General features: G+C 40.2%; 1 protein-coding gene and 1 non-coding gene across 5 annotated transcripts; one reads left to right on the top strand and one right to left on the bottom strand.

The window, feature by feature from the left end:
* Positions 1-17,097: 17,097 nt before the first annotated feature.
* Positions 17,098-89,673, bottom strand: CLINT1 (clathrin interactor 1). Of its 4 annotated transcripts, none has more exons than XM_008015155.3 (12): positions 89,220-89,673; positions 48,729-48,833; positions 48,021-48,117; positions 45,494-45,602; positions 44,369-44,533; positions 40,447-40,624; positions 36,657-36,903; positions 34,782-34,851; positions 25,765-25,839; positions 22,553-22,845; positions 20,179-20,383; positions 17,098-18,794 (listed from the first exon to the last, which is right to left on the bottom strand). In XM_008015155.3, exons 1-12 carry the CDS (start codon positions 89,258-89,260, stop codon positions 18,448-18,450), a joined length of 1,932 nt encoding a protein of 643 aa, XP_008013346.2. In that variant the 5' UTR covers positions 89,261-89,673; the 3' UTR covers positions 17,098-18,447. The 4 variants fall into 4 exon arrangements, with proteins under 4 accessions (XP_008013346.2, XP_008013347.2, XP_072866655.1 ...); XM_008015156.3 differs by having other exon boundaries at positions 20,179-20,329; XM_073010554.1 differs by lacking the exon at positions 89,220-89,673 and adding an exon at positions 86,908-87,090 and having other exon boundaries at positions 20,179-20,329.
* On the top strand, positions 39,910-40,016 carry LOC119618462 (U6 spliceosomal RNA). Its single transcript, XR_005234756.2, has one exon. It is a non-coding gene; the product is annotated as a U6 spliceosomal RNA (small nuclear RNA).
* Positions 89,674-131,457: the final 41,784 nt, after the last annotated feature.

The raw sequence follows: 131,457 nt of genomic DNA, 5'->3' as shown, positions 1-131,457 counted from the left end.
CATAGTGAGGCCCCCATCTCTACAAAAAGTTAAAAAAAAAAAAATCATCTGAACTCTGTGGTGCACACCTGCAGTCTCAGCTATTTGGGAGGCTGAGGTGTGAGGATTGCTTGAGCCCAGGAGTTCAAGGCTGCAGTGAGCTGTCATCACACCAGTGCACTCCAGCCTGGGTGACACAGCAAGATTCCTAACTCAAAAAATATAAAATACTAGCCACCATTTATTGAGTGCTTATTATCTACTTACTAGACACTGTTGTGGATTGCCTGTAGTGTCTCCTTGAATAGCCTTGCAAACATCAGAATCTACCAAACAGCTCTTCTTGGCTTCCTTCCAATTCTAAATTTTGTAATTTTTTTCTGCTCTTATTTTCCCTGTGTTTTGCATATTCTGCGGTATTTATCCCGTCAACATTGATTTGCTAAGCTCCTTCTAGGACCAGGCAGTGTTCTAACCTGGACACACTGGGTGAACGGGACAGACAAGTTCCCGCTCTCATGGCATTTACATTCTACTGGGGGAGACGGACCATCCACTTAGAAAGAAAATATAAACAAGAACTTTAGATGATGCAAAGCGCCATGAAAAAAAAAAAGAAAGAGGAGGCCGGGTGCAGTGGCTCACACCTGTAATCCCAGCACTTTGGGAGACAGAGGCGGGCGGATCACGAGGTCAGGAGTTCAAGACCAGCCTGGCCAACATGGTGAACCCCGTCTCTACTAAAAACACAAAAATTAGCTGGGCGTGGTGGTGGGCGCCTGTAGTCCCAGCTGCTTGGGAGGCTGAGGCAGGAGAATCGCTTGAACCCAGGAGGCGGAGGTTGCAGGGAGCCAAGAGCTCACCATTGCACTCCAGCCTGGGCAACAAGAGTGAAACTCCATCTCAAAAAAAAAAAAAAAAAAGGAAGAAAGAAAAAAAAAAAGAAACAGGAGAATGTGATAGAGAGTGTCTGGGGTAGCTCTTTGTAAGTCATCAGGGAAGGTCTCTCCAAGGAAAGTGACTTTTGCAGATAAACAGCAGGGTCTCGAACGACCGAAAGCTGTTCTTCCCAGTTTTACCGGTTGTTTTCTGCCTTGTGTCCTTTTCGAGTGGGTGGATGCAGAAGGCAGTGAGGGGAGAGATACGGGGACGCTGGGTATGGTGAGAGTGGCAGGGAAGAGAGAGACTGAAGGGAAATGGTTAATAGCATTATGATGTCACCGTTGTTTTCATTATTATTAGTTGCTTGCAGTCTGCCTATAAAATGAATGTGTGTGCGTTTTGCTGTTAGTGTGTGTTCAGGTAGGTGAAAAACTTCAGAGAGCTATTTCTCATTCTGTTACTTCTTCCCATCACTGTCATGCTCCGCAAGTGGTAACAGCTATGTTTTATGTATTCCCAATCTGTTTCAGCACCTTTGCGATGTGCTGATGGAACTTAAAATATTCATAAATTTCTACATTGCCCCACGGATGCTAAGTTCTTTGGTAGAGCAGCCTAGCCTAGGTGATAAATCTGACCCATGGGTGCTGCTTGAATATGTAGAAAAATATCGTTTCTCCTGGGTCGCAAAGGGAAAACATCAGAAAAGACCCCCTTCATCTCTTAATTGGGAACTAAACAGCATTCCAGTAATATATGAATGGGTCCCTTATCTGGTGGGCTTATTGGCACTTTTTTCTTTTTTACCCTTAGGAACCGATATTTGTATGCAATTCTGAGCACAAGCTGAATTATGTCTCAGAGGTGGATTAAGAACATTCTTTTCAAATGAGACAGGAAAAGATTAAATATAAGCAGATCCCTATATGAATAAATGAACTACTTTGGTGAATAAAGTTACTATCACATTCAAATAAATACACTCAGCCCTCCGTATCTGCGGGTTCCGTAACCTCAGATTCAACCAAAAGCTGATGGAAAATATTCAGGAAAAAACTGCAACAGCAAAAATGATATAAATAAAAATACAGTACAACTATTTACATAACATTTGCATTATATTAGATATTATAAATAATCTAGAGATGACGTAAAGTATATGGGAGTTTCAGAACAGGAATCTCTGAGGAAAAGAAATAAATAAAAAATAAATAACAGGCCGGACGTGGTAGAGCTCCCAGCACTTTAGGAGGCCAAAGGGGGCGGATCACTTGAGGTCAGGAGTTTGAGACCAGCTTGGCCAACATGGTGAAACCCCATCGCTACTAAAAGTACAGAAATTAGCTGGACATGGTGGTGTGTGCCTATAATCTCAGCTACTCAGGAGGCGGGAGAATCACTTGACCCTGGGAGGTGGAGGTTGCAGTGAGCCTGAGATCGCACCACTGCACTCCAGCCTCGGTGACAGAGCAAGACTCCATCTCAAAAATAAATAAATAAATAATAAAGTGTATGGGAGGAGACACATAGGGTATGTGCAGATCCTGCACCATTTTATATACGGGACTTGGGCATCTGTGGACTGTGGTATCTACTGGGGACCTGGAACCAATCCCCAACAGATACCGAGGACGACTGTAGTTGTTCTTTCCTTGTTCACCAACCCAAAATGGATGCTAATCAAGGATCTAAGTCAAAGGAGTGTATTCTCTAGCATTAGGATGAGAAGAACTGTGAGTTTTGCAGTGAACTTGGACAAGAAAAAGCTAGTTCTGTACATCTTTCATGTCCTCAAAAGAGATGAGAAGGCCCTTTCAAAGTCTTCACAAAAGCTTCTATTTCTCATTGTCATAGTTTTCTCTAAGTACCACAAGGTTTAAAATAAACTTTTTTTTTTTTTATTTTGAGACAGAGTCTCACTCTGTCGCCCAGGCTGGAGTGCAGTGGTGCGATCTCCACTCACTGCAAGCTCTGCCTCCCGGGTTGAAGCGATTCTCCGGCCTCAGCCTCCCGAGTAGCTAGGACTACAGGCGTGCACCACCACACCCGGCTAATTTTTGTATTTTTGGTAGAGATGGGGTTTCATCATGTTGGCCAGGCTGGTTTCAAACTCCAGAACTCGTGATCCACCCACTTTGGCCTCCCAAAGTGCTGGGATTACAGGCGTGAGCCACCGCACCTGGCCCAAAATAAACTCTTCTCATTCTACTTTTGTTTCATTTGATCACTGGGTCACTGGTATTGTAACAACATTATAATCTACAAATTGTCATTGCAAATCTCTGTGTCTGCCACTTTGAATATTATTAAGTAGGTCTTGTCTAAGAAAAATGAACTACTGTAAACCTTTTTTTTTTTTTTTTTTTTTTTTTTTGGGACAGGGTCTTGCTCTGTTGCCCAGGCTGGAGTGCAGTGACACCAACATGGCTCACTGCAGCCTCGACCTTCCAGGGCTCAAGTGATCCTCCCAGCCCAGCCTCCCGAGTAGTCGGTACTGCAGGCCTACGCCACCACACCTGGCTAAATTTTTTTTGTATTTTTTTATAGACATGGAGTCTCACTTTGTTGCCCAGGCTGGTCTCGACCTTCTGGGCTCGAGCAATCCTCCTGCTTCCATCCTTTTCACTTCCGATCCTCTCATTTCGGCCTTCCAAAATGCTGGGATTATAATAGGCGTGAGCCGTCGTGCCTGGCCTTGTAAACCATTTTATTAGAAAAACAAATTCTGAATTATCAATAACTACTAAGAAAAATTGGAGATCATACTCCATCTATGATCTTTACTTCTTAAAATTTAGAACTGGATCAAGATGGTTGGGTCTTGAGGATCTCCAAAGGACTGTAATAAAACAGCCTTCGAGCCCTCAGATGAGAGGGTGACCCCTGGACACACATCTTCTATGCAAGAGTGGATTCGTCAGGGTCCTGTGCTTTCTCTCTCTTTGCCCTCCTTCTGGTGCAGCTAGGGCGCAAGAAAGCAAGTGCGTGGAGAGGAAAGAGCTGCAAACAGCAGTGCACGTGCTGGGGCTCAGCAACTCATTTCTCACGTCTGGTAGTGACCAGACCTTTTGGATTGACCATCCTATCAGTAAAATCGTTTTTAGTGTACCACCTCCGAGTATAAAATAGATACCTCGGCTGGGCACGGTGGCTCGTGCCTGTAATCCCAGCACGTTGGGAAGCCAAGGTGGGCAGATCACCTGAGGTCTGGAGTTTGAGACCAGCCTGGTCAACATGCTGAAACCCCATCTCTACAAAAAGTACAAAAATTAGCCGGGTGTGGAGGCGCATGCCTATAATCCCAGCTACTTGGGAGGCTGAGGCAGGAGAATCACTTGAATTCGGGAGGTGGAGGTTGAAGTGAGCTGAGATTGTGCCACCGCACTGAAGCCTGGGCTACAGAGTGAGACTTTGTCTCAAAAAAAAAATAAATAAATACAAAATAAAATAGATACCTCCAGGCATAAAATAGATACCTGTACCATTGTCAGGCTGTATATTAATCATGAGTCATATATACGTTCCCATATTTCAGATAAAATAGGTGCAAATAAATATTCAATTCTCATTGTTTCCCAGTGGGTCATCTGGTCATTCATCAAGGGTTCGTGTGAAGATCACTGCTCTGAACCACTGAGGCCACCAGACATAAACCTGGGCTCTTGCAGAAGATGTGCCCCACATTGATGGGGAGCAGACCTACTGCCAAGAGCACCAGCAGAGCATTTAAGGCATTTCTCGCGTAAGAAGCTGGATAGAAAATGCATTAAACAGAAAAGCCTGGCCTCTGACAGTCCCTGAAGCTTCCCTTGGGAGTGCTGGTCAGCGGTCTCCAGGAGACGAGCAGTCACTTCACGGGCCAGTGTCCCCACAGTTCTGCCTTTCTCACATTCCCAGCACAGTGTTTGCCGTGTCAGAGTTCCGCAATATTGGTATTTTGGAAATAATTTTATTTAAATGTTTCATGGTTACTTAGATGGATATATTTCAAAAGGATCCTTTCTATTGCTACCATAAATCAAATGCCAGCCTCACTTGCTGAGAACAAAAAGTACTCAAAGGGCCGGGGGTGCGGTGGCTCACACCTGTAATTCCAGCACTTTGGGAAGCCAAGGCAGGCGGAGCATCCGAGGTCAGGAGTTCAAGACCAGCCTGACCAATATGGCAAAACCCTGTCTTCACTAAAAATACAAAGAGAGAAAAAAAAAAAAAAAGCCAGGTGCAGTGGTGCATGCCTGTAATCCCAGCTACTCAGGAGGCTGAGGCAGGAGAATCACTTGAACCTGGGAGGTGGAGGTTGCAGTGAGCCGAGATCTCACCACTGCACTCCAGCCTGGGTGGCAGGGTGAGACTCCACCTCGAAAAAGAAAAAAGTAATCAAAAAGTTAGGTGTGGGGCCAGGTGTGGTGGCTCATGCCTGTAATCCCAGCTACTCAGGAGGCCAAGGAAGGAAGATTGCTTGAGCCCAGGAGGTTGAGACCAGGCTGGGCAACAGAGTGGCACCCAGTCTCTACAAAAAATAAAAAAGAAATTAGCCAGGTATGGTGGCACATGCTGTGGTACCAGCTACTTGGGAGGCTGGGGCAGGAGGATCACTTGAGCCCAGGAGGTTGAGGCTAGAGGGAGCATTATATAATGATACCACTGCACTCCAGCCTGGGTGACAGAGCAAGACTCTGTCTCAAAAAAAAAAAAAAAAAAAAGAAAAGAAAAGAAAAGAAAGAAAGAAAAAAAAGAAAGTTCAGTGTGTAATTATTAAATTTAAGAATACTCATCTACCCAAAATCACCAAACAAACAAAAACCAACCAAAAAAACCCAAAGTGCCAGTCACTGGGGGAACATTGCCTTCAGCTACTGAAAAACCAGCACTGTACCTACCAGGTCCTCCTGTAGTGGGTTTGTGCAGGCTGTCCTGATGACACCTGTCATCCAGCCACAGAACGTATCCTCAGCTCCAAGCCGTGCTTTCCTTTTCCATTTGGAGGCGGTAAGATTGACAGGGCTGGGCACTCTGCCTGGGTTCCTGGGCTCTGATGTGGTGTACGGGGCCGGGCCTCGCTTCCTCCACCCATCCACTGATCTAAATCAATGAGATGTAGCCCAGGACCCTCTTCCCATACCACAGATCTCTGTTTTGTGTTAAGAAAGATGATCTCATCTGGTGTTAGTGGTGCTAAATATTTGAAAATTTACTTTCATATTCTCTGGAAATAGCCCATGCTTTTCTCCTCAGTCTATCAACCAGGTTATAAACCTCACTTTCTTCTTCTGGTAAATGAGGACTAACACACTTACTACTTAGCCTAGTGCAACTGAAACATGGTGAGAAGAGAGCCCATTCTTTTTATTTTATTTTTTTAAATTTTTTTTGAGAAGGATGAATGTATGCTGTATGGCACGGTGGCTCACACCTGTAAAGCCAGCACTTTGGAAGGCCAAAGCAGGCAGATCACTTGAGCCCAGAAGTTCAAGACCAGCCTGGGCAATATGGTGAGACTCCATCTCTACCAAACAAACAAACAACAACAAAAAATATATATATATATATATATTTTTTAAATATATATTTATATGTACATACAAAATACACAAAAATTAGCCTGGTGTAGTGGTGCACACCTGTAGTCCCAGCTACTCAGGAGGCTAAGGTGGGAGGATCTCTTGAAGCCGGGAGGTGGAGGTTGCAGTGAGCCAAGATTGCACCACTGCATTCCAGCCTAGACAAGTAGACCCTTTCGCAAACAAAACAAAACAAACTCAGATCCAGTGTCATAAAATTGTACTCTACTCAGAGTCACTTTAGTGTATATTGAACATAACTGCACGTTTATACATATATATTGCTGTGTGGAGTTACTAATGCAAAACCACGTGCAATTTAAGGAATTTTCAAGGGCAAGTCTAATCCCACCCAATACCTGCCATATTCCTGCTTCTACAATCAAACCCATGCAGAATCTGCAACTTCACTCTAATACCAGTTCACTAGTCATCATGAGAATTTGATGGGATAATGGTGTAAAGCTCTGAGCACAGTGCCTGGCACACGGCTGACAATAAAGATTACGGTAACCGCAGTAATAATGTTACTATTATTGTTTCCATCCAGGAGGGAGCTATCAGCTATGAGTGCCTCTACTCTATGGTTGTTACTGATACCATCATCCAAGTGGAGGGAGAGAGAGAGCCATCCCTCCCCCTAGAGTTACTGAGTTTTCATAGAGAAAAATGGGTTTTCAACTGACAGAACCTGAGTCCAGGCGGAGACCTCCATGGCCCTGGTGCCAGCACCGGCCGGGAGCAGTGTTAGGGGAGATGAAACAGGCACTAGATGTGCTGAGAGGGTGAAGCAGGTTCCTTTGGTTGGCACATGTGAGAGGAGCTGGAGAATAAAAGCCAGGAAAGGTAGCCCATGGTTAGATGACCTTGAATACCTGGACTTGATTCAAGTGGGAGTGGGGAGCCATTGATAGTCCAGGAGCTGGGGAGTGATGAACAAGACATATGAAAAGATGGAGAGGCTAGAAACATGGAAACCAGTGAGGAGGCGGCCACAAAACTGTGAGAAGTCATCCTGAGCTCAAATGAGAGCAGAAGCAGAGGGGATAGAAAGATACTGGTTGAGCCGGGCGCGGTGGCTCACGCCTGTAATCCCAGCACTTTGGGAGGCCGAGACGGGCGGATCACGAGGTCAGGAGATCGAGACCATCCTGGCTAAGACGGTGAAACCCCGTCTCTACTAAAAAATACAAAAAAAAAACTAGTCGGGCGAGGTGGCGGCGCCTGTAGTCCCAGCTACTCGGGAGGCTGAGGCAGGAGAATGGCGTGAACCCGGGAGGCGGAGCTTGCAGTGAGCTGAGATTCGGCCACTGCACTCCACCCTGGGCCACAGAGCAAGACTCTGCCTCAAAAAAAAAAAAAAAAAAGAAAGAAAGAAAGATACTGGTTGATTCAGGGCAGTGATGATAATCCTGTTTATTTTCTGAGCAGACTCTGGATATTTTATTGGCTTTTTATTTTTTGAGACGGAGTCTCACTCTGTTGCCCAGGCTGGAATACAATGGCATAGTCTCGGCTCACTGTAACCTCTGCCTCCCGGGTTCAAGCGATTATCCTGCCTCAGCCTCCTGAGTAGCTGGGATTACAGGCGCCCACCACCACGCCTGGTTAATTTTTGTATTGTTAGTAAAGACGGGGTTTTACCATTTTGGCCAGGCTGGTCTCAAACTCCTGACCTCCTTATCTGCCCGCTTTGGCCTCCCAAAGTGCTGGGATTACAGGCATGAGCCACCGCATCCGGCCCCTGCTGGATTTTTGTGTGAATGTTGTCCTATTTACATGAACGGTACAACCCGTCCTTCCCTACGGAACCACTTCCCTCTGTCATTGAACTAATCTGTCATTTTAAGTTGTTGGTGTTTGACCTTCCATCTGTAATATGAGCATATTAGATGAGGTAGTCATGGTGGTAATTTTTATATAGTTTTGGGGGTAAATGGGATCTTACATCCCATAAATACAGTAATAATCTCTGTGTAGAATTCAAGGTGATGTTTTCTTTTATTTAACAAAGGAGTCACACACAACCGAGCACTCTCATGCTTTTACACATTTGATGCCGCGAGTTCTTTGAGAGACAACTGTAATTCTCAGTTTGTGATAGCACACCACATTGGTTATAAATTGCTTCTCTTTGTGGGGAGTAGGTGAGCTTGAATTCCCATTTTCTTAACTTACTCCCATGGTGTGCATTTTCCTTTGTTTTCTAGCCATGAAATGAATAAAAAATAAAATAAAAAATAATGAAGTCTAAGGGTTTACTGAGCTTTTCCCTTGAAAAGGCCACGGTGAGAAAATGGAATCTGTTAAAGACGCTGTGTCGAGGTAAGCAGAACAGAAATTAAAAATGAGCCAAGGCTGGGCGCGGTGACTCACGCGTGTAATCGTAGAATTTTGGGAGGCCAAGGCGAGCGGATCATGTAAGGTCGGGAGTTCAAGACCACCCTGACCGACATGGAGAAACCCCGTCTCTACTACAAATACAAAATTAGCCAGGCATAGTGGTGCATGCTTGTAATTCCAGCTACTCAGGAGGCTGAGGCAGGAGAATCATTTGAACCCAGGAGGAGGAGGTTGCAGTGAGCCGAGATCATGCCACTGCACTCCAGCCTGGGCAACAAGAGCAAAATTCCGCCTCAAAACAAACAAACAAAAAAAAGAGCCAAATGACAGTTCTTCACAGATAAACACAAAATTTCTATATGAAAAAAAAAAAATTCTATATGACCCAGCAATTCCACTTCTGGGTGTGTACACCCAAAATAACTGAAAGCAGGGACTTCAACAGATATTTGTATACCCATGTTCATAGCAGCATTACTCACATAGCCAGAAAGTGGAAGCAAATATCCATTGATGGATGAATGGATAAACAAAACGTGGTGTATTCGTGCAATGGAATATTACACAGACTTGACAAGGAATGAAATTCTGGACTGGGCATGGTGGCTCATGCCTGTAATCCCAGCACTTTAGGATGCTGAGGTGGGTGGATCACCAGAGGTCAGGAGTTCGAGACCAGCCTGGACAAATTGGTGAAACCCTGTCTCTGCTTAAAAAAAAAATACAAAAAATTGGCCAGTCATGGTGGCTCACGCCTGTAATCCCAGCACTTTGGGAGGCCAAGGTGGACGGATGATGAGGTTAGGAGATAGAGACCATCCTGGTCAACATGGTGAAACCCCATCTCTACTAAAATTAAATAAATAAATAAATAAATAAATAAATAAATAAATAAAATTAGCCAGGCATGGTAGCATGCACCTGTAGTCCCTGAGGCTGAGGCAGGGGAATCACTTGAACCCGGGAGGTGGAGCTTGCAGTGAGCCAAAATAACGCCACTGCACTCCAGCCTGGGCAACAAGAGCCAGACTCTATTTTGAAACAAACAAACTAACTAACAAACAAACCTCAAAAAACTAGCCAGGTGTAGTGGCAGGCGCCTGTAGTCCCAGCTACGCGGGAGGCTGAGGCAGAAGAATTGCTTGAACCGGTAGGCAGAGGTTGCAGTGAGCTGAGATCACGCCACTGCACTCCAGCCTGGGCAACAGAGCAAGACTCCGTCTCAAAAAAAAAAAAAGAAAAAAAAAAAAGAAATTCTAGAACATGATACAGCATGGATGAACCTTGAGCACATTATGCTAAGAGAAACAAGTCAGTCACAAAAGGACAAACACGGTATGATTCTACTTATATAACTACTTAGGGTAGTCAAATTCATACAGACAGAAAGTAGAGAGGTGGTTAGCGGGGGATGGAGGAGAGAGGGCTGGGGCATTAGCGTTTAATGGGTAGAGAGTTTCAGTTTGGGAAGATGGGAGGTTCTGGAGATGGAGGGTGGTGATGGTTGCACAATAATGTGAATGTAAGCCACTGAACTGTACTTAGAAATGGTTAAAATGGTAAAATTTCATGTGTTTTACCTCATTTATACACATACATATTTACCATATTATACACCTACCACATTCTACACATATGGTATGTATATTTTACCGCAATTTGAAAAGATAAGCCATACAGAAGGTGGTTAAAAGAACTCCCCAGGGCTTGAATTTCCAGTTTTCTCCCTTAACCATAATATTCTCCTAAAACATATCTGTGAGCGCTCGGATCTGAGAACAGTGATGAGTACGTATTTGGCTGTGGAAGTGTAGGCTCACTTTGGTCTAGTCTCCCCTCACACAGGATATCATCTCAAACAAGGCTTCTGTGGATATAGTGTCCCTCAAGACATCTCAACCAAGAAACTGGGGAAGTGTGCTCATCACCACACCACAGTTGGGGTAGCACCACTCACTCTAAGGGCCCATTTAGAACAGTTAATTTAGAACAGTTAGAACACCAGAATCGCTGTCTGCACAGGGAGTGAGGAATTTCTTCTGAAGGACCCAACAAATGATGTTTCCAACTGCAGATTTCATCCTAAGAATCTTCAAATTCACTGGAAGTCCGTCTTGTACCAATTTAATGCTGACATTTCCTGCCTTTTCCACCTGGAGATGACTCCCTTGTTTTAAGAAGTCTTGGTGAACATGTGGTTCAGTGGAACAAAATGGAAGACATTTTTGAGACACAGACGTATGTAAGCCTCAAATCAGGCTCTCAGGAAAAATAAGTTGCACATCAGAAACACAGCCACCAGTTTGGGAAGAGTGTCAGCATGAGCGTAGAGATACAAAGACACGAGGAGCTAAGAGTTGATTGTTAACCTCCCAAACTCAATTCAATGTGACAGTGACACTTCACAGCACATTGCATCCAATCTCATTTGAAGCTGACAAAGATTGTTTCTGCTTTACATCTATTGGTTTATTAATGGTCTACAGCCTCTTAAGCAGATGCATATTCATTAGGTAGCCAGCTGTTAGGAGGTTCCCAGATGTCGAATGTAACTCTGTCTTGGAACGTATTTTTTTTTTTCCTTATCATGAAACAAAGTAATTGAGGCCTTATTAAAGAACCAGTTAATTACTAAAGTGGTACCTTATGCCACTCTTTTTATCATTCAAATCTGATAACTCTTGGGACATCTAAAAATTTTGGTGAAGAGACAGTATTTAACAGCCAATCTTTATTATGTATTTTATATAGAGATAGATACTATATGGGCAGACAAAAGGTATGTGCAAAGTTCTTAACAACTGACAAATTATTTTCCTTTGTTCATCACAGGAATTAGGTCTAAGGGATAAAACTGATCAACCTAGTAAATTAGTTAAAATTAAAGTACTTTAATAATATTTCTTTTATCTAACTTTAGTACTTTCCTGTAAAAGAGGACTTGACAAGTGGTTCTTTGTGTAACCTATGCCTCAAACCTCATTGTGTATTTTCCATTAAACAGATTATTTTTTTCCTCCATCAAAAATAAGGTAGTTCAGCTATTGGCAATCCAAATAGGGTTTTCAAATTGCCAGGTAATATTTAAACCCCTACTCACATATTCCCTGAAGAAGAACTTAAATCTAGAAATTCCATTTCTACTTTTATTGGGTAGCTGGACATCTCAATTCTATTTCTCAAGTGCAAGAATCACAGGAGCAGATGAAAAATGGCCAAGAGCACACAGTGTTTCCAATTCTTGAGTGCCCTTTTTGAAATGGATTACTCAGTCAAGCAATTCCTTGCCATCCACCTTTAGCCTGCGGCTTACTCTTAACATATCTTTTGATCCCTTGAGGTGCCTTTGTGTTATATTACTACTCCAAATCTGCTGGATTTTTCTGCTATTGGATTTGGCTAATGTCTTATGCTAAGTTATATCACCATTTCTACAAGACAAAAGATTTACCCTTCAGAAGAAGTCAGTTTTTATTTGCTCTGTGGCCCATCTCCTGCTGTTGACCTTTGGAAAATGCAAATAGACTGCATAAACATTTCAGCGCTTATTTAAAAACATATTAGTTAACAACCCTTTACTAGCTGTCTACCATGTGTGGAACATTAACATGGCATCTGGGGACAATGTGGTTAGAGCGCAGGGATATGCAAAAAAAGCTGGCAATTTATCTGTGTGGCATGTACAATCTCTAAATTCAAAGATCTGAAATATTAATAGAGGGGAATGAGGACAGTGCAGTGACACTGAACTTGGATTCCAGGGACCTGTCCTAGGAAATGTGGCTTTCGTAACTACCTTGATCTCTCAGTCAGAGTCTCAGTTTCCTTATCTGTAACAAGGAAATAATAAGTGTCTTAACTTTTTGGGTTAGAGTTATTGTGAAAATCAGGCAAGAGTGTGAATCTGCTCTGTAAGCTGTAATATGCAAATGCAAGTTATCACTATTTGAAATACTCCATTTGCATATAAAATGGTCCCTTAGATACAAACAATTCATATCTTTCACATATAAATGAACTATTAATGCATTTCAGGGTAAATAGTGAATATATCAAATCAATATTACCAATTTTCCATTCAAGTTTCTTAAAGCCCAAGTAGAGTGATCCCTATTCTATATGACAAGTATGGCAAGGAAAGCAAAAGGGGCCTTCAGAATATTCCATTTCTGGTGGTGATAGCCCCCCTCTGGGGAACTTTTGAGGAGAATACTTACTTACCTCAGCACACTAAATGCCAGTTACTAACATGGTCCTTGCCTATCTCCCCAATTCCACTCCTTTTATGCGGAGCTCCAGCTACACCTATGAGCTTCTCTGGTAGCTCTTTCTCCACAAGGAGTCCTCACACATGGAGTTCTCCGTGGTCGAACGACACTCTTTCTGGTTCGGCATGGCTGTCCCCTTCTCATCATTCTTCAGATCTCTGTGTAAAAGCTCCCTTCTCAGAGGGGGCATCTGGAGTGATCCCACCTAAATTAGGCCTCTGCTCCTATTCTTTTCTAACAGCACCATGACTAGCTCCTTCAGAACACTTAACACCTGTCCACGCTTCCATGTGATCTTAGAAGTGAGTTTCTGTTCCAGTTAGCATAATACATAACACAACTATAAAACTATAAAATCAGTAGACATGCACTGTGTACCAGAAGAAATCATCTCGAAAACTGAACAAAGGTTATGATGTCACCAATTTTTCATATTCAGAATCCAAGGGGGCAAATCTCATGTGACAGGCATTTTGCTGATGACTGGTGACAGGCAAAGCTAAATTCTTTGTACCTCAAGCAGGTCATCTTATAACCAGAAAAAAATCAAGTAAATGATACATAGTATACTAGGGAATCATCTTATCTGATAATTCTCCATAGTTGCAGTTGCCAAGCCCAGGCTGGGGACCACTGAGGGGCCCTGAGACCATTCCCAGAAGTTGCAAGTTCCCATCTTTTCCAGCCACCTACCCGAGACCAGACTTGTTTCACAAACTTCCTCCAAAATAACCTATCACAGCAGATTGAATGCAGAAACAAGAGCCCAGCTACATTCTATTATGTTGGTGCAAAAGTATCTGCAGTTTTGCCATTGAAATGCCAAAAACCACAATTACTTTTGCACCTACCTGGCATTATGTCAGGTATGAAAGAGATTCACAATAATGTAAAACCATGCCGCTGTTCTCAGAAATTTTTATTTTGGAAAATATAGCTTATAAAGTTGCAGTTTGTTAACACGTAATAATGGGTTATTGTGAAACCAATTAATACTTTCAAAGCTTTGCACTTTATATTTCAAATATAGTAAATACAGATAGATGCAACCCACATAAATAACAGCTCCTTGAAGTCCTCAGTTTTTAAGGGTGTAAAGAGGGATCTGAGACCAAAATGCTCCGTATACCAACTGTAAGCACTCTTACTTCATTACAAAGTAGAAAAAAGTGTGCTTGGAGCATTTAAAGACCACAACTGCAGGATGTACAGTTAAGAAAAATCAGGCCAGGTGTGGTGGCTCACGCTTGTAATCCTAACACTTTGGGAGGCCAAGGCCGCAGGATCACTTGAGTTCAGGAGGTCGAGACCAGCCTGGGCAACATGGTGGGACCTTGTTTCTGTTAAAAACATAAATAAAAATCAAATGGAGAGGAAAAGTAGGATTTCATAGTTCATAATTCAGTTATTTAAAATGACATTTAAAGAACAGGAAACAAAACCCACTTTTGCCCTTCGGGGCTTCAAACCCCTGGTAAATTGGCCATGTGCTGATTTGCCACCCACAGGGGTAAGCAGCCCAGAGGAAAGGGCTGCAGTAACTACTCATGGCTGCCCGGGAACAATGTATTAGGCAAGGCTGCCATTTAACAAAGAAGGAAGACACAAGAATTATGGTCCTAGGCTGGCAGGATGGCTCACACCTATAATCCCAGCACTTCAGGAGGCTGAGGCGGATGAATTGCTTGAGCCCATGTGTTCAAGGCCAGCCTGGGCAAAATAGGGAGACCCTGTCTCTACTAAAATTAAAAAATTAGCCAGGTGTGTGGCACACACTGGTAGTCCCAGCTACTTGGGAGGCTCACGCGTGAGGACTGCTTGCGCCCAAGAGGCTGGGGCTGCAATGAGCCGTGATTGTGCCACTGCACTCCAGCCTGGGTGATAGAGCAAGACCCTGTTTCAACAACAAAAAAGGAATTAAAGTCATAGTGAGTGAAACAAAAAATCCTTTCATGGATTTCATTTAGTCTTTTTATCTGATTGCTCATCTGGGTATTAGAAGAATAGCAAGATCGTAGTCAACAGAACTGCAAGTCGATCAATTAAAAAACTGATCTCTAAAGCTTGTAAAAGTGGAGAACATTCTAATGAGAATTGTGTGGCAAATCCTACACCAGGAGCCCACTTTAATAGCTCTCTGCCTCATATCTAAATCAATGTGGTAAGAAATGACTCAAAACATTCATAGAACAATTCATTTACAACTTCCTTGACAGTTAAAAAAAAAAAAAAAAAAAAGGTGGAGTTAAATTCATGCAGCTAGTAAAACCCCTTAATTAGAAATCAACTTACAAGTCTCTCAGGCTTTACTATACTTTGCTTTTAGGAATAAAACAGGAATACGAACTTTTGAATCTGCTGTGTAAACTGACACGTGAAGTGTTTAGCACAGTGACTGGCACAAAGAAAGTTGTTGATATGTAAGCATTTACATAAACAAAGAATGGGAGGCAGGAAAACATGCACTGCACATATGTCAGTGCTGATGGATCTCATCATTTATTTAATTATCCAACATTTCAAGACTTAAGTCCATTTTGGAAAAAATGAGGGCCCAGAGAGGTCTGGTAAATTATCAAGGTCACACAGATGGTGGGTGATTAAAATGAGATTCCCAGCACATGGTCTTTCCACAATGCAGTCAGTGCTGTCTTCCAGCAGAGCTGAAACACACAGCATTTACCTCAGAAATCCACTTAATATAAGGTGTGCTCCATGCTTAGTATATAGATTTAGCTGTATTTCCTAATATCTCAGCTAGGAAACTATACCACCATGCTTCATCTTCAAAATGAGACAGTGCAAAGTTCAGAAAGATGGCAAATTCTTTAATTCATCTGCCAAAAAGAAAAACTGTTTCATAAATATTTGAGGGAAAAAAAGTACAAACCCTTCCCTCCAAACGTAACTATAGGCCTCAACTCGCTAGTGAGCTAGTGATTATCCTCAAACCAATAGTATTATGGTTATCATTCAGGCAATTCAAAAAAAAAGGAAACATCTAACCAAAGTACTATTTAAAAACAGTGTATGTGGTTCTTGAAGACATCAGAGAAGTGGAGGGAAAAAAAAAACCCTAGAGGGAAGGAAACAAAAATAAATCTGGAGTGGCTGTGTAGACTCACCATACAAAAATTGCTGGAACAGTATTAACTTTCCCCTCACACCATTACGCAGAATAAAAAGTTGATACAAGCAGAAAAACTTTGGTTGAAGAAGGAAAGGGTATAGAGGATGGGCTGAAGGAAACCCAATAGTGAAAGAAAGGAAGAGTATTTTCTTCCCAACTCCAAATTATTTAGGGGTATTTATGCCTTTCTTCAAGTATAACTTAGTAACCCCTTCGGAGACAAATCATTACACTGGACAGACAGACAGTGAAACAACCGTTGTTTTTCTCTTTCATGGGCTCTGAAAGAAAAATATTGATAAGAAACTGTAAGTTGATGTTCAAGAAAAAAGATATAACATAGGAGGGCATGATACAGGAAATGCTTTAGAGGTCAATCTGATTAGAAAAAGAATTAAAACACAAAGGTTCAGATAAACATTTACTTCGTCTAAGAATTTGCCACATATTTGAGAAAGTGAAGATATACTTCTTAAAGAAAAAATTTACTTAAGATTCTACGTTTTAAACATCAGGGACCATATTGTACTGCTGCCACCAGAGGGTGGCTTGATTGCTCTGAAGTAACAACACTTGAAAGCTCCTATTCTTTCAAACTAAGTTAAACACATTGAATTGCTGAAAGATTAAAAACCGCAGTCAGCTAATTACACTCTCTCTCATCTCTTATTCAGCAAATGAATCACTTTTCATTACCACTTAGCTGAAGTACATGAATTTCTGCCTAATTAGAAATGTTGTAGATGGAACATTAGCAAGAATGGAGCAGGTCAGGATATCTTTGCTGCTTCATTTTTAATTCCTAACAGTAGACTCTGATAGGAAAGAATAGAGAAGTCATTAAATAATTTTAAATTATTTATAAAAATTACTTTGCCCAAATTATACAATGGTCTCAAATGTCTAACAGAATGAAAGAAAAAGCAGTTCAACATTGATTTTAATGAACATTTTAATGTTATGTATAACAGAACATTATGAATATAATGGAAATAAAGTTTTATCAATTTAATAAAAAAATTTTCAACATAACATGGGGAGGCAATAATTTGATATCTATATTATAGTATTTATTTTGAAAAATATTCCCAGCTTGAGGGTAAAACAATTAATTTTGCATTCCAAACTCTAGAATCATGATTTTCATGTGAGCTTAATGCAGAATTACAGCAGAAAAATGAAAACATTTTAATTAATTTCCTTTGTCATTAAATCAATAAAATCTTGACTGCTACAGGTCTCCTTTAATAATATATATTTAACTCCTCTACTGGAACCATACTGCTAATGCTGTATTATATACACTCAAAACCAAAACGAAACAAATACTGTATAAAATCTAAAAGCAAACATTTGAGTTGTAACATTTATATTTAACTTAAGGTTTTATGGATTTTTACCTTTTCAGACACCCCCCAAAAAAAATAAATATTTTTCTCTTTTGAGTGTTCCTGACTTAAATGATGGCTACAGGGATAAACACGGAAGGAAGCCTTGCCAAGTTAATCACTGCAAATTGTAAATAATGACGACTAAAAACAAACAGAAGTTTTTTTTCTTTTAAAGGAAACCATAGAGCAGTCCTGAAAAAAAAATTTTCCTAGTTCTGCACAGGATAATTACAGCAGAAGACATGGGAAAAGTCCCATAGCGATCACCAATTGCTTAAAGAGGTTTCGTTACAATAAAAATTTGGATAGTATAATAGCAGTGTTGCTGGAACATTAGCAAAAGTATATACATTCCAGTTACCTTTGATTTAGCCATAATCACATATGTATGCCTTTTTTGGACAAAAATATATATTTTTATAAAAAACTGATCATCCAACTTTAATGATTTCATATATGGACTCAAGAGTGGTAGTAAAAGGAACAGACCCAATTATGACAAGGCGATCCAGGGACAGAAAAATCAAGTTCCTCAGGAAAAGAAAGTATAAAATTAGAGATTCAAACACATTTATTCAGCCCTATTCCAATCTTCCCACAAATTATGCTGTTAAATGGGCTCCTCAGTTGATAAAGGCTTTCAATGGCCTCACCACCCACTTGTGGTCTATCCTCACTGGAAAAAAATGATTCTGACTGCCTCATCTGAAGTGCTCTTGCCTGGCCCTCTGAAATACTGGATATTTCACTTTTATAAAACAGCCTTTTTGGTTCTTTATGTAGATTTTAATTAATTGATAAAAGAAAGGGTAGTTGATTAGCATTTTCCATCCCAACATCACCTATCTCCACAGCTAAAAATTCTTCATTCAATCTGCTTCTTTTACAATCTCTTATTTGCTAAAATTGGCGAAATTTGCAAAGGCATCTTGCTTGGGTTGCACAGTTCCAGAAGTCATGGCTATGTTGGGCATGCCCATTCCCATTGTGCCCGTCAGGCCCATTCCAGCAGCGGACATCCCTATGTTCATGTTCACGCCCATCATGCTCTGGTTCATCATTGGAGTATTTCCAAGAGGGGCCATTCCCATGGGGCCAGTCACCACATTGGGCATGCTCATAGGCATGGGTCCCCCTATCAAAGTGTTAGTTTGGGGTCGGACAGGAAGCATGTTCGATGGAGAACTGAGGTTCACGGCTCCAAAACTTTGAGTCATCATGTTCATAGGCTGCTGCATATCTACCAGAAGAAAACAGACACAAGAACTTTACCACAATACATTCTTAGGTTCATAGAGCAGAGAACTAATAACTTCTTGAGCATCTGTACTTCTTTAGCCCCATTAAAATTCCTTTACAGTGATTTTATTAGAAGTCAATTACTCTGCACTGGTTCCTCTTGAGAAATATATTCAGTGACTATTGGCTCTGGTTCCCCAGAGATGTAGAAACAGTAAGAGTAGACTGGGGAAAAACAGCCAACTTAAAAACATTCCTACAAAACCTACTGTTAAATCCTACTTAACAAGTTGTCAAGAACTAGTGTGTATCAAAAATCTTAAAAAAGTTTATATCCTTTGACATATTCTATTTTTAGAACATTCTATTAAAAAAAATCAGAAGTATGAAGATTTATACAAAAATGTTTTAAAAGTTTATATCCATTGACTTATTTTTAGAACATTCTATTAAGGAAAAAAACCGAAGTATGAAGATTTACATAAAATCTTGATTTATAATAACAAATAGCTGGAAACAACTGAAATAATTAGCAAGGGAAATCATACACTAATAATGATAACTATCAAGTGCTAACAATCATTTTTCCTAAGAATATTACTCCACACAGGGAAAATGATGACTTAATGTTGAATAAGAACAGCAAGAAACAAACCAACATAGAGAGAATGATCCCAAGTATTAAAAATATGCTTAGAAAAGATGGAAAGCGGCTGGGCATGGTGCCTCACACCTGTAATCCCAGCACTTTGGGAGGCCAAGGCAGGTGGATCACTTGAGGTCAAGAGTTCAAGACCAGCCTGGCCAACATGGTGAAACCCTGTCTCTACTAAAAATACAAAAATTAGCTGGGTGTGACGGCACATGTCCTGTAATCCTGGCTGCTCAGAAGGCTGAGGCAAGGAATCGCTTAAAGCTGGGAGGTGGACACTGCAGTGAGCCAAGATTGCGCCACTGCACTCCAGCCTGGGTGACAGAGCAAGACTCCAGCTCAAAAAAAAAGAAAAAAGAAAAGATAGAAATATGTATGAATGGTGATTACCCCTCAATGGCAGAATCAGACGATTCTTGTTTGTCCATCATATTTGCCTATATTTTTTAAAAAAAATCTGTATAGCAAATTTTTGTTTTAGTGATCAGGTCCTCAAAACTCTCCACAATACAATAAATGTTATCAGGCCAAGAATAGAATATAAAGCAATTCAATGTGCCAGGAGGAATATCCAGTAAATATTATGTGAAAATATCTTAAGTGAATAGGCATTTGGTTAGCTGTTAGTTACAATTTATGTGATGTATTTTTATTTCATAGTTTGTAGTAGTCCTGGCATTAAGGCAAAAGACTGCAAGTACACAAAGAAGTGGGACGTCTTAAGGTAACTTACTCTGTTGCTGAATCATTGTATTCAGTGACGGCTGCTGGGGTTTGGAAGGCTGCATGCCAGGTAGTAAGTTGTCTAAGCTGATGTTTACACTGGGGTCAGACCAAGTGGAGGGCAAGGTTTTGCTGACTGATTTCTGGACCATATCTGTATTCTGATTATAGAGAGGATTAGGCTTCTGCAGCACTGTGCTAACATTTTGCAAAGGCTGGAAAATAGAAAAATGCTCTAAAAATTAAGCATCTGTTCTATAAAAATTATCAGATGGCAATTTAATCACAACAATGCACTTCTGAAACAAAGAGAACCACAGATGTTCTATCCTAATGCCTTCAATACCCTGAATCATTAGCTTCCCAAAGAGGTTCCTCTGAAGTCCCAATCAAATTTGAGGTGGATAAAACCAACAATTTACCTACACTAACAATTATTCTCCCAACACTCAAAGTATAGAAGCCACCATTCCTGGCAAATGCCCAAGGGAACTACCAACTTTAGGTTAGTATAGCTTTAAGGAGATACACAAGTGGAAATTTATCCTTTCAAAACAGAATTCAGAGGCCATGTGCGGTGATTTACACCTGTAATCCCAGCACTTTGGGAGACTAAGGTGGGCAGATCACCTGAGGTCAGAAGTTCAAGACCAGCGTGGCCAACAGGATGAAATCCCATCTCTACTAAAAATATAAAATTAGCCAGGCATGGTGGCACACGCCTGTAGTCCCAGTTACTTGGGAGGCTAAGGCAGGAGAATCGCTTGAACCGAGGAGGTGGAGGTTGCAGTGAGCAGAGATCGTGCCACTGCACTCCAGCCTGGGCGACACAGTGAGACTCTGTTTCAAAACAACACAACAAAACAGAGAATTCAGGATATGACATCTCACATTATACAAGGATATAAGGCAAAACTGTGAAAAAGCAATTTATATTTCACATATCCTGACATTTCCCTGCTCTGTGTATACTTTTACTACCTAAAGTGAGCAACACTAAATGAACTTGATGTATATGGACCAATGTAGGAGAAAGAAGAAATTCAGGAGAAAGAAGCAAAGAGGTTCCTAATGGTTACTGAGGATAACTGTGAAAAGGACAGAAAAAAGGAACAAGAAGAGGAAGAATAATTAAAAATGTACCAATGCAAAGAATTATGACAGTTACAAATAAGACTGCAAATAAAGTAGACTGGCTTTATGCTTAACTCATACATTAGGTCTTATTTCTGTTACACAGAGCAGTCACCTTTCTGCTTCTTTCTTCTTTTCCTTCATCCTAATACCCCAAAGACGAGAATCTACACATTAAAATGAGTAATTAGCATCATAAACACATATTCTCAATAGTTTGAGTCAAAAATAGCAAGTTCCTGGTACCATTCAGACACATATTTTCCAAGCCTGCACTTGTTTGAATTCTAAGCTAGTACTAGGTAATTTGGATTTAACTATAAATAAAATAGTGAATTAAGAAGCTCCCATTTTAGTTTTCTTTATGAAAATGAAAGTTGAAAGATGAGCCTATAAAACACTTACATAATGTACAGCAGGTCCAGAATTGGGAAGAACATTCACCATTTGACAGAATAATTTTCCATATTAGCACTGATTATTTACAACCAATCAGTGATATTTCTTTAGGGACATGACCAGAAATTTTACTAAACAGATACTTGCCATGAGTGAAACAATATCTCTATGTCTTTTCCTTTTTTTTTTTTTTTTTTAAATGAGACAGTCTCACTCTGTCACCCAGGCTGGAGTGCAGTGGTGCGATCTTGGCTCAATGCAAGCTCTGCCTCCCAGGTTCACGCCATTCTCCTGACTCAGCCACCTGAGTAGCTGGGACTACAGGTGCCCGCCACCACACCTGGCTAATTTTTTGTATTTTTAGTAGAGACGGGGTTTTGCCATGTTAGCCAGGATGGTCTTGATCTCCCGACCTTGTGATCCACCCACCTCAGCCTTCCAAAGTGCTGGGATTACAGGGGTGAACCACTGCGCCTGGCCTATTTCTTTTTCTTAAAGACAATTTAAAAAAACTATCAAATACCAATTTGTTATAAGAATAAATTTTTGCCATGTTTCTCCTCTGTACAAAGGCACCATGCTTGGCTTTACAGTGACTACAAGATGGGGGAGAAGGTTTTGCCTTCCAGAATGCAAATGACTATGCTAGGGGAAAGAGTATAAGGTAAATGAAATGTGCAAATGCATGTGTGTGTGTATATATATATATATACACACACACACGCAGACATGTATTCATACACATAAAAAGGACTTGCCTATTTTTCTGTTTTACACTAATCTATTATTAGATGACTCAGAGCATCTCAAAGATTATAAATAACAACTTCCAAGGGAACCAGACAACTTACCTGTGATCTTGACATAGGCAAACCAAGTCCCACAGTATTAGTGCTCATCATAGAGAAATTCATACTCTGGGAAGATGTCATGGTTGCCTGGGATGAGCCCATAAGATCAAACAGGTCTGAAGAATTCGAGGCAGCAGGAGGTGGGCCTAGAGCTGATTGTGAGCCACTAACGAGTTCTACCGCTGGCTGTGAGGCACTGCCAAAGAATTCGCCACTGGAAGCAACAGGGCCTGATGGGGCTTGGTCGAAGGCACTCCAGTCACCAAAGTCTCCATTCCCACTTGCTGCTGTTACTAAGACAGAAATAACTCTAAGGGTAAGAAACTTCATGAAATGCACAGAACGAATATAACAATCTATGAACTGAAACAAATTAGAGCTGATCTGAGTCCACCCAGATTAACATCTGCAGGTACCATCTCCATCTGGACAGTATTCTTCCTCATGAATATTACACGAGAGTTAACAAGGTGGCAAAGAAAAACAAATCCTTCCAAATATAAAGGAAAATCCATCTCTTGGCAGCTCTATAGGTGACACACTGAATTTACCACAAAAAAAAATGGCCAGGCCTGGTGGCTCACGCCTGTAATCCTAGGACTTTGGGAGGCCGAGCAGGTAGATCACAAGGTCAGGAGATTGAGACCATCCTGGCTAGCGTGGTGAAATCCAGTATCTACTAAAAATACAAAAAAATTAGCTGGGTGTTGTGACATGCACCTGTAGTCCCAGCTACTCGGGAGGCTCAGGCACGAGAATTAGTTGAACCCAGGAGGTGGAGGCTGCAGTGATTGTGCCACTGCACTCCAGCCTGGGTGACAGAGCAAGACTCTGTCTAAAAAAAAAAAAGAATTTCTCACTTATTTGGCCATACTTCTACTGACGACACAAGGGCTATAACCTTAGCACATTGCCTGCTTCAACTGGGACTGTTTATTTACAGTAAAAGAGAGGAAGAAAACTCACGTAATATTAAAAAACACAACCAAGCCACAAACAAGCAAAACCCTATCACTATACTTTGCAAGTGTAAGGTTGAATGCATAAAATCCATACTCTTAATCACTATAGTCTTATCAATTAACCTCTAATCAATTTTTATATTAGATAAATATGAATAAATGGAATTTGAAAAAGCAAAAGGTGAAGAAAGAGCTACATAAAAACTGTCATCTGAAAGCAAATAGTAAGTATGTACCTTCCAAGTTAATTAACACCATCTCTTTGCACTCCATGTTCATTTACAACTTGGAAATACATTTTGTCTAGCCTAAAAAGTGACCAACCACTACAATACCATGTCTCATTATGCTAAATATCAAGAGAATAATAATGTGAAGTCTTTAAAAATACATTCGTCCATTACCACATTAAAATGTAAGCACCCTTGAAAGAGAAAATAATTCACTTAGAAACTCCAAGTTCTACTAACAATTTAATATAAGAATTGGACTAATATTCTTTACCTCAGGGTTTTACTAATACATGTCTTTGATCTTTTTTTATTTTTTTTTAAAGAAACCGCATTAAGAGTTTTACAATTAGTTCTAGATATTAAACAATTTAAACTAAGTAAGGCTGTTGGATCAATGTAAACTTTATGCTGATTTTCTATTTGTTTGATCTATAATGCAGAATATGAATGGAAACTGGGGCAAAATGTGTTGCCCTACCTGAAAACTTCATATCTGAAATGATTAATCATGGGAGGAAAAGATTTCTAGTGGGGCATGTATTGTTCAGAAATGATTAATCGTTGTTGCAATGGTTTCAGCCCCCTGCATAATGGTGGTCAGGTCATATTAATCACATGCATACAGATGAAGAGATGTATCACTTAGGCAACATTAACATATTCAAATTATTTGCATAGTAGGCAACTTTATATACATAAAACCTTTGAGAATTAGACAGGGAAGCTGTAAAATAAGGGTAGCATTTACCTTCCACTTTGATTTGCCTACAGTAAGGCGTCAACCCTTAGAGGGCATAATCACACTTTAAAAATGAAGCAGAAAATCACTGAACAATTCTAGTTTCTGGAAAATACTTGGAATTTACAAAAATAAGTTGTCAAAATAACCCCAAACCATTTTACAAGCTATGTATCTTTTTTCCTAACTCCTCACAAACCTAACCAGATATTACTAAATATTACTAAATATAAATTTTAATCCAGTTTAATATAACGGCAATATTTGACTTGTGATCAGTAACAACACTCAGTTAAATTACATCTTTTCTCCCTGCCTCACCTCATGTTTAAGATTCTCATAGCTAAATTTTAAAAATATTCTCTCTCAAACTTCAGACTGACCAGATTTTATAAAACAAATAACACAACCTCTTCACTTCACAACCTTAAAAAAAATTAAAAAGACACTTAATGAATGTAGCCCCTATTTTATTAGGTTGGTGCAAGAGTAACTGCGATAATTGCACCAACCTAATACGTACCTCTATAGACACTATCCTCAAAAAGAACCAAGACAAGTCACAGTTCCTAGTTTTAAAAAGTTGAAGGTTCAGAGGCTTTCGTAAAGTTAAACAGTTACCATATGGCAGGAGTAGGTAATAAGATAAAAATATTAATTAAAAAAAGAAACAGGCCTTTCACCTCAATCCTTGATGTTTAAGTCCATATCCTGTTTGAATGTTGCTTTTTGTTTTAAAATTCTATTCTAATAAAGAATGAGAAAGTTTTGCCTGAGGTTCAACTGCTCATTATTTTAGGATACGCCAAAACGAAGTTCGGTTATTTTTCACATAAATACTTTTAACATATCTAAATTAAAAAAGGAATACATTTCAGTAAGATAGTTGGTCTGATCCCCATGTCCCTAACTTTCATTCATGAAAATCATAAGCTAAACTAAACATAAACCATGATATTCTTGCTGCTATTAAACAAAATGAGATTAGTGATACTCATATCCTCCTTTCCCTTTCAAAAAAGCTAAACAAGAGTCACCTATGAATACGGGCAATTTTCTTTAGATGTACCGTAGTAGTCTATGACCAAAATAATTCATCTGGCACATTTAAGACATCTGCCCAATAAAACACCTTGTGAATAAGTTCTTTAGGAATTATGAATTATGAATACTACAAGTAGAAAAAGGACAGAAAGAAGCTGACTTGGGGGGAATGGGAGTTGTTTTTAATAACCTTTTTACCACCCCAGACTTCTGGCCAATCAAACAGAATCATACCTTGGGAAGGGAAACTGCCTGATGCAGCAGCTGAGCCAAAGTCAGCAAATCCTCCGAATAAATCAGCTGATCCTCCTAGAAGTTAAGAAAAAGGTAAAACTGTTAGAACTAGAGAACAATTGTAAATAATTTCTGGAGGCCATTTTAGTGCCACAAAAAGTACCTAATATTAGAGGCCCAGATGCCTCATAAAAGCTAGTCTGTTGACCTAGATTTTCATTTCACTATGTTCCCTATGAGCTACCATAGACTCTTTTCTGTTCCTCAGTCCCGTATCTAGTAAGATAAATGACACTGTATCTGTGGTTAAAATTATCTAATATTTCACGAGCATAATGTGGAAAGAATACAACTTATCCAGCCAATTATGCTCTTTATGAGAGTCTTCAATGGATTCTAAAACCTGAGTAAAATGCTGCTGGGGAATAAGATATTCACAAAACAAGTAAATAAAATGCAGGATCTTTGATTGGACCCCGAATTTTTTTCTAATTGCTATCCTGAAATGACAGAATTGAGACACTGGGGAAATCTGAATGTGGTCTGTATATTAGCATTAATACTGTTTTAATGTTAAATCCCAAGTATGATTATATCACGATCGTAAAGGAGAATGTCCTTGTAAAGAAATACAGGCTGAAGTATTTTAGGAGCAAAATGTCATGATTGTGACTTCCTCTCAAATGATACGGATGAAACAAACAGTACACAACAAACAAATAAAAAAGAACCAGAGAGAGAGATAATGAAAATGGGGCAAATTTTCTGTACGTTTGGAATTTTTAAAAATAAAAAGTTAGAAAGATAAAGTCCACTTGTATAAAATCATTTTAGAGTCTGGTGTGGTGGCTCATGTCCATAAATCCCAGCACTTTGGGACGACGAGGCGGGGGAATTGCTTGAGCCCAGGAGTTGAGAGATCAGCCTGGGCAATATAGTGAGACTTCGTCTCTACAAAACCTTAAAATATTAAATTGAGCATGGTGGCACGTGCCTGTAGTCCCAGCTACTCAGGAGGCTGAGGTGGGAGGATTGCTTGAGCCCAGGAGGCAGCGGCTGCAGTGAGCCGAGATTGCTGCACTCCAGACTGGGTGACACAGTGAGACACTGTCTCAAAAAAACAAAAAACAAAACAAAACAAAAAAATTATTTTAAGCAGACAGAGGGAGAAATATCAATACAATAGTTTTGGTGGATGTTTTCCCCCCGTAGTGTTTACTCCATAAAACAGTAAATACTTGTGTTTTGTAATTTTAATGCATGGAAAAAAAAATAGCTTTTTTGCTACTTCTAGATAGGTGTTTTTAAAAGGGTAAGACCCAAATTATAAGTCTGCAAATCAACCTCTGTGTGCGTAACATTACATTCCGACATAAAATTATATTTGTAAATACTACATGGGTAAGAATATTTACTTTTACCTATAATTTCAATTATAACATTATTTCAAGTAATACTCCTTTTTTTCTCAGTTTAAGTAGTGAAATAGCCCAATATCTGAAACTTTAAATAGTTGTCCTTACTTTTGTCTGTCCTTAAAGATTTCACCTCTTAATAGTCACAACCTTAGGAGTCTACAGCAGTTCAATTATGGTGCTTTTAGTGTTATGTGAACATTATATAGGTTACAGCACAGCTGCTTAGCCTGCAGTGCTTAGAAACTAGCCAGGTGGGACTGGAACATCTGGGCTGCACTCAAACACCACCAGGGACAGCTTCCAACATCTGGTGCCATTTCTGAATTGTCTTATCGCTGCAAGACATTCTGCCCCATCTGCTACACTCAACTGGGTTAATTAAACTAGAACCATCTCCCCTTCTTAATATATGGCCAACAGTAATAAAAGGAACAAATCAGTTTCTGATATGTGTATACTTGGTATTTCTGTTTAATGCACATTTACTGTAGGTAACTATCAGCAGGCATAACTAATTCCTCATTGCTTCAGCACAGATGTACATGCTCACATACACACACATATATATCCTCCCTCATCAGTTGACTAATGCCAACCAAAGTGAAGGTGCTTCAATTCTATCAACACTACAGCTTAGTCTAATTTTTACTTCATCTAAAAGAGAGTATCACAGTGATCTGGTTTTCTCTTTCTTAAAGGTACAAACATTGTGATAAAATGTGACAAGGAACACAAAAGTTCAATGAGTTATATGTTTAAACCATTTAAACAAGCACACATATTAATAAAATCTAGCAAGTAAATGAATGCTTCAAACAGTTGCTGCTTAATATTCCTAAGTTTGTTTTCTGTAAAGTTCCTTCATGTTAAAAACATTGGTCAAGTATACTGTTGGGTAACAGAATGATGGTTAATCAATTAATACAACATTAAGGGATTTAAAAATTAAAGATTATTTTAATTTGCTTCATTTAAGCAGTAAATAAACATCGATATATAACTTATTATACCAAACAAGTTAGGAGTTAGGGATTTTCTTTTCTTTTTTTCTTTTTTGAGACGGAGTTCCACTCTTGTCATCCAGGCTAGAGTGCAATGGCACGCTCTCAGCTCACTGCAACCTCCGCCTCCCAGGTTCAAGTGATTCTCCACCCTCTGCCTCCCGAGTAGCTGGGATTACAGGCGCCCGCCACCATGCCCAGTTAATTTTTTTTATTTTTAATAGAGATGGGGTTTTGCCATGTTCGCCAGGCTGGTCTTGAGCTCCCGACCTCAGGTGATCTGCCTGCCTCGGCCTCCCAAAGTGCTGGGATTACAGGGATGAACCACCGTGCCTGGCGGTGTTAGGGATTTTCAAATCTTATTCAGTCTAGGCTACAAAGAAAATACACGTTGAGGATAAAAGCTGTAGATCACAACTTCAAACTGGTAAGAAATTTTATTTTTGACATATCCTGTATTTAGTAATTCAGATAATTATCCTCCTTCTATCACCAAAACAGAAATTATATGATGTGCATAACTTATCTATCGCAAATAGTATTCCTCTCCATCCATATTACAGGGATTTTGATTTCAACATGAGTAGCTTAAGAATACTGGGAGCAAAGAATGGAAAGATGCATGTAACTATTTTACAAATAGAAGTTGTCTTTCTCTGAAAATGTTTTTTCTCTCTAGTCTTTTAAAGTGCCACATACTATGCTTTTACTGGTACTTTAAGAAATGCGATCTTCGGCCGGGTGCGGTGGCTCAAGCCTGTAATCCCCGCACTTTGGGAGGCCGAGACGGGTGGATCATGAGGTCAGGAGATCAAGACCATCCTGGCTAACATGGTGAAACCCCATCTCTACTAAAAAATACAAAAAACTAGCCGGGCGCGGTGGCGGGTGCCTGTAGTCCCAGCTACTTGGGAGGCTGAGGCAGGAGAATGGCGTAAACCCGGGAGGCAGAGCTTGCAGTGAGCTGAGATCCGGCCACTGCACTCCAGCCTGGGCGACAGAGCAAGACTCTGTCTCAAAAAAAAAAAAAAAAAAAAAAAAAGAAATGTGATCTTCAACTTTGAAAACTGTCTCAAAAATTAAAAATCTCTTTATTTAGAAAATGTTTCTCTCTCCTAGGACTATCCATATCTATATGTATGATACTCATACCAAATTCCACATTCATTTTCTATACTTAAGCATTTTCCCAGGTAACTTCTATCTAAATTTATATTCTAAAGGAATATAAATAAGACTCTACCAAAAATTGCTGCATGTGGAAGACTGCTGATTTTCACAACAAGTGCTATCCTTCAAGATTCCCACATGAGAACTGTCATTATAAATGAGCCATTTCCATCTGCCTTTTCAGGGCAGCAAGGAGGTTATTTACAGTCACCAGCTGGGAACATGTTATTTCCCAAAGCAATATTGTGAACAAGAAAATACAGCTAAACTAGACAGCACTTAAACGACAAATGGACATTTTCTTCGACAAAAAAATTTAATCTAGATCACATTAAGACAAACTTTTGCATGAAGAATTCTAATACATACAACATCAAAGCGATGACAAAATACAATAAAATATGTAAATACATGACAAAGAGTTATTATCTATAATACACAGTTTTAGAATATCAATAAGGATGAATACTCCTAATAAACAAAGAACATGAATAGATAGTAACAACTGGCCTATAAAAATATGAAGTGTTCAAACTCAATCATCAATGCAAAATAAAATGAAATATTGTTTTCTCTCACCAAACTGAAAAAGCTTTAAAAGATGCTATTGTGCTACAAAATTTTGGAAAAATAAAAAAAGAACATCTAGAAAACAAGGGACTAACTGGCTAAATTATAATACAGCCACCCAATGTAAGATTATAAAGCAATGAAAAGCATTATAAAAGAATACCAACTATCATAAGAAAATGGTCGTGAGATCTTAGGTGAAAAGCAGTTTATCAACATACATAAAGAAATGAATAAAATCCAGAAAAATCCAAACAAATGAAGTCATATCTAAAAGCCTGAAAAAGATTGGCCACATAATAAATGCTTAAGTAACTACATTCATGGAATATGTAGAAAATGTATTTTAAAAAGATATTCAGCAGATTAATACTTTATGTGTCTAAATTATGGCACATCACTTGTTTTCCACCAAATTGAGCATGCATTACTTTTGATAATCAGTGAAAAAGAGAATATACTGAAAAAATTTTATTTTCAGTAAACTTAGTTTAAAACCAGAGACAACCCCTACCCAAATGATAAGTTGGTGTACTAAGAGTGGAACAAGGTGAGTATTTACATGTTCATGTAAATGTCTTCAACTAACTAGTAATTACTGGGTACAAAGTAGCAGGTTCAAATGTAAATGTAATACACATTTTGGATTTGATATACCTTAATCCTTTCAAATGTTTCTTTTTAACTTAAAAAAAATCAAGCCATACTGCAAGTCATTTAAGTTCTATCTGTATTGATTATGCTGAATTTTCTCTTCAACCTCGTTTATTGTACTAGAAATACCTTATGTAACAGTATGTTAATCAAGACCTAAATTTCTTAATTACAAAGGGACAAAGGGGACAAGTTGGACTTCTTTTTAAAGAGGTGAGATCAACTAAAAAAAGAAATGGCACAGTTTTTGGCATTCTATTTCCAATTGGCTTATTTTCTAAATATAGTCACACATTTCTTAATGACAGACTGCATTAGGGCATTAGGCAATTTTGTCATTGTGCAAACATCATAGAGTGTACTTACACAAACCTACTTAGCCTACTACATACCTAGGTTATAAGGTATAGCCTATCACTCCTTGACTTCAAATCTGTACATCATGTCACTATACTGGATACTGTAGGCAACTATAACACAATAGAAAGTGTTCGTACATCTAAACATAAGAAAAGTATGGTAGAAATATAGTATTGTATATGGAACCATGGTCACATACTATGCAGTCCATGACTATACTTTAAATTATTTTTCATTTCTTAAAATGTTTACTTAGAAAGGTACTTTATGTAAAAGCCACTGAAACACCATTTGAGTACAGATTTTTAAAAAATATCACCACAATGGGACATTTATTGAGATATAAGATAGTCTCAAGTAAATCTTGATAGTTAGGTTTTACATATATATTTTTAAACTTGGTAAGATATTCTACAATGATTTTACCATATATACTTTTGAGAATGCTAAGAACATGTAATCACACACACAGACACACACAGGAAAATCTAAGCATTTTCTCAGAGGATATATTTATCTGGTGAGTGGTACAGATGCCATTTATCTGCTTAGCTTTACAGTTAGTGCCCACATTACTTGCATGATGGTACTATTATAAATATGGGCACATCTGGTAAATGACACCCAAATGACATACCAAATACCAATGTTAATATGGTAGATTCTTATACCTTCTCATGTGTAAGTGCTAAAGATTTAATGTCCAATTTCCTTTCACTGCTGAATTCAATTTAAAAGATATTATTAAAATATTTAAATAGAGATTGGGAGTAACTAAATTTATGTAGTGATTTAAGAGGGAACTGCACAAACTGGTTAAACATATGGTTTCAAATAGGAGATAACTTTAATTTTAAAAAATCCTTCTAATATTAATCTTATTAGTTGCTTTTTATTAAGACAAAATAAAGGCAAGAAACCTTCTGGATTTCATTCAAACTTTCTCAGTTACTATATTAATATTAATTGCTACTTCTATTTAATTAGTCAAACTACTGTTTGCACTAGAGAAGAAAAACCACTCAAAGGTTCCTTGCCAAGTAAAGGAAGCATGTTGGTATTTAATAATTCTCTCTGTTCAAAGCAATCTTGATGTCAGGGAGGAAAAGTTATATCCACCCATCTGACCTTCCTAGTTAATTCTTCTCTGATTGCTCCATTAAAACTTTCTACAGATGCATGAAAGGGGCCCTTTAAATATTTCACACCAGGAAGTCCAAAATAGTTGATATTCTGTGACACTATATCTGTATTATATGACTACATGCTAACTACCAGTTAATTCTACAGTTCAAATCTTAAACATACAAAAATATATCACATAAATTGCTAAACGACTAATGTAGCTGTCTGTAACCTTGGGCATTACAGTCCAATCAAGTTTAAAGAATAATTTTAGGAACAGTTGGCAGTTACAGAAAAAAGGGAAAGGGAATTGAAGAATTTCAGAAAGTAGGCCAGCCGGGCACAGGGGCTCATGCCTGTAATCCCAGCACTTTGGGAGGCTGAAACAGGTGGATCACCTGAGGTCAGGAGTTCAAGACTAGGCTGGCCAATATGGAGAAACTCTGTCTCTACTAAAAATACAAAAATCAGCCAGGTGTGGTGGCGCATACCTGTAATTCCAGCTACTCAGGAGGCTGAGGCAGGAGAATCGCTTGAACCTGGGAGGCAAAGGTTGTGGGGAGGGGAGGGGAGGGGTGAAACCAGATGTCTGGGCCAGGTGCAGTGGCTCACGCCTGTAATCTTAGCACTTTGGGGGGCTGAGGCAGGTAGATCATCTGAGGTCAGGAGTTCGAGACCAGCCTGGCCAACACGGTGAAATGCTACTAAATATACAAAAATTAGCCAGGCACGGTGGCAGGTGACTGTAAACCCAGCTACTCGAGAGGCTGAGGCAGGAGAATTGCTTGAATAAAGTTCATGCCTAATCCAATAATTTTAACATAGTATGTGAGGAGGAGGAAATAACAGGGGGCTTTATATTATATTAATTATACTAAACTATCAATGAAAAGTAATTTCCATCATAGACTTACACTTAAATGTTAAAGTTTTTTTTGTTTGTTTGTTTGTTTTTTGAGACAGTCTTGCTCTGTTGCCCTAGCTGGAATGCAGTGGCGTGATCTCGGCTCACTGCAAACTCCACCTCCCAGGTTCAAGCGATTCTCCTGCCTTAGTCTCCTGAGTAGCTGGGATTACAGGTGCCCATCACCACGCCCAGCTAATTTTTGTAGTTTTAGTAGAGACAGGATTTCACCAAGCAGGCCATGCTGGTCTCAAACTCCTGACCTCAGGCGATCTGCCTGCCTCAGTCTCCCAAAGTGCTGGGATTACAGGTGTGAGCCACTGTGCAGAGCCACAATTCGGTTTTGAAAAATAATTACACACAACTGGGAATAATAAATTTACTTTGCACATTAGTCATACTCCAATCTTACTGTCTACATTTTAATGCGAAATGAACTTAGGCTTGGAAAAGACTGTCTTTAAACAGAAGTTGTATTTGTTAAGCTGTTCTGACATGTCACACAATAGTTCATTAAAACTCCATAATCATCCAATGCAACCCTAAAAATACCAATTTTCTTGAAAACAACTGATCAGAAATGACTCAAAATCTAGCACATACTAGAAATCAAACTGAAGAAATCCCAAACCATAGATGGGACTGATGATTTCCCATCTATGAGAATTCAAGGTAAACAGTTCTTTTGCTGTAGCCCTCTTTTTTTTTTTTGAGATGGAGCTTTTCACGGTTGTCACCCAGGCTGGAATGCAATGGGGCGATCTCTGCTCACTGCAACATCCGCTTCCCGGGTTCAAGCAATTCCCCTGCCTCAGCCTCCCAAGTAGCTGGGATTACAGGTGCCTGCCACATGCCCAGCTAATTTTTGTATTTTTAGTAGAGATGGGTTTCACCATGTTGGCCAGACTGGTCTTGAACTCTGATCTCAGGTGATCCACCCGCCTCAGCCTCCCAAAGTGCTGGGATTACAGGCTTGAGCCACCGCGCCCAGCCGCCCTCTTTAAATATGTTTGGTAGTTACATACTTTCAGAGAATGTCATTCCTCTGACTGAAGCACTTGCCATTGTTTATCACTAGATAACTATTTGTAACTGATTAATGATTATTTTCTCCACTTGACCTTTGCATGAGGACAACTACTCTGTTTTAACATTTACAAGCACTCAGATCAGTGTCTGGTTCGACAAATATTTGTTGAATTAAAAGAATAAAAAGTTAAATGATCTCTAGGCATGCCCAAGGCAGCCGCAATTAAAATTTAGGGAAAGATGGTAAAATGTGCAGAGTAGTACATTTTGCTTATAAAGAAAGTAAAGGCAACAGCTTAAATGCAATTTTTTTGTTTCTCCAAGTTAATCTTAAAAAAGTAAAAATGGAAACTACAGATTCCAAAATCTTTGATGAAAAATTTTAGAAAAGTATATGATGCCTTGAAATACTATTTATTATTAATTAGGGAAGATGCACCACATCAGGTTATGAGGAGTCATTAAAATGTAAGTATGATAATGAATTGAGGATACTATTATTAACCACCAATAAGTATTGACCACAAATAAAGTTTTGCTAGTCTGAGGGTCGGTCAGAAAAAGGTATAAATCAGGGATAAGTTAGAGAAATGGGTGTACATATAAAAAGACAAGCAAAAGTAACAACACAATAATTCCAAGTAATGCTCAAGACTAATTTCACATAAAAAATGAACCCAATGCAAATAAATAATTTCATTTTTCAATCTATCTTTTATTTGGCATTTTAAAAAATGACTCTCGAACCAAGGTTACCAAAAAGAAAAGGCCAATGCAGAAGCTTACCTGCTGACTGGCTGGTGCCATCAAACAGATCAACAAGGTCACCAGATGACTTGCTGCTAGGCACTGAAGTCTGAAAACACACACATAACTCAGGAGCTTAGAAAAGATTGTTTTTCTAAAATCAGCTCTATCCATCTCTAATTCTCAATTTAGACATAAATACCTGTAATTAGCTTAATAAGGGTAGGGTTTTCTGGAGAAAGAGTACTGACCTGAATCCTCATGGAGAGGCAGTAAGCACCTTTAAGTAACTTCATTCCCAGCAGTGAAAAAGTCTCTTAACATCGACACTTTGTTTCCTACCTCACTTTTCTGACTGCACTTCACTGTGGAAAACATAAGTGCCAGATCCCACTCAAATCTTAATGCTATTATCAGTTCATTTAAAAAAAAAAAAACAAAATCCTAGCATATGTACCAGTCCCATACAATATATTGAGTCATAATTGCCCAGGTATAAAATAAAAAGGCCAAGACCTTGGCCTGTTTACGAGAAAGCTCTCTAGATAATTCCAAGGCTTGAGATCCACTGGATTAGAGGTCAAGATCCTAAACAGCTCTAAATTTCTATGAATCTTAGCAACACTTATTGTTTGTGTATCACACAAGTTAGTGTAATTCTATGTTATCTGATATATTCTGGAATCTGTTTCATATTTAGTTCCCAAACTAAACTGTGAGGCCTATACCTGTAATACTATTTTTGTCTTCTCCACAGAGCTAATAAGCACCCTGATACCAAAATACCTATGTCCTGTATGTTCGATACATACATGCTAAATTAGAACTCAATTATTAGGCAATGGGGAAACACTAAGATCCTAGGCATGTTGATTTGAACTTGGAAGATTAAAATACTATATACTGTGATTCCAAAACACCTTTAAAAAGAGATTCAAATGAGTTAAGTAACTTCAACCTTCTAGACATTTTGGTGGGGGAGAAGGGTAAATGAAAACAAAAAAGAAGAAGCCTGTACTACAAATATAAAATATTTATTGCACAGTGTCATATATTCAGGCTATACTACAAACTGTTATTTAAAATCTTTTAAGATACGTGATAAAAGTCTCTATTATTAAAAAAATTATACAGATATCTGGCAAAAGCTGACACGGTATTTGTTATTGCAACTAAGTAGGCCTAGTTTTATTTTTAGAGTCAGCTACAATTTGCTGGATACATTAGAAAATTGTTTTTCCCAGCTTGTAGTTCTCTTGCAAAGACACAAACTGGGGAAACAGTAGTGGGGGAAAGTGATAAAAACAATAATTTAGTCTTTTGAGGCAAATCTCCCCCTTTGGCAGATTTCTGCTGAAAAGACTAGGGTTTGGCCTAGCAGGTGGATTTCATGTCTATGGTAAATAAAAACAAACGAAGATGGTACAAGAGGCAGTGCTTCTTCTGGTACCAATCAGTAATGACTGTGAGGCAAACACACCTGCCTTTATAGGCAATGTTTCTACATTAAATGAGATAACTTGCTCCTATATATCTCTTCTTACTCCCTCGTTTGTCATTTCTTAAAACTTCCAAATACTTCCAATGTTTTCTTTAGTGAATCTACTTGTGGTTGGTAACCAGTGTTGTCTAGAAGGGAACAGATGCACTACATTCTGATGCACAACCTTCCCCAAATGAACCAAAAGTGCCATTTCTACTTTCATAGAAAGTACCCAGACAATTATTCAGCAATTGGACAGGTTTCTTCCCTCAAAGAGATTTCTTCTTATTAATGTCTCTGGGTAATACATGCCAGATGATATATAATTAATATGATTGTCTAGAAATGCCCAAGCCTACTAATGCAGAAATTCTAAGAGTGGTTTATAAAAATAAAACCGTGTATAATGTGTAAACTACTGCCATTCCCACCTTAACTGAAGACTGAGGTGTGTGGGTTGCAGCATTCTGATCTGGACTTGCTTTGTCCCCTGTGTAATGTGCTGCTGCTCCAAGATCAATGGTTTTGGAAGGATTTGCTGTGCGCTTGTGTCTGGTTGTGGTGGTCTCTGTGGCCTGTGTGATATGAATATGCTTTGTCGTCACAGTCTCCTCTTCATCTTTGAATTCACCTTTGGGAGATCTGCCTCTTCTCGCTTTCTTTTCCTCATCGCTGTCGCTAAAAGATATTAAAAATGAAGCAAAATAATAAGATGGGATTATTTTAAAATGGGTCCCTTAGTGATTTGAGCTAAAGAATTTCAAATGCAGTAACTCCAAAATTTCATACTTTGACTATTTGACAGGGATCAACAGAATGTTATCTAAGCTGTCTGAATAATAATATGCGTGTGCTGGGGAGGGGAAGTGGGAACACAGAGAATATCCTATATAAGTCTAAAACACTGCTACAAAAAAGTATTTACATAAATGTGCATAAATAAAAAATGTCAAAATAATTCAAGTTTTTGTTTATTACAGATTTAAGCTTAATTTAAAAATAAAATAGCAGGATATGGTATCAGAATCCACGATAAGACCCTGAGAGTTCAAACACTTGCATCTGATGATTATTTTCTTGACATGGATTGTGTGCAAATAGCTATAGTTCCACTTTTATAACACAATTCTGCATCAACTCTCAAAGACTAATATATGTACATAATATTAAAATTTCAATATTAAAATGCTAAAAAAAGTCATACGTCTTAATTCAAATAATTAAACTCTCATCTGTAAATGCATGAAAATATAAGGGAATGCACTTTACAACTGTGCTATTTTACTATAGTATCAGGAGATCAAACTTTTACATAACTATAGAAAATGCTTTATAGAAAACAACTATATTTAAAATATTTTAAAGATAATTATCCTTCAGCCACATTCAAAAAAATTTTCTTTCCTTTTTCTTTAATAGTGAAAAAGATTTTAAAAACTAAAGAGTAAAAACCTGCGTTTTTCATATGCTAGGAATGAAAATATCAGCCCTAGTCTGTTCTCCAGGAACAAGTCATTGGGTTTTTTTATGATGTAAGTAGGAGACAGAAAGAGAGAAAAAAATTACTTGAAACATGTTCCATTACCTATACTACTTAATTTTAGAGCAGGTGGTTTAATTTATAAATATCCTGGAATATAATATTTAAAATTCTCCTTTAAACTATGACTACTGCTGATACAATTACCTCAGACTGAACCACAGCAACTTGTACTTAAATATAAACCAACTTGGAACTTGTATAAATCAAAGATCAACAAGAATGACTTCCCACACAGAGCAAAGAGGTTAAATAGGAACCTACAAGTTCTGATACGCATTCAAAAGCCCTTACTAATTTCTCAACAACAAATGACCTGAAGATTCCCATCAGTCCTATAAGTAAAACTGAAATTTCTTACTTTTTTGGTGCCCAATTTTATTTCAGTGCAAATTAATTTGTTTACAAGTTGAAAATATAAATCTGACTAGCACACAATGAAATAAATGGAAGCTCCATATCTGATCAATGTTCAAGAATTCCTGAATGTAATAGTGAACCAGTAAGTATGAAATTCAGGTAACGTGCCATTGAGATAGAGGTCACATGCAACTTTGTCAAAAAATCTACTCTTCTCTCACACATACTTTAAGATCAAAAGTTCCTGGTGTGTCCTATCATTATCATGATAAATCATGTTCCCTGCATTTTCACTCTTTTAAACCTAAATACTCATTAAAGATTTAGAAGCTCTAGGAGATCCTGTCTTAGAGGCAACATAAAAAATAAAAATCATGGGAGAAACAGAAATAAAAGAAGGGAGACAAAGAAAGAAAAAAACTAAGGATAGAAGGGCAAAGGAGAGAAAGTAACAATACAGAACACACACAGATTTCTAACCAGCCTACACAGCCTTATTGTTTATAAGTAAAATCTAAGACCCAATCAGACTGTGTGGACCTGCCTAAAGTAACACAGCTCGTGATGGAACTGAGCCTGCCCTGGAATGCCTCTTTTTCAAGACTGTTTGAAAAACTGGAATGTGATCTTTGAAGAGCCAGAACTTATTTTTAGCACTTTGAATAAAACTATTTTACAACTATATATCTAGCTTTTTTATACTGAAAAAGTATGCATATGATAATTATAAACACTAAACATTGGGAGGGAAATGGTGCCCATTTCAAATATATGGAGTTGTTTTCTTTATTAATGTTTTTGTGGCCTGTATAAGTTTTGGCTTGGTTTGGAAAACATTATTGAAATTATGGTCATTATTCTGTTGGTATTTCCTGAAGAGACATTCCAGGGATTTAAAAGATAGGAAAATATCCTAAAAATACACTAATTAGATTGTATTTTTGTTTGGGCCTCTTTTTAATGATCCCTAATTCTGAATTATTAAGATTTTTGGCACAAGGCAAAAAAAAAAGAGATGGTATTTAGTTACGAGAACTCACTTGAAGGCTTGGTTCCATCACTAACTGTGTTACTTAGGCAATTCCACACAGTGTGACTGGGTCTTAGGTTTTACTTATAAACAATAAAGGCAAAATTCTTATGCTACTCTAGTAGATATTGTGAGGCACAAATGATAAGGGTCAAATTTACAAAGTAAAATTTGCTTTGTAAATTAAGTGCTATATGCATTACCCTTTATATTGTCAGAAAAATTGGTTTATAACTATACTGGTAGGTAAGAACAAAAGTGATTGCTGCAAAGTTCAAAGTATTGTTCCATGTAAAATGAAATACGAATGCCCTACCATCAGAAAATGTAGTTTATAAAAATACAGATCTGCTCTCAAAAACCAGTTCAAAATCCATTTGGATTGTTTTTCTGGTATACACTGACACAGAATCATAATGAAATGTCAAGGAAGCACTAAATTTCAAATCCTTTAACTTATGTTTAATTAAACTTAATATATAAACTTCATTATCCCTCAACATCTTAGGTCCCTGGATCATCTAAGGTCCAAATGCAAAATAATCTATACAAGTTTTTACTGGGGAAAAAATATCCAAGGGAAGACTACCAGCCTGGGTGACAGAGCGAGACTCTGCCTCAAAAAAAAAAAAAAAAAAAAAAAAAAAAATACACAGGATCAACTTCAAAAATAAGTAGACACTGGCAACATGGAAAGTATGTCAATACTAATTGCAAGTAGTGTATAACCTAGCATCTTAAAAATAGTTACACAGCGCTTGCTTCGGCAGCACACATACTAAAACCAGAATAATACAGGGAAGATTAGCAAGCCCCCTGTGCAAGGATGACTTGCACATTTAAGACTTGTTCCACATTTCGGCACAGGGCATATTTAGGGCAGTGAAACTATTCTATAAGACACAGTAATGAGAAATATTATGCATTTGTCAAAACCCATAGAAGTGTATAATATAGGAAACCCCAATGTAAACTACAGACTTTAGTTAATAAGTGTATCAATACTGACTTTTCAATTGTCAACAAATGTACCATAGTAATGCAAGATGTTCACAGAACCTGTTATGAAGGGGAAATGGACATATGGCAACTCTCTGTACTTTATGCACAATTTTTCTGTGAGCTTAAATTGCTCTAAAAACAAATGAAGTCTATTTAAAAAAAAAAAAAAAAAAAGGCCCAATTTCAGATAATGTTAATACCCCAAACAAAACCAACAAAAAACCAAAAACCCAGTGGCATAAATTTAGGACTCTTTCTAAGAGACCTGGGAGACAAAGTGTTAAAATACCTGCATCTTTCTGGAGAGTCTTCTCTATCTTTCCTCCGGAACTTGCTGATGGTGTCATCAATTGTGCTTCCAATTTTATCACTCAGCTCACCTAATTTATCACTGAATGGAAAAGCACTCTTGTTTTTATCCCACTCCTCATCCCATTTTGATTTGGGCTCAGGATCATATCTTTCACCTATATAGAGCATTAAAAAACAAGCAACTCTAAGGACATTAAATTCAAAAGGTATCTACAAGTCCTTATTTCTCAGGCTTTTCCTCATAATAAAATCATTTTCAAAGGAAAACAGAAAGCTCCCACAGTGCTGAATCAACACAATTACAGCAAGGCATAGCATGTAATGCCAGTCATTAAGTGGCAGGAATGCAGATTCAAAAGCTTTTGTTTATGAATACTTACACAACCTTAATGCACAGCACGGCATATCAGGAAATTCTTAAAGGCTACTGAAAGGAGCAGTGGAAAACACAAAACCAACACAAGCTATATAAGCAAAAGAGAAATGAAAATCTTTCTGTTTTTACAAAAGCCACTTAATATGTTATATTTTATTCCTGTCCCTTAATGGTTTCCCAATTTTCAGAAAAGTATTGGATAGCAACAGTGTCTTAAAAAATACAATCTGAGGGAACTCCACTCTGAATGCCACATGTCCCAATAAGCTAAACGGTCTCAATAACTGTCATTCCTCAGTATCAAACTAAAATAATAATTCAATGAATTTTCAAAGGATGGGAAAGCATTCCGTCATTACTGTACAAAGAAAGGATTACTCTAACTACCAAAAACTACACACGCTAGAATCAGGAAGTATGCTCAAACAGTAGTTCAGAACAGTGTCAACCAATTCAAACATCCATTCCAAACATATGCAGAGACTGGCGAAACCTAGAGCCTCTGTGTGAATTTGCGAATGCAGAGAATAGATCCTGGCAGTAAACAAAAAACCCAAAATGTCAAGATTTGTTTTAGTCCTTGCCCTTAGGGCCCTGAAGGAGACATAGGAATTACGGACACAAAATGAAATTCTTTTATTTCCATGTCCAAATTCAACTTAAGAAGTAAGAGTAGAAGGTACAGAGAGCACGCGAGGTTTTTTAAAAAAAGAAAACATTCAAAATTAAGGCAGGTTGGAAGAAAAGAAGGACAATGAGGAACAACGAAATAACTGAAAAGTGGCTAATGAAGCTTTTGTGTTGAACTTTTGCTTATAGGATCTAAAAGGATACGATACACAGCCTTTGGAGATTGAACAAAATCATTCTGCTGAATTGCCTGCTAAAATTGCAAGGCTAAAATTTTCTGTGTTTAAGGATTTTAACATATTTACTGAATCTGGAAGTGACCACCAACTTAAAGAAATCACGACAAAATGAAGTTTTCTAGACAAAATTTAAAACAGGATGATTTTTTAAAAATAAGTGATTTTCCAACCATGTGTATGTACATTCAACAACAGTGCGATGAACTAGACTTTGGAAAGAAACACATTTGCGCAAAAAATGGAAGTGGATGAAAACCAAACTGATTAGCATGGTCAGTATCATACTGAATTAGTGCTAAAGATACTGGACACTGGCAAGACATTATCTAATGTCAGAATGAAAAAACACAAAACTGGCCGGACATGGTGGCTCACGCCTCTAATCCCAGCACTTTGGGAGGCTGAGGTGGGCGGATCACTTGAAGTCAGGAGTTTGAGACCAGCCTGGCTGACATGGTGAAACCCTGTCTCTACTAAAAATACAAAAATTAGCAAGGCATGGTGGCTCCCGCCTGTAGTCCCAGCTTGTCAGGAGGATGAGGCAGGAGAATCACTTGAACCTGGGAGGCGGAGGTTGCAGTGAGCTGAGATTGCACCACTGCACTCCAGCCTGGGTGACAGAGCGAGAAGAAAGGGAGGGAGGGAAGGAAGGAAGGAAGGACGGACGGACGGACGGACGGACGGACGGAAGGGAGGGAGGGAGGGAGGGAGGGAGAGAGAGAGAGAAAGAAAGAAAGAGAGAGAAGGAGAGGGAGGGAGGGAGGGAGGGAGGGAGGGAGGGAAGGAAGGTAGGAAGGAAGGAAGGAAGGAAGGAAGGAAGGAAGGAAGGAAGGAAGGAAGACAGGCCGGGCACAGTTGCTCACGCCTATAATCCCAGCACTTTGGGAGGCTGAGGCGGGCAGATCACAAGGTCAGGAGATCGAGACCATCCTAGCCAACATGGTGAAACCCCATCTCTACTAAAAATACAAAAAATTAGCTGGGCGTGGTGGTGGGTGCCTGTAATCCCAGCTACTCGGGAGGCTGAGGCAGGAGAATGGTGTGAACCCGGGAGGCAGAGCTTGCAGTGAGCTGAAATGGTGCCACTGCATTCCAGCCTGGACGACAGAGCGAGACTCCATCTCAAAAAGAAAAGAAAAAACACAAAACTGCTAATAGTGATTAGTTAAGTCTGAATAATATAAACCATGAACAATAACTTAGCAAAAGAATGTGATGCAAACACACAGGATATCCAACTCTACCTTTAATACAGATGCTGCAGTTAGTGCATTGTGACTTGAGTTTGAAAACATATTCAATTTTCTAAGTTTAGCTGATATAATTATATATCATACTGGCAAAAAGAAAGATACAAGCAAGAATAGTGTGGAAATAAGTTTCAAATAGCAATTTCTATTAAAAACACATTAAGTTGCTATAACTACTTTCAAAAAGCTAAAGAATAAAATTACTACTTGGGTAAATAATCCAAAAGCTTCAGACTTCCCCAAATAGAAACTCCAAAACATTATTTATATGCTTTAGGAGAAATACTTTCGCCCAATTCAAAAACTGACTTGTGGCTGACTCTGGTTGCACTGCCTATGAATTAGCCCTGTCAAAAAAAAAAAAAAAAGAAAGAAAAAGAAAAACCTGACTTGCATATGATGTTTCAATATAAAAAAGGGAATTTTTCTGCTGTTAGAAACATCCTTAAACAGCTACCTAAATGCAGTATTTTTTGAGAGCGGAAAGCAGAGGAACAAATTAGTAAGTATATTTTATATGTTAAGATTTTTACTTGGTTCCACTGAAGGAGATACGAGACCTCAATATAATCCAAATATAAACATATATGGTTGGGAGGAGCTGGAGAGCCTCAGTGAACAGCTGCTAAGATACACAGCACTGGTCTGTCTGCATATACACAAAATGACCAAGAGATTGTCACAGCTCACAGAAGACAGAACAAGTCCAAAGGGACATGCCGTGAAAGACAGTTCTGATTTTGCGTATCTGCTTCAAGCACCTATGCCCTATTTTAGAGAAACTACATTATTACATTAAAAATAAACATGAAAGATGAATGTTCTAGCTCCTCTTAAATGTATTGGGAAGAATAAACAAAGCAATAGGCCTAGATGAAAATCTGAGAGTACTGTCAGTCATCTTTTATATGTCAAATTATGCAATGCTTAAATAAGGAAAGAGAGACTGAGGCTGGAATGACTGACAGGAAGCTTATCTGGTTTGGGCCAAAAATACAGCTAGATTGGGGTTTCAAATTAGAAAGATGAATCTCCTGATCAAACTTTGTATTTTTATACTCTAAACTCTAAGTTATAGAAACTTTCTTCCCCCTTCTTTTTAAAAGAATGGTAATCCTAAGAGGGAAGGGTATACATCTGTTTTAATCTCTGTATGTCACCACAAAGTATGCAGTCATTTAATTAGCCATTAACGGTTAAAATCCTATTGCCAAACCCACAAGTTAAAAAATAGGAAGATTCATGTGATAGTAGAAGCCAAAATTAGTACTGTGTGTATTTTAGTATTCTATGTATTCCTAGAAAAGAAAATTAGCATTTTGGTCTTTGGTATTTCACTGATTCTTAAAATATACTCAAGAAGTTAAGCTGATGCTTAGGTGTCAGCTTGTCTTTGATACTCACTGTATCTGAATCCTCCAACACTGTCTGAGGAAACCCCAACATACTTGTCTTTGTTCTTCTTTGCTTTCTTTCGCTCTTCACGAAGTCTATCGTCATCCTGGGCAAATTCAACCAATTCCTTCACCTTCTGTCGAATATTTATACCTTGATCCTTGCCATGCTCATCTATGAGGATGGTAAGAGAGAAGCAAGACCTAAGAATTCACTTAATATGTATCAAGCTCTTTAAGATAAAAAAACAGACACAAAAACTTCAACACAAGAAACCAACTTCAATATTAAAAAAACAATAAAAAGAAGCAAGTTGTGCTATTTAACTTTGTCATTTCCTCCTCAGCAAATTATAAGTTCTAAAATGGAATTCTGGCTTATAAGAGCATGTAAAGATGAACTAAAAAGGACCACAGATAACGGTACTATGCAAGGTCAATTAAAGATTCACTAAAAAGGATTACTGATGATGACCACACAACATAGACATATCCATAAGTGCTATTGTGTTTTTCTATCATATTTTAAGAAAACAAACCAAAGGAAGAATCACTTTAGCATGTTAATAACTGAAAAGCATACAAATGTCTTGGTTTCTCCAGTACAAGTCTGGAACACTAATTATCAGGTTTTAGTGTAGCTCAAAAACTGAATTTTTAAAGTGCTTACAACTGGGGTATGCTACAAAATGAAATGTGCTTCATTCTCCAGCCTCTTTCACATTCAAAACACACTGTGGCCTTGCTGCCTTTGCACAGTAAATATTATTTGGTGGGAGGGAAAAAAAACCCAGCTTCAAACAGATGTGTGTGTTTTGGAGCTCTAACCTTTTCTTCCCATATGATTAAAGCTATTCCTTTATGGACACCACAGGGGACCAGTCTCCAGTGCATATTTTAATATAAACCCGAACACTCATGTTGTGTTGGTTCTGTTGTTATTAGCCAGTCTTTTCTGCAAGTTCTTGTCTTCACTAATTAATACTCTAGGGCCCCACGTCTTGGATTCTGCACTCGTCACACAACCAGCAACAGTCACATTCTAATTAGAGCAGAGAAGCTTCTAAGCTGGTTCAGGTGACTGACAACTCCAACTACTGTTTTAATTTGCTTATAAGGTTTTTCTATTGCTCACCTACAAAGTGGTAATTTTCCAGGGATCGTAAATCATAAATGTGTTCTCTGGCACTTGTAACAACACGCTCTGATCCATTCCTTATGAGGTAAGCTAGGAGCAGCAACGACTGTAAAAATAAAAAGCACTAAATGATTTAATGAAATAAAGTCAGTAGAGCTTTGGTAAATGGTTAAAAAAATAATTCTAACATAGCAAATAAAGAATCTTCATGCTGGTGGTGAGGTTTCCTTACATTAGACTCTAAACACATAATCTAGAACTTACATAGTCAATTTGAAGTTCCTCTTATATTAAGCATAGTAAATAATTATAAATCATCTGGATACTATGTGTCAAAGACTTAAACTCTTGTTCAAAATATCTGAATGTATGATATAAATAGACAATAAGGTTTTAGAAAGCTGACTCAGTTTTTACTTTTATCTGAGCATTATGGAACTGAATTGCCAGAAATTATTTGGTAATTAAGCAATCCTATAGTATTTTCCCCAGATAAAATTTAATTTTGAGGTTAATTATGTGGCTTTTGTTTTAAAAGGTTGTGGCCAGGCTCAGTGGCTCATGCCTGTAACCCCAGCACTTTCTGGGAGGCCAAGGTGGGCGGATGACTTGAGGTCAGGAATTTGAGACCAGACTGGGCAACATGGTGAAATCTCATCTCTACTAAAAATACAAAAATTAGCTGGGCACAGTGGCCCACGCCTGTAATCCCAGCTACTCAGGTGGATGAGGCACAAAAATCACTCGAACCCAGAAGGTGGAGGTTGCAGTGAGCTGAGCCCGCACCACTGCACTCCAGCCTCGGCGACAGAGAGACTGTCTCCAAAAAAAAAAAAGTTGTTACCAAATAATAATAATAATAATAATGATAATAAAACCTGTAGAAAATTTTGCAAAATAGTGAGATGTCTTTACAAAAAAAAACAAAAAAAACAAAAAAAAATAGCTGGATATTGATTGAGGCACACGCCTGTAGTCCCAGGTACTTAGGGGACTGAGGCAGGAGGATCTCTTGAGCCCAGGAGGTCACGACTGCAGTGAGCCAAGGTCACGCCACTGCATTCTGGCTTGGGTGACAAAGCCAGACTATCTCAAAAACAACCAACCAACAACCAACCCCTAGCCCCAAAGTAAATTTTGTTAAAATGTAAATTTAGAATGACTGCTAATGGGTATAGGGTTTCTTTATAGGGTGACAAAAATGTTCTGGAATTAGATAGTAGTTACTCCTACAAAACTTTGTGAATATACTATATAATAAATTGTACATTTTGAACTTAACATTGCTTGGAACAAACCTCACTTGATTAGGTATATGAAAATCTAGTTAGGCAGAGAGGGGGCGGCAAAAACAAAAAAAAATCTAGTTAGGTTGGTAAAACTGAGGGACACAAAACCTCCTCCTACCAGTAATTTACAGCCATGTGTCACTTAACGATGGGGATATGTTCTGTGTAATGTGCCATTAGGAAATTTCGTCACTGTACTAATATCACAGAGCGTACTTACACAAACCTAGATGGTATGGCCTGCTACACACTGACGATCTATGGGACAACCTATTGCTCCTCGGCTACAAACCTGTGCAACATTGTTACTGTAATGACTACTATAGGCAGCTGTAACACAATGCTGAGTATTTTTGTATCTAAACATAGAAAAAGTACAGAAAAAATAGAGTATTATAATCCAATGGGACCACTGTCAAATAAGCAGACCATCACTGACTAAAATGTCCTTATGTGGTATATATGACTATATTCTTTAAAAAAGGAGTTTACTCAAGAATTAAAAAAAAACAAAAAACTAAAAGCAAATTTAATTTACAATATTTCAATTATTTCATCACACCTACCATGCAACCTAAGGGAATGACACTGAATGTTTTCAGAAAGAAATAACATAAAAAAACATGAAACTAACATAGATTTTCAATCCTAAAAGCCAAATTATGTCATTTTGGATGCAAAGAAAAACATTCTGAAGAAGTAAGAAAACATGGTAGGTATAGAAGCGCAGACGACTACATTACTATAGAATTCTGCATTATATGAGATCAGAACTAAACAAAAGGAATCTGATAAAAAGTTCATATTCACAAATTTAAAATTAGAATTACATTTTGAACATTTGTGATACAGAATACTGTGAGAATACTACCATAAATTAGGTAAATGTCTACGTAGATGACAAACCATTCAGACTGTGGTATTCATCTTAACTGCTCATACACTAAACATGCACACTACTATAGATGCATTATTTTTGGCATGCATAAACATTTTAGTAGGAAAAATTTTAAGAAATAATCAACATTTAGAAGTATTAAGAATTTCTCATTCAGAACAGTTGTTCATGATGACTAGAAAATAGAACACAAATAACAAATCTACTTCTTTCATGTGTTTTCGATTATTCTATTCTAGGATTTAATATACTTCAAAACCACCTATGCATATACACTTTAAATTTCCAGCATTTGTTTTCAACATGTCAAGCAATTAAAGCAGATTTGTGTTCATACCTTATAAACTCTTCTCCAATTCTTTTTGTTGTCTTTTAACATTCGTGACCAAAGCATGTTCATAAGTTCTGGAAATTGTTCATACATAAATGTAGCCCTGAAAAAAGAATCATTTTCTTTAAGAGTCTGCAATATATTAATTTTGACAGTAGATGGCAGACTTGTTCTAATTTGGTGTTTCCCCGAAGCGTTTTTAAAAATTAATAAACATAATTCAAAAAATTAAGAAGATTATGTACTTCCTTGAAAATGGTTTCCCTATGTTTTATACACTACCTGGCACATATGTAAGTCCCGCTAATTAATCAATACTTTGCAATTAATAATTTAATTAATATCATATTTTGCAAGCTCTTCATTCACTGGTACGGTGTCCCAGATGTTCACAGAAAAAAAATTTTTCTAACTTGCACTTCAAGTTATTTTATATGTATTTGTCAAAATTTTACATGGTGAGCTACAGCATATCTCAAAACTTAATTGAAAAAGATACATTATGGGTTTCTTTTTTGAGCCAAATTTCTAAGGGAAATGGACTGCATAAAACTTTCCACATTACTATCTGAAACTTTCTACATTACCATCTGAATGATTATGCAAAATTTATATTCTGGCAGCCAAACAGTTTAAATCTGAAAGCAAATTTCACATTTCTGTGTTAAGATACTTTGATTTTTTTCTGCACTGCTGAGTCAAATTATCACTTACTTGGCAATCTCTCCCATGAGTTGCCCAGAAGGTCCCCAAGGATCATCGTTCGTTGCCTCTCGAACCTTAGACTCGATCTCTGAATAATTCATAACCACATTGGTGCTGCAGAGGAAAAAAATGCACGCACATACGCACAAAGATTAGCATCAAAACTGAGAAACACATGAAAACTTAATAATGACACTACGGGGTGTCTTAATGAGCTACCTCTACAGGGTGGGAGAGAAAACATCTTTTGTGCACAAGCTACCCCAAGGACACTATGTAACACACTTAAGTTATCTTTAAGCAGATTTTACTATTCCATTAGTCTTCAAGAATACAGATGAGAGACTGCATTAGAGCTGGTGTAAGTCCAGCAAAAAATGGCTAAGGGTCAAATTTAAAAAAAAAAAAAAATGAACATGCTAGCGTCTATTATAAAACTAAGTTGTCAGTTTCTTGACCAGATCTGGTTTACATGCAATGCAGGCTTATGTTTCCTGCTTATAGAAATCCTATAAATTAGGCAAAATTATGTAACAGCTAAACAGTATCTATATCACATTTTTTAAAAAGAATAAATCAAAGATACCTACAGATGTTTAGAACCACTATAAATGTTGAACTGTAATCTCTTAGTCTTTTTTCGTTTACTCTGTCATGTGCACTTCTATGTCATAGATTCACTGTAACCCTCGCTTTTACTGGCTGCATAATATTCCATCAGGAGATTGTATGATGCACACTTAACTTTCCCTTAGGACTTCGGCAACGATCTGGGCCTCAGGAGTCAGAAAGATCTGATTCTAATCACTTACTATGTGACCTTTGGCAAAATTATTTTAATTATCTTAACCTCAGTTTCCTCAACCATAAAATGGGAATAAATAAGCATACTACCTCAAAGGCTAGCACAGCAAATGGCGTTTATTTAGCACAGTGTCTGACATACAGGAAGTACTCAGTAAATATTAGCTATTATTATATTAAATATAATAACCAACACCAGCCTGGGCAACACAGTGAAACCTGGTCTCTAAAAACAAAAACAAAAAATTAAAAATTAGCCAGACGTGTTGGCGTGCACCTGTAGTACCAGCTACTTAGGGAGGCTGAGGTGGGAAGATTGCTTGATCCCAGGAGGTCAAGGCTTCAGGGAGCCATGACCACCCAACTGTACTCCAGCCTGAGCAGCAGAGCAAGACCCTGTCTCCAAAACACAAAAGGTAATATATATAAAATAACCATCTATTAGGATGATTTCAAAACATCATGTAATATTTTTATATGAAAGAATTTACTTTGGAAAAAATAAGATTAAGACATGAGATGGCAAAATGTTTGGTCATCAAAATGGAATTTCTCATGCTTATATGAATTTAAGGATTCAAAGACATTTTGAGAATAAAGAAATACTGCAAAACTGTGACATCCTGTAGTAGTATTCATTTGACATCGAAAGCTCCAATTATTACCAAACAATTGTTATAACAGGTGTCTGTGAATATAGTAATTCAATTCTTCCACTTAGCATTAAGTCTTAGAAATAGTGAAAAATCAGAATTTGGTAACTATTACATACATATACCCCACTTTTGCTATATGGTTTTTCAGTCATCAAAAAGTTCCATTTTTAGAATCAGGAAGGTTTGGTTGAAATTGGCACTCAAATCTCTTAAATATAAATTTCAAATTTATTGCAAACACTTCAATGTCTTCATGTTTAAAGAACAGACCAACAAACAGGTTTGGGTCAAATTTTAAAGGAACCATTATGCATATAAGTGTGACTTGCCAAAAAACTGAATCAATCTGGCTTTCAGATTTAAATTCAGGACACTGTTCTTCTATGGAAGAAAAGCAAAATCCTATTATTTTCTTTCAAATCTTGGAGAAAACTGCCTCCTAAGATACCAATTAATGTGATAAAATAAATACAAATTCCTTCCCCAGGACTAAAATAAATCCATGATCTCCAATGCCCACCCCCACTTAAAAATGTTAAGACCACTAAGGAATACATTTTCGTTAAAATCCAGTAATGGTTCTATTACAACAGTTTTATGTATAAATGTAGAAGAATAAGTTTCCTCCTAATTTTATTAACCATGGAACCAAAATAAAACTAAGGCAGCCAATAACAGATTCACAATTTAAGATGCCACAAAAAGATGAATTTCAGAATGCTTTTGTTTATCCTGGTGGCTGAAGAATGCATGGCTTAGACAGTTAAAAGTGTCAAAATGCAGCTGTGAAAATGAACAATAGCAATTAGGATTATAATTCACCCAAGCATTTCATTACCAAGAATGCACTTGAAATCTCTTTGCATTGTTTAATTTGTTGGAGAACAAGATGAAAGAAGTTAATCTCCAGTCCACGTACATGAAATATTTTTACCAGAGCCTTCATAAATGTTGTAGCTTTCAGAACACTACTTTCCTTGTTCAACCGACAAAGGCCCATGGGTCAAATAAGAAAGGTTCTGTTTCCGTAACCCTTCACAAGATTCTTAGCTGAAGGCTTGTGTGAGTGCTGTGTTTAGAGGGAGAGGTGGCAGAGAGCCAATAATCTAAGAATCTCATTTCTTTGGTTGAAAAACAATGGGAGCCATCAGCACATACTCACAATACAGTTATTAAGTATATCCACAGAAGGATATGGCAAATATAAAACAAAAAAAATAACAGAACGCTTACACGAAGAATCCAGATCTATTTTAAAGTTATTTTCCAGGCCAGGTGCAGTGGCTCCTACCTGTAAACCCCAGCACTTTGGGAGGATGAGGCAGGTGGATCACTTGAGTCTGGAAGTTCACTTACCAGCCTGGCCAACATGGCAAAACTCCGTCACTACAAAAAATACAAAAATTTGCCAGGCGTGGTAGCATCTATCTGTGGTCCCAGCTTCTCAGGACACTGAGGTGGGAGGACTGCATGAACCCAGGAGGTTGAGGCGACAGAGAACGAGACCCTGTCTACTACTCCCCTCCCCAGAAAAAAGCTATCTTCCAATGAAGCTGTTGCTTTCAGAAACTGCAAAGAACCCCCCTCAAGATGAGATCTGATGGCATAAAGAATTCCAAAACAAAGTATTTTAAGCTTCAATTAATTCAGAAACAAACGTAAACTAAAAACAACACTGTATGGTTTGGCCTTATTCCAGGTCATTTAAAAATAACTATTTCTAAAAAGGTAGAAATGGCATTTTGATCCTTCCTTTCTCATGTTTTCTACTGCCCTCAATCTATGCCCTACCCATAATTCCAGTGACCTTTTTAAAAAAAAAATTATTCCGTGCTAAAAATAAAAATAAAAATAAAAATTTATGTCCAGATTTGAAAGGAAAAAAAACAGCTTTTTAATTCTGAAAACTTCTGACACAGATGTTTTAAGAATATATCACAGACGCTAGAGGGGGCACTCTCAACGGTTTCTTAAACACACACACAAACAATCCTCCAGACAAAGGTCTAGAATTTGAACGGCAAACAAAATTACAGAAAAAGACACCCCCCTTCCCAACAATTTTCATACCATTTAAACTAACACTATAGTCAAACAAGTGACTTACGGATTTTCACCAATCCTAAATTGAGATTCCTAACTTGAAATTTTAAAAAGTTATCTCTTTATACTCAGTTCTTGTTTTTTTAAAGTATAGGCCATTATTATGACCTTCTGTTGAAGGGTAAAAGTCTTTGGATACAGGCTTTTCTACTTACATTTCCTTTCATGTAATTATCATTATAACACTTAAAAAAGTAACCAAGAATACTTTGATAACACCAAAAAATTTTTCTGTAAATTATTTTAAACCAGTTTGACAATATTATCAAAAGAAAACTTGACCCACAAAATATCTAATGATTTTTAACATTTCTGCTGTCGCCATCGATAACCTTTTATCTCCAGATTTTTATCTGTATTTAATCTCTGCAAACATAAACAGACATGAGAATGTAATAATGGAGGGAAAGTAAAAGAAGAAAAATAACTTTTAAGAAATGCTGCTGTTTCACAAGAGAATGCAAACCAGGAAAAAAAAATGTTGCTGTAATTTTGACATTTCTTCACCAGTATTAAAAAGTATCTGTAATTTTGAGAACAATCTAATAGTCACCAGAAAGTACAAAATGAGCCCTTCTCACATGTGTTCTATCTAGGCTTACTCAATATATTAACTTTCTCTTTGCTTAAAACAAAAGTCTTGAAAATGAGTGACCTGAAGAGTAGGTTTCTCTGTCCTGATAAAGATAGGTAATTATTAGGATCACACTGTTTAAATTTAACAGTTACAACTACTGGGTAGTTCAGCAGTATAACTGGTTAACAATACCAAATCTTAATGGACTCTAATATTAGGCCAAAAAGAAAGTTAACAGAGAGAATGAAAGATGGAATCACCAAAGAATGAAGAATACAAGAATAAAATCCACATAATCATTATTGCCTTTATATTTATAAAACCGTTTGTTGTTTCCACAGTCTTTTACCCATTTTCACATTTGCTTCTCAGAACACTCCAGCAACTTAACTCTGTACAACTCAGCAACACTGACTCACTAGATCTTTAGTGCCAACTGTGAGAAGCTACCATCCTCAACTCTTGCACACACGCTTTGATATGGTTTGGCTCCGTGTCTCCACCCAAATCTCATATTGAATTGTACTCCCATAATTCCCACGTGTTGTGGGAGGGACCGAGTGGGAGATAATTTGAATCATGAGGGCGTTTTCCCTCATACTGTTCGTGGTAGTGAGTAAGTCTCACGAGATCTGATGGTCTTATCAGGGGTTTCCACTTTTGCTTCTTTCTCATTTTCTCTTGCTGCTGCCATGTAAAAAGTGCCTTTCACCTCCTGTCATGACTCTGGGGCCTCCCCAGCCGTGTGGAACTGTAAGTCCAATTAAACCTCTTTTCCTTCCCAGACTTGGGTATGTCTTTATCAGCAGCATGAAAATGGACTAACATATGCTTCCACAGCTATGTAAACACAGCCAATATTCAGTTAGTCAACGGTCAACTATTCAGTTTATAAATTATTAGTGTTCATTGTAGCCCTCCTCTTTATTCCCCATTATCTACTTATTTGACTACTTGACACTCATATAATATAAAATTATTTTACTTGGTAAGTTTCAGTCCAGTTTTTAGAGGTAGAATTGGTTAAAAGCTAAAACGAGGCTTTTACTTACAGACAGTCAATACTTCTTATCTACATTAAGAATCATTGGTAATTAAAAAGAAAGAACTTGAGCAGTCCTTATTGATATTTTTTCCTCTTAAAAGTTCAAGAATATGCTTTGCTAAAACAGAACTATATACCAAGGGAAAAGGTAAAGTATAGGTATAATGTGGTACTAACTGCTAACAAAGGAATAAGGAGGAAACTGAAACAGATTGAGAAGTATTCTTCCCAGTTTGCCTTTTACATTTCATTCCTTTTTAAAAAACTGAAGTCAAAGGAATCTATATTTTTAATATGGTTTCTTCTTTGTTTTAAGCTTATTGTCAAGACTTCACTCACCCTGAGATCAGGCAGTCTTTTATTTGAGACCTCTAAATGTGTTTTGATGTATGCATGCATACACACACCCATACTAAGATAATAAGAGACAGAAACAAACATCACTTAGTTCCAAGCAACAGTTTTAAATAATGGTATTTTTTTCTTTATATTAATATTTTCCTGTATTTTCCAAATTTTTTCAAAGTATTATATTGTAACCAAGGTTAAACTACTAAAGGCCACTAAAAATATAAGTACTGTATCATCATTAGCTACATTTTTAACTATTTATAGGCAAGTAAACATCATAGTAGACCACGTGAATATTATTTGTACTTCCAACATCTTGTTTTATCAGGTTAATAAGTGCAGCAAACAGTAACTAAAATATATGCATACACACTAAAATATGTACACCAAGTGCTATGTATGCAAAACCACAGAGAACAATTTAAGTACCCAATTTTGGAATTAATATGATTTTTAAAAACTGTATTAGGGATGAATAATTCTTGACAACAAAACTTGTATTTGAAAGTCACCTTTTACCTCAATGCCACAAAGGTTTCAGAAAATATACTTTTATAAATTAAGTGTTGTAGAACAGTTATGCTCTTATTAAGTATCAATCTTCTTGATAATTTTTTTAACCATAAAACACCCATAAAATTAACATTGTAGAATAGGGGTCCCCAACCCCCAGAGCTGCGGACCGGCCTGTTGGGAATGGGGCTGCACAGCTGGACGTGAGCAGCGGCAAGCCAGCATCACTGCCTGAGCTCTGCCTCCTGTCAGAGCAACGGTGGCATCAGATTCTCACAGAAGCGTGAACCCTGTTGTGAATGAGGGACCTAGGTTGTGTGCTCCTAATGAGAGTCTAATGCCTGATGGTCTGAGATGGAACAGTTTCATCTGGAAACTATCCTCCCCAAGCCCTGGTCTGCGGAAAAATTGTCTTCCACAAAACTGATCCCTGGTGCCAAAAAGGTTGGAGACCACTGCTATAGAAGACAGTTTCCTCAAGTAACAAAAGTCTTAAGCCAGAAATATTTGCTCTTTTTTTTATGTTTCCATCCATAACATTACAGAAATAGTTTTAAGAATAACTCTAGAAGCTAGATAATGAACCTTGTGATATTTATTTTTTATCAGCGGAGACAGCCTCCACCACATTACCCTTATTTTCAAGTTGAACATTTTATAGGTTCAATGTTCATATTTTAATACCAAGTTATATCTCATTACAGTCCTGTGAAGAGTATCAAATGTACTGTCAACGGCCAAGAAGTCTACTATTCCTAAATTCAATAGGTAGATTACTTTCACTGTTAACAGAATATCTGGGGCTCTACAGAAATGATGTGGGGAGGTGGAAAAATTGATTCGTCCGCATGGTGGGATATTCACCACCCATTTAAAAAAAAAGTCTCTCATTGATCTGAAAATGCAAATGAAATACAATGCAATGAAAAGTCTTAACACAAGTGACAACATGGTTCAGTAGAAGAGATAATTTTGCTATAGTAAACATGTTATAAAATAGCCATACTGTTAAAGCAATAAGAAACCATAGTACTCCCTTCATATTGCAAGAATTCCAATAAAATAAAGTCTGGAAAAGTACAGAAGAAACAAATGTCACAATCCTGGACGCCTCCTCTAAATAAACTCACTCGAAATCCCACAACTAGTAAATGGCAGATTTAAAAACTATTAGGTCTTTTCATTCCAAAGCCCATTTTCTATTACGTCACACTGTCCTGTAATCATAGAATATATTCTGGTCTAAGATGACATCAAATGCAGCATCACAAATTATCCTACAAAGGAGCTATATGCTGAATAAATATTTAAAAAGATATATTCTCAGTCATGGAAATCACATTTTCTTTGGTTTTAGTAAATATTAAAAACAAACCATCTAATTGAAAGGGAGGAAACCTATGTCTCCCCTCTTATACATGTACTCTTAAAAGTAAAGAAAATACCAGTTTGATTAGGGAAAAACTGAAATGAGAGACATCTAAAATCTGAAGCTCTTTCACCCATTCTGCAATAACAGGATTTCAGAAAAGAGTACACCTAGTTATCAATACTGAAAACATATAACCTATTCAATCCAATGATATCATATGTATATGGGATGCATATTATTTATGGCTTCAACTACGTACACAAAAGACTACACTGGATTATGCATCTTCTGTTTCCTCTTACTTTTCAAGAGGGAACACTAAATTCCTAAATGCTGAAACACAAAACTTTGCTTTTAAAAGTAACCATCAGGAATTTGCACAAAAATATTATATCCCATCTTTTAGCATTTAGCTTTCTCAGTCAAAAAAAGAAAAAAATTACGATCAAATAAATAAAGAACAACTTACTACCAGGCTTTGAAGGAGTTCCATAATACTTTTTAAACCTATTTAAAATAATTCTGGATACTGAAAGAAAGATCAAGATAGTTAGTTGAGTACCTAATACATCTTTAAAACATGGCAAACTGCCTAAGTCTAAACTCTAGCTGCCTGTCTGTATGAGATTAAAATTACAGAAAATGTTGTCTTAATGTTCAAAAACATCACTTCCAATTGTTTCCTCCCCACATGATGTAAGACCATAGAAACTGGTACAACTATTTTAAAAATTATAATTGTTTTAAGTTGTCAGAAAATTAAGGACTGTATTTTTTTTTAAAACCAATCCTACTCTTACATCAATTCTACTACCAAATTCTTTGTTTCATTCTGACTAATGCTGGCCCTCAATTTCAATAATCGTTGAGTCAGTATTATGAAGGCAGAGAAATGAACCACAGAATTTTAATCACTCTTGGTGTTTTAATACCACTGAACACTGCTGATTGATATGGCTCAATATTCTTATAATCGTAATTCAAATTTTTAGACTGCATTTGTACTACTTATAGATAAAATAGATAAATATCATAGAACTGTTTTATACGTAAGTATTTTTCAGTTTGAGGAAGAGGGGAGAGGAGGAGGGGGAGCAAGTGAAACACCGAGCAATATTCTGCAAGTGGGAAAATTCAAAAAGCTGTAAGAACTCCTAACATTCAAGGAAGATTAAAGACCCTTGTATCTTCAAAATTATGAAAATGGAAATGTCTGTACAGACTGTTAACAATCTCCCACATTCATCCATAAACTAAAGATCCTGTGCTTATCCTCACCACTGAGTAACAAATACACATTGTCACCAAAGTCTTATTTCTCAGGTAAGAAACTTTTGCATAGCAGAACACTTCATAAATTTACTGATTCCACATAGATTTGACTGTGTCATCAATCCAAGTTATTGCCAAACTCGATGTGTTCCTCAAATATATGTAAAGTATTTATTTTCTGCCCATGAATTATCATTTTCTTAGACCCTATCACATTAACTACCAGCACAAGAGGCTGGCTTTGAGTCACTTTTTTTTTTTTTTTTTTTTTAAATACAGAAATAATTTGGTACCACAGCCTCAAAGCTGGAGAACAAAGCTAAGTTGTGAGGTGGATGTCAGGGACTGGTTTAGCCAAGTGACATGTTTCCATACATGCATGTGAGATCATAACATAATTATAAATTTCCTGTGACAATCCTTCCAGATGTTTTAAAAAGTCAAAACTTTATACAGAAAAATCTACCAAAAACTTACTGCATTTCACAAAGAATGGCTTCATAGAAGGAAATGTAACGCAAGAAATGTAATCTGAGCAATCTGATGAGTAGCCGACATTAGCCTATTTTATACACATACTTTCTCTTCTAATCTCTAAAAATACCCAGTACAGATTATCAGTATTACAAATAGTCTTTATCTAAAAATTTCAAGCTTAAAAACCAGTTTCCAAATCCTGACAACTGCAAACCGTACATTTAGGAAATACATGGTACCTTGCTTACAGAAGAGTTTACCTAACATTCCAGGAAAATTTCCAGTATTCATTCAATTATCAGTTTGGATGGGGTAAAATTAACCAAACTCACTTTTAAATTTCTGAGATTTCCAACAACCAGTATGTTTGTCCTAAAATATAACTAGAAGAATAAATCTGAAAATTTTTTTCCAAAAGCAAGCCACAGAAAATAATTATTTTATGAAAAATTCAAGGTCAGAAAAGATTACGTAATATGAACAATCACTAAAGAAGTCAACCCTTCAAGTTTAGTTTCAGACGACAATTTGTCAGATCAAAATGTCTATATAAGAGGATAACTGAAAAGATAGGAACTTATAGAAGCAAGGACTAAAATAACTCATTTTATATAAAAGGTCACTAAATGTTTATAGTCCAACATAAAGTCTTTTGGGAAACACCCAAAACCACATAATTATTTTAATGCCTCAAAAAATACAGGGATTGATCCAAAAAAAAAAAAATTTAAACCAGGAGAGTGGTGGGATTTCTGCCCCTTAAAGTCTGTCATTTAATTCTTCTTCCCCAAAAGCAACAACTCTTGATTGCTATTAAACATGACTTAAACTGGCAACTTTTCAAGGAAATATTTTAGTAATTTATGTAACAGATGTGCAAAGAAAACTACACGAATGAGATAAGCCAAGAAAAACATCCTAATGTCCATAACTAAATTATGACCTGTGGAAGGAAGAAACTATAAAACCATTTCCCCTTCCTTACAACTTCAATGGTTACCAATACCAAATTTTCAGATTTTGCCCATTTTCAGATATTAAAATGAACCTAGACCCCAGAAACTGTTCCAAAAGACAAGGCCATGCTAAAGGAAAATATTGCACACTTACGTATTTTTCATAAACTGCTTCATCTTTTATGGCTATTTTTGTAGCAAATGCAAAGTAATATTGTATATTAGTTAATCAATAATTTTTTGAGTGATTATTGGGGCCTGAATTTTGTCTCTGGCATACACTACCTGATCCCTGGACACATCAACCACTGTGCGCCTCGGCTTCCTCATCTGAAAGGCCCCTATGTATTATTACCATTACGGAGATTAAATGAAATGACATGTGTAAAGCATTTAGTTTTCTGTTATTATTTATTATGTTGTGTATGGAAGCCCTTCTACTCCCTCTCTAGCACAGGTGCTCCTGCTATTATGACCTGGGCAGATGACAGGCTTACAGAAAAACTGTCTTAAGACAGGCTAGTCCCACAATGCTAAGTCGTCTTTGTTTTCCAGAGAGGCACTCTGGCACCAGTAAGACTGCAGGAGGGGCTGTTTTGTGGCTGGCAAAAGTGAAGAACAAACTGTGACATTAAGGGAAGTAGGATGAAAAATAGCTTCCAAAATGTGGCAGCAATGGTACTTGGAACAATGTAAGCAACAGAGCAGGCAGAGACAGTCACCACTAGAAAATTCCTTTCCTTCCATGGCCATAGAAAAAGAGGCCTCATAACACAAAAGTATATGAACACTAACAACTATATAAAAACACATGTACATGTGAGCAAAGCCTGGAAGAACCAAAAAAACCATATGAAAACAGCTGTGTTAGAGTGGTAATAACTAGAGTGGGGTGAAGGGGGAGCATCTGTTCAAAAATTTAAAAATATTTTTTATTTATACAATTTTTAAAACTGACTTTTTAAAAGAAAACTAAAATAGCACTTGTAGTAAAACTTCTCTCAAATTGCTAAGGAAGTATCCCTGGGCTGATTTAATTTTGCTGGGGATCACCCCTAACTCCCCTGACTCAGCAGTCTCTATTCTATCAGTGCACCACCTGTACAGATAAAAACTAAAAAGGGCGGTGGCTCATGCTTGTAATCGCAGCACTTTGGGAGGCCGAGGCAGGCGGATCACTTGAGATCAGGAGTTCAAGACCAGCCTGGTCAATATGGTGAAACTCTGTCTCTACTTAAAAAAAAAAAAAACTTTGCCGGGCATAGTGGAGTGCTCCTGTAGTCCCAGCTACTCAGGGGGCTGAGGCAGGAGAATCGGTTAAAGCCGGGAGGCTGTGGAGATCACACCATTGCACTCCAGCCTGGGCATCGCAGCGAGACTCCGCCTCAAAAAAAAAAACAACACAAAACTAAACTAAAAAGACAGCTTTGGGTGGAGGAGGGGCCAGAAGGTAAGGGTGTCAAGTTGCTCTCTGCCCCTAGGCTAGCTGTGGAACACTGTGCCCTCAACAGGAAAGACTGGAAAAGACAGTCCCAACTCAAACTATTTCTATTTCCAGGTGATTTCTCTTAGCATGTTTCTTTAAAACTTCCAAGATTTCCATTTTTTTTTTTTTATAACAGTAGTCTAAATGATGTTTTGTAAAAAGTACTCTGCCTGGAAGATATAATAGGTGCTATGTCAAAAAAGGCAACTTTATTCATGTAACAATTCTCAGAGACTATTACTTTAATGGTGCATTGTGAGTCTCCAACAGAGATACTACTTTTTTTTTTTTTTTTTTTTTTGAGACAGAGTCTCATTCCGATTGCCCAGGCTGGAGTGCAGTGGTGTGATTTTTCAGCTCACTACAGCCTCGACCTCCCTGGGCTCAGGAGATTCTGCCACCTCAGCCTCCCAAGTACCTGGGACTATAGGTGCACGCCAACACCCCCAGCTATTTTTTTTTTTGTAATTTTTAGTAGAGACAGGGTTTTGTCATGTTGCCTAGGCTGGTCTCAAACTCCTGGACTCAAGTGATCTGCCCACCTCAGCCTCCCAAAATGCTGGGATTACAGGCGGGAGCCACTGTGCCCCACCAATATTAAACATTTCTAAAACTTTTGTGACAATTTATCCTTTTCCTGTTACTATCTTGCTAGTATCCCAAGACACTCATTTTGGTATATGCTATTCCAAAAAATTACCCTTTTCTTCTTTCTTTAGAGACAGGGTCCTGCTGTCACCCAGGCCGGAGTGCAGTGGTGCGATCATGCCTGACTACAGTCTCGGCCTCCCAGGCTAAAGCGATCCTCTCACATCAGCCTTCCAAGTAGCTGGGACTACAGGTGCATGCCACCACACCAGTTAGTTTCTGTATTTTTTGTAGAGATGGCGGTTTCACCATGTTGCCTAGGTTGGTCTCGAACTCCTGGGTTCAACTGACCCAACCACCTCTGCCTTCCAAAGTGTTGGGATTACAGGCATGAGTCACTGCGACCAGTTGTCCTTTTCTTCAAACTTCCAAAAATATTTTTAGTTTATACTTTCATCTTGCCATTCTTGTTTCTGGTATCTGTTATCTCTTTTTTTTTTTATTTTTTATTTTTATGAATAGGTTTTCCTTTAGTCTTTTATTTTTATGTTTTTATATTCTTGTTAGCTAGCTTTCAGCTTTTTATTTTGCTTTAAATCTCATTTTTTAAAACTCTTGTTTTTTACTGTAAATCTTAGTTTTCTACTTTGCTTATTTTAAATGTCATCTGCTTTATTATTTTCGTAAGAGTAAATGCTTCACATTGCTTTTTAAAAATACGGTACTTCAAAAACATGGGTTTTCGCTGGATTTAAACAAAATACCTAAGGGCTGGCAAGATGGTTCATGGCTATAATCCCAGCACTTTGGGAGGCCAAGGTGGGATGACTGCTTGAGTCCAGGTGTTCAAGACCAGCCTGGGCAACATAGAGAAAACTTGTCTCTGCACACACACACACACACACACACACACTCTCTCTCTCTCTCTCTCTCTCTCTACACACACACATACACACACATTTAAGCCTGGGCAACAGAGTGAGACCTCCATCTCTACAAAAGACTTTTAAAAATTAGCCAGGCATGGTAGGACACACCTGTAGTCCCAGCTACTGGAAGTGAGGGTGGAGGGTGGGGCTGAGGTGGAAAGACTGCTTGGGCCTGGGAAGTTGAGGCTGCAGTGAGACATGATAGTTCCACTACACTCCAGACTAGACGACAGAACAAGACCCTGTCTCAAAAAAAAAAAAAAAGTTTAAACTTTATTGCAATCCTTTCAAAATTCTCACCTGTTTTTAGCTTTAAGTTTTAATTTCTTAATAATCCTCATTTAATAACCTTATGTTAAACAGTTTTCTTTTTGTTTCATGTTTTAGTTTTTTTTTTTTTTTGGAGATGGCGACTCCCTCTGTCGCCCAGGCTGGAGTGCGGTGGCAGGATCTCGGCTCACTGCAACTTCTGCCTCCTGGGTTCAAACGATTGTCCTGCCTCAGCCTCCCCGAGTAGCTGGGACTACAGGTGCATGCCACCCCACCCAGCTAATTTTTTTATATTTTTAGTAGAGACGAGGTTTCACCATGTTGGCCAGGCTGGTCTTCAACTCTTGACCTCAGGGTTCTGGCCTCAGCCTCCCTAAGTGCTGGGATTATAGGCATGAGCCACTGCGCCCAGCCTTACTTATAACACATAGCAGGACAAAGAAACAGCAAAAAGCACAATAGAAAAGATGGATGATCTCTCATTCTCACACCAGCAGCTACTTCTTCGGGTCCCCTCATAAAGAGGTAACATTGTTCATAGAGGCCAATTAAATATGTATAGGAGATAATCAAAAGAAACTAGCTTTATCAAGTCCCAAGAGTGAAAATTTTTATTCTATTCTATTCTATTCTAGACAGTCTTACTCTATTGCCAGGCTGGAGTGCAGTGGTGCGATCTCAGCTCACTGCAACCTCTACCTCCCAGGTTCAAGAGGTTCCCATCTCAGCCTCCCCAGTCTCAGCCTCCCCAGTAGCTGGGACTACAGGCGTACACCACCATGCCCAGCTAATTTTTGTATTTTTAGTAGAGACAGGCCAACCATGTTGGCCAGGATGGTCTTGATCTCTCGACCTTGTGATCTGCCCCCGCCCGCCTCGGCCTCCCAAAGTGCTGGGATTACAGGTGTGAGCCACTGCGCCAGGCCACTTTTTTAAAGCCAGAGTCTCACACTGTCCCCTCAAGCTAGAGTGCAGTGGTAGGATCTCGGCTCACTGCAGTCTCCACCTCCCAAATTCAAGCGACTCTCATACCTCAGCTTCCACAGTAGCTGGGGTTACATAGGCACATGCTGCCATGCTAATTTTTGTATTTTTAGTAGAGATGGAGTTTTGCCATGTTGGCCAGGATGGTCTTCAACTCTTGACCTCAAGTCATCCGCCCGCCTCAGCCTCCCAAAGTGCTGGGATTATAGGCTTGAGCCACCGGGCTCAGCCAGAGCTGCTTTTTAAACATTACTTTCTACGTATATTTGAGAAGTAACATATAAAGGTAGTTTCACTACTTTTCGTCCTGAAAAATGATCTCGGGGCATATCCTAAAGCTAAGCAGGCTGCAAGCCATCACTGGGATATTTGATACCATCTTTGGGGAACTACTTGCTTGGTGTTTACCTCCCATTACTTTCCCAAACCTGTTAGTTCTGCACTAAGAATACAGACCCTTACTTCTAGCTGAGATTGCTACAAAAGCCATTTAACTCTCTCTCCACTTCTGGGGCATCTTCTTTTCATTCATCTTCTAAACCATGACCACATTAATCTTCCTAATATTTAGTGTTGGCCATGTTAGTGCACCACAAATTCATTACCACTTTCCCTCATTTTCCTCCTACTGTATCAGTGGACAGTACCATCCAAGGTTATGGCTTAAGCATCACTTGAGAGATTACTTCTCTCCCTTCCTCCCACTGAATATCCAATCTACTCCCAGGTCTTTGCAATTCTATTCCCTAGGTACCTCTCAAATATGACCGTCCACTTCTCCCTACCCACACCAACACTACCTTAATCCAGGGTCACCACTATTTTTCACCTGGATTACTGGGAACAGCTTTGTAACTAGTCTCTCTGCTTCCACTCATCTTCTATCAGACTAGGGCCAAAGGGAGCTCTTGATGAAACACAAATCCTAACTAATTGAGCTCCTATTTTAAATCTAGTAAAGGCTTCCTTATTGCCTTTAAGCAGAAGTCCAGGCCAGGCACAGTGGCTCACTACTGTAATTCCAGCACTTGGGCAGGCTAAGGCGGGCAGATCACTTGAGGTCAGGAAATCGAGACCAGCCTGGCCAACATGGTGAAATTCTGTCTCTATTTAAAATACAAAAATCAGCCAGGCATGGTGGCACATGCCTGTAATCCCAGCTACTCGGGAAGCTGAGGCAGGAGAATAGCTTGAACTTGGGAGGTGGAGGCTGCTGTAAGCCGAGATCGCGCCACTGCACTCCAGCCTGGGTGACATAGAGAAACTCTGTCTCAAAAAAAAAAAAAAGAAAGAAAAGAAAAGAAAAAAAAGGGAGGAAGTCCAAAATCCTTAACAAGATATAAAAAATCCTTCATGTGAGATACCAGTGTACTTCTTCAGTCCCATTCATGTGTCATTCTCACCTGAAGAATAGGCCTTTTGCACAGGCTGTTCTCTCTGTCCCTGCTCTGCAGCTAACTCCACCTGATCATCAGGTCTTAGCTTGAATGTCACTTCCTCCAGTAAACCTTCCTTAACTCCCAAAACAGTTGGGAGTCTGTGTACACACTCTTCATAGCACCCTTTGCTTTCTACTAGCTAGAAATACAACTAAAACCAGTGTATTAGACTGGTGTGGCAGCTCACACCTGCAATCCCAGCACTTTGGGAGGCTGAGGTGGATCACTCAAGCCTCAGGAGTTCCAAGCCAGCCTGGGCAACATGGTGAATCCTCGTCTCTACAAAAAAATACAAAAATTATCCAGGCAAGGTGGTGTGCACCTGCAGTCCCAGCTATTCAGGAGGCTGAGGGGGCAGGATCACTTGAACACAGGGAAGTCAAGGCTGTAGTGAGTTGTGATCATGCCACTGCACTTCAGCCTGGGTGACAGAGTGAGACCCTGCCTCAAAAACAATGTATTGTAACAGGCATGTCTGTTTATTTGCCCATCTCCCCCTCTGGATTCCACACACCTGGGGACACAAAATAATCTTGCTCTCTTAAAGATCTCTTAAAGTTCCGGCCAGGCACAGAAGCTAACGCCTGTAATCCTAGCACTTTGGGAGGCCAAGGCAGGCGGATTGCCTGAGCTCAGTTCAGGAGTTTGACACCAGCCTGGGCAATATGGTGAAACCCTGTCTCTACTAAAATAAAAAAAAAAAAATTAGCCATGCATGGCAGTGTACACCTGTAGTCCCAGCTACTCAGGAGGCTGAGGTAGAAGAATTGCTTGAACCGGGAGGCAGAGGTTGCAGTAAGCCAAGACTGCGCCACTGCACTCCAGCCTGGGCAACAGAGTGATTGGAAAAAAAAAAAAAAAAATCTCCAGTTCCTGGATTAGTCTTGGTGACAGCAGATGTTCAATGAGTATTTACTGGGTAAAAGAACAAAAGGACAAAAATTCTTAAATAGCTTCTTTAGGACTATTTAAAAAAAAGTCCTGATTGAACTGGTAATCAGAACCTGCATGATCTGGCCTCAACTTACCTATCTAGCCTTTTCTCTCATTCCTTCTGTTTCATTTCCTTTGTGGCATAATTATACTGCTTTACTAGCTGATTAGCATTACTGCATTAACACGCCCTTTACTTTCTTATCTCAGTGACTCTGTGCTTCCAGAATCCCCACCTCTTTTTAAACCTAGTTTTCAACAAAGATGCAAAAATGAAGCCTTCCTGTTCTTTCCAACCCATAATTTGCCCTTCCTTTGATCAAATCCAACATTACATTTTTAAACTCATATGCATTATATTCTGCCCGTACAACGGCTATGTATGAATTTATCTTAATTACCTTAATATACTGTCACTTTTTAAAAAGCAAATAGAGTTGATCCTCATAATTTATGGACTCCATATACGCAAATTTGCCTACTCACTAAAATGTAACCTCAAAATCTGTATTCATGGTGCTTTCATGTTCATGAACATAAGCAGAGGAGCAAAAAACCTGAGGGGTCCAGAGCACACATTCCCATCCGCAGTCAAACAAGGTGACACTTTGCCTTCTTGTTTCAGTTCTCAAACCATAAACAAGTGTCCTTTCTATAAACTATTTGGTGCAATGTATTTCACATTTTTATGCTTTATATTGGCAATTTCACTGTTTAAAATGGCCCTGAGCATAGTGTTCAAGTGCTCCTAAGCTCAGGAAGATTGTGATACACCTTAGAGGAAAAAAAAAAAATGTGTGCGAGATAAGCTTTGTTCAGGCATAAGTTATAGTGCTGTTGGCAGTGAGTTCAATGTTAATAAATCAGCAATTTTAAAATATATATTAAAAAAGATGGCCGGGCACGGTGGCTCACGCCTGTAATCCCAGCACTTTGGGAGGCTGAGGCAGGTGGATCACGAGGTCAGGAATTTGAGACCATCCTGGCTAACATGGTGAAACCCCGTCTCTACTCAAAATACAAAAAATTAGCCAGGCGCGATGGCAGGCACCTGTAGTCCCAGCTACTCGGGAGGCTGAGACAGGACAAGGGCATGAACCTGGGAGGCGAAGCTTGCAGTGAGCTGAGATAGTGCCACTGCAGTCCAGCCTGGAGACAGAGCGCGACTACATCTCCAAAAAAAAAAAAAAAAAAAAAAAAAGATGTCTTTAAACAAAAACACACATAAAAAACAAGGTGATATATGGACTGGCTAAAGAAAATGTTGTCACCAGAGGCTCACAGGAACCTCCCCCTGTCTTTTCCCCTAGGAGCAATGGTTCTGTTCAAGGTGACTTTATAAAACATAGCTACCTCAAATAACAAGAACTGACTACACTATATCTTATGCAGTTTTCTTTCCCTCTCAGTGCCTAACAATGAATGTCTGACAAAAAATGGGTTGTGAAAAACTGACTAATGAATATATAAGTGAACTCCATGATATCTTGGGAACAGAGAAGAGAGAGGCAGAAAAGAAGAAAGGGGAGCTGAGGCCAAGATATGAACAAGGGAACTAAAATAAACACCCCGTACTCAACAAACAGACAAAGCCAGGTCTTTCGGGGGCATGACTAGAAAGATTAATTTACTATATCCCCTGAAATTAACTCACTGATCCGTTGCCAAGACTTAAAATGTTAAGATAACTTGGCACAAGTCTTCTGTGTCCCACAGAAAGATTTGAAGAACTAAATGAAACCTAAGGTTAAAAAACATACTTCAAAAACATAAAAACTTCTCCTACCCAGGCTGAGTGTAAACTATGGATTTGGGAGCCATCACGAATTTCATTTCTATAGATGTAGCAATTCTTTTACATAAGCAATTTCCACTTTTCTGGCAGGTTGTCAACTGAAACTTGTACACACTGGAACCCTCTCCTTCTTTTGCACAATCTGTTACCACAGAAGAACTGTACAAAGCCAAGATTTCTTGTATAGGACACTTTTCTCATACTTCACACTCTCTTCCATAATCCAGCCATATTTGTTTGGTTATTGGTTTTTAATACACATAACTCTAAAGAGCCAGGCACTGTCCTAAGCCACTGACAATTCATTTAATCCTCCTAACAACTATATGAGGCGGCTACTATCACTATCCCCATTTTACAGATGAGAAAACTGAGGCACAAAGAGGTTAAGTATCTCACTAGAGATCATGTAACCATTAAGTGTCAAAACATGAACCCAGGCAGCCTGATTCCACAGATGAAGGTCCAGAGACCACGCTGTTAATTGTTGTGTTATAATCATGATTTCAGCCACTATCCCCTTCTACTCTTGTTCTCCCTTCCCATCCACTATCCAACTCAGCATCAAGAGTAAGTTACATTAAGTGGTGTCATTTCGCTCCCTTATCAAAATTCCTCATCAGCTGCTTATGACCCTTAGAATAAACCCAAACTCCACACAGTGACTTACAAACCTCTGAAGCTACCCCTCTTCTTCCATGTTCTTGCCACACTGCACTGCCACTTTCTCACCAGCTCTTTCTCTATCCAGCACCTTGCTCATTCTAAAATATCCTCTCCCTGGAACACCTTCCTTGACTTTATTCACTCTGCTTTTCAGTCTTAATGTAGGTGCCACATCCTCAGAAAGGCTTCCTCTGGCCACTCTAAAATAATTCCACTCATCATTCTCAACTGCAGTCTCTTTTCTTCGTAACACAGAATGTATAATTATTTTGTTTACTTGCTCTTTTTATTTACCTCTCTCTACCAAAACTTGTTCACAGTTGTATTTTCAAGTACCTGCAAGAGTTGCAGATGATCAATAAATCCTCACTATATTAAAAAGCCAGGTTATCCTGTGGCTTCCTGTTACTTCTGGTTATAACACTTTATTCCCCTTGGGATATGAGTATCTGACATGAGATGCATACCTATTATTTGAGTCTTCTTTATCAGAGATTATGTAAGCATTAAGAATATACTGGAAGCCAGGTGTGGTGGCTCACACCTGTAATCCCAGCACTTTGGGAGGCTGAGGTGGGAGGACGCTTGAGCTCAGGAGTTTAAGACCAGCCTGGGAAATATGGAGAGACCCTGCCTCTACAAAGAATAAAAAAATTAGCCAGCCATGGTGGCCCACACCTGTGGTCTCAGCAACATGGGAGGTTGAGGTCAAGGCCGCAGTGGGCTAGACTATGCCACTGCACTCCAGTCTGGACGGCAGAGTGAGACCCTGTCCAGAGAAGGAAGGAAAGGAAGGAAGGATGGAATATATACACACGCACGCGCACACACACACAATAACTCATTAACTAAAAGATGTTTATCATCATGTATTCTAAAAACTCATACTTGAGAAATGCAATCGGTCTAAAAGAAATGTCAATTATGTGTTATTTTCAAATTACTCCTTATAAAATCCGAAAAAGGCTACAAGGATACTACCTACATTTAATTCAAAATCCATGTTGTCTCACCAGCAAATTTCTCAAGCTCTTTTAATCTCTTTTTCTTTTTGAGACAGAGTCTCACACTGTCCCCAGGCTGGAGTACAGTGGCGCAATCTCGGCTCACTGCAACCTCTGCCTCCCGAGTTCAAGTGATTCTCCTGCCTTGGCTTCCCGAGCAGCTGGGACTACAGGCATGTGCCACCATGCTCTGCTAACTTTTGTATTTTTAGTAGAGACAGGGTTTCACCATGTTGGCCAGGATGGTCTCAATCTCTCGACCTCATGATCCGCTGGCCTCCGCCTCCCAAAGTGCTGGGATTATAGGCACCCTGTAATCCCAGCCATTGCGTAAGCCACTGTGCCCAGCCGAGTTCTTTTACCTCTTAATGATCAAATTAAGAACATATTTGTTCTACTTAAATTATGTAATTTTTCAGCTTTGTATAAATTTTTTCTTAACTGCTGGAAAAATGCCACTTTTCAACAAATGGCCAATTTAATCCAATTTAAGTCAAGGATTTTTTTTTTTTTTTTTTCCCGAGATGGAGTCTTGCTCTGTTGCCCAGGGGTTGGAGTGCAATGGCACGATCTCGGGTCACTGCAACCTCTGCCTCCCAGGTTCAAGCAATTCTCTTGCCTCAGCCTCCCAAATAGCTGGGATTGCAGGTGCCCACAACCACGCCCAGTTAATCTGTGTATTTTTAGTAGAGTCTGGGTTTTGCCACGTTGGCCAGGCTGGTCTCAAACTCCTGACCTGAAGTGATCTGCCTGCCTCGGTCTCCCAAAGTGCTGGCATTACAGGTGTGAGCCACAACGCCCAGCCTAAGTCAAGGATTTCATATTTTCAAATGAATTATATATTTACTCTGTGAGTAAAGCCAGCCTAAGTACATGCTTAATATGTACATCTTAAGATTATCTGGCCGGGCGCAGTGGCTCAAGCCTGTAATCCCAGCACTTTGGGAGGCCGAGACGGGTGGATCACGAGGTCAAGAGATCAAGACCATCCTGGCTAACCCGGTGAAACCCCGTCTCTCGTAAAAAATACAAAAAAATAGCCGGGCGAGGTGGCGAGCGTCTGTAGTCCCAGCTACTCGGGAGGCTGAGGCAGGAGAATGGCGTAAACCCGGGAGGCAGAGCTTGCAGTGAGCCGAGATCTGGCCACTGCACTCCAGCCTGGGCGAAAGAGCGAGACTCCGTCTCAAAAACAAAACAAAACAAAAAAAGATTATCTATAAATTCTCAATACTTTTTTCTACAAATTTTGCAAATGTGGATACTTGACACTTCTATTTGCAAAATAAAGTGCCAACATCTAATTAGAATAGTGCTGCCATAATTAAGCCAGACTCTTAAATTACTCAGTAATCAGTTGCTGGTATAAACAATTCAAAAGCCAAAAGCAGTTGCAATATAACAGAACTATGAATTACGGGTGAAAGGCTGTAACAAGAAATACTGTTAGGAAGAATACATTCTATGGGAGCACGTTATTGCCATAATCACAACCATTATCCACAATACATACACCTGTGTAGCATATGCTTTTTGTCTATTCATACTTAACTAATTTTATAAAACCAAATAGCATTGCTAGAAGTAGTGAGAATAGAAAGAACAGAAATGTAGTACTCTTCACAAATCTTATTCTCTTTAGACTTCATAATATGAAAACAGACCAGGTGTGCTGGCTCATGCCTACAATCCCAGCACTTTGGGAGGTGGGCAGATTGCTTGAGCCCAGGAGTTCGAGATTATCCTGGGCAACACGGCAAAACCCCACCTCTACAAAAAGTACAAAAATTGGTCAGATGCGGTGGCGTACACCTGCAGTCCCAGGTACCAGGGAGGCTGAGGTGGGAGGATCACCTGAGCCCAGGAGGTCAAGGCTATAGTGGGCCATGATTGTCCCACTGCACTCCAGCCTGGGTGACAGAGGGAGACCCTGCCTCAAAACAAAACAATCAAAAAATGAAAATAAAACCTTAAGCTTTACTCAAAAGAAAAGTATCATCACCACACTTCCAAAGAACTTCGTCCCAGGCCAGGTGCAGTGGCTCATGCCTATAATCTCAACACTTTGGGAGGCCGAGGTCAATGGATAACTTGAAATCAGGAGTTCATGACCAGCTTGACAAACATGGTGAAACCCCATCTCTACTAAAAATACAAAAATTAGCTGGGCATGGTGGCAGGCACCTGTAATCCCAGCTACTCGGGAGGCTGAGGCAGGAGAATCGTTTGAACCTGGGAGGCAGAGGTTGCAGTGAGCCGAGACCGTGCACTGCACTCCAGCCTGGGCGACAGAGCAAGACTCAGTCTTAAAAAAAAACCAAAAAACAGAACTTTGTCCCATGTGCCAACTCTGAATTACACGTGATCCTGCATACCAAGAAGTTCTAGTAATCTTCTAATTACGACAAAAAAATCTATCTATCTATCTAGCTATCTATCTATACATATAATCAACTGTATAATCTCTATTTTACACGTGATCCTGCATACCAAGAAGTTCTAGTAATCTTCTAATTACGACAAAAAAATCTATCTATCTATCTATCTAGCTATCTATCTATACATATAATCAACTGTATAATCTCTATTTTAAAAATATGCTTTACCACTAAGTGGAACCAAAACCAGGGGTCCTCAGAGAAATGGCTGATTCCAGGGCTGAAGCAGTCAAAGTACAGGATAAGCCTAAAACATCTTTGTATCAGAAGCTAAGGGTGCTCAAAAGAAAAAAGAGGAGGTCAGACACCATGGCTCATGTCTGTAATCCTAGCACTTTGGGAAGACAAGGTGGGCAGATTGCCTGAGCTCAGCAGTTCGAGACCAGGCTGGGCAAATGGTGAAACCCCGTTTCTACTAAAAATACAAAAAAAATTAGCTGGGCATGGTGGGCCTATAGTACCAGCTACTCAGGAGGTTGAGGCAGGAGAATTGCTTGAACCCACAAGGCAGAGGTTGTAGTGAGCAGAGATTGTGCCACCGCACTCCAGCCTGGGCAACAGAGTGAGACTGTCTCAAAAAAAATAAAGAAAGAAAAAAGAGAGGAAGAACTGAGGAATATTTTATTTAAAAAAAAAAAAAAAAACTGGTTTGTAGTTTCCAAAATGCCTGTTGTGAAAGACAAAGAAAGGTTAAGAAATTCTTCATTAAAAGAGACTAGAGAATCATGACAATTAAATACAACATATGCTACTAAACGAAATCCTGGAATGGGACAACTGACAAAACTGGGATATGGAAGAGGTAAAACTATTGTTTTAATGTTAAATTTTCTGTATTTTTTTAAACTATACTGTGGCTAAGAGAATAATCCCTATTCTCAGGAAATGCACACTGAAGCACTGAAGCAAAGGGGGCATGATGTATATAACCTACTTTCAAATGGATGAGGGAAGAGTGTGTGTGTGTATGTAAACAGAAAAAGATGGGGGTGGGGAAGGGAGAATGACAAGCAAAGGTGGCAAAATCTTAAAAATGGATGAATATGGATAAAAAATATCCCAAAGCCATGTCAGTATGTCAAGCAGCCTTAAGTACTTATGAGTCAAAAATCTTAAAAGCCATTTTACTCAACAATATGCAAAAATTCCCTCCAGGGGCTGAGGCAGGAGAATGGCGTGAACCTGGAAGGCGGAGTTGCAGTGAGCTGAAATCACGCCACTGCACTCCAGCCTGGGTGACAGAGCGAGACTCCAGGACACTTTTAAAAAGCTCTTATAATTGTTCTAGTTAATGACAGAAGTCAATAAACACTAGCGAAATGTTGCATTTGGATATGATGGTAACAGACTATTTATGACTCTAAATAACTAGAATATCCATCCCCACTTGCTAGAAAAACTTCATTAAATATTTGCCATAAAATATTTATTTGAAAGTTGCTTTGCAAATACTAGCCATTACAAATCCAACTGCCTATCTTGTGGAACACATTATCTATTCCAGTACAAGTTCCTCAAATGCAATATCCAATAAATTCTAAAAGTTTAAGCCCCCAGGGTCCATTTACAGAAACAAAGTATAGAAATACTATTTCTATTTAACAAGCAAAACACTCCTATTTTGTACTTACAGCAACTTCAGACTCACCTTGTTTTGTGTGTAAGTTTAACTGTGAAATATTTTTTCCTATTGCTGGCAGTTGCTTAAGGCCACTTGCACAGATTATTTGCTCTTTAAAGTTCATCAATTTTGTTTTATAAAAGCAAGGACAGTGAGGTGGTTTTCTTGCCAAGAGGTATCATATGTTAGACTGGTTTCACAAGAAGATCAAATATCCAAGGTACTCAAAAATGAGTAGAGCCTAAGTTTTATTTGTATTTTAGATCCCAACTCTAGTTTTCACAGGTATAAGATAGTCACTAAAATAACTTTAAGAGTAAAAATTTTTCTGTTAAAGGGGTTTAAATTTTATAAAAATTTATTTCCCAACTTAATTCCTATTAATTAGAACCTAAAAATCACCTTTGTTCATCTACATTTTAAACTTTTTAACAACTTCAGAAAATGCCTCACAATGACAAAACTAAGGAAATAAAACAAAAGTAAAGAATAATAATTTACTGACAATACAATGGTAAATGTTTTCACAACATATTAGCTTATTTAATTCTCTCAACAGCCCTGGAAGGTAGACCCTCATCCTCATTTTATACAGCAGAAGTAGAGGAAGTATCTTGACTCAAGTCCCTCCTCCACTTACCCTTCCCACTCTTCATTTAAAAACAAAACTAAAACCCAAAGAAATCTGATCAACTGTGGCACACTCACAACCAGTTATCTTTAAATAGGTGGTGCTCCACTTAAAACACTCTATTAAGGTAATTTTATGAATCGTATTATCTTGCTCCTCAGGACAACACCTAAAAAAAGTAGTAAAATCAGTTAACTTTAAAAAAAGGCATAAAATCCTTCTAAGAGAATGATAATATAAGACATCCTGCACTGACACAATATGTGAAAATTACGTCTTTGCAGACACAGGCTTGATATTGTACAGTCTCATTATATCATCTATAGATTTTCTTCTGCTTGATTAAATTCATATGTATTGCCAAATATCAGACGCTAATCAAAAGTATGTAACTTAAAAATCTTAACAAAATGATAAAACAAAAAATCCTGTATCTCAACAGTGGTAAGAGTGATACCATCTCTTTGTAAACTCAAATACTTGATATTCTGTTTAAATTAAGTAGGCTGTAGTTTTTTTCATTTTTCACCAGTGATTAAACTTAGATGTATTATCCAATCTCAAAAACTAGACTTGACTTTTCTGACACGAAGGAACTGTTTCTAGAACCTGTCTACTGAAATTTTGAAGACCTTTACAGTGTATTTTCCCCTCAAGTTCTCAAAAAAGACACATTTATATTTCAAATTATTTATTTTGGACTATTTGATTAGGGCATAACAGGGACCTTCTTTCTTTTACAACAGAACTAGCTTCTAAGAAAGCACTCACTGATATGCCATCTTGTGTCATTTTCTGTTTCTTTTTCATGCAGTTTTCATGTGCATATGCCTTACAGAAACATAAGCTGCCTACTGGAACCCTACGATCTATCACGTCTTATAGTACTCTACAGGGCTCAAGGTTGCTATTTAATAAGCACTCAGTGAAGGACCCTTACAAGGTCAGCCAAGATTAGTAAGAATATGAATAATGTATTTTGAGTTATTGTATAATGTCTAGATGTTTACACCCTATGCCAGAAATATGGTACTGAGATGGTACATAAGCGATTAAAGAACATTATTCCAAATTATCCACTCTGAACATAAGAAAAATTGGAAAAAGTTGTGCATAAATCCAATTCATATGACACAGCACACACTGAGGCATGTCAAACTGACCACAACATAAAGATCACAGGGTTATGAAACTTTTAAAAGTTGGTCACAGAGGACTACTGATTCTGAAGCACATAATACAGCTCAACAAATGTAAAAATATTTTTTACAGTTGCTTATAGAGAACAGCTTTGTAACAACAATGAAGATTTTCTTTTTCACCTATGGAAACACCTATTTGCTTCCCTCTCATTAAGGGTCATCGACCTCACAGACATTATTCAGAATACTGCAAGAGGCCAGAACAATTTCCTTCTATGATAGGTACATATGTGGAAAACAGAACACACTCTAACTAAATTTGGTTCAGAATCTTAAGTACTGTAGGCTGGGTGTGGTGGCTCACGCCTGTAATACCAGCACTTTGGGAGGCTAAGGCAGGTGAATCACTTGAGGTCAGAAGTTCGAGACCAGCCTGGCCAACATGGCAAAACTCTGTCTCTACTAAAATACAAAAAATAGCCAGGCATGGTGGTGCACGTTTGTAATCCCAGCTACTTAGGAGGCTAAGACAGGAGAATCACTTGAACCCGGGAGGCGGAGGTTGCAGTGAGCCGAGATTGTGCCACTGCACTCCAGCCTGGGCGGCAGAGTAAGGCTCTGTCTCAAAATAATGATAATAAAATAAAATAAAAAATAAGTACTATAAATTTTTACCAAGTAATTTTTAATTTGCGTGAGGTATATACCAGTAATTCACCTTTCTGATAGTGAAATACGGACACACCTAATTTTACTGCGCTTTGCTTTACTGTGCTTCACACATATTTAAGGTTTGTGGCAACCCTGCATTAAGCATTTCAGTAATTCTTAAAATATTTCCAACTTTTCATTATTCTTTCTGTTATAGCAGTCTGTGATCAGTGATCTTTGATGTTACTATTTTAATTGTTTGGGGATAGAATGAACCGTGCTGTTAACTGGTAATATGTTTAATGTGTCCTGACTGCTCCACTGACTGGCCATTCCTGCTGCTCTCCCTTTCCTCAGGTATCTCTATTCCCTTAGACACAATATTGAAATTAGGTCAATTAATAACCCTACAATGACCTCTAAGTGTTAAAGTGAAAGGAAGAGCCGCACACCTCCTACTTTCAATCAAAAGCTAGAAATGATTAAGCTTAGGAAGGTATGTTGAAAGCTGAGACAGGCTAAAAGTTATGCTTCTTGTGCCAAAAAGTTAGGTTGTGAATGCAAAGGAAATATTCTCAAAGGAAATCTAAAGTGCTACTCTAGTGAACACAAGAATGATAAATGAAACAGTTTCATTGCTGATATGAAGAAAATTTGAGTGGTTTGAATAGAACATCAAACTAGCCACAACATTCCCTTAAGCCAAAGCCCAATTCAGAGTAAGGCCCTAACTCTGTTCAGTTCTATGAAGGCTGAGAGAGGTGAGGATGCTGCAGAAGAGAAGCTGAAGCTAGCAGAGGTTTATGAGGTTTAAGAAAAGAAGCCACCTCCACAAAAGAAAAATGTACAGTGAAACAGCAAGTGCTGATATAGAAGCTACGGCAAGTTATCCAGAAGGTCTAGCTAAGATCATCTAATGAAGGTAGCTACACTAAACAGATTTTCAATGGAGATGAAACAGCCTTCCAGTGGAAGACGCCATCCAGGACATATAGCAAGAGAGGTCAGTACCTGGCTTCAAAGCTTCAAAGGACAGGCTCACTCTCTTGTTACGGGCTAACACAGCTGTGAGCCAGTGCTCACTGCACACTATGAAAATCCTGGGGCCCTTAAGAATTATGCTAAATCTACTCTGCATGTGCTATAGAAATGGAACAACAAAGCCTGAATGATGGCACATCTGTTTACAGCACAGTTTACTGATTATTTTAAGTTCACTGTTGAGATCTACTGCTCAGAAAAAAAGATTCTTTTCAAAATATTATTTCACATGGACGAGAAGTCACCAAGGAGCTCTGATGGAGATGTACAAAGAGATGAGTGTTTTCATGTCTGCTAACACAATGTTCGTTTTGTACTCCATGGATCAGTAAGTCTTATTATTTAAGTCTTATTATTATTATTAAGTCTTATTATTTAAGAAAATACATTCCATAAGGCTGTAACTGCCTAGCTAGTGATTCCTCTGATGGATCTGGGAAAAGTAAATTGAAAACCTTCTGGAACGAATTCACCATACTAGTTTTGCCATTAAGAATATTAGTGGCTGGGGACAACTCACACCTGTAATCCTAGCATTTTGGGAGGCCAAGGCGGGAGGACTGCTTAAGCTCAGGAGTTCAAGGCTAGCCTCAGCAACATATCGAAACCTTGTCTCTACAGAAAATTAAAAACGTAGCCGGGTGCCGGGTGTGGTGGCGCACATGCCTGTCATCCCAGCTACTCAAGAGGCTGAGGCCAGAGGGTCACTTGAGCCCAGGAGGTGGAGGCTGCAGTGAGCTGATAGTGCCACTGCATTCCAGCCTGAGTCTGGGCAAAAGAGGAGTGACAGAGCGAGACCTCGTCTCAAAAAAAAAAAAAAAAAAATTGTGATTCATGGTCAAAATATCAACATTTACAGGAGTCTAGAAGTTGAATTCAAACCTCATGGATCACTTTGAGGGGTTCAAGACTTCAGTGAAGTCACTGCAGATGTGGTGAAAACAGTAAGAAAACTAGAACTAGAAGTGGAGCCTGAAGATGTGACTGAATTGCTGCAATCTCATGATAAAGCTTGAATGATGAGCTGCTTCTTCTGGATGAGCAAAACAAGTAGTTTCTTGAGATGGACTCTACTCCCAGTGAAGGACATTGTTGAAATGACATGAGACTTTTTTTGTTGTTTTTCTTGAGACGACGTCTTGCTCCACTGCCTAGGCCAGAGTACAGTGGCACCATCACTGTTGACTGCAGCCTTGACTTCCTAAGCTCAAATAATCCTCCTACCTCAGCCTCTTGAGTAGCTGAGACTACAGGTACACGCCACCACACCTGGCTAATTTTTGTATTTTTAGCAGAGATGGGGTTTCACCACATTGCCCAGGTTGGTCTTCAACTCCTGGGCTCAAGTGATCCACATGCCTTGAAACTCCCAAAGTACTGGGATTACAGGTGTGAGCCAACACAACCTGGCCAAAAAAAAAAAAATTTTTTTTTTTTTTTTTTTTTGAGATGGAGTCTCGCTCTGTCCCCCAGGCTGGAATGGCACAATCTTGGCTCACTGCAACCGCCACTTTCCAGATTGAAGCAATTCTGCCTTGGCCTCCCGAGTAGCTAGGACTACAGGGGCCCACCATTACTCCTGACTAATTTTTATATTTTTAGTAGAGATGGAGTTTCACCATATTGGCCAGACTGGTTTTGAACTCCCAGGCTCAAGCAATCAAGCAATCCGCACACCCCCACCTCACAAAGTGCTGGGATTACAGGCGTGAGCCACTGCACCAAGGCCTGAGAATTTTTTTTTTTAATTGAGATGCAGTCTCGCTCTGTTGCCCAGGCTGCAGTGGGCAACTTAGCTGATAAAGCAGTAGCAGAGCTTCATCAGACTGACTCCAATTTTTTTCTTTTCTTTTCTTTTTTTTTTTTTTTTTTTTTTTTGAGGTGGAGTCTCACTCTGTCCCCCAGGCTGGAGTGCAGTGGTATGATCTTGGCTCACTACAACCTCTGCCTCCAGGGTTCAAGTGATTCTCCTGCCTCAACCTCCTGAGTAGCAGGGATCACAGGCGCCCGCCACCACACCCAGCTAATTTTTGTATTTTTAGTAGAGGTGGGGTTTCACCACATTGGCCAAGTTGGTCTCGAACTCCTAACTTCAAGTAATTCACCCACCTCGGCCTCCCAAAGTGCTGGGATTACAGGCGTGAGCTACTGCTCCTGGCCTAATTTTTGTATTTTTAGCAGAGACAGGATTTTGCCATGCTGGCCAGGCTGGTCTCAAACTCCCGACCTCAAGTGATTTGCCCACTTTGACCTCCCAAAGTGCTGGGATTACAAGCGTGAGCCACCGTGCCCAGTCTGACTTCAATTATAAAAGAAGTTCTACTTTAGGTAAAATGCTATCAAGCAGCATTGCACACTGCAGAGAAATCATCTGTGAAATGAAGAATCTATGATGCAGAAAACTTCATCATTATTTTAAGAAATTGCCACAGCCACTCCAAACCAGCAATCCCACAACCCTGATAAGTCAGCGGCCATCAGCACAGAGGCAAGGTTTTCCAGCAGCAGAATGATAAATATCTGCTGAAAGCTCAGATGGCTGTAGTTTTAGCAACAAAATATTTTTAAATATAATACCATTGTGCATTTGATAGACTACCATATAGTGGAAACATAACTTTTTTTTTTTTTTTGAAACAGAGTCTTGCTCTGTCGCCCAGGCTGGAGTGCAGGGGCCTCATCTTGGCTCACCGCAATCTCCGCCTCCTGAGTTCAAGCGATTCTCCTGTCTCAGCCTCCAGAGTAGCTGGGATTACAGGTGCACGCCACTGCACCCAGCTAATTTCTGTATTTTTAGTACAGACAGGGGGGTTTCACCATGTTGGTCAGGCTGGTCTCGAACTCCTGACCTCAGGTGATCCACCCACCTTGGCCTCCCAGAGTGCTGGGATTACAGGCATGAGCCACCAGGCCCAGCCAGAAACATAACTTTTATATGAACTGGGAAACTAAAAATTTGTATGACTTGCTTTATTTCAATATTCACTTTACTGCAGTGGTTTGGATTTAAACCTCAGAGATAAATTAAATATCTCTGAGGTACGCCTGTACAACAATTTTTTGTTTACATGATGTCTTGTAAAAGATTAGCATAAACTGTTAAATATGTATTCTGAAAGTACATCATCTAGATTTAAATCTAGACTATTTTCTAGATGTGTTATCTGTGGCACGCTCTTGGCAGTCTGTGCTCAATTTCCTCACCAGAAAATCGAACATAACAATGTTGTCACCTTTGTTCTTGGCACATGGCAAATGCTCAATAACTATTAGCTTTTATTATTAGAAATATCTGGATTTAAAGGATATCTTCTGTAACAAATATCAACTTACCAAATGTAATGTATTCATTCAAAAATATTTGAGCACTTACTGTGTCATAATTGTTTTAAGAGTTAGTAATACAGCAGTAAACAAAACAAAATTCCTGCCCTCAAGGAACTTGCATTATCAGAGGCAGCAGATGAATACGTGTAACAGAGGAAGGCAAGCACAGAAAAAAAGTGACGTGTGAGTGCATACTATGTAATACAAGAGGTCCGCTGAACAGAACAAAGAAAGTGAGGGACAGTGGTGGGAGAAGAGATCAGAGGGGGGCAGCAAAGAGCCAGATCTGTACAGGCCAGTAAACAATGAGATGAGAAGCCACTGGAGAGTTCTGAACCCATTTGACTTAGTATTTTTAAAGAATCCCTTTTGCTGCTGAGTGGACAGCAGACTATAGGGCTAAACACTTTACATGGCTTCATGAAAAACAGGCCATCCTTCAAAGCCCATTCAGTACTGAACTTATAAGCCAAATACATCAAACTAAGGATATTACTGGCTGAGTGCAGTGGCTCACGTCTATAATCCTAGCACTTTGGGAGGCTTAGGCGGGCGGACTGCCTGAGCTCAGGAGTTTGAGCCCAGGCTTGGAAGCATGGTGAAACCCCTTCTCTACAAAAAATTAGCCAGGCATGGTGGTGCGCACCTGTAGTCCCAGTTACTTGGGGGACTAAGGCGAGAGGATGGATTGAGCCCAGGAGGTCAAGGCTGCAGTAAGTCAAGAGCATGCGTGCCACTGCACTCCAGCCTGGGTGACAAGTGAGACCCTGTTTCAAAAAAAAAAAGAAAAAAAAAAAAAGCATTATTTAACTGTGGAGTTTAACTACAAATTAAGACATGTAATTTCATCCGTATAACCTAAGTCACTTTAAAAAGTGACAAATGAAAAACCAGTATGAAAAAAATTAATAGAAAAAGGCTCAGTATGCTTATTTGCATTGTTCTTTTTTTTAATATTAAAAAAAAATTTTGAGAGACAAAGTTTCACTGTTGGCTACACTAGAGTGCAGTGGCACGATCACAGCTCACTGCAGCCTTCAACTCCTGTGTTCGAGTGATCCTCCCATTTTAGCCTCCCACATAGCTGGGACTATAGGCATGCACCACCATGTCCGGCTAATTTTTAAATTTTTTTGTAGAGACAAGGTCTGTGTTGTCCAGGCTAGTCTTGAACTCCTGGGCTCAAGAGATCTTCCCTCCTCGGCCTCCCAAAGTGTTAGGATTACAGGCGTGAGCCATGGCACCTGGCCTTGCACTGTTCTCTAATGATTTACTAAAAATGTATGAAAACAAATGGAAAAAACAAAAACAAAAAACACCAAAATTGAATTTTCAATGCATGCCTTTTTTTCTACTATAAAAATATAGGCTATTTGAATGAGAATTCTTGAAACATTTCATTCAATAATTGTTGAAAAAGCATACATGCACATTTACCACATAATGGTGAGTGCGTGCAAAATTATAAAAGATTATTTATATTAAAGTTATCTAGAACTTAAACACTGTCCTAAGAATTGAGAAGCTAAATAAAATTCATGTCAAAACAAGTATCCTAGGCCAGGCATAGTGGCTCACACCTGCAATTCCAGCATTTTGGGAGGCCAAGGTAGGTAGACTGCTTGAGCTCAGGAGTTAGAGACCAGCCTGGGAAATGTGGCAAAACTCCATTTCTACCAAAAATACAAAAATTAGCTGGGCGTTGTGGCGTGTGTCTATTGTCCCAGCTAGTTGGAAGGATCACTTAAACTACTTGGGAGGATCGCTTAAACTTGGGAGGCTGAAGCTGAGATGGCACCACTACACTCCAGCCTGGGTGACAGAGCAAGACACAGTCTCAAAACAAAACAAAAACAAAAACAAAAAACCAGAAATGAAATATTCCAAAATTGGCTAACTAGACTCTTCTTAAATGAAGTACAAACCATTCATGTGCACTGTTGCACATTAACAAAATCACTCGCATTTAATAATTTGTTAGCTAAATCTATCCACGAGTAATAAATAGCTATAAATTGGCTCTAACATGGGAATATATTATGTTCCTTTACCTGTACTTAATTTTCAGGCAAAAGAGCCCTGGTAAGCCAAAATAATTTCTTGCCAATTTGGAAGAGGCGTTGAATAACCGGAAGGCCCTTTCTCCAATGTGCTTTCCTTGTATATACTGTTCGCCCATTGTCAAACACCATGAATTTGGTATCACATATTTTAGAGGATTCTTTTTCTTGATATTGTTCAGTCTCAAGAATAAATTGTCTGCTTCAATGTGCATTTATAAAATAAATCTTTTTAGGTTTTAGAAATGTTTTATATTAGCAGTTACTTTAAAATCTTGAGAATACACAAAACAAGCTGAACAAAATATTAAGAATTGGCAGAAACTCACAATGTGTCTTTCTAAAGACTTTATTCCTCAACATGTCTTTTGAAAGGGTATTTCTGCAATATGCTTTGCAATTTTAAAGTGGAAGCCACTTATGATTTAGCAAAAATAATACAAGACACAAACAACAGAGGTATTTAAATAAGCTGTCCTATGTGTAGGCTACGCTGAGTCTTAAGAGACAGTACTCACTGAAAATAATCACTTCATGGATGAAGATACAGTTCCTACATATTTGTAAATAACCTAGTCTGACAACGATATCTTCATTTTCTCAAACACTGTATTCCTTTGATTTTTCTAGTATCATACTGTGTGTAACAGTAATAATAGTAATAGATGTTTCAAGAGTTTACTGTATGTCAAGTACTATACTGTTTCACATTTAATCTTCACAATCCTGTAAAATATCATCTCCATTTTACAGAGAAATAAAGATACCATTCCAACACATAAGATCACCGTTTCTAGTAGAAGAACTAAGATTTCGATCCAGTTCTCACCTCTGAACCACTAGCTAGTCCCAGATTTATTAATCACCATCTGGAGGTACCTAAGTATAGTGGCAAAGTATGTTTGGCTAGCAAATTATTATAAAAATACATAGATGGACAAACACATAATTAAGCCAAACAAGAAAAGCTCACATGAAGTGTTAACTTGAAAAACAGAGAAGACTAAACAGTAAAATAAGTTGTCACCAAAGGTAGCTGAGACTAAAAAGTTAACTGTATATAAGAACCTTCAAACCTTCAAAAGTACTAAAAATGTACTTTGAATCTGTAAAGTGATCTTCACTAAAACAAACATTGGAAACAAGTAGGAAAATAATGTAAGAATACAGAAGGCCAGGGACAATGGCTCACACCTGTAATCCCAGCTCTCTGGGAGGCCAAGGCAGGCGGATCACATGAAGTCACAAGTTCGAGACCAGCCTGGCCAACATGGCAAAACGCCAACTCTACAAAAATTAGCTGGGCATGGTGGTGCATGCCTGTAATCCCAGTTACTCGGGAGGCTAAGGCAGGAGAATCACTGGAACCCGGGAGGTGGAGGCCAGTCGCAATGAGCTGAGATCACACCACTGCACTCCAGCCTGGGTGACAGAACAAGACTCCATCTCAAGAAAAAAAAAGTACAGAAGAAGATTCAACTGTGGAGCCATACTGTGAAACTTTGAGTACTTGCAAATGGCACTCAAAATAAAAAAGGCTAAGTACTGCCAATGGACCTATCAGTAAACAGATGAAAAACTGCCTTGTAGGCCGGGCGCGGTGGCTCACGCCTGTAATCCCAGCACTTTGGGAGGCTGAGGCAGACGGATCAACTGAGGTTAAGAGTTCAAGACCAGTCTGGCCAACATGACAAAATCTCGTCTCTACTAAAAGTACAAAAATCAGCCGGACATGGTAGCACATGCCTGTAAACCCAGCTACTCAGAAGGTTGAGGCAGGAGAACTGCTTGAACCCAGGAGGCAGAGGTTGCAGTGAGCCGATATCACGCCATTGTACTCCAGCCTGGGCAAAAAGAGCGAGACTCCTTCTCAAAAAAAAAAAAAAAAAAAAAGAAAGAAAGAAAAAAAAAGAAAAACTGCTTGTAAACTAAAACTAAAGCATGCAAGAAAATATAAGAGGCAGTTAAGAACTTTTTAAAAGCACCCTGACAGCAGTACTAAATAGATTTAACTATAGAAAATTACCCCTAAGAAATGCTAGCAGAAATAAACCAAACTCATCTTTCTTTGGAATTAAATTCTTAATATCTATTTGTGTCCAGTTACTAGAAAAGGAGGAGAATAATTAATTCATTGTTTCAGCAATAACAATTACTTACAGTTGGTTTAAAGAAAAGTTGACATGGGAAGACTAGAAAGCTGACAACTATCTTACCATCTCTGCTTTCAAATTCCAAGAAGCAAACTGAACAGAGATTTACTGGTAAGATAACGAAAATAAAGGGGATGACATCTGAAGACTGAAAGAAAAGAAAAACAAATAATCCGTTCAAGTTGTAGCATATCTGTAGTGGCAAGGTTCTTTAAGGCAGGTATTGAATGTTTCAAGTTCAGAAAATAGAGTACTAGACCAGGCACAATGGCTCCCGCCTGTAATCCCTGCACTTCAGGATGCTAAGGCAGGCAGACTGCCTGAACCCAGGAGTTCAAGACCAGCCTGTGCAACATAGCAAGAACCCTTCCCTACAAAAAAATTTTTAAAAATTAGCCAAGAATGGAGGTGCGGCTGTGGTCCCAGCTGCAGTGTCCATGTTTGCGTCACTGTGCTCCAGCCTGGACAACTGAGTGTGACCCTGTCTCAAAAATAAAAAATAAAAAGAAACTAGAGTACTAATTGAGTAAATAATAAATGTATTGTCTGTTAAAATAAATGAATGTACTATTCTTTATAAAAGCAAAAGTTTCTCCCTCTGGAGTCAGGAGACTAGAACAGTAGTTTCTACAACTCTATTACATTATCTAAACATTTAGGAGCTAAAACCAAGCAAATATACATTAATAAAAATCAACTTATGAGGGAAAATGCAAGCTATGCTTAGGAGAATAACTTAAAATGGACTACCCATAGCTGTTGCCTTAGGACCTAAGCCAGAGCTGTCTGAATTACTATCATAAAAACGGCCACTGAGGCTGGGCAAGGTGGCTCATGCCTGTAATCCCAGCACTTTGGAAGGCTGAGGTGGGTGGATCACCTGAGGTCATGAGTTTGAGACCAGCCTGGCCAACATGGCAAAACTTCACCTCTATTAAAAATACAAAAATTAGCTAGGCATGGAGGTAGACACCTGTAATCCCAGCTACTCAGGAGGCTGAGGCAGGATAATCATTTGAACCCGGGAGACAGAAATTGCAGTGAGCCGAAATCACGCCACTGCACTTCAGCCTGGGGGATAGAGTGAGACTGTCCCTGGAAAAAAAAAGGTGGGGCGGGCCACTGATGAAATAGATTTACCACTATTACTCCTTGCAAGGAAAGAGAAGGATTTGCTGAGCTTAACCAAGTAAGTAGCAGTTTTGATCTACCACTACCATTACTATGTAATGAAGTGTCATCTTCATTACATTCCTCAAATCTGGAGAGAAAATAGAACTGCAGCAACTTTCAATTTTACCATGTATAGGATGACAAAATATAAACACGTCCAATTTTATTACAGCCACAAGTAAAGATAGACAGGTCATAGGACGACAGTGGTTAAACTAGTGCTCCTAGTTGGTGGGAATGGTGCCACTTATCCTTTCCTGCCACATCGTCTTTTATGCAACTTGACTACTGGAAGATACTGGCATCCCAAGCTCTGGCAGGCCTATGGTTTTATCTGCTTCCCCTCAGTTCCACAATGTTGTGCAAAACAAATCCCTCTACTGCCACTAGGAGGTGCAGCGATTGTGGAAAATATCCCCCCACTTCCAGAAAGTCTTCAAGGTCTCAAAAGCCAATGTTTGAAATACATCATTAACACTTTGGGTGGCTGAGATGGGTGGATCACCTGAGGTCAGGAGTTCGAGACCAGCCTGGCTAACATGGCAAAACCCTGTCTCTACTAAAAATACACAAATTAGATGGCTGTGGTGGCAGGCACTTGTAATTCCAGCTACTAGGGAGGCTTAGGCAGGAGAATCACTTGAACCCCAGAGGTGGAGGCAGCAGTGAGCCGAAATCACACCACTGCACTTCAGCCCAGGCAACAAGAGCGAAACCCCATCTCAAAGAAAAAAAAAAAAGAGCCAGATGCAGTGGCTCACACCTGTAATCCCAGCACTTCGGGAGGCCGAGGCGGATGGATCACGAGGTCAGTAGATCGAGACCATCCTGGCTAACATGGTGAAACCCCCATCTCTACTAAAAATAAAAAAAAATTCAGCCAGGTCTTGGGGCACACGTCTGTAGTTCCAGCTACTTGGGAGGGCGAGATAGGAGAATCGCTTAAACCCGGGAGGCGAGGTTGCAGTGAGCCAAGATCGCACCACTGCACTCCAGCTTGGGCGACAGAGCGAGACTTGGTCTCAAAAAAAAATAAGATAAGATAAAATAAATACATCATCATACTTAAGAGCCGCTACCATACTGAATCCAAGAGTTTCTCCAGGAAACACATTTTTCAAAGAGTACTTTTTTTTTTTTCTGAAGTAAAACCTCACTGGGTATCAACACACACTAAAAGTCCTAGTCTTCCTGAGTCATGGTGTGTATTTACTGCATAAAATATTTAAGTATAACACTTATTACCACTTTTTAAGAAAATTTCCCTTTTCAGCCTAAATTGCCTACAGAGGATAATGGCTACAAAATTTGTCTGCTATTGTAAACACTAGTTCCAACTACTTTTCCTTGATGGAAACGCATTTCTCCAATAGCCATTAAAGGTGGAAAAAGTCTTACTCTAGCCAGGTCCCCTCATTTTACAGATAAGGAATGCAACATCTGGAGATTCATGTGATTCTGCCTCAAATCATACATACAGCTAATTAAAAAGGTAATGCCAGAATAGGAACCAGATAGTTAAACCCCCTAACCTTTCTCTCATATAAGCCCTCATTCTATTGATCTACCTATTTGAATAGTCCTTAATCGCTTCACTGTTTCTTCATTTGCAAGTTCCTTCATCATTTTAAATCTTTGATAATCAGACCAGCCATTCTATGGATCTGCTGCACATCTATTATGGCATTATAAGGTGCACAGTCTAACAGATCCACAGTTCTGTAAGATGCTTACATTTGGGGGGAAGAATTTCTTCTCTTCTTGCCAGTGAAAGATGAAAATTAAAATCCCGAGTACTCATCAGTAAATCAACCTCATGTTCTAATCTTAATGTGTCAGACACCCACAAAAGCCTTAAAAAGTTTTTGGTGGCAACATTCTTCTATGTTCTTGAATAATCTGGTTGAAGTCTACATCCTAAATTGGGTAGTAAAAAGACAGATAATATTTTTCAACAATAGCTTTTCCTTTACATAACTACTTACTGGTAAATTTAATCTAAAGCACATGAAGATTAGTAACAAGTGTGATAAGCAAATATGAAAGGTACAACAATAGTAGGAATATTGCCTCAATTTCTGTCTTACGAACAATGTACAGCCTCTTCAAATTTTTGAGTACCACAAATTTAGTCCTCTAAGAGAACAAGGTGTTTCTTAATGGTTTTATTCTGCTGACCTCTGACTTAGAAATAAAGAGGCAGTGCCAAGCACGGTGGTGCATGCCTGTAGTCCTGGCCACTTGGGAGGCTGAGGCGGGAGGATCACTTGAGCCCAGGAGTTGGAGGGTGCAGTGAGTTATGATCACACGAAAGAATGAGATCCCATCAAAATTAAAAAAAAAAAAAAAAAAAAAAAAAAAAAAAAAGGCAGCTTTTAGTCTTCTTTTGGCCTTTAAAAAACTATTTAGGTTGACATCCTAATCTTTACACAATATACTAAAAAAAGCCAATGAACCTGGATCTGGAAAAGAACTATTAGTTTATTTCATCTTTGGTAAGCAAAAGCAAAGAACATATAAATAGCTAAATAGTCCAAAATAAACAGCTAAAGCCTTAATAGCCAAATGAGTTGTTATAAAGGAAAATTATTAAAGCAAATCACTTTTCAAACTTGAAGCTTCTCTCTTAAAGAGATTTATCTCTAAATGCAAAACATTTGCTAGTTTCAAAAGTACACTGATCTAAACACACGTTAAGGGCTTTATATGCAATACAATCCCTTAACCCTTAAGCCTCACAACAACATTCTAAGGTAGGTATTGTTGCATTTTCATTTTGCACCAGAAAAAACTAGGGCACTGTGAGGATAAGTAACTTCCCTAAGGTTACAAAGCTTGAACCCAGCTTTGCAGGTTCTGAAACCTATGCTCCTTGGGCACTCTATTGCCTTCTTGGTAGCACAGAAAATATAAAAATATGATCAAGCTCTAAGTTCTATCTCATGTATCAGACAAGGCACTGGAAATTACTTTGTTTCCTGGTGTCAAGAAAACAGTTTGTTATCTATACTTCCTGATTTTAGGTTAGGTGGGTGGCACAAATGAACTGTTTTTCTCACCACACTTATTGCATAATCATTAAAACCCAAAAGGAAGAGGACTGCCTAAATTCTTAAACTTTATTTCCTGCTGGCCTAGAAGACCTTACTTAACCACTGTTATATCTGATTATACTCATTTTAAAAGTTAAGGTTTTCCTTGTGCAAGTAAGAGACTGAAGTTATTTCAGTCTTAAAGGAAATCAACTACGTACTGGTCGTTTTACCTGCTTTTAAAAGCAGATCAACAGGATATAAACCTGCGTTGTTTTTTTCTTAAGGGGAAATTTCTTAATGACCTCTTAATTTAATCGAATGGAACAAGTAGCACACCAAAAATGAGGTGTAGTGGAAAAAGAAACAGAAGAAAAAATCGCAAGAAGTTACATAGTGATCTACTTTCACTAGTGTTAGAAAAGCAAAGGATGAGTCTCTTTTTGAGTAACTTCAGGCTGACCACAATAGCCACTTGTTACACTATGAACACCCACTCCAACACTTCAGGTTCATTAGGAATTAAGAGGAGGCCAAGAAGGTAAAAGACACAATCCAACCAGGTCTAAGGTCTCTCCGTACTACACCCTGAGGGACACAGAGAACCAGTGCATTGTGCCCCCCAACCCCAAACCTTCCCTGCTGCCCAGGAGGCAAAGCCCACAGCCTGGGGCCAAGACAGTCCTCTGGCCAGGGCAGTGACCCAGCGTCAAACAACGCGCCCCTTATGACCAAAGCGTCGGCACCCAGGGGTTGGAATAGGGGAAGGGACAGGAAGGCCTGGAAAGGAGAGAAGGGTGGCCAAGATGATGCTTTTTAAAACGAGGGAGGGTCCCTCCCCAGCCTCACCAGCGGGGATGAGGCCCGGGGCCGGGAAGGAGCGGGTCGCCGCCATGATGGGACTGGCAGAGCCGGGGGGCGTGACGTGGGCAACCCCTAGCCCAAGGCCAGCTCCGTCTCCCCCTACCCCCTCCCCCACGTGGGCCTCGGTCACAACTGCCCCCCGATACTCACGCTTTGTCCACCAGCTCGCGCACCTTCCACATGTTCAACATCGTGTCCCGCGCGGGACGGGCCGCCGCCTCCCTCTCCTGCTCCCCACGGACCCTGGAACACTTCCGTACCGGGGCAGTTCCAGGCCGGGGTCACCGCCGCCCACCGCCTCGAACTCCCCCAGTCAGCTCCTTCCTTTGCCACAGCAGCGGCGCCGCCGGTGACACGTCGAGACGCGGCAGCAGAGGCGCTGCGTGGAGCGGAAGTGCCCGACTTTCCGCCGCTGCGCGCGGGGCACGCCGTGACTTGTAGTTTTCCCTCAGTGCCGAGCGGGGCCGGTTCAGTTGCGAGAGCTGAGAGGAGCTGGGATGATTTTTCTCAAACTTTCCCAGTCCCCTGCACCAGACCTACCGAGCCGGAAATTTTGGAGGTGAGGCCCAGCGATCTGTGCTTTTGCAAATCCTCCAGGTGATTCTGATCACGCTCAAGTTTCAGAACCACTGGTGCAGGATCTAGTCACACTCACTTTTCAAATGTAAGGCAGTATTGCTATGTTATTAGTAATGATTATACAGAAGTATGATTGGCATATGTATTCCTCATCGACAGACACATCGCTGTATTTATTTCCCAATGCCCAAGTACACTTAGATCCCTAGGCCTTAGTTTCCACCCCTGTAAAATTGAAGAACTTGTATTCTGAATCCCTTTCTGCTCTAATTCTATGATACAATGTTTTATATTTAGACAACTACCTGAAATCCTTGTTAAATACTTTGTTATAAACCTCAGAAACTCAGTTCACACTCCACGGGAAACTAAAAAGCCAACATTATATATACACACACACGCATATATGTGACTGGTTTATGTTTTTTTAAGGATAAATATGCACATTGCTTTCATTGCTTTGTTGCAATGCTTGTCATCACTTCCTTCTCCACTTACTCATTTTTATCAATGCTCCTGTTAAAGCTTCAAGCAACCTTGTTTCCTTTGATCCGTCTGATGAAATTTTACAGTTCTTTTCATTCTACAAATATTTATTGGGCATCTTGTATGTTCCAGAAGTGGGGAATACAGTTAGAGACCCAGCTCTCTTGGAATTTAAAGGTAATTGGAAGAAACATAATAATCAAGGAAACATTTAAGGTAATTGCATATAGGGTAATCGCTTAGCGGGTTCTTTCTGCCGGCTTTACAGATAAAATCAATTCGCTGCGTCCAAGCCATTGCAGTGAAGAGTTTGACATGCGGCTGGCCACGCCACTTGAGAGACAGAGTTATTACTCAAATTAATCTTCCTGAAAATTTGGAAGCTAGGGTTTTTCAAAGATAGTTTGGTGGGCAGAGGGTTAGGGCATGGGTGCTGCTGATTGGTTGGGGATGCAATCAGAGGAGTGTGGAAAATGGTTCTCCTTTGCTGAGTCGGCTTCTGGGTGGAGGACCAGCAGAGGAGTGGCTGGTCTGGGTGGGGCCATCCGTTTGTCAGAAATGCAAAAGCCTGAAGGCTAATCTTAGGTTCTACGGTAGTTCATTACAGGCCGGGCACAGTGTCTCACGCCTGTTATCCCAGCATTTTGGGAGGCTGGGAGGCCGAGGCAGGAGGATCACTTGAGCCCAGGAGTTCAAGACCAGCCTGGGCAACAAAGTGAGACCCCGTCTTTACAAAAAAAATAATAATAATAACCAAGCGTTGGGACACACAACTGTGAGGCCAGCTACTTGGGAGGCTGAAATGGGAGGATCCCTAGAAAGGATCAGATAAAGACTCCGATTCACAAAGAAGTGAAATTGACAGTTGCTAGTCATGAAGCTAGGTGACAATAATCCCAAATAAACAACCTCTGACCCAGGTCCCTCAAGTCAAACCACCTCTTTTTTTTGTTTGTTTTTTTGAGTTGGAGGTCTCACTCTGTTGCCCCAGCTGGTCTGACACTCCTGGGCTCAAGCAATCCTCCCACCTCAGTCGCTCAAGTAGCTGAGACTACAGGAAACCCTCTCCAAGTTGCATTCACTTAATTACCAAAAGCAGCTTTGAAAAACGTTTCAGTAAGGCTTTTGGATTGAGGCCCGAAGAGAAAGAAGCAAGGTTGAAGGAACTGATAGACAGAAAAGTACAACAAGCAGAAATCCAAAGTTATCTCAGAGCTTTGTAATGATAGGAGTACTTGGGCTGATACAAAGTAAATTGGAGAGGTGGATGGGGAGAGGCAGGTAAAGATGAGCAGAGATGGGTAGAGGAATAGGGCTTTCAAATAAGAAGTTTGTGTTGTTTTGTTGAAAAGACTATCCAGCTCAAGATCCGAGAGATGGAATGTGGCCAGAGGAGATAAGAAAGAGAAACTACTTTGCATAAATAAGAGCTCAGCAAGTTAACTTTCAAACAAATGAGTCCAGAGTACACCTGCAGACCGGGCCTGGCCCAAAAACAGCCACCTTCCCTCCCCTGGGCCTGTTTGGGTGTTCACAGCATGACACTGTCAGCCTCTTTGCTCATCCCAAAACCAAGTTTGTGTATGTCTAGACCCATCCTAGGGTTGTCACCTGTGACATTTGCGCAGTCAGCTGGAGCCATCTGGAATGTAACACCAAAAAATCTGCCTGTCCACTTTTACTTCAAGAGAGCCTTTAAAAGATTCAGAAAAATCAGACCAGAAGAGTTTGTTAAAAAGTGGTCTCCAGAGACTATTTGCATGTCAACAAAGTGTTCCATTTTTACCTTTTATCTTGCAAGTTCAAGAGCAGTTTCCATAGTAACTTCTTTGTGGCAATTCAAGTATGTTCATGGTAGAAAAATAAATGAGAAAATGCTCCACCCACTCCTCTTCAGGATAGCATATATTTTCTACTAAATGAGCTGACACTTTTAGTAAGGCCAAACCAATACATGTTTTGAAGGGAAAAAAAAAAAAAGAGGCTGGACGCAGTGGCTCACGCCTGTAATCCCAGCACTTTGGGAGGCCAAGGCGGGTGGATCACTTGAGGTCGGGAGTTGGAGACCAGCCTGACCAACATGGAGAAACCCCGTCTCTACTAAAAATACAAAATTAGCTGGGCATGGTGGCACATGCCTGTAATCCCAGCTACTCGGGAGGCAGAGGCAGGAGAATCACTTGAACCTGAGAGGCGGAGGTTGCAGTGAGCTGAGATTGCGCCATTGCTTGCCAGCCTGGGCAACTCTCTCTCTCTCTATATATATACTCAGTTACGTTAATGATGTGTATTGTGAAAAGCAGTGTAGACAATGGACACTGACTGCTTATCTCATGTAGTCACCTCCCTAGAGTTTCCTTGGGGGAGTTTAATTCATGGTACATGGGTATGGCAGCCATGGAAAAGCACCATCCAGACCTACTTTCAAGAGAACCAGTTGCAAGGAGTGTGGTTGACTGACAGCTTCCTGCTGTCTTCCTCTGGGATCGTTTATGCCAAGGGCATACTCTCTGTGGGGCTATTCCCAGCAATGACTGAGAAAGGTGTGCTGGAGCCACGCCATTTCTGCCCAGTGCTGGACTCCTTCACTGGGCAATCATTGACCTGGGCTTTCCGTCGACTTGGTCCAGACTTCCTCAAAGCTTTGCTGCAATCGGATACTCTTCCTACCCAATCTTCCTTCCTTCCTTCTCTTCCTTGACAGGTGTCAGAACTTCCCTGTGGTCTCAGACCATCCCCACCTGCTCTTGCTCTCACTTCCCTTTTTCCTTCATAGGCATTTCCCCTAATAAATCTTACACTTCTAATTCCTTCTTGGCTCCTGTTTCCTGTAGTACCCAAACTGACACAGCAGGTGAACATTTGCACCTTGGTTTCAGTATTGGACTCATGAGTCTTGTTTTTGATCACACCTGACTACCTGACTGATCATCTCCAGAGGTCAGAATACTTGGTTTCTTCTCTTTTCTTTTCTTTTTTTTGAGATGGAGTCTCGCTCTGTCATCCAGGCTGGAGTGCAATGGTACAATCTCGGCTCACTGCACCCTCTGCCTCCTGGGTTCAAGTGATTCTCCTGTCTCAGCCTCCCGAGTAGCTGGGATTACAGGCGTCTGCCACCAAGCCCAGCTAGTTTTTTGCATCTTTAGTAGAGACAGGGTTTCACTATGTTGGTCAGGCTGGTCTCGAACTCCTGACCTCAGGTTATCCACCTGTCTTGGGCCTCCCAAAGTGCTGGGATTACAGGTGTGAGCCACCACTCCTGGACAATTTTTTTTTGTATTTTTAGTAAAGACAGGATTTCACCATATTGGTCAGGCTGGCCTTCAACTCCTGACCTCAGGTGATCCACCTGCCTCGGTCTCCCAAAGTGCTGGGATTACAGGCGTGAGCCACTGCACCCAGCTGTAACCACATTTTCTATTAGGCATCCAAGGGGGAAGAGGCACTTTGGTATTTCATACACTGACTCAGACATCTCAGAAGATAACTCTGATTGGCCCAGTTTGGACTATGTGCCTATCTTGGGTCCTATCACCTCTAGAGAGGCCTGCCTTACAGAATTGGTAGCTCTAGTAGAACCACATGGAGTGGGGAAAGAAGACTTCTCTGAAGGAACTCTGAAGAGAGTCATGCTCTGGCAGACAAAAGCAAGAGTTCTTAACTGTTGAATGTAAGGTGGGGTCTGGGAAGTGTACTTTGAAAAAACCTTCTAAGTGATTTTGTCAGAGTTTATGATGCCCTGGGCTAGATGACACAGGTCCTTCCTAGCTCTTGGAATTCCACAAAAGTAGCTGGGTTGGGAAGATCAAAACAGAGAAGACTATAATGGGGAGGCCGGGCGTGGTACCTCACACTTGTAATCCCAGCACTTTGGGAGGCCAAGGAGGACAAGGTGATCACCTGAGGTCAGGAGTTCGAGACCAGCCTGACCAACATGGTGAAACCCCATCTGTACAAAAAAATACAAAAATCAGCAGGGCATGGTGGCACACGCCTGTAGTCCCAGCTACTTGGGAGACTGAGGCCCGAGGATCACTTGAACCCAGGAGGCAGAGGTTGCAGTGAGACGAGATTGTGCCATTGCACTCCAGCCTAAGCAACAAAGTAAGACTCTGTCTCAAAAAAAGACAGAAAGAACAAAAAGGAAAAACTCTAATAGGAACAGCGTAAAAGAAAAGGAAGCAACGCAGAAGGAAGGAGTGAAGTGGTCTGAGGCTGCTGTGGTGCTGAGGCTGCTATGGCACGGCTGGCATTCTGCAGCAGGTAGACTGATGATGAAGCATGCCTTTCTTCCTGTTCTGCCGACAGTTGGGCTCTTCTTGGCTGACATTCAGTCCCCTTTCAAGGCTGTCAGTGGGGCTCAGGTGGGCCTATTCAGAAAGCTTGATAGATGCTCTAAAGGGCTAACATGTTTGCATTCCTTCTGTGAGAATGGGCACGCTCCCGCAGGAGGAGAGAAGATAGAGGCAGAAATGTTCTTAGAACCATTTCCCTGCCTCCTGGGTGCTCTGTCTTCTGTCTCCTGAAACAGGTGAGCCTGGAGTGGATGTGCTGTTCCTAGAGTCTAGGCCTCTGAACATGCTACTCACAGGAAAGTGCCATCAGTGAAGCAACTAGGCTGCTTGTGACTGTGGGAATTTATCCAGCGTGGTCAAGTCAGAGTCAGGGGTGAGTGGGGTGGATGTCAGAAAGGATGGGCTGGCTGGTTTTTGAGGCAGAGTCCTTCTGGACAAGGTCAGAAAACTCCTAAGTGTCCAGGTTCACGCTGAAACTCCAACAGAACCTGAACTCTATCAGTTCATCAAAAGAACTGTGCTCTAGGCTGGGCACAGTGGCTCACACATGTAACCCCAGCACTTTGGGAGGCCGAGGGAGGCGGATCACAAGGTCAGGAGATCGAGACCATCCTGGCTAATACAGTGAAACCCTGTCTCTACTAAAAAATATTTTTAAAAAATTAGCCACGCATGATGGTGGGCACCTGTAATCCCAGCTACTCGGGAGGCTGAGGCAGGAGAATGGTGTGAACCCGGGAGGCAGAGCTTGCAGTGAGCCAAGATAGCACCACTGCACTCCAACCTGGGTGACAGAGCAAGACTCTATCTCAAAATTTAAAAAATTAAAATACTGTGCTCCAGGCCGGGTGTGGGGATCACACCTGTAATCTCAGCACTTTGGGAGACTGAGATGGGTGGATCACTTGAGCCTAAGAGTTTGAGACTAACCTGGGCAACATAGCTTAAAAAAAAAAAAAAAAAAAAAAAATTAGCCAGGCATGGGGACTCATGCCTGTAGTCCCAGCTACACGGAGGGCTGAGCAGGAGGACTGCTTGAGTTTGGAAAGGTAGAGGTTGCAGTGAGCTGTGATCACGCCACTGCACTTCAGCCTGGGCGGCAGAGTAAGACCCTGTCTCAAACACAAAACAACAATTTCTTTGAAAAAACAATACTTAAGGCCGGGCGCAGTGGCTCACGCCTGTAATCCCAGCACTTTGGGAGGCCGAGGCCGGCGGATCCCAAGGTCAGGAGATCGAGACCATCCTGGCTAACACGGTGAAACCCCGTCTTTACTAAAAATATAAAAAATTATCCGGGCATGGTGGCAGATGCCTTTAGTCCCAGGTACCTCAGGAGGCTGAGGCGGGAGAATGGTAAAAACCCAGGAGGCGGAGGTTGCAGTGAGCCGAGATAGCACCGCTGCACTCAGCCTGGGCAACAGAGCGAGACTCCGTCTCAAAAGGAAAAAAAAGAAAAAAGAAAACACAATATTTAAAAAATACATAAGTAAGAAAAGAACTGGGCTGTAGAGAAAGAGCTTACTAAAATGGACCTCAAAAGAGACTGATGCACAGACCACTGCTCTTTAGTAAACAGAATACGTGTGGCTAAAGACTTGGGTGGGGTGGGGAGGTCAGTCAGCATAGCCATACTCTGTTGGTGGGAGTCAATATTTAACATTTATTGAGCACTTGCAATGTGCATTGGGGTTAAAGAGATAACTAACATTTGTTACCCAAGGAACTTATAGTTGTAGGGGAGGAAAAACTTTTCCTCTACCCTTTGATATTTGTATCTGGGGCCTGTGAATTTAACTGACAAACAACAGATTACCAGGAAAGAATTCGTTTATGTGTACATTGTGCATACAAGAGGGAGTGCTCAGTGATGAGTAACTTGAGTAACTCAAAGCAGTGGTTAGAATGTGAGGCTTAGATACCTAATTTAGTAGGGGAAGAGGAGCAGGGAGAAAAGATTCCTATGGGAAGAACAAGTAGGTTTCTCCCAGAAACACAAATAGGTTTTTTTGGAGAACAAATGGGAGATAAGAAAGTTTGTGATCATGTTTTTCTTTAAGTACAAATATAAATTTTTTTGTAGAGACAAATATATGTATATAAAAAACATATGTAGATGGAAATATATATATATATATATATATATATATATATATATATATATATATATATATTTTGGTAGAGATGAGTTCTCACTATGTTCAGCTCTCACTATGTTGCCCATGCTGGTCTTGAACTCCGGGGCTCAAGCAATCCTCCTGCCTCAGTCTCTCAAAGTGCTGGGATTACAGATGTGAACCAACACGTCCAACCATGTTTTTCTATATAGATATGGATAGTCTTTCTGTTTCCTTTAGGGCCATGAAACTTCCCAGAGAAGGGCTTTCTGGTAGATTTATTCTTGGTCTCTCTCCTAGGGGTAGAAGCTGCCCCAGAAAAAGAATTTACGGCAGTCTTCATTACTCAGACAAATAACCAATGAGCAAGGAAGAATTCATTTATATGTGCAAGGTGCATAGAGTTTCTGCCTTGAGTCAGACAAGAGAAGCTCCAAGAAGCCTTCTTTCTGCATCTGTTGAATCTCAAATGTCTTCAGCTTAAAATAATCTGTATACCAACTCTGGGGGGCCACATGGGTCCCCACACAGTCTAATATGGAAGATAGTCATATAAGCAAACCCAAACGACAGTAAGATATTGAAGGAGGCAGTGCAGTGTGTGGGGAGGAGTTCAGAACACTAGCTTTGGTGTCAGCAGGACTTTGATTCAAACCCAGGCTGTACCACAGAGCTGTGTGACCTTGGTCAAGTGTGAACTTGACCTTTCAGGTCTCAGCTCCCTCATCGGAAAAATGGGGCTAGTAAGAGTCCCTGTCGCATTGGATTATTGTGAGAAGTGAATGAGACGATATAAATTTCTAGCATAGCACCTGGAGTATAACAGGGACTAATAAAGATCCATTACTGCTAAACTGTATCCAGAGATCTCAGCAATGTGGGAGAGAGTGTTAAAGCAGGTTCGTTAAGTATTTCAATAAATGTATATGTTTGGGCACTTGCCCATTGCTAAGAATTGTGCTGTGAAAAACAGACATAATTCCTGTTCTCATGGAGTTTGTAGTTTAATAGAGGAGATGGATATTAAACAAATAATGCCATGATAAATCTATCATCATAAACCATGATGAATGCTATAGAAGAAAAGAACAAGGTGCTATGAGAGACTATAACAGTGATATTTTGTCTAGATTGGGGAGGAGCATGACCCAGGAAAGGCCTATCTGAGAAAGTGACATTTAAGATGCGAGTGGAAGGATAATTTTGAGTTGATGAGGTAAAGAACGTTCCAGATAGACAGACCAGCCTGCACCAATGCCTCAGGGAGGATGCAACTCGGTATGTTCTGGAACCTGAAGGAAGGCCCCTGAGGCTGGGGGTGGGGAGTTGGGCAGAGATGAGCCCAGAAGGTTAGCGTGGACCTGCTGGTTATTTGCCTGCGCAATCCCTTCTCTATCCTCTGTCCTGCCCCTTGCCCTTCTGACCTCTAAGAGCTCCATGACCTGCATTCTCATGGCTTCTGGCTTCCAGAGTGTTCTGCCAATTTTGTGAGGGGATCCAAAGATGGAAGAAAGAGAAGTCATGGTACTTCTTCCCCTGCACACCTGCTTTGTCACATGCTTCTGGCATTGGGCCCTCTGTGGCCACTGCTGGTATCAGGCAGCTCCCCTTCTGAGTTTCCTTCCCTTGTTTCTTCAGGCTTTGGGTGGCAATGTCTTCACCGTGATGCGAACCCCTGAATGCTTCCCCAAATGCTGTTGGCTTTCTCACCCTGCTAGCACTGCAGTAAACTGTCTCCTCACTATGGGGTCTTTGGCTACACTCTTGAGAATGCCAGCGTTTCCTGCTGGGACGCTGACTAACATAAGGGGTCACAACATGGAGGGACTTGTATGTCAAGTTAAGGACACAGCCTTCTTAGATTATTTTAGGTGAAACAGGAAGCTACAGACATGCTATAGCCACTTCTGTGTCCCTTTGCCTTCTCCCAGCTGTAGCCCCATTTCTCTGCTTCCTGTAACAGAAGACTGTCCTCTTCACAAACAGGCATGGTGGCGAGCGCTGAGGCGGAGAATGGCGTGAACCCGCCATTCTCTTCATTACTTCCTAAGCTACAGTTGACCACTTCTTCCTTCTTAAAACTCCTCTCTTAGCTTTCATGGCCCCAGAATCTTCTGGTTCTTCTTGTATTTCAGGCTCTTTGGAAAACTTTCCTTTTTTCTCTCCCAGCTTCTAGATATTGGCAGGGTGGGGTGTCTATGGCTTACTTTTCTCCTTCTTTGCTGCCAGTATCAACCACAATCATCTCTCTAGATATCTGAACTATTGCAAATACCTGTACTTGTCTCTCCAAAAATCTTTTTTTTTTTTTTTAGACATAGTCTTGCTCTGTCACCCAGGCTGGAGTGCAGCCATACAATCGGCTCACTGCAACCTCCGCCTCCTGGGTTCAAGCGATTCTCCTGCCTCAGCCTCCCAGGTAGCTGGGATTACAGGCACCCACCACCACGCCTGGCTAATTTTTGTGTTTTTAGTAGAAATGGGGTTTTACCATGTTGACCAGGCCAGTCTCGAACTCCTGACTTCAAGTGATCCACCCACCTCGGCCTCCCAAAGTGCTGGGATTACAGGTGTGAACTACTGCACCTGGACTCCAAAAGCTTTTTGAATCACAAATTCGACCACGTTACTATCTGCACAAAATACTTCCATGGCTCCCCATGGCACTTGGAATCCAAACTTGATCTACCAGGTGTCTATACCTGATACTGTGACCCCTTGTGGATTGGGACTCAAGGCCAGTTCCCAGAAAGGGGTGGGGTGGTGGCCATAGGCTCAGCAGTAACCAGAAAAATTGGTCATTGACAGTGTGGCAGTACCATATTACCACTATCCTGAGAGGATATATTCCAAGAGATGCCTGAAACTGCAGATAGTACCAACCCCTCTATATACTATGTTTTTTCCTATACATACATACCTATGATAAAGTTTAATTTATAAATTAAACACAGTGATATGGTTTGGCTATGCCCCTACCCAAATCTCTTCTTGAGCTGTAGCTCCCATAATCCCCATGTGTTTTGAGAGGGACCCAGTGGGAGGTAATTGAATCATGGGGGTGGGTTTTTCCTGTACTGTTCTTGTGATAGTGAGTAAGTTTTAGAAGATCTGATGGTTTTAGAAAGGGCAGTTCCCCTGCAGACACTTCCTTGCCTGCTGCCATGTAAGACATGCCTTTGCTCCTCCTTTGCCTTCCACCATGATTGTGAGGCCTCCCAGCCATGTGGAACTGTAAGTCCATTCAACCTCTTTTTCAGGCCAGGCACAGTGGCTCACACCTGTAATCCCAGCACTTTGGGAGGCTGAGGTGGACAGATCACTTGAGGTCAGGAGTTCAAGACCAGTCTGACCAACATGGTGAAACCCTGTCTCTACTAAAAATACAAAAAATATCCAGGTGTCGTGGCAGGCACCCATAAGTCCAGCTGCTTGGGAGGCTGAGGCATGAGAATACCTTGAACCTGGGAGACGGAGGTTGTGGTAAGCCAAGATGGCGCCACTGTACTCTAGCCTGGGTGACAGAGCGAGACTCTGTCTCAAAAAACAAACAAACAAACAAACATGTCTTTTTCTTTATGAATACCCAGTCTCGGGTACTTCTTCATGGTATGAAAATGGACTTAGTCAGGCGCAGTGGCTCACACCTGTAATCCCAGCACTTTGGGAGGCTGAAGTGGGCAGATCACCTATGATCGGGAGTTTGAGACCAGCCTGACCAACATGGAGAAACCCCATCTCTACTAAAAATACAGAATTAGATGGGCATGGTGGCACATGCCTGTAATCCCAGCTACTCGGGAGGCTGAGGCCAGAGCATCACTTGAACCTGGGAAGCAGAGGTTGCGGTGAGCCGAGATCACGCCATTGCACTCCAGCCTGGGCAACAAGAGTGAAATTCCATCTCAAAAAAAAAAAAAAAGAAAGAAAGAAAATGGACTAATACATGCAGTAAGAGATTAACAACAACAATAATAAATAGAACAACTGACTAGGTGTCGTGGCTTATTCCTGTAATCCCAGCACTTGAGAAGGTTGAGGCAGGAAGATGGCTTGAGCCCAGGAGTTTGAGACCAGCCTGGGCAATGTGGTGAAACCCCATCTCTACAAAAAAATACAAAAAATTAGCCCGGCATGATGGCACATTCCTGTAGTCCCAGCTACTTGGGAGGCTGAGGTGGGAGAATAGATTAAGACTGGGAGGCAGAGTTTGCAGTGAGCCAAGACTGTGCCACTGCACTTGAGCCTGGGTGACAGAATGAGACCCTGTCTCAAAAAATTTAAATCATAAAAGGGAACAATTGTAACAATATACTGTATTGAAAGTTATGTAAATATAGTGTCTCTCTCTCTCTCTCTCTCTCTCTCTCCCCCTCCGTCAAAATATTCTATTGTTGGCTGGGTATGGTGGCTCATGTCTGTAATCCCAGCACTTTAGGAGGACAATGCCAGGATTGCTTGAACCTAGGGAGTTGAGACCAGCCTGAGCAACATACCGAGACCCTGTCTCTAAAAAAAAAAGCAAAAAAACTAAATTAAGAAAAAGATCCTGTTGTACCATACTCACTCTCCTTGTGATGATGTGAGATAATACAATGCCTACATGATGAAATGAAGTTAGGTGTATGTCATAGGCCTTGTGGGATAGTATTAGGCTAGTACTGACCTTCTGATGAATCATCAGAAGGAGGAGTGTCTGTTTCAGGTGACCCTGGATCATCCAGCCATGACAATATCCATGGTTGGATGTCAGGAGCAGACACTCTCCACGACTAATGGGCAGTGGTAGACAGTGTGGATCCACTGGCCAAAGGAACGATTCACATTCCAGGCGGGATGGAGCTGGATGGCAGGAGATTTCATCATGCTACTCAGAACGGCTGCTCGGAACATTGAGTAATTTAAAATTTATGTATTGCTTCTTTCCGGAATTTCCCATTTAATATTTTCAGAGTGCAGTTGGGCGTGGGTAACTGAAAGTGTGGAAAGCAAAACTGTGGATAAGAAGGGACTTCTGTACATTCTCTTTTATATCATATTTATGTTCTAGCCAATCCTTCCTGAGAATCGGTCTTCAGGGTATTGACGGAATTTTTGTAGCACTTTAGACTTTCTGTTTAGATTTGGAAGTCACCAAGGTTTGGTTCACAATTCGTTTACAAGCCCTCCCTGAGTGAGCTTACTTCTTGATATTCTCATTCTTTGCTGTGTTAATTTGACTAATTTCAGAACATACTTTTTTCTTCTTTTTAATGCTACGTATCTGTTCTGGTGACACCCCGTTATTAGAGAATACAAGTGTCATGACTTTTGTTTTGCTTTGTTTGCAAGTGGTGTCTGCCCCTGGAAACTGATTTTCCTGTGTGCTGGCAGTTCTCTGGGATTATCACTTGCGTCTTATGGCCTCTGGTGGGTGGTATTCAAACCTAGTTCCTCTTGGGAAGGTTTATTAGAATTTCCCCGTTTTTGACGATTCATCCTGAAAAGTGGTGGGTCACTGATTGAAATCCAACATCTGACAGATTCAAATACCTATGGGGAGGGGAGGGAGTGGAAAGCAAGATAGCAAGTAGTAGCAGTATCATTTTTAAAACAAATTTATTCAGTTTCTTCAATTTTTTCTTTGAAATGTTTGTATTAGTTTTTTTAATTACAAAAATAAAATATGGTCATACATCCTCATCTATCTACTCTTTAATGCAGCAATTCAACCCTTAGGTATTTATCCAAGAGAAATAAAAAGCTATATCAAAATTCTCATGTAAGAATGTTCCACAGCAGCTTCTTTCACAAGAGCCAAAAACCAGAAATGACCCAAATGTCCATCAACAGGGTATGGATAAACAAATTTTGTGGAATATCAATGGAATGGACTATGACTCACCAACAAAAAGGAATGAATGACTGATGTATACCACAACCTGGATGAATCTCACAGATAAAAGTGAGCAAAGAAGCTGGGCGTGGTGACTGTCATCCTAGCACTTTGGGGGCTGAGGTGGGCGGATCACTTGAGGTCAGGAGTACAAGACCAGCCTGGCCGACATGGTGAAACCCCGTCTCTACAAAAATACAAAAATTAGCTGGGCATTGTGGTACATGCACCTGTAACCCCAGCCACTCAGGAGGCCCAGGCATGAGAATCACTTGAACCTAGGAGGCGGAGGTTGCAGTGAGCTGAGATTGCACCACTGCACTCCAGCCTTAGTGACAGAGCAAGACGGTCTCAAAACAACAACAACAACAAGAACAAACGAACAAACAAACCAACAAACAAAAACCAAAAATTAGCTGGGTGTGGTGGCAGGCCTGTAATCCCAGCTACTTGGGTGACTGAGACAGGAGAATCACTTGAACCTGGGAGGTGGAGGTAGCAATGAGATCGCGCCACTGCACTCCAGCCTGGGCAACAAAAGACAGACTCCATCTCAAAAAAAAAAAAAAAAAAAAAAAATAAGTGAACAAAGAGCTGGACACAAAAAGCTATGGCTCCAGTTATGTACAATTCTAGAACAGGAAAAACCAATCCAAGGTTAAAAAAAAAAAAAAAAAAATTACAACCATGTTTGCTTGAGATGGAGCAGTGAGAACAAGAGATTAAGTAGGCTGGACGCGGTGGCTCATGCCTGTAATCCCAGCACTTGGGGAGGCCTAGGTGGACAGATCACCTGAGGCCAGGAGTTCAAGACCAGCCTGGTCAACATGGTGAAACCCCATCTCTACTAAAAATACAAAAATTAGCCGGGCATGGTGGCATGCACCTGTAGTCCCAGCTATTCCGGGGGGATAGGCAGGAAAATCACTTGAACCTGGGAGATGGAGGTTGCAGTGAGCTGAGATCACGCAACTACACTCCAGCCTGGGCTACAGAGCAAGACTTTGTCTCAAAAAAAAAAGTAAAAGTAGAGCAGGAATAGTGGCATGAGCCTGTAGTCTTAGCTACTTGGGAGGCTGAGGCAGGAGGATTTCTTGAGCCTGAGAGTTTGAGACCAGCCTAAACAACATAGTGGAATCCTGTCTCAAAAATAAATAGAAGTAATATACATTCATTTTAACAGCAAAACAATCCAAAGCTGTATAAAGAAAAATTTAATATGGTAATTTTGTTAAAATCTCAGTATTTTTTTTCCACACTCCATCCATGCTCAGACAGATATAAACAATAATACATGCACATATGTAAATTTTGTTTTGGGATCAGGTTATGGTGTTTGCTTTTAAAAATACTCAATAGTTTATCATGGATCTGCCGCCAGTTTGATAAATATAGATGTCACTCATTCTTTTTCTCATATCTCAATAATGGTGTAATACCTTAATATGAATGTACCATAATTTATTGAACCATTCTCCTATTGATGGATAGTTAGATCATGTATTTATTAAAAATGAAAAAAATAGAGACGGAGTCTTGCTGTGTTTGTCTCGAATTCCTGGGCTTAGGTGATCTGCCCACCCAGGCCTCCCAAAGGGCTGGGATTACAGGTATGAGTACCCTTGCCCGGCCAAGTCAGATTATTTCTATTTTTTGGCTTTGCTATGGTAAATAATGTTGCAATAAAATAAATATTTCTTGGCCGGTTGCAATGGCTCACACCTGTAATCCCAGCACTTTGGGAGGCCAAGATGAGTGGATCATCTGAGGTCAGGGGTTCGAGACCAGTCTGGGCAACATGGTGAAACACTATCCCTACTAAAAATACAAAAATTATCCGGGTATAGTGTCACATGCCTGTAATCGCAGCTACTTTGGGAGACTGAGGAAGGAGAATCGCTTGAACCTGGGAGGTGGAGGTTGCAGTGAGCCGAGATCGCACCACCACACTCCAGCCTGGGCGACAGAATGAGACTCCATCTCAAAAAAAAAAAAAAGGATGTTTCTACTTTTATCTTTACATATGGTATTTAGAATAGATTCTTGAAAGAGGGTATGGGGAAGATTTGTGTTTATTTAATTGGATATTGGCAGAGCGTATACCAAGGAAGTAATAGGGCAGTTCTCACTCTCAGCAAGCAACACATTGAAGAGCCTGTTTTGTCACATCCTCACGAGCACTGGATGCCATTGCTCTTTGGAATGCTTGCCAACTGGATTGATAAAAATAAGTTGCTTTGATTTCAAAGTGTTTATAGTTGAGGCAAACCTGTGTTTTTATACCTTCTGTAGAAATCCCTTTTAATATCGCTCCTGTTTTTCAGTTCTATTTCTTCTTGGTCAGGATAGCTCAGACCTGTCGAAACTGCACTTTTAGGTGCATTGGGAGATGGAAGGCAGGCATCCAGGGAAGGAGTCATTCCCATTGTTTTTCTTCTGCTTCAAATACTTTGCCTAACAGAATGAAATGAATGATACGCCCAGAGATCCGAAAGCAGTCGCAGACCCTAGTTCAGTGGCCCGTGGCAGAGACACCAAAAAGAAAAAGAGTAACTTACATCGGAAGTGGGTTCCTCCGGTGAGATTGCCACCACCTTGCTCACTCTAGCACTGTGTTTCCATCTGCCTCTTTGCTGTAGATGTAAACCGGCTCTGACAGAATGAGTCAGAAAGGTCTTCCCTAGCTATTCTGCCTGAGGTTGGTTTTCTCTGTCATTCCCTGTCACAGTAGCCTAATGTATTTTCATCCTGGTACCAACAAATATCTGTGATTATATAATTAATTTATTAATTTGCTTAAATTACGCAGGGCCACAGCAGAAAACAGAACTCAAAAGGGTTTTATTGAACAGAATGAAGGGAAGGAACTATTTGTGGAGGCAAGGTTAGGGTTAAGGGTGTTATCAAGGATGTGGAGGCACTTGTGATGCCATTACCTCCTGTTTCAGTTATCTATTGTTGTGAAAGAGACCATCCCAAAACCTAATGACTTTGAAAAACAAATACCTGGCTAGGCCTTAGGCAACCTTCACCTCCTAGGCTCAAGTGATCCTCCCACCTCAGCCTCCTGAGGAACTGGGACTACAGGCACGCACCACCATGCCTGGCTAATTTTTTGTATTTTTTGTAGAGACTGGGTTTTGCCATGTTGCCTAGGCTGGCCTTGAACTTCTGGACTCAAACGACCCATCTGCCTCAGCCTCCCAAAGTGCTGGGATTACAGGCACTAGCTACTGTGCCCAGCCTACTATAGTTTTTATCTGTCTTTCATATAAGACTATAAGCTCCTTGAAGGCAAAGGCATGGCCATCCTGATTACAGCTGATTCCCTAGTGTCTAGCAAATGTGCAGCACTTCTCAAGTGCTCAGTAAAATAGTAAAATATGCAGAATTAAGTTCACTTATCTGTGAATGAATCATAAACTCGACCTTTCTTCTTTCTGATGCTGCAGAGGAAATGCCTGAAAGACTGAAGTAGGAAAATTAGTGAGGAAGAGAATTGGTTGGTCCTGAAGCTAGATTTCAGCCACAGTGTCACTTTGGGGCTAGTTGTTGTATAAAGTGTAAATGCGTACTCACTAGAGATTGGCATGGATGCCATTAGAATGCTTCTAGAGTTGGAAGAACCAATCTGGTCTCCCTGATGATTTGCTGAGCATTTTTCTTTCCTTACTTGGGTCTCTGATGATGAGCTTAGATGCCCTGAATTAATGATTTGTTTTCCTTAATGTAGCACCCGTGAGAAGCCAGAAGTTACTTTTATAGAAATTGAGACATAATTCACATATGACAAAATTTACTCTTGTGACAATTCCGTGATTATTTTTAGTATATTCACGAGGTATGAAACCACTTCATTATCTAATTCCAGAACATTATCATGACCTTCCCTTCAAAACCAATATCCATTAGCAGTTACCTCCCTTCCCTCTTTCCCCCCAACACCTAGCAACCATTAGTATACTTTCTATCTCTATAGATGTGCCTATTCTGGACAGTTTATATAAATGGAATTATATAATATGTGGTATTTTCTGTCTGGCTTCTTGCACTAAGGGTGATGTTTTCAAGATTCACACATGTTGTAGCGTGTATCAGTGCTTCATTTCTCTTTTATGTCTGATTATTATTCCATTGTATGATATCCATACTTTGTTTAATCCGTGAATCTTTTTTTTTTTGAGATGGAGTCTAACTCCATCACCCAGGCTGCAGTGCAGTGGTGCAGTCTCAGCTCACTGCAGACTCCACCTCCTGGGTTCAAGCAATTCTCCTGCCTCAACCTCCCAAGTAGCTGGGACTACAGACCTGTGCCATTGTGCCCGGTTAATTTTTTTTTTTTTTTTTTTTTGGTATTTGTAGTAGAGACAGGGTTTTGCCATGTTGCCCAGCCTGGTCTCAAACTCCTGATCTCAAGTGATCCACCACCTCGACCTCCCAGTGTTGGGATTATAGGCATGAGCCACTGTGCGCTGTCCCATGCATCAGTTTTTATTTTATTTCATTAAAAAAATTTTTTTAGAGATAAGGTCTAGCTCCGTCACCCAGGCTGGAGTAAGTGGTGCAATCATAGCTCACTGCAGCTTCAAAATCCTGGACTCAAGCAATCCTCCCACCTCAACTTCCCAGTACTCCTAGGACTACAGGCCCACACCACCACCACACCTGGCTAATTAAAAAAAATTTTTTTTTTTTTTTAGAAACAAGATCTCTAAAAAATATTCTGGCTATGTTGCCTAAGCTGGTCTTGAACTCCTGACCTCAAGCAGTCCTCTTGCCTCAGCCTCCTAAGTGCTGGGATTATAGGCACGAGCCACCATACCCAGCCCATGCAGCCATTGATATACTTTTGGGGTCTACTTTTTGGCTACTAGGAATAATGCTTCTCTGAACATTTGTGTACAAATTTTTCTGCAGAAATGTTTTCAATTCTCTTGACTGTATACCTACAAATGGAATGGATAGGTCACATGGTAACTCTGTGTTTTTGCTTGTTTGTGTTTTAGAGACAAGGGCTTGCTATGTTGTCCAGGCTGGCCTCAAACTCCTGGGTTCAAGCAATCCTCCTACCTCAGCCTCTGGAGTCTATATTTAAGTTTTTGAGTGGCTGCCAGACTGATTTACAAAGTGGCATTAACATTTTACGTTCTTCCCAGTAACGTATGAGGGTTTTAATTTCTCCACATCCTGGTTACAACATATTATCTACTGTTGCATCATGAGGTTAAAAAAAAAAAAAAGAAAAAAGAGAAAAGAGAACTTACTATCATCTGTCTTTTTTATTGGTAGATATGAAGTAGTATCTCATTGTGGTTTTCATGTTTCCCTGATGGTTAGTGATGTTGAATATCTTTTTGTGTGCTTATTTGCCATTTGTACTTTTTTTTTTTTTTTTTTTCCCCCGCTCTTGTTGCCTAAACTAGAGTGCAATGGTGTGATCTCGGCTCACCGCAACCTCTGCCTCCCAGGTTCAAGTGATTCTCCTGCCTCAGCCTCCCGAGAAGCTGGGATTACAGGCGCCCACCACGATGCCCAGCTAATTTTATATTTTTAGTAGAGATGGGGTTTCTCCATTTTGGTCAGGTTGGTCTCAAACTCCCAACCTCAGGTGATCTGCCCGCCTCAGCCTCCCAAAGTGCAGGGATTACAGGCGTGAGCCATCATGCACCCTGCCTTATTTATTTATTCATATATTTATGAGACAGAGTCCTGCTCTTTTGCCCAGGCTGGAGTGCAGTGATGAGATCTTGGCTCGCTGCAATCTCTGCCTCCCGAGTTCAAGCAATTCTTCTGCCTCAGCTTCCCAAGTAGCTGAAACTACAGATGGACACCACCACACCCAGCAAGTTTTTGTATTTTCAGTAAAGACGGGGTTTCACTAAGTTGGCTAGGCTGGTCTTGGACTCCTGAGCTCAGGCAATCCGTCTGCCTTGGTCTCTCAAAGTGCTAGGATTACAGGCATGAACCACTGCGCCCGGCCCTACATTTCTTTTAAGAGTTTTGTAGTTTTAGTTCTTATATTAAGTTCTTTGATCCATTTTGAACTAATATTTATATATGCTGTGAAGTAGGGACCCAACTCCATTCTTTTGCATGTAGACATCCAGTTGTTCCTGCACCACTTCTTGAGTAGACTATTCTTTTTCCAATGAATTATTTTGGTACTTGGTTAAAAATTAATTGATAACTCTCAGGAGTTATTCCTAATGTTAATAATAATCACTAGAATTTTTGATGGCTCCTGGTTTATATTAAGAACCTTTGCTCCTTTCCCTTCGAGCACATTTGTTTCAGAGATCATTCCAGGATCTCAAATTTGTAATCTTGATTAACGCAACACTGAACACCCTAAGGTGCCAGAAGGGCACTCCAAGTGTGATTATGTAAGGGTTTGTGGGTAAATAACTTTGTAAGCTTTCCTAATCTATAAAATGGGGATAATAAGAATACTTGGCTGGGCATGATAGCTCACACCTGTAATCCCAGCACTTTGGGAGGCCAAGGCGGGAGGATCACCTGAGGTTGGGAGTTCAAGACCAGCTTGACCAATATGATAAAACCCTGTCTCTACTAAACATACAAAAATTAGCTGAGCATGGTGGCATGCACCTATAATCTCAGCTACTTGGGAGGCTGATACAGGAGAATCGCTTGAACCCGGGAGGCAGAGGTTGCAGTGAGCCGAGATTGCGCCATTGCATTCCAGCCCGGGCAACAAGAGCGAGACTCCATCTTACATAAAAAAAAAAAAAAAAAAAGAATACTTGCCCACCGGGTGGTTGTGAGGACTAAAGGAATTTAAAAAGTTGTCAATAGAACTATGCATTAGAGGGAATAATTGTAAAATGTTTTACAGATATAAAGAAGGCAAACTTCAATGCTTTGGCAAAAGTTGGACTAGGATGTTGAAAGCAAGCTTTGCTTTGTGATTAATTAGCTGGGTAACCTTGTGTAATCACTGAAACTCTCCCAGTCTCAATTTCCTGGTCTATTTAATGTAGGTAATGATGCCAAGTCTAATGACCTTTCTGGGTTATTGTGAGATTAAAGCAATGTAGTAGGTGTAAAAGTGGTTTGGAACACTTAACTTGTTATTCTGGGCATTGTAAAGGATTCATAGAGAATTGCTTGCTTTCATTCTAAAAATTGCCTTTGAATTGTTTATAGTGCTGGATTGATTCCTTTCCTTGGGGCCAGTCCCAAGTAATGTTTACCACAATAAAACATTAACATGAAATTTTTCACCTTTTACCTGGGTAAGGACCAGAGCCTGATATTTGGCTCAAATAAAGTATTTATGCAGGGTTTAATAACAACCAGGCCCTCGGGGAACTCTCTATTAATAAATAGTTTTGGTGCTGGGATAGAATGTGACCAGGAAGAATATTAACCAGAGTCTTTCTTTTATTGGTCAGTTACAATGTAGAGAAAGTATGTTAGAAAAAAATTATCTCAGATGACCTTATTCACATTGTGGTGGAGTTGGAAGACCACCCCACCCCCCATCCCAGGCAGTCATGGGGAGGAAGACAGTCTGCCCAAGGGAATCCTAATTTGAAGGGAAGAGGACAGTGAATCAAATAAACTAACCATAGTAGTCCATAGCACCTACTCCATTGTTGAGGAAGATACATTTGCAAATTATGAAGTATTTAAGGACCTTTCTTGACATCCTTGTGGGTTGGTTAAGACGAAACTGCCTCTGACAATTAATGTTAGTATTTGGGAGATGCAAGTATGACCCAACAAATATTGACAGGCCATGATAGAATAAAGATCTTTAACTGTCACTCACCATGTTAGAGAGACACCAAAGAGGACCGGACAACTGGAATACCAACAATTCCCCCTGCCAATTTTCTCAGTGCTACTCTAGACTAACTCACCCCTGGCTATTTTTCCCCTGTGGGGAACACATTTCACCTGGTGGAGGAAGAGGACTGGCCTGGGGCAAGAAAATCTCTTATGAAGAAGGGTGGAATTTTGCAGAGAGGAAGGCAGTGCTCTCATATAAAAATATGAGGATTGCTGGGCACAGTGGCTGGCTCATGCCTGTAATTCCAGCACTTTGGGAGGCCGAAGCGGGTGAATCACTTGAGGTCGGGAGTTCGAGGCCAGCCTGACCAACATGAAGAAACCCTGTCTCTACTAAAAATATAAAATTAGCTGGGCGTGGGCAGCACATGCCTCTAATCCCAGCTACTCAAGAGGCTGAGGCAGGAGAATCACTTGAACCTGGGAGGCAGAGGTTGCAGTGAGCCGAGATCAAGCCATTACACTCCATCCTGGGCAACAAGAGTGAAACTCCGTCTCAAAAAAAAAAAAAAAAAAGGAGAGAAAATGAAATAAATAAATAAATAAATAAAAGAATATGAGGATCAAGAAATAAGGTTAAGATCTTAGAGCTCCCAAAAGGAAACTCCCTTTGTTTAAACTTTTAGGTGCTTTCCCTGTAAAGTTATACTTTCTATATAGTTTTAAAGTATTTCCCCATAGTCTGCAATTCCCCTTAATTCCCTCCAATAACCTCTCAGTAAAATGTGATATACAGCTGCTTACTAGCTGTGCCTCAGTTTCCAGTTTCTTTATCTGTAAACTGGAGATATCTTCTTCATAGTGTTACCAGTGGAGGGTTTTGGCTACAAGTCATCATCCAGGTTCTTGGCATTTTGAACAAAGAATTGAACGAAATGCACAAACAGAACAAAGAATGAAGCAATGGAAACACAGATTTATTGAAATGAAAGTACACTGCACTTAGTGGGAATTATCTAACAGCTCAAGAGCACTGATTACAGAATTTTCTGGGGTTTAAATACCCTCTAGAGGTTTCCCACTGGTTACTTGGTTTATACCCAGTGTAAATGAAGTACTGGCCTGTGAGCAGTCTGATTGTTTGTGGAAAGTGATCGTCAGAGGCTGAATTGCAGTTACAAAGTTACACCCCTACGCAAATGAAGACTAGACCTGCAACCAGTCTGATTGGTTGCAGGAGGGGACCAGTCAGAGGTACTTTCCATTTTTCATCTGCAAGGCAGTGCAAAAGGAGTAGCCTCTGATCCTTTCGTTACTTGAGACTAGCATGTTAGAGAGACACCAAAGAGGACCGGACAACTGGAATACCAACAATTTTCTCAGTGCTATTCTAGACTAACTCACACCTGGCTATTTTTCCCCTGTGGGGAACACATTTCACCTGGTAGAGGAAGAGGGCTGGCCTGGGGCAAGAAAATCTCTTGTGAAGAAGGGTGGAATTTTGCAGAGAGGAAGGCAGTGCTCTCATATCAGAATATGAGGATTCTTATATGAAGAAAGGTGGGGTTTTCCTTTTGATTCAGTTCTAGGAAGTCAGTTCGAATAGGCCTGAGGTTCCCTGCCTTTACTCTCCTGCCTAAATAGGGTTGTCCTGAGGATTTGATGAATTACTGCATGTTAAATGTGCTAATAAATGTGAGTTAAGTTAGGACACTTGCCGGTGCCTGGCACAGAGAAGTGCTCAGTGTGTGCTAACTGTTGTTGCAGCTGTTAGCACAACACCTTCTCCTCTTCTTCCTCTTCAGGAACGTCTTTCAGATATTGAGCTATCTTCAGTTATCTTCCTCAAGGCCTTTCAGATATTGAGAGAAGCCAGGGCCACTTCCATTTTTTGAGGCTCCTTGTAAGAAAAAATAAGGAAATTACTAAATAAGACTTCAAAATATTGTGGTATGCTTTAAAAATATTTACATAGGCCAGACTTAGTGGCTCACGCCTATAATCCCAGCACTTTGGAAGGCTGAGGTGGGCGGATCATGAGGTCAAGAGATCGAGACCATCCTGGCCAACATGGTGAAACCCTGTCTCTACTCAAAATACAAAAATTATCTGGGTGCTGTGGCGTGCGCCTGTAGTCCCAGCTACTCAGGAGGCTGAGGCAGGACAATCGCTTGAACCGGGGAGGCGGAGGTTGCAGTGAGCCAAGATTGCACCACTGCACTCCAGCCTGGTGACAGAGCTCAAAAAAAAAAAAAAAAAAAAATTTTTACATATGGCAAATTAATACTTTGCAACACAAAAAGATACAAGCAATAAATAAAACTGTGCTATTTGCAGGGTATTTACACAGTATACAAATTGCGTACTCTGAACACTGTAGCTCAGGGATTAGATACAACCTTAAAGCTAAACATCAACATCTTCCAGTTCTGTCAGCCTTTCTATCTTTGTAAATGGCCTCCTTTGGAAATAACTTTATTTTTTATTCATTTATTTATTTTTAATTTATTATTATTATTATTTCTGAGATGGAGTCTCACTCTATCACCCAGGTTGGAGTGCCGTGGCATGATCTCTGCTCACTGCAACCTCTGCCTCCTGGGTTCAAGCAATTCTCCTGCCTTAGCCGCCGGAGTAGCTGTGGTTACAGGTGTGCGCCACCATGACCAGCTAATTTTTGTATTTTTAGTAGAGATGGGGTTTCATATACTAGCCAGGCTGGTTTTGAGCTCCTGACCTCAAGTGATTCTCAGCCTCCCAAAGTGTTGGGATTACAGGCATGAGCCACTGCACCCAGCTTGGAAATAACTTTAAAGGGAACTTTTTAGTCTTTTCATGAATTAGTTGCATGTTTTTTTTGTTTTGTGTTTTTTTTTTTTTTTTTTTTTTTTTTGAGACAGAGTCTCTCTCTGTTGCCCAGGCTGGATTTCAGGGGAACAATCACAGCTCACCACAGCCTGGAACTCCTGGGCTTAAGGGATCCTCCCACCTCACCCTCCTGAGTAGCTGGAACTACATGTGCATGCCACTCACCTCGACCTCCCAAAGTGCTGGAATTACAGGCGTGAGCCACTGCTTCTGGCCGAAACTCTTTTGCACCCCTCCACACAGACTGATAAAGGGAAATCAGAGGCCCTACTCCTCAGACCCCTCCACACCACATTTGTAGATGGAGGAGTGGCCAGAGAATAAGCAGCTTGAAGGGGCAGTGTCAAGATGATTCTGGAAAGGGCAAACTCCTTTCCTAATATTCATGAGGAAGGTAACAATCTGGAGGGATAGAAATACTGACATTCTAGTAGTTTGAGTAATGCCTGGTTGTGGAATATTTCAGGAGAGCTGAACTTGAGTTTCCTGGACTGAAGCTTTCATTTTTATCTGTTTTGATGGAAATCTTTCTAAAATGGAGCTACTTCCCTGTATTAGTAAAAAGAGCGTAGTGAAAATAAAAAAACAGAACCAAAGCATACTCTCCAAATGAAAACGATTGATATTCTATTCGAGATACCATGTGCAGGTGAATCATGTCTGAGTAGTTTCATTTGACGTAGAGGAGCATCTAGAAACTCACAGCGGAAGGTAAGAGTGCACACATATTTTCCCGCTCTGTGCTTCCTTCATATTTTCATGTCAGTATCATAACTCAACATTTGCCATCTTGAGGATAGAGAAGGTTTAGCATTCATTGCTATAAAAACAAACCTGCAGAATAAATGTGACTGTAAACACTTCTATTGGATAAGGGCCATTCTTAAGTGGGTTTTTTTGTTTGTCTATTGTTTTTTGTTTTTGTTTTTGTTTTTTATCTTTCAAAAATAAAGAGCACCGGCCGGGGCTCACACTTGTAATCCCAGGACTTTGGGAGGTTGAGGTGGGCAGATAGCTTGAACTCAGGAGTTCAAGACGAGCCTAGGCAACATGGCCAAACCCAGTCTCTACAAAATATACCCCCAAAAATTAGCCAGTTGTGGTGGTGCATGCCTATTATCCCAGCTATTCAGGAGGCTGAGGTACGAGGATCACTTGAACCTAGGAGGTGAGGTGAAGGTAGCAGTGAGTCAAGAGGCTCACACCTGTGGACCCAGCTACTCGTTGGGAGACTGAGATGTGAGGCTTGCTTGAGCCTGGGAGGCAGAGGTTGCAGTGAGTGGAGATCAGACTACTCCACTCCAACCTGGGTGATAGAATGAGACCCCTGCCTCAAATAAATAAAAAATTAAATAAATAAATAAAGCACTAATAGAAGACAACACAAAGTAAGCTACTAAAACAAAGAAAGAAAACTGAAGTTTTTTTTCCAGATTGAGGCTGTCTCTTGACTCAAGGATCTGCCATTATTTCATTCTTTTTTGAGCTCCAGATGCAGAAAGGGGTAAGGGAAAGGACATACAGGTTGTAGACCAAAATCTTGGGTGCTGGTCTATCTCAGGTCCTCACCAGCTTGTAGTTTTAGGCATCTGAGTCTTAGATTTCCTATATGTAAAATGTGGATGACCCATTTTCCCCTGCTCCAGGAAAGTTATAAAAATGAAATGCAATAGAGATTTTTAACTATAAATATAGACGGATAATGTTGCCTAGGGCCCGCCCTGGAACCTCGCTGGTTCTCTACAAAGGGTAACTTCTATTACTTGTTAGCCATGCTTTATTTCCAATTTTGCTCCTTTAGTACATTAGTCTTCCCTATTTTCATCTCAATGTTTTTGCCTTTGCCCAAAGGGATGCATGACATAATCATCCATCTATCCTTCTGTTCATTTATTCATTCATTCATTTATAAACATTTTATCGTGGAAAATTTTACATAAACATAAAGGTAGAGAGAATGGTATAACAGACCCGGAGGTACCCATCACCCAGATACAACCACTGACTCATTGCTGCTTTTATTTCACCTATACTCCCTCTGCCTCTTCCCATACTGAATTACTTTGAAATAGATTCCAGACATCAAATCATCCATGTAAACGTATCAATATGTATCTCTAAAAGATCACGACTGGTTTAAAAAACATAACCACAATGCTATTATCAATCTAAAAATAACAATAATTCCTTAGTATTGTAAAACAATTCAGAATCGGTTAACGCTCAGATTTCCCAATTGTCTCATAGCGTATCTTTTTAAAAAGTATTTGTTTTTCCGGGTGCGGTGGCTCACGCCTGTAATCCCAGCACTTTGGGAGGCTGAGACAGGCGGATCACTGAGGTCGGGAGTTCAAGAACAGCCTGACCAATATGGAGAAACCCCATCTCTACTAAAAACGCAAAAAAAAGAATTATCCGGGCATAGTGGCGCATGCCTGTAATCCCGGCTACTCGGGAGGCTGAGGCAGAAGAATCGCTTGAACCCGGGAGGCGGAGGTTGCAGTGAGCCGAGATGGCACCATTGCACTTCAGCCTGGGCAACAAGAGCAAAACTCCGACTCAAAAAAAAAAAAAAAAAAATTAGCCAGGTGTGGTGGCGCAGGCTTGTAATCCCAGCTACTTGGGAGGCTGAGACAGGAGAATCGCTTGAACCTCAGAGGCGGAGGTTGCGGTCAGCCAAGATCACGCCATTGCACTTCAGCCCGGGCAACAAGAGCAAAACTACGTCTCAAAAAAAAAAGAAAAAAAAAAAAAAACTCTCTCAAAAAAAAAAAAAAGTATTTGTTTTAATTGGGATTCGTACAAGGCCCACATCTAGCATTTGGTTTATATAGTTCTTAAGTCTCTGGTGATCTACAGGCACTCTCCGACCTCTCTTTTCTCCTTTCCTTTCTTTTCCTTTCCTTTCCTTTCCTTTTCTTTTTCCTTTCCTTTTTCCTTTCCTTTTTCCTTTCCTTTCCTTTCCTTCTCTTTCTTTCTTTCCTCCCTCCCTCCCTCCCTCCCCGCCTCTCTCTCTCTCTCTCTTTCTTTCTTTCTTTCTTTCTTTCTTCTTTCTTTCTTTCTTTCTTTCACAGTTTAACCTCATCACTTAGGCTGGAGTGCGGTGGTGCTATCTTGGCTCACTGCAACCTCCACCTCCTGGGTTCAAGCGATTCTCTTGCCTCAGCCTCCAGAGTAGCTGGAATTATAGGCATGCACGACCAAGTCCAGCTAATTTTTGTATTTTTAGTAGAGACGGAGTTTCACCATGTTGGCCAGGCTGGTCTCAAATTCTTGGCCTCAAGTGATCCATCTGCCTCTGCCTGCCAAAGTGCTGGGATTAAAGGCGTGAGCCACCATGCCCGGCCCTTTTTTTCTGTCCTTGCAGTTTACTTTTTATAGAAAAAGGTCAATTGTCAGAAAGAGTTTTCCAAATTCTGAATTTTGCTGATTGCATTCCCTTTGTGTTGTTTAACGTGTTTTTCTCCCCTCTATATTCTCTGTAAACTGGTATTTAGTTCTGAATGCTTGATTTGATTCACACTCTTGGTTTTGTTTGTTTGCTTTTTTTGACGGAGTCTCATTCTGTTACCCAGGTTAGAGTGCTATGGCACCGTCTTGGCTCACTGCAACATCCGCCTCCCCAGTTCAAGTGATTCTCCCGCCTCAGTCTCCCGAGCAGCTGGAATACCAGCGCCCACCATTATGCCTGGCTAATTTTTGTATTTTTAGTAGAGACGGGGTTTCACCATGTTGGCCATGCTGGTCTCAAACTCCCGACCTCAGGCAATCTGCCTGCCTCAGCCTCCCAAAGTGCTGGGATTACAGGCAAGAGCCACCATGCCCGGCCTCACATTCTAGTTTTTTATTTTATTTTTATTTTTTGAGACAGAGGCTTGCTCTTGTCGTCCAGCCTGGAGTGCAATGGCAGGATCTTGGCTCATTGCAACCTCCGCCTCCTGGGTTCAAGTGATTCTCTTGCCTCAGCCTCCTGAGTAGCTGGTATTACAGGTACCCACCACCACACCCAGCTAACTTTTGTATTTTTAGTAGAGACGGGATTTCATCATGTTGGCCAGGCTGGTCTCGAACTCCTGACCTCATGATCCACCCACCTCGGCCTCCCAAAGTGCTGGGATTACAGGCGTGAGCCACCGCGCCCGGCCTCACATTGTAGTTTTTGACAAGACTATTTTGTGGGTGGTGTTGTGGGCTGAATTGTACCCCTGCAAAATTCATATGTTGAGGTTCTATCCCACAGTACCTTGGACTGTGACTGTATTTGAAGATGAGGTTTTTAAAGAGGTAATTTGATTAAAATGTAGTCATTAGGATAGGTCCTACTCCCATATGACTAGTGTCCTTTTCAGAAGAGGAAATCTGGACACAGACAGTTACAAAGGAAAGGCCGCATGAAGACACAGAGAGAAGATGACCATCTGTAAGCCAAGCGCAGAGGCCTCAGAAGAAATCGACCCTGCCTGTGCCTTGACCTTGGACGTTTAGCATCCAGAACTGGAGAAAATGAATTTCTGTTGTTTAAGCCACTCAGTCTGTGGCGCTGTGTTACAGCAGCCCTAGAAACTAGTACAGGTGGTGATGGGAATGTCCATTAGGAGGCACGTAGTGTGGGATATCTCTTTCTATGGTAATATTAACTGCCATTGATCATTGTTTCCTAGATCCATTATCTCATTTGGAGTTTGCAAAAGTGGTAAGACTCTAATTCTATTATTATTATTATTATTATTATTATAATAATAATATACATTTTTTTGAGACAAAGTCTCACTCTGTCACCCAGGCTGGAGTGCAGTGGCGTGATCTCGGCTCACTGCAACCTCCGCCTTTTGGACTCAAGCGATTCTCCCACCTCAGCCTCTGGAGTAGCTGGGACTACAGGCACATGCCACGGTCCCTGGCTAATTTTTTGTATTTTTGATAGAGATGGAGTTTTGCCGTGCTGGCCAGGCTGGTCTTAAACTCCTGGGCTCCAGTGATTGGCCTGCCTCAGCCTCCCAAAGTGCTGGGACCACAGGCATCAGCCACTATGCCCAGCCGGTCATGCTCTAAATCTATCATTCCTTTTCATATCTTTTAACTGGAATTCTTTTCTAAAGATGATTTTTTCCCTTATCAATTATTTAGAAATTCTGAGAACAAGGATAAATACTTGATTCTGTCTCTTTATTTACAGGTATTCAGAATAATGAGTTGGTTCCCTAGTATCTTTCAAAAGTGAGTAGTTTTTTTTTTTTTTAATGAACTCATGATGTTTAATACATTTGACCTGTTTCAATCAATTAGTTATTGCTCTTTTTGATATTTACATTATCCCAGTTTTTGCCATGGGAGCTTTTTCACCATAGCTGCTGAGTCCTTCTGATACAACACAAGTCTTCTTTAATACTGCTTCCTTAGACCGGGCGGGTGGCTCACGCCTGTAATCCCAGCACTTTGGGAGGCTGAGATGGGTGGATCACCTGAGGTCGGGAGTTCGAGACCAACCTGACCAACATGCAGAAACCCTGTCTCTGGTAAAAATGCAAAATTAGCTGGGCTTGGTAGCACATGCCTGTAATCCCAGCTGCTTGGGAGGCTGAGGCGGGAGAATCGCTTGAACCTAGGAGACAGAGGTTTTGTTGAGCCTAGATCTCACTATTTCACTCCAACCTAGGCAACAAGAGTGAAACTCTGTCTCAAAACAAACAAACAAACAACAACATATATATATATATATATATGGCTTCCTTGCTTTTTATTACAACATGATATCCAGGCTTATCTTCATTTTGGGCAGGCCCCAACATTAGTCAATCTTTTTTTTTCTTGAGACAGATTCTTGCTCTTTTGTGCAAGCTGGAGTGCAATGGTGCAATGGTGCAATCTTGGCTCACTGCAATCTCCGCCCCCTGGGTTCAAGCAATTCTTCTGCCTCAGCCTCCTGAGTAGCTGGGACTACAGGTGCACACTGCCACACCTGGCTAATTTTTGTTTTCATTTTGTTTGTTTGTTTTTTTTTTGAGATGGAATCTCACTCTGTTGCCCAGGCTAGAGTGCAGTGGCACCATCTTGGCTCACTGCAACCTCTGCCTCCCAGGTTCAAGCAATTCTCTTGCCTCAGCCTCCCGAGTAGCTGGGATTTCACTATGTTGCCCAGGCTGGTCTCAAACTCCTGACCTCAGGTAACCCTCCTGCCTCGGCCTCCCAAAGTGCTGGGATTACAGGCATGAGCCACAGCGTCCGGCCTTAATTTTTGTATTTTTAGTGGGGGTTTCACCATGTTGGCCAGGCTGGTCTCAAACTACTGACCTCGGGTGATCCGCCCCCCTCAGCCTCCCAAAGTGCTGGAATTACAGGCATGAGCCACAACACCCGGCTGAGTCAAAAATTTCTCTAAGGAAATCGTATTTAAATGCCACAATCTGAGTATTAGCAGTGCTCATTTCCATTGGGTTTAGTATTACTTCTAGGACTTTTTCATTGACAGAGCTTGGAAATACTTTTTATTTTTAAGAGGAAAGGCAAGAGTTTGTAATAATTCAAAATTTATCATTACAGGGTATTAATTCTTTGATTTTTTATTTGTATTTCTTTCTCCTATTCTGAAAATCTTGATTCTTAATATTAACAGTGGCTTATGGCTGGGCACAGTGGCTCACACCTGTAATCTCAGCACTTTCGGAGCCTGAACGGGGAGGATCGCTTGAGCACAGGAGTTCGAGACTAGCCTGGGTAACGTGACAAGACTCCTTCTCTACAAAACATACAAAAATTAGCTGGGTATGGTGGTGCACACCTGTAGTGGCAGCTACTTGGGTGGCTGAGATGGGAAAATCATTTGAGCCTGAGAAGTGGAAGTTGCAGTGAACTATGATCAAGCCACTGAACTCCAGCCTAGACGACGGAGCAAAAAAATTTTTTTAAAACCCAGAAAACAAACAAACAAAAATGACATACTTGCTTTATCCTACAATGAGCATAACAGCTTCAGAATAATAATAGCAAAATTACTACTAACAATGTAATTGCTGAAAATAGTTTAAGATTATTTTTGTAGTTTTTTCTCTCCTTTGAGATATTCCACTGGGATATGTAGTCAGATTACTAAAGCCATGTGAAATAATTCCTTTCAAAGTGCTGTTAGTTTTTGTAAACTAATAGTTTTGTGAAATAAAAGGGAGTACTTCTATTTTTATTAGCTAATCACTTAAACAATACGGTTGAAAGTCAAATCTATGAAATAAGTTATATTAAGAAGACTAGTTTCTCACCTTATCCCTTCTACCCATTCCCCCTTCCTCAATGAGTAAAACTCTGTTTCAAATATATATAAGCATATTATACACATGTGTGTGTAGGTTCATGTAAAATACATACAAGTACGTACATATTTGCATGCATATCTTTTTTTTTTTTTTTTTTTTTTTTTTTTTTTTTTTTTTGAGACAGTTTCACTCTTGTTGCCCAGGCTGGAGTGCAAAGGTGTGATCCCATCTCACTGCAACTTCCACCTCCCAGATTAAAGTGATTCTCCTGTCTCAGCCTCCAAAGTAACTAGGATTACAGACATGTGCCACCGCACTCAGCTAATTTTTGTATTTTTAGTAGAGATGAGGTTTCACCACGCTGGCCAGGCTAGTCTTGAGCTTCTGACCTTAGGTGATCTGCCCATCTCGGCCTTTCAAAGTGCTGGGATTACAGGCATGATCCACCACGCACTGCCAAGTGCATATGTATCTAAACAGTAGCTTATTAAAATATTTGTCTCTGCTTTGCTTTCTCATTCGTTGTTATACCTTAGATATCACTTCACAGCATTTTTACAACTCCGTTGCAGGCATGTGCTATTATTTATTCAGTCAAGTTTATACAGTTTCCAGTCTTTTGCTATTCTTATTAATGCCAGCTTATACTTGGCATAGTATATGTGCAGCTTTTCATATTTCTGTAAGTGTATTTTGGGGACAGATACTTGGGTTTCTGGGTGAAAGAAAAAATGCAAAGGAAAAAACTTTTTTTTTTTTTTTTTTTTTGAGTCTCACTCTGTTACCCAGGCTGGAGTCCCTCCCAGGTTCAAGAGATTCTTGTGCCTCAGCCTCCTGAATAGCTGGGACTACAGGCATGTGCCACCATGCCCAGCTAATTCTTTTATTTTTAGTAGAGATGGGGTTTTACCGTGTCCAGCTAATTTTTGTATTTTTAGTAGAGACAGGGTTTCATCATGTTGGCCAGACTGGTCTCAAACTCCTGGTCACAATTGTTCTGCCCACCTTGCCCTCCCAAAGTGCTAGGTTACAGGTGTGAACCACCACACCCGGCTGCAAAGGAAACTTATAAATCTTGCCAATTCTCTTCTATACGAATTGTACCCTTTTGCCTTCCTGCCATCGACAAATGAAAAGATCTCTTTCAGAATGCCATCACAGAACATGTTATCAATCTTTTGGATTTTTTTTGCCCATCCAATAGATGAGAAATGGTATCTTATCATGGCTTCATGCCACATTTCTCTCCTTATGAGCAAGATTGATTTTTTCATGTGTTTAAAAGTCATTCACATTTCTCTTTTTTGTAAGCTGTGTTCTTGTCTCTCATCTATTTTGCTATAGGGTTGGTCTTTTCTCTATATTTAGCTCTTTCTTTGTGAATGATCAGCAAACTGGGGCCCATCATTAACAACTGTGGTGGACGCCTTTCCTGGCTGCTCCTTTCTGTGATCTCCAGGCCTCTCAGGTCCCTGCTGCCATCCTGTTCAGTCCTTAGGCCTTTAGAACAACACTTAGCTGTGTACTTCCTGCAACTGTGCTATTGTCCTCGCAGACCAGGTGGTGGGAGCACAGCAAGAGAAACAAAAGCAGCGGGTGTTCTCCTGACATTGTTGGGACTACAGCCCCTCTGATTGGAGAGGACGGTTCACCTCTTCAGAAGGTTAGGCCCCAGGCGCCTCTGCTGCTGTTACTGTGGCTATCATTGCAACTGTTGTGACCATCGGATTGCCTTGGGCTGGCATATGAGAGAACAGAGAAAAGAAAAGACAAATCTTTTTTTTTTTTTTTTTTTTTTTGAGACGGAGTCTCGCTGTGTCATCCAGGCTGGAGTGCAGTGGAACAATCTCAGCTCACTGCAACCTATGCCTCCTGGGCTCAAGTGATCCTCCTGCCTCAGCATCCCGAGTAGCTGGGATTACAAGTGCGTGTCACCTCACCCGGCTAATTTTTGTATTTTTAGTAGAGACAGGGTTTCACCATGTTAGCCAGGCTGGTCTTGAACTCCTGCCCTCATGATCCACCCACCTTGGCCTTTGAAAGTGCTGGGGTTACAGATATCAGCCACTGTGCCCAGTCATGAAAAGAAGAATCTTAATTCTACTTAACATTAAGCATTCCTTTCTCTCCTGAAGCTGAAACTAGAGGGGCTCTCCTGCCTCGCACCTTCTCTGTGCCCAGTGCCCAACTCTGGGCATCGGGATGTCTTGAAATCAGAACAACAACAGAAAGGGAAATCCACAGCTGGTTCAGAGGTATTTCAGATTATGGTCTTCTCCAGTCTGCCTTCTGGTGCTTAAATTAAGAAAGCTCCATGCTTTCTGCCTAGGTTTTATAGCTACATTCATGGGGAGAGACAGGATGGAATGTGCTTACACGGTCTTACCTGGAACAGGAACTGCTGCCTCGGGGATTTTGCACTTATTTTCTTCCCTGCTTGAAATAGTTTTCACATAGATCATTGATTGTCAAACTCCTACTCATATTTCAAGTTTTACCTCAAATGTCACCTGCCCGGAGAATCCTTTCTTGACCGCCCTCCTTAAAGTGGCCTTCTTAAACCCACACACCCCTTGCTACATCATGCCGTTGTATTGTCTTCACAGCATCCAGCACTACTTGAATTTATCTTGTATGTGTGTTTCTTGCTTCAAAGCTGTTCTCCCCCTGACCTTCACCCTGTCCTCCCTGAAGGCAAGCACCTATCTTGCTAATTACTTTCTTACCTGTGTTTAGAATATTGACAGGTAGAGAGTGCCCAGCAAAATACATGTTAAGTAAAGGAATGGAAAGCAATTAAAGCTGGGCATGGTAGCTCACGCCTGTAATCTCAGCACTTTCAGAGGCCGAGCAGGAGCATCCCTTGAGCCCAGGGACTGGAGACTAGCAAAATACCTGCAATACCAGCAATACCTGGGCAATATAGTGAGACCTCGTCTTTACAAAAACCAAATAAATTAAATTCAGTTAAAGAATTTAGCAGCATTTGAGTAAAATAATATTTGTTGGCTAATGTCTGAAGGAGACAATTTTACTGCAGATGAGGCCACAGCCATGGGACAGCAGGTCTAGGCAGTGCCATTCACTAGACAGGGATGGCTGGAGGGCAGGAGTGAGAATCCGAGACTGTGGCCCCTGTCCTGGCTTTGCCACTAACTTGCTCTGAGATTCTGGAAAATCACTTCATCTCTTTGGGCCTTAATCTCCTCGACTGAGAAATACTAGAATAAGATTTTTTAAGCCTTAAAGTCCTTTCAACTTCAGCACCGTAGGCTTCTCAAGCATTTAAGTCAACTTAAATGCCTTTCAGTTTAGTTACAGAATCCAGAAGGATTAGTTATGCCGGAAGAACCTGTCTCTGCAATATGAAATCTTCTTTTGGCAAGAAAGGGAATGAGATAATTACGGCAAGAATTCTCCTTAGATCCTGACAGTAAAAGGACCTGCTTGCTCCCAGGAGTATACATCTATTTTAACAATTTTTTTTTTCTTCTCCAATTTCATGTATCACATCGATGCAGAATATAAGACCCCACTTATGTACTGTAGTGTCTTTTGGCTTTGGGAGCTGTTGGGTGGGTCATTTTCCAGATTCCCCATATACACAGCACACAGAGAAAGAGGGCGTTGCTTGACATTTTTGGCACCACCAACCCATCTCCTCCCTCAAACATTTTTCCAAGCACTGACACTCTGGTTGGGTCTGGAGTATTAGAGTCACACCTCTGCTTCCCACTGTGATGGGTATGGACACAGAGATCCTATTATTTTTAGTTTACTGCGGACATCATGGGCCCCTCCAATTTGGCGTAGACATTTTGGTTTCCACTAAGTTCTCCAGGAGATGTATGTAGGAGACACACAGGCCAGATCCAAACATGCTAAGGCACCTGGAAGGCTGCTTCAGGAATGTGGTAGTATACAAATAAATTACTCTGCTATTTCTTCTCTCTAGTGTTAATATGTGAATCATATTCAAGTTATTTGCCACAATGGAATGAATAGCCTTTTTCAGCAAAGTTAGAAAAGAGCCTTTTTCTCCCTTTCCCTGGTTTCCCTCACATTTTTATCTGTTTCTCTGGGCCTGAATAGCCATTTACCTGTTTATCTTTTATCTGTTTATCTGGGCCTGGATAGTCATTCACTCACAGGACATTTGCAATGTTCTAGATACTGTCTAGCCCATGAGATGAATCTGCATTCAAGGAGAACTTTTGCTTTCCTTCATAAATATTTTGACATTTTATTGCTAGTCAGTTCTTCCATTGCTACATCTCTGAATCTCTGATAATATAGTACCAGTGGTTTCCTTAATATGAAGCTAATAAAATTGTCAAAGCATTTTTAAATGAGCTGTGTAATTATAAGATAGCACTCACTGCTGTTGGGCAGTGGGGTATAATTTGGTTTCGTTGTCATAAAGTATTGAAGTGAGAAGGTTTATACCCTGCATGTTCTATCTGGAAAGAATTACTTTTCATTACTTGTGTGGGCTTTTATTTTTTTTATTTTTATTTTTCTAGATGAGGTCTTGTTCTGTTGCCCAGGCTAGAGTGCAGTGCACAATCACGGCTCACTGATGTCTTGACCTTCCAGGCTCAAGCAATCCTCCCGCCTCAGCCTCCCAAGTAGCTAGGACTACAGGTGCATGCCAGCATCCCTAGCTAATTTTTTAAAAAAAATTTTTTTAGAGATGGGGTCTTCTTGTGTGGCCCAGGCTGTTCTCAAACTCCTGGTCTCACGTGATCCTCCTGCCTCAGCCTCCCGAAGTGCTGGGATTACAGGCATGAGCCATCGGGTCTGGCTGGCCCATATTAAGAAATGATGGAGAGTTTAAAAAATGAGGCCGGGTGTGGTGGCTCACACCTGTAATCCCAGCACTTTGGGAAACTGAGGTGGGTGGATCGCGTGAGGTCAGGAGTTGGAGACCAGCCTGGCCAACATGGTGAAACCCCGTCTCTACTAAATATACAAAAAAATTAGCTGGATGTGGTGGTGGGTGCCTGTAATCCCAGCTACTAGGGAGACTGAGGCAGGACAATTGCTTGAACCCCGGAGGTAAAGGCTGCAGTGAGCCAAGATCGCGCCATTGCACTCCAGCCTGGGCGACAAGAATGAAACTCCTTCTCAAAACAGAAACAAAAAAAAAAAAAAACAAAAAATGAAGTGCATAGTGGGTGGAGGGCATGGGGAGGGAGAGCATTAGGACAAATACCTAATGCATGTGGGGCTTAAAACCTAGATGACAGGTTGATAGGTGCAGCAAACACCTATTTAGGTATAGGTATACCTTTGGCACATGTATACCTACCTACCAAACCTGCATGTTCTGCACATGTATCCTAGAACTTAAAGTAAAATTAAAAAAAAAAATGAAGTGCATAATAAGCACACTTTTAGAGATGTTCATTACAGTGGTATTTGCCAAGCAAAAAATTAAATATGATCTGAATAGAGAATTGATTAAATAAATTAGAATTCATTAGAGCTATTATAGTTATTTTAGAGTTGCAATAATGTTAGAATGGGCTTATATTATTAAATAAAAGAATTAGGTTACAGAGCATATGATTCAATTGCCTTTTTAAAATTATAAATAGCTGGGCTTAGTGTCTCACGCCTGTAATCCCAGCACTTTGGGAGGCCGAGACAGGCGGATCACGAGGTCAGGAGTTCAAGACCATCCTGGACAATATGGTAAAACCTCGTCTCTACTAAAAATACAAAAATTAGCCAGGCATGGTGGCACTCGCCTGTAGTCCCAGCTACTCGGGAGGCTGAGGCAGAAGAATTGCTTGAACTCCGGAGGCGGAGGTTGCAGTGAGCTGAGATCGTTCCACCGCACTCCAGTCTAGGTGACAGAGGGCGACTCTGTCTCAAATAAATAAATAAATAAATAAATAAATAAATAAATCATACAAATAAATAATAAAAAATAAATATATTTGTTAGAAATATGTAAAAATGTAAAAACCGTATAAAAATTATTTACATGTGGACCAGGTGCTGTGGTTCACGCCTGTATACATAACATTCTGGGAGGCTGAGGCTGGAGGATCACTTGAGCCCAGGAGTTTGAAACCAGCTCAGGAAGCATAGTGAGACCGCGTTTCTACAAAACATTTTAAAAATTAGCTGGGTGTGGTGGTGCATGTCTGTAGTCCCAGCTACTCATGAGGCTGAGGTAGGAGCACCGTTTAAGCCCAGAAGTTGGAAGCTGCAGCGAGCTATGATCATGCGATTGCACTCCAGCCTAGGTGACAGAATGAGACCCTGTCGCTAAAATAAATACATTGTGTGTGTGTGTGTTTTAGGGGGATGGCTAGAGATGGGGGTCTCGCTATATTGCCTAGGCTGGTCTTGAACTCCTGGGCTCAAGCAGTCCCCCTGCCTTAACCTCCCAAAGTGCTGGGATTATAGGTGTGAGGCACCATGCCCATCCTAAAATAAATCAATTGAAAATAAATAAATATATTTACCAGCATATAGTTTATATATGTATATATTTACCAACATGAAAGAAAATATAAATTTTCCATAAATAATAGTAATCAGTGTTTATCTTTAGGACTCTGGAGTGGCCTGCATGGATACAAATCTTGGTTCTACCATTTGCTGGCTCTGTGACCTTTTTCAAATTTCATAACCTCTAAATACCTCAATTTCCTGTCTGCACAATGGGGATGACAAAAATTGTACCTACCATGGCCAGTCACGGTGGCTTTCGCCTGTAATCCCAGCATTTTGGGAGGTTGAGACAGGCAGATCACCTGAGGTCAGGAGTTCGAGATCAGCCTGACCAACATGGAGAAACCCCATCTCTACTACAAATACAAAATTAGCCAGGTGTGGTGGTGCCTGACTGTAATCCCAGCTACTCAGGAGGCTGAGGCAGGAGAATCTCTTGAACTCGGGAGTGGAGGTTGCAGTGAGCCGAGATCACACCATCGCACTCCAGCCTGGGCAACAAGAGGGAAATTCTGTCTAAAACAACAAAAAAATTGTACCTACCTTCTGGAATTGTTTTGAGTAATAAGTTAGTTAAAACAGAAAAACTGAGGCCGGGCACGGTGGCTCACACCTGTAATCCCAGCACTTTGGGAGGCCGAGGCGGGCGGATCGCGAGGTCAGGAGATCGAGACCATCCTGGCTAACGGTGAAACCCCGTCTCTACTAAAAATGCAAAAAATTAGCCGGGCTTGGCGGCAGGCACCTGTAGTCCCAGCTGAGGCAGGAGAATGGCGTGAACCCAGGAGGCAGAGGTTGCAGTGAGCTGAGATTGTGCCACATCACTCCAGCCTGGATGATAGAGTGAGACTCAGTCTAATAAAAAAAAAAAAAACCATAAAAACAGGAAAAGGGCTAAAATAGTGCCTGGCACATAGTACACACAATATAAGTATCATTAAAATTTCTAGTATTATCTGTATTATTAGCAATGAACATGTAGTCTTCTATCCCTAGGAAACAATTCAGTAAATACTATTTTTTAACCAAAAATGTACTGCATTATTGATGCAATCTTTACAGAAATGTATCCCCCTTGTATCATAAACGTTTGGGTTAGCAGGAAATGACAATATAATTAACATATTTTAGGTTTTTGTAATAAATTATTTAAAAACTACTACTAAGTTCACATTTTTTCTGTCCATTTATTATCAAATATAAGCAGAGAAGGAAGAGTTTTTCCTCCTGCAAAATTGTCAAACTTTTGCATTCATCAGAATCAGCTGGGGTCTGATTAAAATACATATTGCTTGCTGGGCTCCACCCCAGAGTTTCTGATTCAATAGATCTGGAGTGAGGCCTTAGAATTTGCATCTCTAACAAATTTCCAAGTGATGCTGCTGCTGCTGGTTCAGGACCGTACTTTGAGAACCGCTGACCTACAGCACCAAATGCAGAGATCATAGGAAAAACCTATGACAAGGAAATCAGCACCCTGGGCTTTCAATCACTCCCAGATGTATGATATTCTTTCTTCCCTCCATCGCTTTCTTCCTTCCACAAACACTCATGGGGCACCTACCATGAGCCAGGCATTGTGTTTGGTGCTGGGGATTAAAAGCTTTTGCTTAAGGCTGGGCATGGTGGCTCATGCCTATAATCCTAGCACTTTGGGAAGCCAAGATGGGATGACGGGTTGAGGCCAGGAGTTCAAGACCAAACTGGCCAACATAGTAAGACCCCATCTCTAAAAAAAAATTAAAATTTTTGCTAATTAGGGTCTTATGGTTATAAGGAATCTTAAGCAAGTTATTTAATCAGCTCTCCAATAGCTCAACCAGGAAATGAAGAGTATAATCATAAATTTATATTAATGGCAATTATTGAACATTTACTATGTCCCAGACTCTATGAAAAGCAAAAAGAAAAAAAAAATTATTTTTATAACGTTTTCAGTATGCAAAGAATATCCATAAACATCATCTCAATTGAACTTCACACTAAACATTTGTAGTAGAAAAGACACGATGAACCCTGTTTCACAGATGAACCAACCAGAGAAAGCATGGAGAGACCAAGAGGTTTGCCTGAGCTGGAAAGTAGCCAAGAGGGACTTGAACTCCGATCCTTGCTTCCCAATCCAAATTTTTTCATCTATATACTTCATCAACTAAATTTTCTCTAAGTGTCCTTCTTGCTCTCTTAGTGACTTGGTAGTAAATATTGGTTAAGTTAAATGGTGACCATTTTTACCTATGGTTTGAAAGCAGTGGATGATACTTTTAGATAAGCATAAGCATTGGAAACATATTTCACATCATCGGTAATGCAAGTCAGCAAGTATTTATTGAGTAGATAACATGTAATAGTGATGCATTTGATATACTAAGGGCTGGAGATTATATATATATGTATATGTATATGTGTGTGTGTGTGATTTTGTGTTTGAAGGCTCTCAAAGTCTAGGAGGACAGATAAATAAACAAGAAATATAATGCTACAATAAAATGTGGTAAGGACAATGACTGAAGAATGCCTAGGGTGCAAGGGGGCCACAGAGTGAGGACACAAACCCAGCCTGGGGAAAGGATTGGGGAGCTTTCCTAGGGAAGCTCGTGGCTCAGCTGATTTGTGTGAGGGGAATAATTTGCATAGCAAAAGGGGTAGGGAGCAGGTGATCATGGTGGAAGGGCTCTACATGCTAAGGCTCTGTGGTGTAAAACAGCAGGGCATGTTCAGGGCATTGTAAGTTCTTTGATGGACCTCATCTATGATGTGTGACAGTACATAGTCTGCAGAGGCAGGGAGGGGCTAGATCCTTTAGGTCCTAGTAAGGAACATTTGGATACCTCCTATATGTGGCAGGAAGACTATGTTATGTATCATAGAAGTTCCAAGCTTGGGCTTTGGAATTGGACGTGTTTTTTTTTTTTTAAGACGGAATTTTGCTCTTGTTACCCAGGCTGGAGTGCAATGGCGTGATCTTGGTTCACTACCACCCCCCACTCCCTGGGATCAAGTGATTCTCCTGCCTCAGCCTCCAGAGTAGCTGGGATTACAGGTGTGTGCCACCATGTTCAGCTAATTTTTGTAATTATTTTTGTAATTACCAGTAATTTTTGCCACCACACCTGGCTAATTGTTGTAATTATTTTTGTAATTACTAGTAATTTTTGCCACCACACCTGGATAATTTTTGTAATTATTAGTAGAAATGGGGTTTCACCAGGTTGGCCAGGCTGGTCTTGAACTCATGACCTCAGGTGATCCACCCGCCTTGGCCTCCCAAAGTGCTCGGATTGTAGGCATGAGCCACTGTGCTGGCCAGACAACATGTTCTTGACCCCAGTTCTTTTACATATTAGCTAATGATCTTGGGCAATTTAATCTCTCTGAATTGTATTTCTACAACTGGGAAACGGGGATAAAAATGCCTACTTCGATGGGTTGTTGAGAATAAATAAGGTAACGCATGCACAGATCTTGATACAATGCTTACAGCAAAATAGGCTCTCAATAAATGGTAATGTAAGATGATGATGATAGTTACTAGTTATTATAAACAACAGCCTAGCTTTGTATCATATTGTAATTATACTAAAAAGTAAATGTGATGGTGATTCTTTGAGAATTTACTATTTTAGAGGCCATGTTGGCATGGGTAAAGAAAGCATGAACAACTTGTGTAAGCGACTTTGCATTTCTATGCCTATCAACAAAGATTTACTGTTATTTACCAAAAGTGGGATGATATGGTTTAGCTGTGTCCCTACCCAAAATCTCATCTTGAATTGTAAGCCCCATAATCCCCACACGTCAAGGGAGAGACCCGGTGGAGGAAATTGAATCATGGGGGGCAGTTTCCCCCATGCTGTTCTCCTGATACCAGGTGAATTCTCCTGAGATCTGATGGTTTTATAACTGTTTGGCATGAATAGTTCCTCCTGCATTCATTCTCCCTCCTGCTGCCTTGTGAAGAAGGTGCTTGCTTCTCTTTTGCCTTCTGCACTGACCGTAAGTTTTCTGAGGCCTCCTCAGCCATACCTAACTGTGAGCCAATTAAATCTCTCTTCTTTAAAAATTACCCAGTCTTGGGTATGTCATTATAGGGATGTGAGAACAGACAAATATATGGAAGGAGGGAGAGACAGCCATGTTTCTGTATCTGGCAGATTGGCAGACTGTCAATAATTATTTAACCTATGCTTTGCTTTGCTTTATTCATTGTGGTAGAATCAGGACCAAGGCATGAATAGGTAAATTTTCCATTTCTAAGGTAGGGCTGGCAACCTTGAGTTTTGGGTTCCTCTGCTCCATAGGTGCATGACACATTGACAACTTTTTTGTTTTTGTGTGTGTGTTTTTTTTTTGAGACAGAGTCTCACTCTATTGCCCAGGTTGGAGTGCAATGGCACGATCTTGGCTCACTGCAACCTCTGCCTCCCAGGTTCAAGTGATTCTCCTGCCTCAGCCTCCATAGTAGCTGGGATTACAGGCACGCGCCATCACGCCTGACTGATTTTTGTATTTTTAGTAGAGATGGGTTTCACCATGTTGGTCAGGCTGGTCTTGAACTCCTGACCTCAGGTGATCTGCCTGCCTCAGCCTCCCAAAGTGCTGGGATTACAGGTGTGAGCCACCACACCTGGCCAACAACTTTCTTTTTCTTTCTTTTTTTTTTTTTTTTTTGAGACAGAGTCTTGCTCTGTCACCCAG

The sequence above is a fragment of the Chlorocebus sabaeus genome, chromosome 23 (genome assembly GCF_047675955.1).
Source record: "Chlorocebus sabaeus isolate Y175 chromosome 23, mChlSab1.0.hap1, whole genome shotgun sequence".
In the NCBI taxonomy this organism is placed as follows: Eukaryota; Metazoa; Chordata; class Mammalia; order Primates; family Cercopithecidae; genus Chlorocebus; species Chlorocebus sabaeus.
The sequence above is the reverse complement of the archived record's forward strand: the minus strand, read 5'-3'. Positions and strand labels throughout refer to the sequence as shown.

Excerpts from the sequence above, each read along its gene's own strand:
- CLINT1 (XM_008015155.3), bottom strand. The coding sequence starts at position 89,260 with ATGTTGAACATGTGGAAGGTGCGCGAGCTGGTGGACAAAGC. Across the intron at positions 36,904-40,446 it reads GACTCTCCAGAAAGATGCAG|CGACAGCGATGAGGAAAAGA; the intron begins GTATTTTAACAC and ends AATATCTTTTAG. Across the intron at positions 20,384-22,552 it reads TGCCTATGTCAAGATCACAG|CCTTTGCAAAATGTTAGCAC; the intron begins GTAAGTTGTCTG and ends TCTATTTTCCAG.